The sequence below is a fragment of the Phyllobates terribilis genome, unplaced genomic scaffold (assembly GCF_046119375.1).
Source record: "Phyllobates terribilis strain yellow unplaced genomic scaffold, ASM4611937v1 Scaffold_2__4_contigs__length_985480577, whole genome shotgun sequence".
Classification (NCBI taxonomy): domain Eukaryota; kingdom Metazoa; phylum Chordata; class Amphibia; order Anura; family Dendrobatidae; genus Phyllobates; species Phyllobates terribilis.
This window is the reverse complement of record NW_027362762.1, coordinates 452,657,369-452,779,264: the sequence shown is the minus strand read 5'-3', so window position 1 is coordinate 452,779,264 and position 121,896 is coordinate 452,657,369. Positions and strand designations below refer to the sequence as shown.

At 45.3% G+C, this 121,896-nt stretch overlaps 1 protein-coding gene across 1 annotated transcript; it reads left to right on the top strand.

Annotated features, from left to right (window-relative positions):
• The first annotated feature begins 23,990 nt into the window (after nucleotides 1-23,990).
• HPCAL4 (hippocalcin like 4) lies at nucleotides 23,991-111,425 on the top strand. The gene is made up of 4 exons (XM_073665610.1): nucleotides 23,991-24,305; nucleotides 106,957-107,134; nucleotides 107,296-107,511; nucleotides 109,682-111,425. Exons 2-4 carry the CDS (start codon nucleotides 106,973-106,975, stop codon nucleotides 109,877-109,879), a joined length of 576 nt encoding a protein of 191 aa, XP_073521711.1. The 5' UTR covers nucleotides 23,991-24,305; nucleotides 106,957-106,972; the 3' UTR covers nucleotides 109,880-111,425.
• Nucleotides 111,426-121,896: the final 10,471 nt, after the last annotated feature.

The window sequence follows — 121,896 nt, the reverse complement described above, 5'->3', positions numbered from 1 at the left end:
CACTTGTCATTGAACACTCTCAACTAGCACCATCAGCTAGCAAGTCCGCGTCCTTGTCCCAGCGCAGCATTCAGTTGTCCCTACCCCAGTCCTTGGAACGCAAGCACAAATACTTAGCCAACGCCCCACAGGCCACACTACTAAATTCACACATTTCGCAAATGCTTGCTCTCGAAATGTTGTCTTTTAGGCTCATGAAGCCGTCCCCGCATTACACGAGCACGTGTCCCACAACATTAGACATGCCCTCAACAACGCAGTTACTGGGAAAGTCCACTTAACCTCTGACACGTGGACAAGTGCTTGTGGGCAGGGACGGTGCATCTCGCTGACGGCACACTGGGTTAATATAGTAGAAGCCGGGACCTAGTCGGACCTTGGGACCGAACACGTCCTCCCGATGCCGAGGATTGCGGGCCCTGGGTCAATCAGGGTCGCCCCCACATTCTACAGCTCCTTCACCTCCTCCTCCTCCTCTTCAGCCTTCATCTCCAAAATGACCACATCAGTCGCAAGCTGGAAGCACTGCAGCACTGCCTTGGCCAAGCGGCAACAGGCTGTGCTGAAGCTAATATTCTTAGGTGACAAACTGCACAATGCTGAAGAGTTGTGGACAGCTCTGAAAGTGCAGGCAGATCTGTGGCTGACATCACTGACCCTATAGCCAAGCATGGTCGTGTGTGACAATGGCCGGGAACTGGTGGCGGCTCTGAGGCGAGGCAAACTCCCACACATACCATGCCTGGCCATGTGCTTAACCTCGTGGTTCAGCAGTTTATCAAAACCTACCCGGATGTGCTGGATCTGCTTGACAAAGTACACCACCTGCCTGCCCATTTTAGAAAGTCAGCTACAGCTTCCGCCACCCTTGCCGTGCTTCAGCAGCGTTTGCAGCTTCCAGCTCACTGACTGATCTGCAATGTCTCCATGCGTTGAAACTCTACATTGCAGATGTTGGGAAGGGTTTGTGAGCAGAAGAGGGCAGTTGTTGACTACCAGCATCAACAAGGCCGTCAGTATTCAGTTCAGACTCCACACATAAGACCTCAGGAGTGGACATGGATGTCAGACATATGTACCAATCTCCAAAACTTTGAGGACTCCACCAAGATGGTGAGCGGCGATGACGCCATAATTAGCGTCACCATCCCGCTTCTCTGTCTTCTGAAACGCTGTCTGCCTACAATTAAGAGGATGCATTGCAGGCGGGACACGATGAGATGGAGCAAGGAACCATACAGGGTGATTCCAGACAGCCCAGCCTCATCTTATTCCAACGTGGATTGGGTGACAATGAAGAAGAGGAGGAGGAGGAAGAACAGGAGCTAGTTTCGTGTGCTATAGACGGTACTACTTGCACAACTGTCATACCGTCTGTTCAGCGTGGATGGCCTGAGGATAGGGAGGAGGAGGAATAGGAGGAGGATGAAGAGGAGGGCATTGTCAGTTGTCCTCTTGGTGAGGACACGGAAGTCTTGCCTCTTTGCAGTCTGGCACACGTGGCTGGATTTATGTTACGCTGCCTTTCCCGTGACCCTCGCGTTGTCCAAATTTAGGGTGACAGTCATTACTGGTTGGTGACACTTCTAGACCCATGCTACAAGTAGAACTTTCTGTCTCTTATTCCCATGCAGGACAGGCCTAATAAAATGGGGCAGTACGAGAAGGCCTTTGTTGCGGAATTGTTGAAAAGATTCCCATCTGAAAACGCTGGCGGCAGAGGTCACAGTTCGTTGGACAACCAAGGAGTACAGGTGAGAGAGATACATATGCAATCCAGCAGAGGCAGGGGAACACTCACAAAGTTCTGGGATAGTTTTCTCAGACTTTCCCATCGCACAGGCCCTGAGGCGTGGGTACTCTCCCAAGGAGGGAAAAGTTTTGGAAGATGGTGAGGGAGTACCTTGCAGATCGTACCAACGTCTTCCGAGATTCCTCTGTGCCTTATGATTATTGGGTATACAAGCTGGACACGTGGCATGAGCTGGCTCTCTACGCCTTGGAGGTCCTGGCCTGCCATGCCGCTAGTTTTTTGTCAAAGCGGGTTTTTAGTGTCGCTGGTGGAATTATATCCGATAGGCGCATCCACCTGTCAACTGAAAATGCTGACAGGCTGACTTTTATAAAAATGAACAAGGGCTGGATTGGGCCAGACTTCTCAACACCACTGAATGATGGCGGCGTAAAATAAACTCAAATACAGTGTCTTTTTTTTGGGAGGTCTAACTCTATTCCCATGCACATCTGTCTTCACACCCAGGCATGGGTATACGCTTCCTGATTTTGTCTACTTGCTCTTGTCCTCCTCCTTCTCCGCATCCTCAACCTCCACCATCATATCACAACCATATGTACCATATAAACATATCTACGTCTCTTGCTAGGGACATTGGAGTTCCTCCAAATTTTTGGCAGCCGTTGCTTCACTGCATAGGCAAACAGTATGGGAGATTCACTTCCTAATAATGGGAACACTGTTTTCAGGAGGCCCTCTGACCTCTACGTCTATTGAAAGGGGCATTGAAGTGCCTCCAAATTTTTGACAGCCATTGCAGTCACTGCATAGGCAAACAGTATGGGAGACCCTCTCCTTTCTAATGGGAATATGTCGTTACTGTGGCCCAGCTCTATCTGTGTTTAAACTGTTAGTGGGGTTTTTCCTAAATTTTGGCAGCCGTTGGACTCACTGCATACCCTATAACTGAATAGCAGACCCTCTCCTTTCTAATGGGAACATGCCGTTACTGTGGCCCAGCTCTGTGTCTTTAAATTGTTAGTAGGGTTTTTCCAAAATTTTGGCAGCCATTGCACTCACTGCATACCGTATAACTGAATAGCAGACCCTCTCCTTTCTAATGGTAACATGTAGTTACTGTGGCCCAGCTCTATGTGTCTTTAAACTGTTAGTAGGATTTTTCCTAAATTTTGGCAGCCGTTGGACTCACTGCATACCTTATAGCAGGATAGCAGACCCTCTCCTTTCTAATGGGAACATGTTGTGCTCATTACTGTGGCCCAGCTTTATGTGTCTTTAAATTGTTAGTGGGGTTCTTCCTAAATTTTGGCAGCCGTTGGACTCACTGCATACCTTATAACTGGATAGCAGACCCTCTCCTTTCTAATGGGAACATGTCGTTACTGTGGCCCAGCTCTATGTGTCTTTAAATTGTTAGTAGGGTTTTTCCAAAATTTTGGCAGCCGTTGCACTCACTGCATACCTTATAACTGGATAGCAGACCCTCTCCTTTCTAATGGGAACATGTCGTACTCGTTACTGTGGCCCTGCCCAGCTCTATGTGTCTTTAAATTGTTAGTGGGGTTTTTCCTAAATTTTGGCAGCCGTTGGACTCACTGCATACCTTATAACTGGATAGCAGTCCCTCTCCTATCTAATGGGAACAGGTCGTTACTGTGGCCCAGCTCTATGTGTGTTTAAATTGTTAGTGGGGTTTTTCCTAAATTTTGGCAGCCGTTTTACTCAATGCATACCCTATAACTGAATAGCAGACCCTCTCCTTTCTAATGGGAACATTTTGGCAGCCCTTGCAGTCACAGCATGGGAATTACCACTATAAGAGACCAGCTCCTTTATAATGGGAATGTGGCGCCCCTGCGGGTTCAGTTGCCACAGAGGTACTGCATATCACCCAGAGGTGTGGTATCCCACTCTCAGGTAAGGAAGGAGTACTGTCCGGCACCCACCCACCTGCATCCAACACTACACCATTCCAGACCAGCAGGCGGGGAAAGATGCACTGGCTTATGCTGAGCCCTGTCCCTGGTTGGAAGCGGGGGGGGGACCGAGAGAGGGGGAACCATGTAGTGGGTGTGGGTGGAGGAAGCAGGACAGGGGAGCACTTTGAGTAGGAGTACAAAAAGGGAACCATCTTGGAAGAGTGAGTCCAGTCTGAGAGGAGAAAGAGTGGGAGCAGGAGCTCTGTAGGAGCTCTGCTCAGAAAGAGAGGAGAGAGGAGCGGGCCTAGACTGAGAGGCCCAGGAGGACAGGCTGGGAGAGGACGGGAGCAGAGGGAAGGCTCCAGGAGCAGAGGGGATCCCAGGGGCATGGTGAGTGCGGAAGCCACCCTTGCGCCTGAATCTACAAGGATGTGGAGGGATCAGGTCGCAGAGGGGACCGGCCCCTAACTAGTGGAGAACAACCAGGCTCAGCTAGGAACCGGAGGCTACTGTACTTTCAGGGTGCAGCTGCTCACTACCGCAACTATATCGCCAAAAAGGTGTCCGCATATGATTCAGGGGACTGCACGTTGCCCGCCAAAATTCGAGACTACCGGCTTGGGACACTGGTTGCGAGGCGCAGGGCAGGAGGGTGAGAGCCAACGCAGGAAGACGACCGAGGAAGGCACACAGAATGGGGTCCCGTTAAGTATTCCTGAGATACCTGGGAGATTGCTGAACCCCTCCCTTGGTGAATACAGGACGGCGTGGGAGGTTACCCTGGCGCTGGTAACCTGGAGTCTGACAACTGTGAGTTAATCTGAAGAGGGCACCCCCACTGTGTCCTAGAATTATTATCTGCGCCATCACCTGCATTACCCTGCACCAACAACATCTACCCTATAGAATCACTACATCCTGCCCTGGAGCTAAGCTCTACCTTTGGAGAGCTGAACCAACTCTGCTGCGTCACCATCAGCTCCAGAGGATCTGCACCGCAGCGGCGGCCCATATTGCCGCATACCACAGATGGCGTCACGAACGTTATATATAAAAACTTTATTCCTTTTATTTTATTCCCCTTTTATTGACTGCCCTGGGTCATGGACCAGGTCACTGCCACCGTGATATCCCCCAGCACCGACTGCCCTGGCTACTGAGTACCCCACGGCCCAGGGGGCGCGTCATACTTGGCGTCACGAACAGGATATGAACCAACCCGTTATAGCTGGGTACTGTGCGCCTAAAGACTGTGTTGTATACTGAATGTGGCGCCTGCCCCAGAAGAATGGGCACCATTATGTGCATGATAAAAGATAAGGAACCTCCCATCGTGGGCCGGGTCCCAGAATTGCGCCAAAAGGGCAGCCCGCCCGATGCTCCTGTGGCCATATACCTAGACTTGTCCATCAGTCTGGGGAAGCCGCACCCAGGTGTGGCTGACAGCGGACAGCCATGGAACCGCCCCAGAAAGGGGAGAAGAGAAGAGAAACCTTGGAGACAGGCGGGGTCTCCAGCAGTGCAGACAGACCGCACCCGGCAAGCACGATGGAGGGAGACTAACCTGTGACTCCGGCTCGTGGCCTGTAGCCTGAGGCAGCATCCTTCAACCTGGAGGGGGTTTTGGCAAAATTATCCCTGGAAGATACTGGCTTCCTCCGTGATGAAGTACAGGAGCTGGGTCGGCGAATGGAGGAGGCACAGCAGACTGCCGTCACTGTCTGGAAAGATGAGCTGCTGAGGAAGCTGATGACCTGGCAGCAGTCCGTGCTGCATCCCACCAGCAGCGTCCCAGCCCCAGCGGAGCCTTCCCTGGACCAGGAGGTAACAAGCAGTGCTGGAGCGGCCGCAGGAGCAGGTAATGACGACGCCCCTGCCCCGGGCGCTGAGAGCGCTGACCAGCACCTGGGCCCTTTGCCGGAACCTCCTTCCCTGGGTGCCTGCCACGCCAATCTGCTCCTGGGCCCTACACAGAAACCCTCTGCCCCGGGCGCCTGCAGCGACAACCTGCTCCTGGGCCCCCTGCAGGAACCTCCTTTCCCCGCACCCGCATGGGTGTACAGGCGCCCTGCGTGGGACTGGTCAGCAAAGTTTGAGGACCAGCAGAGAGCCCCTCTTCTAAGCACGCCCGCGCCCCTGGTTGCCTGCCAGGGAGGAGAAGCGTACCGGTGGGACAACCCAGAGGGTAACCTCATGGGGTTCCCGAGGGAGACGGAGACCGAGGCCCTCAGGAGGGAGGAACAGTGTGAACGGGAGCTCCGGAAGCTGACCGCAGAGCGCCGGGAGTGGCAAGAAAGGTGGGAAAGGATGGAGGCCCACAACATGGAAGCCAAAACCCGGGCCCGCAAGCTAAAAACGGCCACACCCAGTCCCTGTGCAGAAGGGACTGTCATGAAGTTCGACCTGGAAGCCAGGTGGGGATTCATCAGAGAACCACAATTGGCAAAGGATCTCTTTGTTAACAGGAGGGACGTGGAGTCCCACCTCCAACAGGGACATGCTGGCCGAGACCTGTACCCTGGTGACCGTGTCACCTATACCCGGCATAACGGAGAGCGCGGGTGGTATGCCCTCCATGTGCACAGGATAGTGGAGGAGGAAGAGGACATGTCCCTGCAGTCCGAGGCTGACAACCCGGCTGGGCCAGCCTATGCCGGACAGGTGTCTCCCAGGAGGGAGCACCACTATTGAACTCCCGACTTACAAGCTGAACGATACATAGTTACCCGGAAGGGTACAGTAAAAATACCAAGTTAAAAGTGTGTGTTTAAAAAGTTTTATAGGGTACCCGGTAGTGTTGAGCATTCCGATACTGAAATATCGGGTATCGGCCGATATTCGCGGTATCGGAATTCCGATACTTAATTCCGATACTTTTACAATATCGAATACCGGAATCGGAAGTTCCCATAATGCCTGCGCTCTGCCGTTTCTCTGAAGGATGACAATCTGGATGGCAGCGCTCAGCTGCGATCCAGCCTGTCATCAGAATGCCATCCCAGCGTGGGAGAATTCTCCTGATTGTTTAAAAGCCGGCGCGCGGTAAAAAGCCGCCGGCTTTTAAGCAATCACACAGCCCCATACTGCTTCCCCGCAGCCTCCCACCCCGATCCTCCGCTCCCCTCGCCACCTCCCATCCCGATCGTAAGTTAGGACCGGGCGGGGAGCGCAGCACCAAGGAGCGGGGAGCGAAGGACAGGGGCGGGGAAGCCGGCAGTGAAAAGACTTCACCGCCGGCTTTCCCGTTCTGTGCTGCACTTTCCCGCCGGTTGTTTCAAATGAACAGCTGCGGTATCAGGTGATGCCGATCAGCTGTTCATTTGAAGTCGCCGCGGTGCCCTCAGAGGGTTCATGTGAGTTCATGCTTGACTGCATTGCATGAACTCACATGAACTTTCCCACGGTCGCACAGGTCAGCCTCACCTCCCAGACCCGTCATGATTGGTGTGTGTGGGTGTCTGTGCGATGTGTACGGGTGTGCACGATGTCTGTGCGATGTCTGCGGGTGTGTGCGGTGTCTGTGTGATGTGTGCGGGTGTGTGCGTGCAGGCAGACATAGGCCGATGTGACACTACTACTCCCATCGGCCTATGTCTGTCCCCCGTCCACTCGTGCCAGCAGGATCAGCTTGATGGGAGCAGTAGTTCCCATCAGCCTGATCCTGCTATATAAATTGCCCTACTGTGTCCCCAATAAATGTTAAATACATGTCATTGGTGGCCAGTGGTTGCCTACAATAAATTAGTTCATACATTACCTGTCCCCGCCGATCGCCACCTAAAATAAAGTAAAAAATAAAAAACTACACCTATACTCACCTAGACACCTAATTCCCCGAAGCCATCGATCTCCTGTAATAAAATATAAAATAATAAACCACAACCTTATCCTTACCCCTCCGTAGTAGTCCACGAGTGTCCCACGATGATCTCCAGTTCAGAGCAGCCACATAGAATGTGACCGCTCTGAACCGCTGCCGCCGCTAGAATGCTGGGGCCGTAAAGCAACCCCGTCATTGCATAAGCGGGTTCACCGGAGTTCAGGCAGCGCTGCTCCGGTCAACTCCTTTACGGCCCTGCTGTATCGTGAGAAATTCCCACGGTACAGCAGTGCCGTAAAGGAGGTCTCCGGAGCTGCGCTGCCTGAATGCACTCCGGTGACCTCAGTCAGTGGCTCCCGCTGCCGGGAGCGGACGTGTTCCCGGCAGTGTGAGCTTACAGCAGCCATGCACAGCTGTCACCATCTCCAGATGTGACAGCTGTGCATGGGAGATCAGCGCAGGAACGTGGACAGGTAACTATTTTTTTTTTAGTAAACTAAGAATTTAATAAAATTGTGTGTTTTATTTCAAATAAATTATTTTTTTCTGGGTGTAGTGTGTTTTTTCTTTTTAACACTTTGTAGGTTAGTAATGGGGGTGTCTTATAGACGCCCATCATTACTAACCTGGGCTTCATGGCAGCTGGTGCTGACATGAACCCCAGCCCTATTACCCCCTGCCACCGCACCAGGGCAGCGTGTAAGAGCGAGGCTAACTGCCAGAATTGGCGCATCCTATGGATGCGCCATTTCTGGGGCGGCTGATGGCTGGTGTTTCTAGCCTGGGAGGGGGCCAATATTCATGGCACCCTTCCTGGGCTATTAATATCAGCCCCCAGCTGTCTGCCTAGCCTTTGCTAGCTATTAAAATAGGGGGGACCCCACGTAATTTTTTTGGGGGGGTTCCCCATTTTAATAGCTAGTAAAGGCTAGGTATTCAGCTGGGGGCTGATATTAGTAGTCTGGGAAGCTCCGTGGGTATTACCCCCTTCCCAGGCTTCAAACATCTTCCCCAGCCGTCTGCTTAACCTCCGCTAGAGACTAAAATTATGGGGGATCCCACGCCAATTTTTTTTTTAAATAAATCCTTTATTTTAACACTAAATGACATTTGAGGAGTTAATAAAGATGCAGTCCCTAAATTATTATTTATTTTTTAATTAATTTTTCCCAAAAATTTTGACGTGGGCTTTGCTATATTTTTGTATGCCAGCCAGGTACAGCATCCAGCTTCTATGAACGCGCCATTTTCCGGGGTGGCTGCGGACTGCAATTTGCAGCGGGGGGGGGGGGCCCAGAAAGCTTGGGTCTCCCTGCGCTGCAGATTCCAGCCCCCAGCTGCCTAGTTGTACCTGGCTGGACACAAAAATAGGGCGAAGCCCCACGTATTTTTTTTTTTAATTATTTCATGAAATTCATGAAATAATAAAGAAAAAAAGGGCTTCCCTATATTGTTGTGTCCGGCCAGGTACAAATAGGCAGCTGGTGGTTGGGGGCAGCCCGTTCCTGCCTGCTGTACCTGGCTGGACACAAATATAGTGCAAAGCCCCACGTCAATTTTTTTTTAATTATTTCAGGAAATTCATGAAGCTAGTAAAGGCTAGGTATTCAGCTGGGGGCTGATATTAGTAGCCTGGGAAGCTCCGTGGGTATTACCCCCTTCCCAGGCTTCAAACATCTGCCCCAGCTGTCTGCTTAACCTCCGCTAGAGACTAAAATTAAGGGGAACCCCACGCCAATTTTTTTATAATAAATCCTTTATTTTAACACTAAATGACAAGTACAGTAATCAACACTATCACTGTACTTCATATATATGTGACTGACATGTTTCTATCTATCTAATCTATGTATGATTCTCTATTCCTTCTATTCTAAATTGTCGGGTACAGATGCTGAATTGCCGGCCGGCTTTCTTAAAGAGACGGTGCATGAAAACACTATTATTTTTTTATATAAATCCTTTACACTAAATGACAAGTACAGTAACCAACACTGTCACTGTACTTCATATATATGTGACTGACATGTTTCTATCTATCTAATCTATGTGTGAAGCTCTATTCTGTCTGTTATAAATTGTCGGGTACCGCTGCTGAATTGCCGGCCGGCTTTTTTAAAGAGACGGTGCATGAAAACACTATTATTTTTTTAAATAAATCCTTTACACTAAATGACAAGTACAGTAAGCAACACTGTCACTGTACTTCATATATATGTGACTGACATGTTTCTATCTATCTAATCTATGTGTGAAGCTCTATTCTTTCTGTTGTAAATTGTCGGGTACCGGTGTATGCGCTGATGAATTGCCGGCTTTTCGCATACATTCTACATTATTCTTAGTTGTTTTACTTCATGTAGAATTAACCTACAAGGAAAGAAAGGGTTTATTTTCATTCCGATATTAGTGTCCCATTGACTTGCATTGGTTTCCGGTATCGGAATCGGCGATATCCGATACTTTTTGAGTATCGGTCCGATCCAATCCGATACGATATTTCCTGATATCGGAAGGTATCGCTCAACACTAGTACCCGGTAAAGGTACAAAGAAATTTAGCCTGTGGACGGTGAGCAGCTAAAAACTTTCCCTTGTAAATGGTTTGCACTTCTTAAGGTGCTTCTTATTGGTTTTTTATGAAAAGACCATTGAACAAAAACCCATGACTTGGTCCAACAGCTTAATCACCTATGCCCTGCAGCCACGCCCAGGGCCTACGTTGAGGGTTTTCAGACGGGTCCCTCATGTTGCTCATGTTGCACCTTCATCAGTGAGATGGACACCCGGTTATGGATCTCACTATAGCCTTAAGAAAAATGTTTTATATATGTGAAGACAAAGTTATTAAAAGTGCTTTTATAATATTTTGATAGAGAAATCTGTAATGTTTAAGAAAATGTGCCTCCCATAAAGGGAAGAAAAGTTATGATTGTTCTTCTATGTGAATGCATTCTAAAAAATTTTGTATGTCTAATATTTAGATTTGAGAGTCCTCAGTGGTTGATACCTTTTAATGGCTAACTGAAAAGATGGTCACAAATTGCAAGCTTTCGAGACTACATTGGTCTCTTCGTCAGGCTAGTATACCACAAAATCTGAAGAGTGACATATTTATACACAATAAGACACAAAAATAATGCAATAGATAAGACAGGTGATGAAAAGCAGAGTTATTATGGAAGAGATAAGCAGTTCTGGCTATAAATATTTTAGCAGTTAATAGATAAGGAGTGTGAAGGTTTTATTGTCCTGTGACTAGGTCCAGTGTTGTGATGGCCTCACAAGTCTGAGGGGCACATTCCTTAGTTGATGTTGAATGACATAAATCCATGCGACACATTCATTCCTGCTCTGAAAGTGTTTAAAGGTCATCATCAGTTTATATTCTGAGATTCTTCTTTCTCTTTGAGATTTGAAGTTACCTTTTAATACCAGTAATTTCATGTCTTTTATGCTGTGATCAGGGGAACAAAAATGCTTGGCTACAGGTAGATCTATTCTTTTTTCTTTAATTGTGTGGCGATGATGATTCATCCTTGTCCTAAGTTTTTGCCCTGTCTCCCCTACATAAAGACCCCCAGCTGGACATTTGGTACATATAATTAGGTACACTACATTAGATGTGATACAGCTGAAAGTACCTGGGATCTTATAGTCCTGATGTGAATTGGGGATCTTTATCTTGTCTGTTATTCACATCAGGACTATACGATCCCAGGTACTTTCAGCTGTATCACATCTAATGTAGTGTACTTAATTATATGTACGAAATTATATGTACGAATATGTCTCTTCGAAGGGGTATTGGGTTGCATCCAAATGGCAGCCCTTGCAGTCACTGCATATGCAATAACAGTATTGGAGACCCACTCCAATGGGTACAACAAAGCATAGCCGGCTGATGGCTCTCTAACAATAGCAAGGACCGACTGCTGGCCCTTTAAGAATAGTAAGGGCCGCCTGATGGCCCTATAAAAATAGGCTTTTTGACTTTCAGAGTCCCTCCATCATAAATAAAAAAGGATGTGTCTGATGATGTGTCACACACCACATGGCCAGATAAGGTTGTAAAATGTTAAAATGACATTTCCTGGTGAATGCATTTGTCATAGTTGAAAGCAATGCAAAAGAGCAAAAACACATCAAAAACGCTACTTGTGAACATAGCCCATGGTGTGGAGGAGCATTTTTGTTTTTGGTTATTTATTTTGCCTTATATACAAGTCATTACCCTGGAAAGGATGTTCCTTAACATATTTCCCAGGAAAATCCACTTTGGAATAATTTTTGTATGTTTTATTGTGAGTCTGTAAAAATGGCGTAATACCTCTGACAACATTGTTAACAGCATTGAACTGGGAGTTAGAATTGCTTCCAGGGGTCTTCCCCATGGTATTCCCATGTCATTTGAGCACTGATCCCATCGATTTGGGCAATTTTTAGGCCCTCTGCAGACCGCCGAGGGGAGCCACCAGAAAAATGCTCGAGTTTCCCATAGATTTACATTGGGCTGGTTACTCGGACCGAGCACCCGAGTATTCCAATTTGCTTGACTCGAACAACGAGTACCCGAGCATTTTAGTGCTCGCTCATCACTAATCTCAAGCACCAATTATCTTGTTCCCCAGTAGTCAGTAATATGTTCTGCATTACTGGCACTATATGGTTACCATATGGAAGTAATATTGGGCTCTGAATAGTGATTTTTTTTCGAGTAACAGCATTGTTATTTATTGAGGTTCCCCTTCAGTGCGCCACCGTTGTCATCATGGTTACCTAGGTTAAAGGCCCACTCATATGTGTTTATCCCCTGTATGATGAACTTTAAGCTACACCAAAAGAATGGCCCAGTGTGTGGAGGGTTAATATCCAAAATTATTTCAAATTTTGCCAAAAGGCAAATGAAAACCCTAATCCCCATACCACTAATTTATCTTATATTATCCTATATTAAAACTCATCTTTTATCAATTTATTATTGTCTCTAAAATCTGTATGTATATCAAATAACAATAACTACCAAAGTGATATATATATATATTGTAGGGTTCGGTACTCACTTAACCGCGTTAGAGGTAGGCGCAGGACACTGTCTATTTAAAATGTCCAAGGCTGGTTTATTATGCTGCACAAACCCCACTTTCAGAAGTAAACAAAAGAAAGCCTTGTCCGGCACAGTGTAACAAAACAGAAAATAAACAGTCCAATACAATATGGTGGGTTCACCCGCTCACAGTCACGATCAGTGGCTTTTTGGCACAAACACTCTGGAGGTCTCCACACCTCCAGCCACAGATACCGAATGAGACACTTGGTCTCCATTTTATACACATGCCCTGTGGGTGGGGATATGTGAGCAGCCAATCCCCCCCCCATCTCGTATGACTGCTCGAAAAAACCTGCCCTGATACACCTAATTAACCCTCTCAGCACTACTTGTGCTGGAGCATGTTTTTCTGGTTTTACATCACTGAAGTTGCCAACCTCAGTGATACATATTTCCCCTCAATGACATGTCTGGTGGCCATTTTACAATATAAAGATAAAGATTACAAGTAAAGATAAAGAGACTCATATCTGTAGGGAAGTCTTCTGCTCTGATTGCATTTAATTGATAAAGGTCCTAAAGAATATAATAAATGAACCTCTAGCTACTCCTCCGGCGCAGAGAGATATATTTTGTAGGAAAGCCCTGCAAACTAAATATATTAAGTGGGGAAATGGTAACGGTTAATGGTTAATGCTCTAGAAACATTACTCACAGAGCTGTAATTGTCATATATTTTTTATTCCATGTGCAGCATAAATTCAAATATCTAGGTATAGATTGTCCACTTTCAGGTTAAATAGAGAATAGATTTTACAGAAGTCATTGTATTTTAGCAACGTAAGAAGTAGCTATACATGCTGTATTTACATACTGCTCTACATATTTACAGGTGTTGTAAAATTCATTACTGGTGGCCTGATTCACTGTATGATAAATTATTCCTGAACAGTACTCAGTAATGAAAAAAACATTGTTGTTCGCCATCTGCTGGTAAATTATATTACTACATATACATAGCACTACAAACTGCTACGTACAGTATCTGAAGCCATCACAAATTAATTACCTGTTTAGATTTAAGAGAAAATCTATTACCCATTCTTTAAAACTGATACCCAATCTATCAAAACTGTTCCATATCTTTGTGAATCTGTAAAGTGACTGCAAGCGTTAGCCATGACCGAGCTGTTGCTTCACATTGCCCCTGCACTTTACAGGAAAATCGTGTCCCAGTCCCAATGTGCTGACCAGTATGAGGTGCATCACACTGACGTGTAGGCTACAGGCCTCCGCTGTTTTCAGGCTTCCATCTTCCGGAGTCCCAGAGCTCCCAACCGTCCCGGTTTCCGTGGGACTGTCCCTCTTTGAGGGCTCAGTCCCGCATCCCGTCATGGCTCAGCTGTTCTCGCGGATGTGGAGGGTGGTGAGGGGGTTGCAGCGGTGGTGCAATGGGCACAGGTAGTAGCTGGCAGCTGCAGCTACCACGTATGCCCGCTGCATATGGGAGTGGAGAGGAGTGAATATTCATTCTCCATAATAGCGCACACTGTGAATCGCAGCCGCCGGCTTCCTGCTGCGGCTTCGCTATCCTGTGTACCCGCTATTAAAGAGGATGAATATTCACTCTTCTACCACTCCCACGGGTGTGGAGAAGAGTGAATATTCATTCTCTTTAGTAGCGGCACAGAGGATAGCGGAGCAGCAGCAGGAGCCGCGGCCGTGCTGACAGTGCGCGCTGCTAAGGAGAATGGCTATTCACTCCTCTCCACGCCCATAGTCCCTGGCGTGGAGAGTAGTGAATATCCCCACAGCTCACCTTGGCATCTGAGGGCGAATGGCAGTGATGTCATGCGCAGACCCAGGATTGGGTCTGAGGGGGCCATGCATACCAGGATTGGGTCTTAGGGGGCCATGCATACCAGAATTGGGTCTTAGGGGGCCATGCATACCAGGATTGGGTCTGAGGGGGCCATGCATACCAGGATTGGGTCTGAGGGGGCCATGCATACCAGGATTGGGTCTGAGGGGGCCATGCATACCAGGATTGGGTCTGAGGGGGCCATGCATACCAGGATTGGGGATGAAGGGGCCATGTATACCAGGATTGGGGATGAGGGCACCTTGCATACCAGGGATTGGGGATGAGGGGGCCATGCATACCAGAATTGTGTCTGAAGGTGCCATGCATACCAGGACTGGGTCTGAGGGGGCCATGCATACCAGGATTGGGTCTGAGGAGGCCATGCATACCAGGAATGGGTCTGAGGGGGCCATGCATACCAGAATTGGGTCTGAGGGGGCCATGCATACCAGGATTGGGGATGAAGGGGCCATGTATACCAGGATTGGGGATGAGGGGGCCATACATACTAGGATTGGGGATGAGGGGGCCATGCATACCAGGAATGGGCATGAGGGCCATCTGCTGAATGCTCCTCATTATCAGCGCCCCTCTGACAACTCCTCCAGCCAGGGGAGAAAGAAATGGTAAATGGGCGTGGATTTAGGTGTGGCGAAGGGCGTGGCCAAAATTTGCTGCGGCACGCATAGCGCTCCACATGATCTCTTTCTCTTCTTCAAAGGTTAGGAGGTATGCTATCCATTCCTCCTGGACTATCCCTGCGTTGGCTGTTCCTGTCTGCCACTGGGATTTCCTGTCCAGTCCCGCAGTGCACCCGGGATCAGTTACCTTCCCTTCTTGCGGTTCCGTGTCCATAGTCCTCTGTACGTCAGAGGATAAGACACTCCTCCTAGTATCTATACTGAGCCCTGAGCTTTAAACATTGCAGGAATGTCTGCAAGGGATTCTAGTAAGGCCTCCCACTGCCATGAATGATAGTTCCTTGCTGCTGCCAGCAGCTCACTGCACTTGAACTTGACCCTTGGTCCATGCACTTCCCTATCTGACTCCTATCAGATAGTATTCTGCTTTATACTAGCACTATTCCCATCCCATTGTGGGTTAGTCCCAAACATTAACTGTACCTTATCCTACGTCCCCAGCTTACTACAGTTACTATCCTATACTAGTATGTACTAAACCTATTGTCCTAAATTCTAATCTATATCTCTACCCTATGCTGTACACTACCATATCACAGTTTGTTAACAGTATACATGCTACACTTATGTATTACCTCTACATTACTCATGCAATATGCATTATCAAGATATTAAAAAGACGCATAACACTATACACATGACACAATTGGTGACTTCAAGGATAAGAACGCGTTAGGACAGTCCAACACTCTTACAAATGCTTCTTTTAATATTTAGAAATTAGAACTGCAACAGGAAAAGTATTGCTTTCATATGCAAATGATGTCAGTCCTCAAATGAAATAGATGATAGAAAATCAAAACTTTATTTTAGCATTTATTTTCTCAACCCAACATTATTTTTATATATTTTTTAATAATTACTATTTATGAATTCATTTTCTCACCTAAGCACAATGATGGTAAATTTGACACTTGTACCATTTGTAATCCTTGATGGGGAGAACTTGGGTTTTTACAAGGGCTGATACAAAGCGTCCACAGTATAGATTCAGAGGGGAAAAAAATCTGTTCTGGTCAAGTGATCCATTATGGTATGGATATCAGAATTATGTTTTGTAAAGTATCAATTAAGTAAAGTATCAATACAGATTTTTATCTACTGGAAAATAAACATTGAAGATTCCTATTGAATGACTGCAGGCAGAGATCTAGAGAACCATGAAAAATTGAAAAACAAAGTGTATTGGAGATTGATATAACTTTTCTTTGCAAAATGATTAAACTTTATTTGCTGAAACTGTAATAAACTGTGCCAAACATAAGTTTAGCAGTGCAATTCTCCAGTGTCACATCCAATGCATTTAGATAACAGTGCATTTGTTTTCTTAAAGGGAACCTGTCAGCAGGTTTTATTACCACAAACCAAACACACCTGTTTTAGGTCGCTGTAATTCAGAATTAATCCATATCTTAGTTTTTGTAATCCGTCTTTCCAAAGTAATCCTTTATTTATTTTTTACGTAATGACTCGCAAGTGTAGAGGGCTTGGCCATGCACCTACAGCTCTTCTCTTTCCAATTTCCCCCACCTTCTGCCACTGTACTTTGCTCCCTGATTGACAGGTCACTCATATGTGAGTGACCAGCATCCCCAGTGTATATCTTCCCACATCAGTCGTCTTCTCATAGGGGTCTGCGCATCTACTGGTAGTGACATCAAGTGCGTAAGATTTCCAGCGGGGTGGGCAAGTCACTTAGACAAAAGTGACCTGTCAATCAGGGAGCAAAGAACGGCAGCAGGCGGGGAAATATGGAAAGAGGATGGAGCCTCTTGCACTTTCAACTTGTTATCATAAAAACTGAATAGAGGATTACTTTGAAATACAAAAAAGGATTTAAAAAACAAACGTATGGATCTATTCTGTATTAAAGCAACCTAACTTAGATGTGTTGGTTTGTGGTAGTAAAACCTGCTGTCAGGTTCCCTTTAAGGGTACGCACACATCTGCGTATAAAAAGTAACCGAGATTCTGAGCCAGAAAAATTGTGGAGTGTCATGCGAGTGTCGTGAGTTTTTTTTCGTTAACCTAGCATCCGTATGACATGAGTATGCAATCCATATGCAATGCTTTTTTAACATCATCTTTTACATACAGTAATTCTCTGTCATTTCAAGCTAGTTTTCAAACTAATAAAACAATCTTATATACAGATATAGATAGATGATAGTAAGAAATATGTCAGTGGGATATATAATTAGTGCAGTGCATGTGTAGTTTACTGTACATGTATTTAGCTGATAAAGAATTAAAAGAAAAAAATAGTGTGGGGTCCCCTATATTATTTTTAACCAGCTGAGCGAAAGTCGACAGATGGGGGCTAATGTTAGGGGGTAATAAACATGGAGATTCCCAGGCTATTAATATCAGCTCACAGTGGTCTACTTAGCCTTTCCTGTTTATTAAGAAGGGTTAATCCCAAAATTCTCACACAGCGAGTGGTGACGTCAGTGAGGTGACCAAAGTTCATCGGCTATGAACTCCAGTCCCCTTTCTGACATCAGTGCTCGGTACTGAAGCTGCGTTCTTCACGCGCAGCTCAGTGTCTCTGCTAGATACTGGGCTGAACAGTTGCATCATGCCACCGTTGACCAAGGCATCCCGATGTAGCTGAGTTGGGCTCGTCACAGGACAAATGGACTATTGGTTGACAGGTGAGGAATACTGTGGTTTATTATTTTTATTTTCACAATAATAAATAGGTAAAAGAGGGTGGGGAGTGTTTATTTCAAATAAAGGAGTCTGTGTGTTTATTTCAATTAAAGGACTTTACTTTGTGTCTTTATTACATTTGACCATGGGGTTAGTAATGAAGGTGTCTTATAGATGCCTCTCCATTACTAACCCCTGGGCTTGATGTCTTCTTACATTACAAGGCTGACATCAACCCCAATACTATTACCCCACTTGCCATCACACCAGGGCAAAAGGGAAGAGCAGTGGCTAAGCGCCAGAATTGACGCATCTAATGGATGCGCCATTTCTGAGGCAGCTGAGAGCTGATGTTCTTAGTCTGGGAGGGGGCCAATATCCATGGCCTGTTCCATGGCTATTAATATCAGCCTGCAGCTGTCTGCTAGCATTTGTTGGTTATTAAAAATAGGGGAACCCAAGTCATTTTTTGGGGTGACCTTCTTAATAACCGGGAAAGGCTAAGTAGACAGCTGTGAGCTGATATTAATAGCCTGGGAAGCTCCATGTTTACTACCCCTTTCACAGACTATAAACATCAGCCCCCAGCTGTTGACTTTCCTTCAGCTGGTTAATAATAATATGGGGGACCCCACGCCATTTTTTTCTTTCATTTATTTATTAGCTAAATACATGTACAGTAGGCTACATATGCACTGCACTAATTATATATCTCACTGACATCTTTTTATCTATATATCTATTCTATCTATTCTATTTTGACGGTTCACACTGTGATTTTACTGTACTAGGCTGATGAAATGTTGGGTTTCCTATGAGATGGGTGCGTAATCGCATGGTCCGTGTGCCATGCGATTTTTTTTTCTCACACCTATTGACTTTCATTGGTGAGTCTCGGCCGTTTTATGGGGCCATACGCAGCATACTCCAAATTTTTCCTCACCCCAGTTCCAGGTGAGGAAAAACTCGCAGATAAGCATGCCTAATTGACTAACATTGTAGCGAGTGCAAAGCGAGGTTTTCTCACATTGCACTCGCCGAGTTTAAACGCTGATGTGAGCAAACCCTAAAAAAGCAGCTCTAAGAAATGTTCCTAAAATAACTTTGATGGAAAAATGCATTATGATACCATGATCACAGTTTTTACATGGGTTATTCATGTGATGTTTTTCCTCAACGAAAACAATGGGAATTAATCTCTAAAAAGTCATGAATAGGGTGTGTAATAGTGATAGGCATGTTGTGGTCTTAAAAGCAACCAACATATCTCAGAAACCAAATCCTGTGAGTGATTAGGACTTTTATCACTTCCATACAAACTGTGAACAAAAAACTTGCAGAGTAAAATAGCTTAAGTTCAAGAATACTTTAGTTTGTTTGTATTTTTCTTTTGTGTTTTACACAGCAGTAAAATGAAAGACTTGTAAAAATCCTATTTTGTGTGCATAGAACTTGCCCAGACTGTGACATAAAATGTATATATACTGTAATATACAGTAGTATATACATGTATTCCTACTCAAAAACAGTATACATTTTGCTTAAAAAAATTGTGCATGCATCTCTCAGATGTCATATCCCAACAAGATAAATCATTAATTCAGTGCACAGATATTGTATACTCTTAAAATACATACTGCACGCATTGGTCTTTTCCCATAGACTATGAAGGGAGACACATATTTTGAATAGCCCCTCAATGATATTGGAGAATTATACCAAAGTGTAAAATCACTAACTGCAGTATTTTCTTTAAGACCTCATTCAGACTTCTATTTTTCATGTGCTTGATCTATCCGTGACTTTCATGGAAGTAAAATGTATCCACTCTATGGGGCTATTCACAAGTCCGTGTTTTTTTGCTGGACAAAATAAAGGAGATATTTCCAATTTTGATACTACTCAGGGTAAGTTCACACTAGTGAAGGGGGAACCATGGCCGGTTTCAACATACTGCGTTTGCTGTGACCATGAGTTTTCTTTGCCCTGAAACCCCTCTTCTGAAAAGAAATGAGCGCGGAGTGTACTGTGTGGTGGGGTTTTTTCTTTACTCACTGTTACTTCGGGTGTCCTCATTACCTCCCCGTCCTTTGGATCGGATCTGGCTGCAAACAAGACAGGAGACCTGGGCTCCGGGTTAACAGGTTCATCTTTACTGTGCAATTCATTTACACACGGCTGAAGCATACAGATTACGACAGAGTCTTTTTGTGGTGATGGTGTTCCTTTGTGTCTTAACAGTCTTTGTCCCCATCCTGTCCTGAGATCCACTATCCTTCTCTCCCCCTGCTTTTCAGGCCCACTTCCAGGCTTTAAGCCCAAGACTGTGCCGGAGTCTAGTTGAAGAGTTAGACATGCCCCCATTCCTTTCAGTAAAAGTGCACAGACAGAACACTTTCTTTTCCTGCTGTTTCTGCTTCTAAGAACCTGCTTTCCTGCTTGTTCAGCCTTCCTTTTCCCACTCCACTCTCTTTTACAGGACTTGCACCTACCCTGTGCTGTGTGACTCATGGACTCAGAACTGTGGTGTGTGTGTCATGAACTCCACACCCTGACTCACTGCTACCCGGAAAATTGTTTTCTATAAACTCCTCTAACCCCTCCCAAAACTGTGGGCTAATCCCAGTGTTAACTGTCTAGTGTCCTATGCAGTGTAATGTTAACTATGTCCCTATCTGCTGTATGGTTCCCCTAGTGGACAGACCTCCTGCATTCCCAGGGACGGCCTTAGGCAAAGCCTGTAGGAGAACCAGCATACAACAACGGCCATAGTGATTAAAACATAACATACTTTATCACACGAATCCTAAAATATAACATAGCACATAACTTGCAACACATTTATCCCCTATGTTGCCACGGTGTCTTCTTCAGCCCACCACCCTCCTTCACCAGCGTTTGAAAAATTGTCTATTTTTCATGAAGAAAAAAACATACAATCTTTCATGCACATCGTCACCCGTGTGTCACATCTATGTCCATTTTTAACATCCGAGTTGCATTTGCCTTTACACATCAATAATTGAAAAAATTATTAAAAAGGCCAAATCCAATGTTAATACTTACAATGGATCTATTAAAAATGTGTTGGAGAGTCGCATACGAAAAATGGATGGGACTAGTGCATGCTGAGCGTTCGTTCCCGAAGACCGTTAGTTGATGTGGAAAAGTGTTCATGTGAACTAACACATTGATTAACATTGGACCATGTGCTGTCTATGTATGGTCTTTTTCCACATGGAAACTCTGATTAAAAATACGTTCGTGTGGTGAAACCCTCAAGGATCAAACTTGCCTATTTAAATCAATGGCTTTGTGAAAAACAGAAAGCACATTGATGGCACCCAAGTTGCATCCTAGTACTGTCTGTTTTTCACTCGTAGTAAAAGCTTGAGAATCTCCATCAGTTGTTTTCTTTTCTGCGGACACTTGGTCCACAAAAAAAAATCAGAGACAACTGAATAGCCTTATGAAGTATAACTTGTTAACAGGGAAGCACGGTGGCTCAGTGGCTAGCACTGCAGCCTTGGAGCACTGGGGTCCTGGGTTCAAATCCCATCAAGGACAAGATCTGCAAGGAGTTTGTATGTTCTCCCCATGTTTGCGTGGGTTTCCTTCATGTTCTCCAGTTTCCTCCCACACTCCAAAGACATACTGATAGGGAATTTAGATTGTGAGCCCCAATGAGGACAATGACAATGATGATTATGTCTGTATATATAAGTGAGTAAAATAAATACACTGTAATAAGTATATATCATATCTGTGAAAAACACAGATAGAACATGTATGTGAATTATGGAATCTCAAATGAGGCCTCAGATATCAATAGAAGGTCAAATCTGGTAATACAGTACAGACGAAAAGTTTGGACACACCTCATTTAAAGATTTTTCTGTATTTTCATTACTATGAAAATTGTACATTCACACTGAAGGCATCAAAACTATGAATTAACACATGTGGAATTATATACTTAACAAAAAAGTGTGAAACAACTGAAGATATGTCTTATATTCTAGGTTCTTCAAAGTAGCCACCTTTTGCTTTGATGACTGCTTTGCACACTCTTGGCATTCTCTTGATGAGCTTCAAGAGGTAGTCACCGGAAATGGTTTTCACTTCACAGGTGTGCCCTGTCAGGTTTCATAAGTGGGATTTCTTGCCTTATAAATGGGGTTGGGACCATCAGTTGTGTTGTGCAGAAGTCTGGTGGATACACAGCTGATAGTCCTACTGAATAGACTATTAGAATTTGTATTATGGCAAGAAAAAAAGCTGCTAAGTAAAGAAAAACGAGTGGCCATCATTACTTTAAGAAATGAAGGTCAGTCAGTCCAAAAAATTGGGAAAACTTTGAAAGTGTACCCAAGTGCAGTTGCAAAAACCATCAAGCGCTACAGAGAAACTGGCTCACATGAGGACCGCCCCAGGAAAGGAAGACCAAGAGTCACCTCTGCTTCTGAGGATAAGTTTATCCGAGTCACCAGCCGCAGAAATCGCAGGTTAACAGCAGCTCAGATTAGAGACCAGGTCAATGCCACACAGAGTTCTAGCAGCAGACACATATCTTCAACAACTGTTAAGAGGAGACTTTGTGCAGCAGGCCTTCATGGTAAAATAGCTGCTAGGAAAGCACTGTTAAGCACAGGCAACAAGCAGAAGAGACTTGTTTGGGCTAAAGAACACAAGGAATGGATATTAGACCAGTGGAAATCTGTGCTTTGGTCTGATGAGTCCAAATTTGAGATCTTTGGTTCCAACCACCGTGTCTTTGTGCGACGCAGAAAAGGTGAACGGATGGACTCTACATGCCTGGTTCCCACCGTGAAGCATGGAGGAGGAGGTGTGATGGTGTGGGGGTGCTTTGCTGGTGACACTGTTGGGAATTTATTCAAAATTGGAGGCATACTGAACCAGCATGGCTACCACAGCATCTTGTAGCGGCATGCTATTCCATCCGGTTTGCGTTTAGTTGGACCATCATTTATTTTTCAACAGGACAATGACCCCAAACACACCTCCAGGCTGTGTAAGGGCTATTTGACCAAGAAGGAGAGTGATCTGGTGCTACGCCAGATGACCTGGCCTCCACAGTCACCAGACCTGAACCCAATCGAGATGGTTTGGGGTGACCTGGACTACAGAGTGAAGGCAAAAGGGCCAACAAGTGCTAAGCATCTCTGGGAACTCCTTCAAGATTGTTGGAAGACCATTTCCGGTGAAGCTCATCAAGAGAATGCCAAGAGTGTGCAAAGCAGTCATCAAAGCAAAAGGTGGCTACTTTGAAGAACCTAGAATATAAGACATATTTTCAGTTGTTTCACACTTTTTTGTTAAGTATATAATTCCACATGTGTTAATTCATAGTTTTGATGCCTTCAGTGTGAATGTACAAGTTCTTAGGTGAAAAGTGACTAGGCTCAACCAACAATCCAGGTAATGATTTGGAAATTGGGAGCTCTAAGAGAAAGCAAATTCTCAATGGCAGCATCTTATTCGTCAGTGTAAAAACCAGCCGACTGTATCCTAGAAGTTGGAAGCCCTACGTGATGGACAGGTAAGTTTTTTCTCCAAAAATTGATTTTTAAATGCAGAGCCAGTTAATGAAATGGAAAATGACCTACGCAGGGGCAATACGTACAAAGAGTACATTAAGGCTATGCGCACATTTCCATTCTTATCCTTCAGATTTCCATTGTTCTTTGACTGCTCTAATAGTGGATTTATGCTGTGCTATTCTATCCAGCTGACAGTAAAGAATATCCGACAGGCTCATTATAAGCTATTGGGGTTCATGTTGTTCTGCTTAGGATCTGTCATGGTTCTTATAAAAACGGAAGCCGTGATCCTAGTATAACCAGAGCCTTACACGCAAGAAGTATTTTGTGATCCATATATTTGCATTCTCATACACAGCAGTGCTCCATCTTTATGACTTACGTCATAACATCATATGGAAGCTAAGCTTATTCCCCGCAGAGGTCTGTTCCATAAAAAAAGAGAAATGCTTCTATTACTGCATATAGTGTACATTAGTTCTCTCCGCTAGATACACGGAGTTTACACTGGGGTGTGCTGTGCTGCTATATCTGGGTGTATGTGTAAATGCATGTATCTCCGTACGTGCACCCATGTGAATATCAATTGCATCATTCCATTGGAGCGCTGCACATTTTTCTTACAGATTCTGTTTCCATGGAAACAAGTCAATGTGTGCAGCCTCCTAATACCCTTACTGAACTAAACAGTCATTTGCAAGCCCCTAAGCTACCAATAGCCAAACCTGCCCCTGCAAGTGTAATACTGAGCCACAAAGCCATCACACCTGAATGATTGATAGACCCACCAATGACAGAAGCTAATCTGTGCAAGAGGTGGGACTATGCAAATGAGTGACTGGGAAACATCGTGATCCAGGTTCTGTTTTGTTGCCCCCCAAAAGCAGCTCATCGTGACCATTAGAGAGATCTCAGACACAAGAACCGACAGCGAGATCAGGAGTGTGGGAGAAATTCAAGACAGAAGGCTAGCGATTTGTAAGGTGAGTCCATTTTTATTGAATGCTTTGCATGTGAGTGTTGTGTAAAAGAGGGTGTGCACTGTGCCATATGGCTGCTACCTGGATGCTCCGTACAAGTCATCCTGCACTAGAACTCTCAGCAATGGCTTTCTATCCACCAGCCATCATCCATCACAATGCAGATTATTTTATATATCCGGCGTATGATGGGTTAACGCTTCCTTTGCAATAGACAGATCATCTCAATAATTCTAGGATTCTAGGGGAATGAGAATTTCCAGAATCAGAAAACGTAATTGTTTCTTTTTTTCGACATCAAACAATGGAGCACACGTATGCAACAGGTGTGAAAAATACCAATAGGCTAATTTCAGCACAATACTGCGCATATTGATCGGAATGATTACGAAGATACATTTGTCTCCATCTTAGAAACAAATAGTGCTATTGCCATAGGCAGATTATTTCTTTGCTCCATATACATAAACAAACCTAAGACTAGATCCTCCCATGATATAACCGTGTGGGATTTCAGTGAGAATTTCACAAGGGGGGTGGGGGTGACAATGCTTTGTGGGGAAAGTGAGGCATATAAACACCCTCAGAATGCACTCTGGGAGCTCTGTGTGTACCAGGCAGTAGTTACCATGGAAACCACCTCAGCACCAGCTCACACTTACACAGGACAGAAGATGGGAGTAATGGAGACTAAGGCGAAGAGGGACATTTCTAATAAGACGAATTGGACCATAAGAAGCTGGTTTATTTGAGCAGTGGCAATCACGCAATGGGAGCATTTATCCAACATATGGATGCTCAGAATACAGGGGTTATAACGGCACTATCCAGAAACATCCTAAACATTTTCCATATAGAGGCTGTCTCACTTCTACACGAATGTCAGGGATGGCTGTCGAATAATAAAATCAGCCATACTCACCTGCTCTCGCTGATGCAACGCAGGCTGTGACAAGGAGCAATGACATTCTGTTCTTTGGTCACATGACTGTTGAGGTCTGTGATTGGATGTAGTGGCTGGATATGGCACTAATGACGTGGCATTCAACGAATTAGAGTCCTCAGATGTCCAGTGACCGAAGATCAGGATGTCATAGCCTCCTGTCCCATTGTAAACCCCCGATAGATCTTCAGAGGTTAGAGCAAGTGAGTATGCTTGAGTTTATTATTTTTCACCCATCCCCACCACCTGTAAATTTTGTGTGCGAGCAAGATAACCCTTTTAATAGAGTTGCCAATTCCTACGTGAATAAAGCATAGTACTTGTATAATGGAAAGTCATGCAACATCACAGTATGTTCAGCCTCATTTATCAAAACTTTGTTGCCCGTAGCCTCTAATCAGAGCTCAGCATTCATCTTTACACAGCAGTTTAAGAACTTAAACCTGAACCATGATTGGTTGCTTTGGGCAATTAGTTATTAGACAGCTTTAAAAAATAATCTTTTCAAGAATGCTATAAGAACGTTAAACTGAGTAGAAAAGAGAAAAAAGATTTGCATGACCCTGGTCCAACATCCACGTTGGTTCTCTGCGAACTTCCTACTCCAGCACTGGAATGATGGCATCTGGTGTTTTGAAGGCCCATATGACATCATGATGTCACATATCTTCTGGTCGCATGAGACCTAGTGACTAGGCCTCAAACAACTTCATGACGTCACAGGGGCCTTGTAAATGCCAGAAGCATACTGTATATAGTTGTAAATTGCGTATTCTAACAGTGAATACCCTCTTAAGCAAATACATGGAGCTATATAAGTAAGGCTCTGTTCAGACCCAAGTTTTGAGTTACATGACTCCTTCAAAAAAAAATTATTAGGGGAATGGATCCATTTTGACAACAGTTCCAAACTGAAGCAGAAGAGTCAATTGACTATAATGGGGTCTGTTTGGATTCTATTTTGTGCCCATTTTTTTGACCAGAACAAACAGTCCTACATGTTGCGCGTTATGGTCTGTTAAAAAAACAGTGGCAAAACTAACTGGTTATAGTTATATTGGTTATAGTCAATGGTTCCTTTCTACTTCCGTTTGTGTAAATTTCCCTAATGAGTTCTGCTTCCTCCATTTTCCTAATGAGTTTCTGGTCCAGCACTTCCATTTTTCACATAGTTGCGCTCCTGTGAAGGTGCAAAACAACAGAATTAAACCCATCAGTGGGCGCATAGCCATATACGTCAATAATAACTTACTTTCTGCCTGTTGCTGTCACTGGTAAGGTTTATTACGTCCAGATTTAAACCACTATTATTGAATTCAATAGGAGCAATATAAAATTACGAAGTGAGCTCCCCCTAACGTTTACTGTCCACATTTTTAATAAAATGCTAACAATGAAGTAAATAAATAATACTCCCATTATGACTCTGCCTGGTCCCTACCTGTCTCTATTTCCTGCTGCAGTATTGATGGACCACCACAGGGACATATAACCGCTTCAGACAATCATTAGCTGTAGCAGTTTACCACAGCAGCCAGTATAGACAAGAAGTAGGCACTGGTAGGGGAGTTGGGCAATATTAGGATGGGAGAGGTGCAGGATCAATAAAGTAAGTATTGATGTGGGTTTTCCATTTTTTGAAGCAGAAACATTTTTTTCCTAGAACCCTGCCTGATATCGAGTAGACATCTACATAGGGCATCCCTATGATATATTTTTCAAACAAGGCAAATGGTTTTGTAAACTGCCTGCTAAGTCACCCGGTCAGTGCACAGGTATGCACATAGACATTTGAGTTCAGAAATATTTGGACAATGACAGAATTTTCCTAATGTAGCATTTGTACACCAATACAATGGATTTGAAACAAAGCTATCAATATATTGCATCAAATAATTAGGAATTACAATAATGTGTTTCATAGTGTTTCCATTCTCGCAGGTAGTCTAACGACCAGCGGGTCAGGGACCTGTCGACGCCTGCAGAAATATCAACTGGATATGCATCCTCGGACGCACATCCAGTTGAAGTGTATTGCGGCACCACAAAGTCCCATCAGGTCCGTGCACCACAATACACGTTGCCGGCCAATCAGAGACTAGCAGCTGACAATGGCATTCACGTGACAGGGTGCATCGCAGGGACGTCACGCGCTCCTATCGCACACCGAAATCAGCTGCTGGCTTCACAAGAGGTTGCGCGCGGACACCAGCAGCATTCTTATCAATTTATATACATTGTTATTATACAGTAGGCATGTTGAATTGGCAACTATATCTTTTGCTTAATGTGATGTATTTATATTGTCAATATGTCTCTCCACAGTTTTTTGTAGTTTCTTATCCTTTTTTCTTTGTCCTCTTTCCTTCCTCTCCTTATTTTCATGACAACCCATGATTTCAAAGCCTAACAATATTTTAAATTTATTCTGTGAGTAATTTCTCTCTGAAGAAAATCTACACACTTGTTTCTTATATACTCACCGTGGGAGCAGTGTGCGCATGCCCCTTTTCTCCTCCTCCATGGGCGCGCCACTTCCCGGCGTCTCCATGTTGGTCCCGGCAGGTGCGGGCGTCCTTAGGACTCCCGTTCTGCTGTGATTGGCTTGACGGCCGGGGGTGGGCGTGTCGCGGGTGCGGTGATCGGCGCACTCGCCGGGCGGCTGCTCCTATTGGCGAGCTGGTGACCATGTGGTATGGTCACATGGCATTAAGGTCCTGTAGGTAACTCTTCCCCTCACTTCCCCTTGAGAAAGCGTGCGGGCGGCACGCGAAACGTGCGTAGGGGGCGCAACACTTCCAGCCTTTTGCATTCCGGGCTGGGCCAGACTTCCCCTGACTAATGGGTAAGGTCATTTACTTATGAGCATTTCAGCAGTATTTAGGGTGCAATTTCTATAACTAGATAAAAGATAAATTACTAATATCCATTATATAAATTTCTACTTGTGTTATATCGCTCCCTATCTCAGACTCGCTGATCATTTGATGACCACATTTTTGGTCATTTAGGCCTGTACCCGGAACGTCTATTGTATTACTATTCTGTCCATCATGTTTTCTTCTATGTGGTTTTTAAATAAAATTTTTCAATAAAAGCTTATATATTTTTTTAAAAAGCTACTCCTTTGTTTCTCCTGTTTGATATACAAATTTCTGTTGGAGTACATAGCTATATACTATATGCACTAATGATCTATAAGGATCCTATTCAGATTAATTAATCATGCCCATGGGATTTTTTCTAATTATATTGTGGTTTTGTAAACTGCCTGCTAAGTCACCCGGTCAGTGCACAGGTATGCACATAGACATTTGAGTTCAGAAATATTTGGACAATGACAGAATTTTCCTAATGTAGCATTTGTACACCAATACAATGGATTTGAAACAAAGCTATCAATATGTTGCATCAAATAATTAGGAATTACAATAATGTGTTTCATAGTGTCTCCATTCTCGCAGGTAGTGTAACGACCAGCGGGTCAGGGGCCTGTCGACGCCAGCAGAAACTTCAACTGGATATGCATCCTCGGACACACATCCAGTTGAAGTGTATTGCTGCACAAAGTCCCATCGGGTCTATGCACCACTATACACGTTGCCGGCCAATCAGAGACCAGCAGCTGACAATGGCATTCACGTGACGGGGCACATGGCAGGGACGTCACGCCCTCCAATCGCACACCGAAATCAGCTGCCGGCTTCACAAGAGGTCGTGCGCGCTGTGGGAGCCGTGGAAAGATGAGTATTTTTTTTTAAATCAGTGGCCATACTACTATGTATGACTATGGGGGAGCATTATACTTTGTGGATGACTATGGAGTGGATCATACTTTATGGATGACCATGGGGATGCATTATATTTTATGGATGACTATGGGGGTGCATTATAATTTATGGATGACTGTTGGGTGTATTATACTTTATGGATGACTTTAGGGTGCATTATACTTTATGGATGACTTTGGGGTGCATTAAACTTTTTGGATGACTATGGGGTGCATTATACTTTATGGATGACTTTGGGGTGCATTGTACTTTATGGATGACTGGGTGTGCATTATACTTTATAGATGGCTATGGGGTGCTGTGAAGATATTCAAGGTAATCCCCTGTCAATCACTGTGTACTACGTGATGGTGATTACAGAGGTCTCCATACACAGTGTTATCCCACTCTTTTGAATACACTGCAGCTGCAAAGGAGGGGGCTGAGAAGCGAGGAGTGAGGTCGCCCACAGCAGCTGCCAGCTACACAGGATGTCCCATCCCCTACGTCATGAGGCAGGCTCTTTGTGTAAGGTACTATATTTCAATACTGAGCTGTGGAAGAACTATATGTCCCAGCTCTTCACAAAATGGATTTTGTAGTTCAGGGGAAGATAGCGAATGCCAGACTGCATCCCAGCCCAATCTAGCATGTAAGGACGAGGAGATACCCGCCCCAGCCATTTGGAAACTCCTAGGACCAGTGTGTTTGGTCTCCACGCGTAGCAGGGGTCCAGCTGGATCCGATGACTCCAGAACCGGCTCCCTAGGAGCATTCAATAAGGAATTGTAGCCCATTTTGGTTTTGGGAGATTGTAGCAAGCTTAGAGCAGGGGGTGGAGAGTTAGGTCCAGCCCTGGGAGTAACCCAGAGAGTTTAAAAACTACTGCAGGTCTCCTCCCACCTGTCTTTTCCTGAGGGAGCTCGTGCCATCAAGACGTGTGGGAGAAGTCCACCAACCTAGTGAGGGCCCACAACCTCCCCCATGTGGCCGCCCATCCCCGAGCCAGGCTTTCCATCTAAACTGGTAACTGACTTTAAGATCTGGTTATACTTGTTGTACCATGCTTTTGTATTTGTAACTCTGACCACTGTATATGTAACCCTTATGTATATAGTAGATTGTTTAGTGAGCCCTTATGGCGATTAAATATATAATTTAATCTTGGGCTGTTCTTTTATCTCGACTTTTTATCTCTATCCAGGCCAACAAGGCTCTGGTTCACTGGAGTAGTGAAAGAGCCTCTCAGCCCAGTGTGGGGCCATGTCAGTGTCTGATTGGACCACCTTTTCTCACTCCCCGATGCCTTTCTGTACCCGTGTGGACAGGAGGTGACTGTGTAGAACTGTACCAATCTGACCTTACGCGTCCTTAAGGGGGGTGCGGAACGTCACGTTGGTGCGAAGGGTAGATCCGTATCACGTGCTCCGTCTGGCATAGTGTGACGACAGGAGGGTGGCGGGGTGTGGATCCACCGCAAGAAGCGGCAAAAGCGGTATTCTGCGGGGTCCCCCTGGTGCCGTTTCTTCACAGGTGCATTATATTTTATGGCTGGCTATGGGGTGCATTATACTTTATGGATGACTGTGGGGTGTATTATACTTTATGGATGACTATGGGGGTGGATTATACTTTATGGATGGCTATGGGGTGCATTATATATGTGGATCGTCCAAAAAAAAATGCCTGGCGACATTTCACACTTGGTTGAAGTTTGCATCAGCCAGAGAACAGGCTCACATGACGTCAGGCACAAGTGCATTGACTTCTCTAGTATTCCTTGCAGCTGTCATAAGACATGGTCTAGCGCAGTCAATTAGGGGGGGGAACTATCACAGGCACTATAAAAGATTAGGGCTGGGAAAACAGGGGCCATTTTAGAGTTTTACAGCCTAATGATAGGAGGTCAAGGCACACAGCTCATCATTATTGATAGGGATAGAAAGTCCTAAATCAGAGTTTCGTATACTACTGCAGCTCTGAAGAGCATAGAAAATGAGAGTAGCCTCAGTCTGTGAATCAGAATATACAGATTCAAGTGATAGCGAGGTGCCGTACTTGCAGTCAGTATGAATGTGAATTGATTTATCCTTGATATACTACAATACAACACTTTGATAACACCTTCATTTTTTCATTCTTGACATACTACAGTTTAAATTCCCTTAGTCCTAATTTTCCTACTGAAGAAAAATATTGAAACCAAGACTTGTGTGTCTGAGAAACCATAAGCAATAAGCCACAGGCCATAAGCGATATCTGTTTTTGCATTTCTTTTGCATTATTTTGTAAAGGTATTTTTTTTAAGACAAAAGAAAAAATCTTACCATTCCAGGAATTTAAATGCAACTGTCTGTCTCACAAAGTGTATGTGTTTTAAGAAATGTTTAATTTTTTGTACACTTATTGTAATACTCCAATATTACACCCACACATGCCACATGCATACACTGGCCTTTTACAGGTGCTGTATTTTGGGATGTGTACCTGCCTAGCTTTTTGTTAAAAGCCTGGAGGATGTTTTTTTTTCTTTTTTTTTAATTTTTAAAAATAAAGAGGATCTAAGAGGGAACGTTTCTCCTTGTGGAGAGTGCCAAGCTGGCGTAAGGAGACTGTGCAATGCCCCTCTCAGAAATTAAATATGCAAACATCCTTTTTAGAGAGGAAGAGAACTAGAACTCTAGTGCCACCTATTCATGGCAGTAATCCTAAAAGTCAATATTTACCCTTTAACAAGTGTGCCACATGACTTAGGATAAAAAGCCAAACCAGACAACCCACCACAATAAAAAACAAACAAAAAACAGGCAATCCACTTGCAGACATGTGTTTCGGGGAGTTTTCCCCTTATTAGACCCCCTGTCAGAGGCCTCTCACTTAGCCAAATCAGACCTCTTCCTTTGCAATGATGAGGGGTAAACAGCCTGAAACACAAGTCTGCAAATGTTTTCAAGACAGCATTCTTCATTTTCTGTGACCCTCATTTTTGGTATACTCCCTGTATTCATTAAGGAAACAAATATCAGGATTGGGCCCCTGCAGAATAGGGGGCAAAGTTTGTTATAAATAAAATTATTGGGCTTCAATGACTCACAATTTTCTTTCGGTCTTAGCTTCTTCCTCATTTTGGTGAAATAAATTTTTCTTAAGGGGCACCAACTGCTATGAATTGCCCACCAGGGCCCTGCACAGGATTGTGCCCCTGCGTATGGCAGGGCACAATGGGAACAATTGGTATAATTTAGTAAACAAAAATTCTTGGTATTCTGTTGCAATGCAATTTCCTTGAACAAATGGTTGCCTGTCTACAAAGGGTACTACCCACACTAGCTTCATCCTGTCTGTTCAGCGTGGATGGTCTGAAGGGGAGAAAGAGGAGATAGAGAGTCGTTCTCCTGGTGGGCACTGGGAAGAATTGTCTGTTGGGAGTCTGGCACGCATGACTGATTTTATGTCCTGCTGCCTTTCCCGTGACCATCGCGTTAGCCAAAATGTGTATAACAATGATTACTGGTTGTTCACCCTTCTTGACCCATGCTACAACAACTTCTTCCTTCGGCAAAGAGGGCTAGTAAAATGGTGCAATACCAGAAGGCCCTAGTCGAACAGTTAGTACAAAATTCCCATCTGAAAATGCTGGCGGCAGAGGTCATAGATCCTTGGGCAACCAAGGAGAAGCGACGAGAGGGACATACATCAGGTCCAACAGAGGCAGGGGAACACTATCAAAGGTCTGGGACAGTTTCATTTGAACCTCCTACCGCCTAGGCCCTGATGCGCGGGGTAGTCTGATAAGGAAGGAAATGTTTTTGAAGATGGTGAAGGAGTACCAGCATCCTCCTTGTTTCCTCTGTGCCGTACAACTATCGGGTATCCAAGCTGGACATGTGGCATGAACTGTCCCTCTACGCCTTGGAGGTACTGGCCTGCCCTACCACTAGCGTTTGTCAGAGTGGGTTTTTAGTGCCGCCGAGGGCATAATAACTGATAGGCGCACCCACCTGTCAACTGAAAATGCTGACAGGCTGACTTTTAACAAAATAAACAAGGCCTGGATTGGCCCAGACTTCTCATCCCCACCGGATGACAGCAGCCAACTGGATGACATAAAGCCTATTCAAATGTAGGGTCATCAGGCGGCCCTCACTCGAAATATTTAGAGGGTCATCAGGCGGTGCTTAATCAAAATCTTTATAGGGTCATCAGGCGGCCCTCACTCGAAATCTTTATAGGGTCATCAGGTATCCCTCACTCAAAATTTTTAGAGAGTCATAATGTGATCCTCGCTCTTAATGTTTCCAGGTTGTGTATGATGCCCTCCTTAATTATATTTATAGGATGTGTATGAGGCCTTCCTTTACAATTCTCTTACATATATATGTATACCCCTAAGGGGTAAATGTTTTTCAGCCCTTGCACTTAATGCATAGACTTTACCAGTCTAGGAGTCCCACTCCTTAAAAATAGGAAAAAATGTTTTCGGAGGCCCTCTTCTACGTGTCTTCCAGGGTGTATTTCAGTCCCTCCTTCTAATTTTTGGCAGCCCTTGCACTTAGTGAATAGGTTTTACTAGTCTAGAACTCCCACTACCTAACAATTTTAACAGAATATGTATGAGGCCCTCCTTTATGTTTAAATCAGGGTGTATCGGAGTCCCTCTTCCGTCTCATTTTTGGCAGTTCCTACATTGTCTGCATAGGCTTTGTGAGTCTCAGAGTCCCTCCTTTATAAAATAAATAGGATGTGTCTGACCATGTCACACACACCACATGCCCAGATAAGGTAGTAAAATATTAAAATTACATTTACCCTTGACTACCGGTGGGTGTAGTTTTATTTCCTCCTCTACAATGGTATCTACTGTAGTCAAAGCCGACGGGGAAATACAGTGAGAGATGGCCCGGCTATTAAGGGGCAGAGGAGGTGTTTTTTTTTCTTTCTCTTTTTAATTTTGTCTTATATACAAGTCATTATACAGATTTTTTTTGCCCCCACCTGCTCGAGTTTCCCATTGACTTCCATTATACTCACTACTCAAGTTGAGCCCTTCCGAGCGTCCGAACTGCTTGATTTGAGTACCGAGCACTCGAGCATTTTAGTGCTCGATCAGCACTAGTTATCTTAAGAATGCATCACTTCTTCATCGATTTAGAGGCCCCCATTCACATTAGATTAATAGCAACCAATCCCACAGATATCGACGGGTTAGGTTGACACTCTAATGTGTGTAGGGGTATCGGCCAACTGATGGTTGGGGGAGATGTTGATCACACATGTCTGATTTCGGACTGCTGATCGCATTGTTCTCATGCAGATAAGCCGCTGGCAGACATGTCAGTTGGCGGCTTTCACATAGAGAACACACGAGTGCTTGGCTGAACGAGGTCTCCTCTGTATGGAAGAGTGGGCTGAGATGTTGATAGCTGAATAATCAGCTGACGCATCATTCGGCCGACATCCATCTAATGTGTATGGCAAGCTTTAGGCTTAACAGAATTTAATTTACGTTAGTAATGGCTCATTCTTTTGGTGATGCAGTATCTATTGCCGGTTCTACAGCTACAACATCACAATACTCCAATACAGATTCTTCATTCAGCCTGGTAAATTGTTGCCACTAAGTAACACGGATGGAGAGGTGATCTCTCGAGGAATAGAACCTTGATTCTCTGTTTCCTGTGGTCTGGACAATGTTACCCATGGAAAGAACCATGCAAAGTTGATAGGACATAAAGACTGGATGGCTGTTATTAATTATAGGATCCTGATTGCATTGTTTATAAAATACATGGTTAATTAGGTTTTTTGTAGACCACAGGCATTGGCAGGTGAAATGTAAGTTGAACTCTGTGCAAGATATTTAAGTTGTTCTGCAGCAGATGAAACAGTTTAATCAAAACTGCAGCAAGCAGCTCAGTAAGTGATACATTGATTGAATCAGGGTCTATGCCCTACATCATGCTGCTGCTATCAGATGGGGTAACAAAAACCTGGAGACAGATTCCCTGTAAAAAGGTCATAAAGGATATAAAGAATAAAGGGTTTCTTGATTCCAAGTGTTAAATATGCATTTGGTAGCTGTTCATGGGAACTCTCAATATGTTGTCCAAAAAATACAAGTGAAAAAGGCATTATTAGTTGACAAAAAAAAACACTTCATAGAATCATAGAATGGTAGAGTTGGAAGGGACCTCCTGGGTCATCTGGTCCAACCCCCTGCTCAAAGCAGGATTCACTAGATCATCTCAGACAGATGTCTGTCCAGCCTCTGTTTGAAGACGTCCATTGAAGGGGAACTCACCACCTCTCGTGGCAGCCTGTTCCACTCATTAATCACCCTAACTGTCAAAAAGTTTTTTCTAATATCTAATCTGTGTCTCCTCCCATTTAGTTTCATCCCATTGCTTCTAGTCTTTCCTTGTGCAAATGAGAATAAAGATGATCCTTCTACAATGTGACAGCCCTTGACATATTTGTAGACAGCTATTAAGTCTCCTCTCAGTCTTCTTTTTTGCAAGCTAAACATTCCCAAATCCTGCAACCGTTCCTCATAGGACATGGTTTGCAGACCAGTCACCATTCTGGTCGCTCTTCTCTGAACTTGCTCCAGTTTGTCTATGTCTTTTTTAAAATGTGGTGCCCAAAACTGTACACAGTATTCCAGATGAGGTCTGACCAAAGAGGAGTAAAGACCGATAATGACTTCACGTGATCTAGACTGTATGCTTCTGTTAATACATCCCAGAATTGTATTTGCCTTTTTTGCTGCTGCATCACACTGTTGACTCATGTTCAGTCTATGATCTATTAGTATACCTAAGTCTTTTTCACATGTACTGTTGCTTAGCTCTATTCCTCCCATTCTGTATATGCTTTTTTCATTTTTATTGCCCAGATGTAGTACTTTGCATTTTTCCCTGTTAAAAACCATTCTGTTGGTTGCTGCCCACTGCTCCAGTTTATTTAGGTCTTTTTGAATCCTCTCTCTCTCTTCTCTAGTATTAGCTATCCCTCCTAGCTTTGTGTCATCAGCAAATTTAATCAGTTTACCCTCAATTCCTTCATCTAAATCATTGATAAAGATGTTGAACAATACAGGTCCCAGGACGGAGCCCTGTGGTACCCCACTTGAGACATTCATCCAGCTGGATGTGAAGCCATTTACAACCACCCTTTGAGTCCGATCACTAAGCCAGTTATGAATCCACCTAACAGTTGCCTGGTCCATTGCATACTTGGTCATTTTTTCAATAAGGATGATGTGAGATACTTTGTCAAATGCTTTGCTGAAGTCAAGATATACTATATCTACAGCATTTCCCTGATCCACCCAGTCAGTGATTCTGTCATAGAAGGAAATTAAGTTAGTCTGACATGACTTGTTAGTTACAAACCCATGCTGACTCTGGTTAATCACTTCATTCTTATCCATGTACTTACATACATGTTGTTTAATAATTTGTTCAAAGATCTTTCCTGGTATAGAAGTCAGACTCACCGGCCTATAGTTCCCTTATAGAGAAACTTATCAGAGAAACAGCAGAAACTAAGTCTATATTCACACTGGTTTTTGAGGAGTTTTTTTGGGGGTAACGTGCTCTAAAATCTTCCTCAAAAACTGCTTAATAAATGCTGAGAAAACTATCCCTATTAATATCTATGAAAATCCACTTTGCTGTTTAAATGAGGACCTTTTGGATTTTTTAACCGGTTTTAAACAAAGCCTAAAAAAAGTGCATGCCACTTCTTTGTAGTAGATTTGGATGGAATCTACTCCAAACTAGGCACTGTTAAATCAAAAGGCTGCGAAAAAATATTCAGGAAAAAACATTTCAGCAAACAAAAAACTTCTCCAAAAAACTCCCCCAAAAAAGAGTTTCCTGATTTGATTTCGGCTTCAAAAACATAATGTTTTTCAATGCCTCAGAATACTCCTTTGGCCTGAGTGGCCAACAATTTTGGCACATTCTTATGAAGAAGTAATGCACTGACGAGATCAGCATCAGTACTGGGCACAATAGACAACTAAGTTAGGGCTACACGGCAACATGTGTGAGGCGCCTTTCAGACGTCAGTGTTTTGAGTACGTGTGGTGACTCTTTCCACACGTACTAGAGACACTGACACACGTAGACCCATTCAAATGAATGGGTCTGTGCATATGTCAGTGTGTTTTCATGGACTGTGTGTGTGGCGCCCCTGAGGGTTCAGTCGCCACAGGGGTACTGCACCTCAGATAGAGGTGTGGTATCTCCTCTTCCAGGTAAGGATGGAGCATTTCTCTGGACCCTACTTTACCACTCAACACTACACCACTCCTGTCCTGTAGGGGGCCTAAATGCACCAGGGTGCTGCCCCGGTCCGGGATAGAGGAGATGGGGGGAACCAAAGATAGGGGGAACCATGTAGTGGGTGAGGGTGGAGGACACACTTTTAGGAAACACTTATTGATTCATATTTAACCTACGGCCATCTTAAGTTCAAAGTCCTTTGATTGTGGTCTTCGGTTAGGGTCCAGCAAGAGTCTGTAGCTGGCTGAAGATTCACGGTCCTCGTTCTCAGGCCTCGAGACGAGGAGCAGGTCAGAGTTAACCAGTGTCTCTGCCCGGTCAGGGTCCCATTCTAAGAAGGCCTTGGAGGGGAGCAGAGGAGATAGGCTCCACAGACAAAAGGATCCCAGGGGGATACGGACGGAGCGGAGTCGCCACCTGTATTCTTCACTCTGGCCTAGCCAGAGGGATTCCTACTGCAAGAGGGGTGACCGGCCCCCGATATCTGACTGTGTACTTCACGTCACTGTTGGAAAAGCCCGGAGGCTTAGTGGATCCCAGGGGGGGACACAAGCAGGAAGAGAAGGAGAAGGAGAGGAACACACCAACGGGGTCTTGACAGGTGCTCCTGATCTACCTGGGAAGTGCTGAACCCCCTTCCTGGTGGCCGCAGCGCTCCACGAGAAGCAGAGAGAAGCTTTGTAGCTGCTACTTCACCAAAGTGAGTAAAGCTTGGATGACTTCACTTATTGCCTCCGTTTGTTCATTCCTGCGCGGCACTGCACCCACCACTACTCTCGAGATCTAACACTGCCCTGAGGCCCGCTCCGCCTGTGGGGAGCCGTTCCATCTTAGCTGCCCATAACACCAGCCTCAGTGGACTGTTGCAGCGCTGGTGGCCTTCACCAGAAACCACAGGTGGCGTAGTCGAGCAAACCACTCATCCTAAAAGGAGCCCATTATTTTCATGTGACAGCCCTGGGCACGGAAAGGGTCACGGCCATGACGACATCCCACACCGCCACCCTACATTGGCCCGGCTCCGGGTACTCCACCGCTCAGGGAGGGCGCGTCACCAACTTGGCGTAGTCGGCAAGTTTGGCTGCCCGCAGCAACGGAAGAAGTTAATCCCCATTGCCAACGGGTACTGTGCACCTTTTTCACAAAAGACTGTCGTTACACACTCAATGTGGCGCCCGCCCAAGAAGAACGGACGCCATTATGTGCAAAAACAACAGCAACCAAAGACCTCCCATCGTGGGCCTGGCTCCCTAATGGTGCCAAAAGTGCCGACTGCCCCCTCCAGTAGAGACTGTCCGCATAGTAGTGTCCGTCAAGACGGATGGGACGTCCCAAGGAGTGCCCGTCAGCCAGCCGCCCTGGAGCCGCCCCGAAAAGAGGAGGAGAGAGAGACCGCACCCAGCAGCAAAGATGGAAGCAGCAAAGGAGATGTCCTCCGTCGCTGGCCCACCTGCTGCTACCTCCCTCACTATGGAGGGAATCCACTTGACCGCAGAGGAGGCCGAGTTCCTCCGTGGTGAAATGCAGGAATTGACCTGGAGGGTCAAAGAGGCCCAGCGACTGGCCGCCGCAGAGTGGAGAGAAGAGGTGTTGCGGAGGATCAGGGCCCGCCGCCAGAGCTCGTCGTGCTTGACCAGAGAGGCTCCAGCCCAAGCGGAGGAAGCCCAGGAGGCCCCGTGCAGCCCAAGTGCAGGTAAGACTGAAACCCTTATCCCGGGCGCGGGACGCACCGAAGCCCTCCTAAATATCCTGCCGGCACCCCTATCCCCGGGCGCCATCGTATGGGAGCAGCTCTTGGCTCTGGAGGCCGAGGCCCAAGCCACCGCCACACCCGGAGGCCTGCTATGCCTCCCGACCCCCGATCCGGAAACGCCTGCACTAACCTGGGTGACCACCTGCCCCGACCCGGACTGGTCCACACCGGTAGAGTACCCGCAGCAGCCCCCGCTATTGCCGCTCCCCGCACCTCCGGTCACCTGCCCGGCGGCAGAAGAGTATGCCTGGGACAACCAGGTGGGCGACCTGATGGGCTTTCCCCAGGAGACCCGGTCCGAAGCGCAGAGGCGGGAGGAGTTCTGTAGAAAGGAGCTCCTCCAGCTCGAAAAGGAGCGGCGAGGGAGGAGGATCTGCTGCGAGCGCCTGGAGGTGAGCACCAAGGCTGCCAAGTCACAGGCCCGCCAGGCCACCCGTCCAAGCCCCCGGGAAGAAGGCCTTATTGTGCGCTTCCACCAGGAGGCAGGATGGGGCTTCATTCGGAGCCCACAGTTCAGCCGGGACGTCTTTGTCAACCGGCGAGACGTCGAGCCACGGCAGGAGCAGGGTCACCCAAGCCGGAACCTCTACCTGGGTGATTTGGTATCCTACATCCGCCACCACGGGGAGCGTGGGTGGTATGCCCTGGATGTCCACAGGGTATTCAGGGAGGATGCCCCCACTCACCTACCTACAGAGGACCGGTCAGGCTCAGTCGGCAAGAATGAGCCTTTTCCCCGGTGGGGATACCACTTGTAAGCAGCCCCGGAGGATGCACCTCCTTGTTGTTTAAACTTTTGTTTTCAAGTGGTTTTTGCATAAAACCAATAGGGAGCACCTAAATAGGTGCAAACTATTTACAGAGTTAGTCTGTCTACTGCTTAGCGTCCGCAGGGACAAATGTCTATCTCAACTCAATCCGGGTGCAAAAGAAAAACATGAAAACAAAAGTTTAAACAACAAGGAGTTGCATCCTCTGGGGCTGCTTACAAGTGGTATCCCCACCGGGGAAAAGGCTCATTCTTGCCGACCGAGCCTGACCGGTCCTCTGTAGGTAGGTGAGTGGGGGCATCCTCCCTGAATACCCAGTGGACATCCAGGGCATACCACCCACGCTCCCCGTGGTGGCGGGTGTAGGATACCAAATCACCCAGGTAGAGGTTTCAGCTTGGGTGACCCTGCTCCAGCCGTGACTCGACGTCTCGCCGGTTGACAAAGACGTCCCGGCTGAACTGCGGGCTCCGAATGAAGCCCCATCCTGCCTCCTGGTGGAAGCGCACAATAAGGCCTTCTTCCCGGGGGCTTGGACTGGTGGCCTCCACCTGGCGGGCCTGTGACTTGGCAGCCTTGGTGCGCTCCTCCAGGCGCTTGCAGCGGATCCTCCTCCCTCGCCGCTCCTTGTCGAGCTGGAGGAGCTCCTTTCTACAGAACTCCTCCCGCCTTTGCGCTTCGGACCGGGTCTCCTGGGGGAAGCCCTTCAGGTCGCCCCCCTGGTTGTCCCAGGCATACTCTTCTGCCACCAGGCAGGTGACTGGAGGTGTGGGGAGCGGCAATAGCGTGGGCTGCTGCGGGCCCTCTACTGGTGCGGACCAGTCCAGGTTGGGGCAGGTGGACACCCAGGTTAGTGCAGGCGTTTCCGAATCGGGGTCGGGAGGCATAGGAGGCCTCCGGGTGAGGCGGTGGCTTGGGCCTCGGCCTCCGGAGCCAAGAGCTGCCCCCATACGATGGCGCCCGGGGATAGGGGTGCCGGCAGGATATTTAGGAGGGCTTCGGTGCGTCCCGCGTCCGGGATAAGGGTTTCAGTCTTAGCCGCACTTGGGCTGCACGGGGTCTCCTGGGCTTCCTCCGCTTGGTCTGGAGCCTCTCTGGTCAGGCACGACGAGCTCTGCTGGCGGGCCCTGATCCTGAGCAACACCTCTTCTCTCCACTCTGCGGCGGCCAGTGGCTGGGCCTCTTCGACCCTCCGGGTCAATTCCTGCGTTTCACCACGGAGGAACTCGGCCTCCTCCGCGGTCAAGTGGATTCCCTCCATAGTGAGGGAGGTAGCAGCAAGTGGGCCAGCGACGGAGGACATCTCCTTTGCTGCTTCCATCTTTGCTGCTGGGTGCGGTCTCTCTCTCCTCCTCTTTTCGGGGCGGCTCCAGGCTGACGGGCACTCCTTGGGACGTCCCATCCGTCTTGACGGACACTACTATGCGGACAGTCTCTACTGGAGGGGGCGGTTGGCACTTTTGGCGCCATTGGGGAGCCAGGCCCACGATGGGAGGTCTTTGGCTGCTGTTGTTTTTGCACATAATGGCGTCCGTTCTTCTTGGGCGGGCGCCACATTGAGTGTGTAACGACAGTCTTTTGTGAAAAAGGCGCACAGTACCCGTCGACAATGGGGATTAACTTCTTCCGTTGCTGTGGGCACGCAATCCTGCTGACTACGCCAAGTTGGTGACGCGCCCTCCCTGAGCGGTGGGGTACCCGGAGCCGGGCCAATGTAGGGTGGTGGTGTGGGATGTCATCGTGGCCGTGACCCGTTCCGTGACCAGGGCTGTCACATGAAAATAATGGGCTCCTTTTAGGATGAGTGGTTTGCTCGACTACGCCACCTGTGGTTTCTGGTGAAGGCCACCAGCGCTGCAACAGTCCACTGAGGCTGGTGTTATGGGCAGCTAAGATGGAACGGCTCCCCACAGGCAGAGCGGGCCGCAGGGCAGTGTGAGAAGGGATGGTGGGTGCAGTGCCGCGCAGGAAATAACAGGCTGAGGCGGTGTGTGAAGTCATCCGGGTCTTTACTCACTTTAGATGAACTTTCAGCCGCAAAGCTTCTCTCTGCCACACACGGCGCACTGCGGCCACCGGGAAGGGGGTCCAGCACTTCCCAGATAGATCAGGAGCACCTGTCGAGACCCCTCTGGTGTGTGTGTTCCTCTCCTTGGAAAGTTCTCCCACTAAGTCTTCTCCTGACTGTGTGTGGTTCGAACATGGTGTAAGGCCGGGTCCCACTGGATAAACGCAGTGTGAGAGATACAGGTGGCGACTCCGCTCCGTCAGTATCCCCCTGGGATCCACTAAGCCTCCGGGCTTTTCTGACTGAGACGTGAAGTAACAAAGTCAGATATCGGGGGCCGGTAACCCCTCTTGCAGCAGGAATCCCTCTGACTAGGCCAGAATAAAGAATACAGGTGGCGACTCCGCTCCGTCCTTATCCCCCTGGGATCCTTTTGCCTGTGGAGCCTATCTCCTCTGCTCCCCTCCAAGGCCTTCTTAGGTCAGGACCTTGACCGAGTAGAGACAGTGGTTAACTCTGACCCGCTCCTCAAGGCCAGAGTACGAGGACTGCGAACCTTCCGCCAGCTACAGCCTCTTGCTGGACCCTGACAGAAGACCCTCAATCAAAGACCTTGAACTTAAGATGGCCGTAGGTTAAATATGAATCAATAAGTGTTTCCTAAAAGTGTCCTCCACCCTCACCCATTACATGGTTCCTCCTATCGTTTCCTAAAAGTGTGTCCTCCACCCTCACCAACTACATGGTTCCCCCTATCTTTGGTTCCCCCCATCTCCTCTATCCCGGGCCGTGGCAGCACCCTGGTGCATTTAGGCCCCCTACAGGACAGGAGTGGTGTAGTGTTGAGTGGTAAAGTAGCGTCCCAAGAAATGCTCCATCCTTACCTGGAAGAGGAGATACCACACCTCTATCTGAGGTGCAGTACCCCTGTGGCGACTGAACCCTCAGGGGCGCCACATGTGTCCATGGGACATCCGTGTTTCATCAGTGTGACACGTACCGTCTCCTGGGAATCAGCGGTACAGTTAGCGCTGTTCCCAATCGCTGGGTGCTGAACGCTGCCCTCATCATTGTCCCCTGCTTGCGCTGCAATCAGCGCTAGCAAGGGACAATGATGAGAGTAATCGGGGAAAATGACGCGCTGCAATGAGCGGTGTCCTGTCACTCACTGAGCTCCTCGGCATGAGCAGTTAGATAGATTACAGCGGGGGACATCTTCGGACAGGTGAGTATAAGGATTTTTTTTATTTTATTCTTATTTTTATATCAGGACACAGCGGGAGCAGAATACTACTCTCATCATTGTCCCTTGCTAGTTCTGATCACAGTGCAAGCAGGGGACAATGATGACTAAAGTGTTCAGCACCTGGCACTTGGGAACAGTGATAACTGTACCGCTGATACCCAAGTGATGGTACGTGTGATACTGATGCGGCACATGGGCAACACATGGTTGCCACACATATCACACACACGGACACGGATATCTCCGGTACTCATTTTTCCAGTACCGGAAATATCCGGACGTGTGAAAGAGGCCTAACACACACTGAGATCTAAGTGACATTGCATCAAATGTTTTTTTATAGTATCATATTGTGACTTACTGAGACTGAAACACAAAGCCACAAATCACTTGCCATAAACTATTAAGCAGATCGCATTGGACTTTTATGCAGCCTACCTGCAATTTAGCAATTGTTTTACAGAAAAATCATAGCACTTAAACGGTTGCACAACAGCAAGTCACAGACCAGTTGAAGAAATATTTTTGGTTGTGAGACCTATGTGTATCCCTACCCTTAAAGGGAATCTGTCAGCAAGTTTTTGCTATGTAAACTTAGAGCAGCATCATGTAGGGGCAGAGAACCTGAATACAGCCATGTGTCACTTACTAGGCTGTGTTTTGCTGTTTCAATAAAATCACTGCAGGAGATTATCACTAGCTCAGAACTAGGGGATAAAAGTGCCTCCCGGTCCAAACACATCTCCAACACTGATTAGCTGCTTTCTGTCAATGTACAATGTACACAGAAAGCTGCCAATCAGTGGTGTGGGCGTATTATACACAGCCCAGCATTTCGAGATCTGCTAGCTCTGCAGCAGAGAAAAGGGTGATTGTGTCTGCTAGACCCAGTAACCTAAGTGATACATCACTAGCATCAGGGTCTCTCTCCTAAATCATACTGCTGTCTGATTACATAGCAAAAACCTGCTGACATATTTCTTTTAATTTGGATGATAACAGAAATCTTCTCTTGGTAAAAAAAAACTTCTTCATAATATTTAGGAAGTATGTAAAAGTCTACAATCAAGAGACACTTTCATGAATGTAAATTATTATTATTATTATTATTATTTATTATTATAGCGCCATTTATTCCATGGTGCTTTACATGTGAAAAGGGGTATTCATAGCAAAAACAAGTACAATAATCTTGAACACAATGTGACAGCGACTGGTACAGGAGGAGCGAGGACCCTGCCCGCGAGGGCTCACAATCTATTAGGGATGGGTGAGGATAAATCAAGGTAATTTATCTCAAAATGCAAACCACTAATAATATTCAAGAAGAAGAAAGCCAAATTAATCTTTGCTAGAAAAAATATAAAAGAGCAGCACAGTCCTGGAACAATATTCTATGGACAGATGATTCCAAGCTTAATTTGTACCAGATTGCTAAGAAGAGAACACAATGAAAAAGGAAAGGAAAGCCTCGTGATATGAAGCTTACCACATCATGGAGGCTGTATTGTGGCATGGGCATGTATGACTGCCAATGGAACTGGGTCACTTCTGTTCACTGACTTTTGCCTGGGAATAATTGTAGCAAAATGAATTGTAAAGTGTATAGGGCTATACTTTTTTTCAGATTTAGTCAAATATTGCAAAACGAATAGGACAATGCTTCACAGTGAGACAATGGCCAAAACATACCACAAAAGCAACCCAATATCAAAAAAAGGCCTATCAGCTCTCCTCATGAAGATGATTTCTTACAACTCTGCATTGTGCTACCCCTAGACACTTCAGAATGTCAGCATTGACTGGGCAGTATCAGACTGTGCAGAATTACGCCTCTGACCAGTAACAGCTTCATGGGAAATACAATCACTTCAGAAAACAAACTTCAGGAGAGCTGACATCTTCTTAACCTCTTCAGGATGAAGACATTTTTCATCTAGATTTCTCTTCCCTGCCTTACAAGAATTATAGCTTTTTTCTTTGAATGACATTTTTTTTTTAAAGTGGGACACGCTGCAGATTCCCAATTGACCGCTCTTCTAGGACCCACTATGGGCTGCTCGTCCTGCCTACACCTTTCCCCACATTTAACATGTGCACACGAGCCCTGCTGTGCTGGGGAGTCTGATTGCTGTCTAGTAGGACATATGATGGGGTGGAGCTGGTTCTGCTTCCATTTCCAAGTTTTGTGTATCACTGTGTAAGGCCTCTGCCGTCATTATTGCAGTCAGAGCCTGTCTGTGTTTATTATAGCTGGACAGACTCTACAGTCAATGGAGGCCCAGAGTTTAATGTGGTTTGTGCTTGTGCGATATGTGCGCTGTGGGATCTGTGTCATGTGCGCCGGTGTGTGTCCGGAGGTCAGAGCTTCAATTGTACTCTCGTCTGAAGGACCCTGGGAGCCGGCGCACTGCACGTTCTGTGAGCCGGCTGGTAGTTTGACAGTCGGCTCAGAGACCTGCTGAGGAGACACTTTGGACCGCCATATTAGGCAGCCCAACTGCGCCCCCGCTGGCTGCGCCCAGGGGCACATGCTCCACCTGCCCCCCCAGATACGCCTCTGGCTTGTGCAACATGTCTTTGTGAGACGTGTGCCTTGTGCTTGCTCAACGTGTGCCCTGTGCCACTAAACTATTCTTGCACAGGGGTCATTTGATCTTGTCCGCCCCTGATCAGTCGCTCTGTATACAATGTGCATATTCACAATCCATAAGGTTAAAGGCTTGAAGTAAATTTCTGCAGCCACTCTCTCTCTCTGCAAATTGGCAAATCTTCACTGCATGCACACTGTCAGTTTTTTTCTCAATAACCAGAGCGAGTGTGCGGTCAAATGACCAAGATCTGCTTATTTGCGATCATGTGCTGACTAGATCTTCATCCAGTTATCTCAATAGAACACTTAAGACAGAATTTTGAGAGAAGTGGATAAAAATCTAGTCAGCACGTGACCGCCCACTTGACCTGGTAATTGAAGGGATTCCTGACAGTGAGCGTAATGCTCATGGTCAGGGGTGGATTAAGAGTAGCCAGGGCCCCGGGCAGTTTAAAAGGCGTGGGCCCCCCAGGTACTCAATGGATCACGTGACATGTCACATGATCCATTTTTGATAAATCATGTGATAGTTTATTTGAGTAACGGGTGCTCTGGTGCAGATCTGTTGAGAAAAAGACAGAGACAGCGGCGCACATAACCCACCTCGCAAATTTTTCCCTTATGTACAGAACTATATATAACATAGCACTATATAAAATAGAGCAGGGGTGGGTGATTAATTTTCCCAAGGGGCCACATGAGAGACCGTGACTGTTGTGGAGGCCAAACAAATAGGTTCAAATTAATTCTGCTCAATATTAATATTAGCATATTAATTGTATTTTTTTTTTATATTAATTGCATGACTTAATATTGAGCACAATTAAGTATGCTGACGTCCCTCTATATACAGTATGATGCCACACGTAGCTCCTTAGATACAGTATGAGGCCGCACGCAGTTCCCTAAATACAGTATGAGGCCGCACGTAGCTACTTATATACAGTATGAGGCCGCACATAGCTCCCTAGATACAGTATGAGGCTGCACGTAGCTCCCTATATACAGTATGATGCCGCACGTAGCTCCCTATATACAGTATGATGCCGCACATATCTCCCTAGATACAGTATGAGGCCGCACACAGTTCCCTGTATACAGTATGAGGCCGCATGTAGCTCCCCATATACAGTATGAGGTCGCACGCATCTCCCTATATACAGTATGAGGCCGCACGCAGCTCCCTATATACAGTATGAGGTGCACGTAGCTCCCTATATACAGTATGATGCCGTACGTAGCTCCCTAGATACAGTATGAGGCCACACACAGTTCCCTATATACAGTATGAGGCCGCACGTAGCTCCCCGTTTCTAATGTGAGGCTGCACACAGCTCCCTATATACAGTATGAGGCCGCTCGCAGCTCCCTATATACAGTATGATGCCGCACGCAGCTCCCCATTTCTAATGTGAGGCTGCACGTAGCTCCCTATATACAGTATGAGGTCGCACGCAGCTCCCTATATACAATATGATGCCGCCCGCAGCTCCCTATATACAGTATGAGGCCGCACGCAGCTCCCTATATACAGCATGAGGCCGCACATAGCTCCCTATATACAGTATGATGCCGCACGTAGCTCCCTAGATACAGTATGAGGCCACACACAGTTCCCTATATACAGTATAAGGCCGCATGTAGCTCCCCATTTCTAATGTGAGGCTGCACACAGCTCCCTATATACAGTATGAGGCCGCACGTATGAGGCCGCACGTAGCTCCCTAGATACAGTATGAGGCCACACACAGCTCCCTATATATAGTATGAGGCCGCACGTAGCTCCCCATTTCTAATGTGAGGCTGCACACAGCTCCCTATATACAGTATGAGGCCGCTCGCAGCTCCCTATATACAGTATGAGGCCTCTCGCAGCTCCCTAGATATGGTACACACATGCAATCACACACACACACGGTCATGCACATGCAGTCATGTATACACATGCAGACTTGCACCCATACGGGTCGCAGATAAGTGCACACACACACACATATACAGGCATAAACACATTTTAAGAGCACAGGAGACTTGAACCCTGGCCCAGCCTGCCCCTGCCTACCGGAATACATTTACAGATATATACATACAAATACATTGTTCCTGCTTTTACATCTCTTGATTGGGGCATCCAGACACATAGCACTCACCTGCTGGGCGGCTTGCCTCTGGTCCGGTCTGGCCCACACTCCTGGTTGGGATCCTGTTCAAGTCTCCTGCACTCCATGACATGGAGGCTGACAGACGCGACCGCGCACAGCATGGTGCATCACACGGCTGCTGTACCATGATGCAACCGGCCGGGCACAGCAGCTCGAAAAGAAGTACAGTGCCGGCCGGCTGCTGCTAAGACAGCAGGAGACCAGCGCAGCCGTCCTCTGATCGGCCCAGTTAAGTGCAGCTGTGCGGTACTCACAGGAGATCTGGGGCTCAGGTCAAGAAGGCCCCGGATTTTTGACTAGAAGGACACCACTTGCACCACCGATGGCGGCGGACAAAAGATTATAGTGAGGGCAATCTGGGCATGGGCCTCTCCCCCCGGAGCATGGGGCCCTGGGCGGTAGCCCAGATTGCCCTCATTATAATCCGCCTATGCTCACGGTCGAGATCCACCAATCTGTTGTCATATAGAGTGGCTGCAGAAATGTACCTCAATCCTTGAGTGTAAAAGTGTTGTATTTAAATGGTAGGATAAATGTAAAATGCTGTTTATTGTGGTGACTCATAGTAAAATGCTGCATATAAATTCCATTGCAGGGTTCATACTACAATGATGCACATAATATTGGGTTGGGGCTACATGACCAAAGATAACATTGTGCTGCTGGTGGAGCGCTCTGTAGTGTTAGTGAATGTAGTTGCACAAACACGACACAAGTGGAAAAAAAATCATTTGGATTCCTAATAATCTGCGCTATCGCATTCACTTACATTATAGTGTAAATGAAGCAGTACAACGCGATATGTGAACGTGCATTAAGGCCAAAGTGCTGTACATCAGTGCAGACCCAGCTGCCAGTCGGTGCCGGGGCATGGTTACACTATGTACTGAGTAGTGACTGAAACTATACTAACCGCGCTCCTATAACTGAAAGCCGGAGGCTACGGGGGGGGGGACGGGTGAAGGCAAAGATCATTCTGGCATCCAGGCTTACAGTGTGGCCGCCGCAAAGCTTTAGAATGCTATGAACCTGCAGATTGACCCCGTATCTGCAGGCTAATAGCGTTTGTTGACATGACAGGTTTCCTTTAAATGGATTTTCCAAATTTAAATGCTTTTTAGCGCATAGGCAAAATTATCAAACACAGTTTTACAGTATTCATCTACCTCCACTCCAGTGTCGGCTCTCCGAAGCTACCTTAGTTTTTTGTTGATAGGCTGCAGTGGTGTCGTGACGTCATCAGTCTCTGTCAACATGACCCATACACATTATACTAAAGTCAGCCAAACGCGACAGATGAAGTTTGGTGGAGAGAATGATCAGGCCTGTTGGATTTCCAAACGCTGAAGATTTTTTCATCTCCAGGAGATAAGCCGCTGTCAGAGGAGTCTACAGGAGAACAGTGGAGAAGTGAGAAGTCTGGCAGCGGCTCATTCATGAAAACCCAGAAGCGTTTGACTGGGACGAGTGTTCCTGTGTAAGGTAGAGATGTCAGAGATAGCTGTTGGTCAAACGATCTTGTATGGGGGCCTTGCTTGTTCTTGAATGCTAATCGTAGTGATTAGCAGCAGCAGTCACATCCACTGCAGTCATGATGTCTCTACTGCAACCTGTCTACAAAGATATGAGCAGCAATGGAGAGGCGGCACTGGACCTGGGGAGGGTCAGTGTTGTTTTTTTTGTACATTTTCTATACTTGTAAGCCTAGGAACAAATAAAAATTAATCCTGGACAACCTGTTTAATATAGTGATGTGGAGCATTACAAAATAAATCAAAATTTGCTGATCCTTGCATTACATATACTGAATAGTATAGTATGTGAGCTAGTGGGGTTTCTGTGCTAGGGCTGCTTTTTTGTCCTAGCCTGGTGCTTGGTGATGCAAAATGTATATAGTTTTATATAATAATAAATACATACTATAATGGCTTTAATGCTTTTAAAAACAATTTTACATTTCCATTTTTTCTTCCTCTTTTTTGAAAAGCCATAACTTTTTTATTTTTTTCATCATCATAGCCATATGAAGGTATGGTTTTTTTGCGGGATCAGTTATGGTTTTGACACTTTTCATTTTACTGTACAATATGCTGGAGAGATGCAATCAAATAGTGAAAAAAGCATTATTCTGACATTAGTTTTTGGGGCTTTAAGAATGATTTGGCAAAATTATTTCCTGGGTAAATATTATTACAGTGATACTAAATATGAATCTTTTTCTAGATATTTAAAGGGAACCTGACAGCTTACACACGCTGCTTGATCCACGGGCAGCATGTATCAGACACTGGCTGTATGATTTCAGCCACTTATTTTTAACTCTGAAACACTGCAGCGTTTCAGAGATAAACACAGTTTAATAGCCACGGGGCACCAAGGCACACGAGAGACTAGTTGAATAGGTGCTTCTCTCTGTCTCTTGCCCTAGAGCACACATGTCCAACTTTGGCCCGCAGGGGGAGTATATTTGGCCCACAACATCACTACAATGTGCCCTTTGTGCCAAGCAGTGCAGATGTTCAGAGCGCTCGCTGCTGAAACCTGGAGCAGAGGAGGATCGGCGAGACGTGAGTATTTTTTATACTAAATGGAGAACTACGTGGGGCCAATATACTGTATGGAAGGCAATGCAGGGCCCATTATACTGTATGGAGGACTATATGGGGCCGTAATTCTGTATGGAGGACTATGTGGGGCCCATTATACTGTATGGAGGACTATGTGGGACCCGTAATTCTGTATGGAGGACTATGTGGGGCCATTATACTGTATGGAGGACTATGTGGGGCCAATATACTGTATGAAAGGCAATGCAGGGCCCATTATACTGTATGGAGGACTATATGGGGCCATAATTCTGTATGGAGGACTATGTGGGGCCCATTATACTGTATGGAGGACTATGTGGGACCCGTAATTCTGTATGGAGGACTATGTGGGGCCATTATTCTGTATGGAGGACTATGTGGGGCCCATTATTTTGTATGGAGGACTGTGGAGGCCCATTATTCTGTATGGAGGACTATGGGATCCCATTATTCTGAATGTAGGACTATGTGGGGCCCATTATTCTGTATGGAGGACTATGTGGAGCCATTATTCTGTATAGAAGACCATGCAAGGTCCATTATATATTCTGGAGGACTATGTAGGACCATTATACTGTATGGAAGGCAATGCAGGGCCCATAATACTATATGGAAGACTATGTGGGCCCATTATACTGTATGGAGGACTATGTGTAACTATTATATTGTATGGAAGGCAATGCAGGCCCAATTAAACTGTATTGAGGTCTATGTGGGGCCCTTTATTCTGTATGGAGGTCTATGTGGGGCCATTATTCTGTATGGAAGGCAATGTAGGGCCCATTATACTATATGGAGCACTATGTGGGCCCATTATACTGTATGGGGGACTATATGGGGCTATTATACTGTATGGAGGACTATGTGGGACCATTATACTGTATAGAGGACTATGTGGGGCCCATTATACTGTATGGGGGACTATGTGGCGCTATTATACTGTATGGAGGACTATGTGGAGCCGAACTCTGCAGAAATTTGTATCCACTCTGTTCTGCAGAGATTTTCTTCCTCAGCCTATCACTTGCTAGCAGGTGATATTACAGGCAACTCCACCCTCCATTCCTCGCCCAAACGTTGATTCCTTAGCTGCTAATACTGTACTGTATGAAGAACTATGTGGGGAAATTATACTGTATGGATGATTATGTGGGGCCCATTATTCTGTGTGGAGGACTATGTGGGGCTATTATACTGTATGAAGAACTATGTGGGGCCCATTATTCTGTATGGAGGACTGTGTGGGGCCATTATACTGTATGGAGGACTATGTGGGGCCCATTATACTGTATGGAGGACTATGTGGGGCCCATTATACTGTATGGAGGGCTGTGTAGGGCCCGTTATACTGTATGGAGGACTATGTGGAGATCACAGTTGGGAAATCATACTGTGATGGGGTCACCAGACTTTGAGGGGAGAGAGGATTGATGAGGGTACAGAAGGGTCATCATACCGTTCGTGCGGAGGGTACTGTGGAGGAATTTACTGTGGCGGTATCTTACTATTTTTGGCGGGCACTTTGTTGGCATAATACCTTATTATCTGTATTATTCAAGGTTTTTTTCCTTTGTTATTACATATTTTGCCATATTGGGCCATACGCTTTTACTGCTCTTATATAACATATTATATTACTCCAGTATGCCCCATTTGTGATTACGGTATGTGTTTATTTTATTTTAAGACTTTGTCCAAGTTTTTAATTTTAGCCCTCTGTGTATTTGAGTTTGACATCCCTGCTCTAGAGTGACAGATTTATCCCGGCGATCATGTATAGGGATAGACAGTCTGTTTTGCACCAATGTAAAAATACATGGATGTGTTGTAAATGCTGCTGTCACGCTGGTGGATCATGGATGCACTGCGGCACGGGCCGTGCTTACCCTGGAGATGCGTGGCTAAGCGGCTACCTAGTTTTCACTAGAGCCCCTAGAGTTAGGTTTGAGCTGCAGGTAGTCGCTAGGCACCACTGCAGAGCAGTCACCGGTACTGCGGTAGCTGACCCCAAGGGTCAGACTTGGACTCGGAATCACTGGCAGGGCCGGACACTGGTGCTGTTTAGGCAATGCATATTCTGGAACACTAGACAGGACTAGACAGGATGGACACTGGTGCTGGTACAGATAATGCAGATACTGGAACACTAACTAGTCAGGACGGACACTGGTGCTGGTTCAGAAAATGCGGATACTGGAACACTAAACAGGACGGACACTGGTGCTGGTTCAGGCATGACAGGTTCAGGACTCAGGTTCAGGCAGGATGGACAAGGAACAGGTTCAGGTTCAGACAGGACGGAATTAGGCACAGGTTCAGGTTTTAAGTAACTGGATGGGAGTGGGAACAGGGACCTGACAACGGACTTAGCAGCATCGAGATTAACTAAATACTGATGTTTCTCAGGCACCTCCATACATGTGAGGTTGCCTTAAATACCTGATGTCTCCCAGTGATAGGCCAGGGGACATTTCCGGAGTGTGCGTGCTGCCCCTTTAGGAAGCAGGGAGTGCGCGTGCCAGTGCGCGCAGGCCTTTGGAGCAGGAAGCCGTGGCATGGACCGGAACAGAACACCTATGGCAGTGAGTATGTCGGCGTCACTGCCGGGAGGAGGGAGTGGGATCATGCAGGGACACCGCTGTTACAGGAGAATTAAAGGGGTTTTCAGAAAACTTCTGTCACCCGGCTACAGTTTGTTATAAGTAAAAATAAAATTTGCTTACTCACCCTCCCCAGGTCCAGAACTGAGTCTTCACCACTGAAGGTTAGCTTAAACCTCTTTAAGCTGAAAGTCTACACTTCAATCACATATTGATGGCTTTGTTTCAAATATATTTTCAAATGATGAAAATTCTGTTGCTTTCCAAATACACCTGGACCCATCTGTAAATGTTAGGATTCATTTCTGTATTTGTTTTTCACGTATGTGATCTACCCATGTTTTTCACAGACAGAAGATGTACCGATTCTAAAGAAAAAGGAGACGTTCATTTTTTATCCAAATCACGGATCAAACTTGCTGATTAAAATCAATGGGTCACTGAAAAATATTAAAACTTGGATAACATATGTGCTTCATCAGAGTTCTATCTGTTTTTTTACTGTTTTATGTGTAGGAGAAACTTGAACTTTTTTTTTTGTCTACAGTAAAAATCTTTTTTACACTGATAGGATGCAGTACCCTGATAAAAACAGTTTGTCACCACTGCCTGTTGTGCTGCTAATCCCCCATTTATGTACTGTAGACTGCAAAGTAAAATTCTTAAAATCAGCCATCTATAACCTCACATAGGTACAAGATTGTGATTTTCTGATAGTAGTAAAATGTGACAATCACCTATGAAAAAACAAACTGAAAATTACGAATATCCCCAAAGCGATTCCCTTTAGGTTAGATGCCCTGATGTAAAGAGGTACAGTGCATCTACGGGACAAATCCTAATCTCAGGGCATTATGCAGCTTTAATTGTACACAAATGTTGTACAGAAATCTAAAAGTAAGGCAAAGCAGCAAGCATCAGCACAAGAACTGCAGTAAACTGAAAGGCATAGAGAATTTATTTTTAGAATGTATTTTACCAAGCACTCCTTTGGAAAATATTTCTACCAACTGTTTTAAATATATTAAAGCAGATTTTGTTCTAGATGCAGCTGTTTCAGCTTCAGTTTATTGCAGGGAAATAGCTCAATTAAAATACAGAGCAAACCCGTGTACCTCTGAATCTTTCCAATGAAATGTATTTTTTTGCAAAATCTTATCTTAGATATTTTTTACAACTTATTATTATTTATTATTATAGCGCCATTTATTCCATGGCTCTTTACATGTGAAAAAGGGGTATAATACAAGAACAATTACAATAATCTTGAACACAATGTGACAGCGACTGGTACAGGAGGAGCGAGGACCCTGCCTGTGAGGGCTTACAGTCTACAAGGGATGGGTGAGGATACAGTAGGTGAGGGTAGAGCTGGTCGTGCAGCGGTATGGTGGAGCGGTGGTTACTGCAGGTTGTAGGCTTGTCGGAAGAGGTGGGTCTTCAGGTTCCTTTTGAAGATTTCCACGGTAGGCGAGAGTCTGATATGTTGGGGTAGAGAGTTCCAGAGTAGGGGGGAAGCACGGGAGAAATCTTGTATGCGATTGTGGGAGGAGGAGATAAGAGGGGAGTAGAGAAGGAGATCTTGTGGGGATCGGAGGTTACGTGCGGGTATGTAACGGGAGACTAGGTTAGAGATATATGGAGGAGACAGGTTGTGAATGGCTTTGTATGTCATGGTTAGGGTTTTGAACTGGAGTCTCTGAGCAATGGGGAGCCAGTGAAGAGATTGACATAGAGGAGAGGCCGGGGAATAGCGGGGGGACAGGTTGATTAGTCGAGCAGCAAAGTTTAGGATAGATTGGAGGGGTGCGAGAGTGTTAGAGGGGAGGCCACAGAGTAGGAGGTTGCAGTAGTCAAGGCGGGAGATGATGAGGGCGTGCACTAGTGTTTTTGCAGATTCATGGTTGAGGAATGTGCGGATCCGGGAGATATTTTTGAGTTGAAGTCGGCAGGAAGTGGAAAGAGCTTGGATATGTGGTTTGAAGGAGAGTTCAGAGTCCAGGGTTACCCCAAGGCAGCGAGCTTGAGGGACTGGGGAGAGTAGGCAGCCATTGACGTTGATAGATAGGTCAGTTGGGGGGGTTGAATGAGATGGCGGAAAGATGATGAATTCTGTTTTGTCCATGTTAAGTTTTAGAAATCTGGCAGAGAAGGATGAAATAGCAGACGGACATTGTGGGATTTTGGTTAGTAAGGAGGTGATATCGGGTCCAGAGAGGTAGATCTGTGTGTCATCAGCATAGAGGTGATAATGAAAGCCGTGAGACTCTATGAGCTGTCCCAGGCCTAAGGTGTAGATGGAGAAGAGCAGGGGTCCTAGAACTGAACCTTGGGGGACACCGACAGATAGGGGGCGAGATGAGGAGGTGGTGTGTGAGTGGGAGACACTGAATGTCCGGTCTGTTAGGTATGAGGAGATCCAGGATAGGGCCAAGTCTGTGATGCCGATAGATGAGAGAGTCTGTAGTAAGAGGGAATGGTCCACTGTGTCAAAGGCAGATGACAGGTCTAGGAGGAGGAGGACAGAGTAGTGTCGCTTAGATTTGGCGGTTAGTAGGTCGTTGGTGACTTTAGTCAGTGCAGTTTCAGTAGAATGGTGCGGTCGGAAACCAGATTGTAGGCGGTCAAAGAGGGAGCAGGAGGAGAGGTGGAAGGACAGTTCAGAATGGACATGTTGTTCCAGTAGTTTTGAGGCATAGGGGAGAAGTGATGTGGGGCGATAGCTAGACACAGATGATGGGTCAAGGGAGGGCTTTTTGAGGATGGGTGTGATTGAGGCATGTTTGAAGCATGAGGGGAAGACACCAGTTGTTAGTGACAGGTTGAAGAGGTGGGCTAGGGCTGGGATGAAGATAGTGGTAAGGTTTGGGATGAGGTGGGAGGGGATTGGGTCAAGTTTACAGGTGGTGAGGTGTGATTTGGAGAGTAAGGAGGAAAGTTGATCTTCAGAAATGGTGGAGAAGGTGGTTTTGGAGGTATGGGGAGGGGCTGTGGGGGCTTTATGCAAAAGCTTTGTCTGATGGTGTCAATCTTCTGCTTGAAGAATGAGGCAAAGTCTTCGGCTGAAATAAGAGGAGAGGGAGGAGGCACTGGGGGACGGAGGAGAGAATTGAAGGTGTTGAATAGTTGTTTGGGGTTGTGAGACAGGGAGGATATGAGAGATGCAAAGTATGTTTGTTTTGCTGCAGTGAGTGTGGACTTGAAGGTAGTGTGGGACTGTTTGAATGCGATGAAGTGCTCATTGGAGTGGGACCTTTTCCATCTACGCTCAGCAACCCTGGAGGCCCGTCGCAGTTCTTTAGTTAGGCTGGTGTGCCAGGGTTGTGTGTTGATTGTACGAACCTTGGTATGTGTGAGGGGGGCGACCGAATCAAGAGCTGCAGCGGTTGTGGCGTTGTATAAAGTGGCAGCAACATCTGCATCATGTAAGGAACTAATGTCTGTAAGAGGGAGGAGGGATTCAGAGAGTGTAGGTCAAGGTGTTTGAGATTTCTGCGAGGGTATGCAAGTTTGTGGAGTGGGGATTGTTGCCCTGGAGAGGAGAGAGAAGAGAATGTGAGTAAGTTGTGGTCAGAAAGAGGGAGAGGTGAGTTAGAGAAGTTAGATAGGGAACAGAGGCGGGTGAAAATGAGGTGCAGTGTGTGGCCGTCTTTGTGGGTGGGTGTGGAAGACCACTGAGAAAGACCGATGGAGGAAGTGAGGGATAGAAGCAGCTGAGAGGGAAGTGTCAATGGGGATGTTAAAGTCGCCCATGAGGATAGTGGGGATGTCAACGGAGAGGAAATGAAGTAGCCAAGTGGTGAAGTGGTCAAAGAAAGTGGTGGTTGATCCTGGGGGGCGGTAGATGACAGCCAGTTGGAGGTTGGATGGGGAGTAGATGCGCACGCAGTGCACTTCAAAAGAGGGGAGAGTAATTGAGGGCGGCAGTGGGATATGGGTGAAGTAGCAGTTTTCTGAGAGGAGGAAACCTATTACTCCACCGTGCTTGACGGTGGGGCGGGGGGTATGGGAGAGGTGGAATCCGCCATACGAAAGTGCAGCAAGAGAGGCTATGTTGGAGGGGGTGAGCCAGGTTTCAGTGATGCCGAGGAAGGAAAGCTTGTTAGTGATGAAGAGATCGTGAATGTAGGAAAGTTTGTTGCAGACGGAGGGAGCGTTCCTTAGAGCTCCTATTAGTGGGACTGGGGAAGCGGGGGCTGGGCAGATGGGTATAAGGTTAGAAGGGTTACGAGAGTTTGGGATAGCTCGTGGGTAGGAGGTGGAAGTGAGTGTAGGGATGTGATGAGGAGAACCGGGATGTGGAGAGATGTCGCCGGCAGTAAGGAGGAGCAGGGAAAACGTTAGTAGGTGGGAACAGGAGAGGGCATGAGGTGGCTGTCTGTGTTTGGAGGCAAAGGATTGTATGTTGAGAAATAGCTCTGAGGAGGAGGTGAAATGGGTGGGGAGAATGGAGGGAGAGATGAAGAGTTCATTACTAGGTGTAGGGATTAGGGGTGGTTGTAAGAAGTGAAGGATTAAGGGGGTGAGAGTGAAATCAAACACAAACATTGCTTACTGTGACAAAGTATCCAGTTACCTTCAGTTCCCTTCAGGTTCAATTCAGGATTAATTCAAATTTCAGACACTTCAGCTAATGGACACTTAAAGTGATGGACACAGACTAAAGTCTTAATTTCCATATTGTGTTTCTCTAAAATTAATCCAGAGCTACTTTTTTTTTTCAAGATTTGAGCCAAAATAATTTTATTCAATATCTACTTTCTGCAACTGTATAACGTTAAAATACACTGAGGTGCTGTACAGAGATTGTCATCACACATCAGTGCCTGCCTGCAACTGAACTCACAACCCAGTTCCCCCATATCACCCACACATACATTCAATGGGCCAGTTTCTTAGAAAGCCAATTGCAATATGGGTCATCTTTAGGAATGGTCATCAACATCATATCAGTGGGGGTCCGGCACATGGCACTCCCCATCGATCAGCTATTTTCGACTCGGGTAATGGCAGGATGTAAACATTGAAAGGAGGGGATCTGCACAGCCCTGTTCAATGTGCAGCGGCTGCTGCTGAGTGCTGGGGATCAGTTCCTACTCGCTTCCACAAATACAAGTATAACATCTATATTGTAAACAATAGGTAAAAAGTAGCATAGCCAAAGCATGAAATTTTGGATGCTTCTTCTCTCTTTGCCTTTTTAGAGTTTATGCACATATGCATTTGATGTAAATTTTCCGCTGCATTTCCACATCAAAATCTGCTCATGCTATATGCAGATTTTGTTGTGGATTTTGAAGAGTGAAGACTGCAATGAATTCCGCACAAAGCGTTGACATGCTGCTGATTTTAATATCCACACAGCAGGCCAGTTTATGTGCGGAAAAATTCTGCAACGAGTTGAGGAGATAAGATCTTATTTACTTAACTTGCTCTGTATTACGCTGACGATTTTCAGTATTCAAATTCACACCAAATACTCACGGTGTACATTTAGCTTTAGCATCTATAAGGAGACTATGCTGACTTACTATAATATTTCTGCCAAAAGCTCCACCTAGTGGCTACAGACTTCCACTCTACCTATTCTATAATGTCTGCAAATTTTACATATTGGCACAGAATTATGTGGCATAATAGACAAACTGCAGTTTTAAAGGCATAAAGCACAAATTGTGCTGGTCATACAGTGCTATGTTGTAACATCAAAGGTGATAGTTGGAGAACCATCAAAATCAATATTACATAATATATCCCCTTTAAAAAACATCAAGTTTATTAGATATACATAAAAAATCTAAACCCCAACATAAATAGACAAAACACATAAAAAGATACTAGCCCTAGATAGATGTAGTTCTATCTAAAATAGAGCAATTATGGGCACTAACAATTCCCTAGGTTGATCCCTAAGACTGATACTAACTAGACACATAGGTTTATTTATTTATTTTACTAATTTTTATAGTGTCAATAATTCCACAGCGCTTTACAGACATTATCATCATTGCTGTCCCCATTGGAGCTCACAATCTATATTCCCTATCAGTATGTCTTTGGAGTGCGGGAGGAAACCGTAGAACCCGGAGGAAACCCATGCAAACACGGGGAGAACATACAAATTCCTTGCAGATGTTGTCCTTAGTGGGATTTGAACCCATGATCCCAATGCTGCAAGGCTGGAGTGCCAACCACTGAGCCACCGTGCACCATAGAATTCACAGATATGGCGCCCCCTCTAGGGATGAGCGGATTTGTGGAAGTTGGGGTTCATCGTATTCAACTGAACTTTAGTCCAAAGTTCAGTCTGAGTACCAGAACGGTATCCAAACTTTGGATTTCTCCTTCGCAAACCTCACTCAATGTTGACCATCCCTTAATAGCCCTGACCATCCCTGGTCAAGTCTTTCTAAGACAGAGAAGGTATATGTGCAAAGATGGATTCAATATTCAAAAAAGTGCCTATATGGGGTGTAAAGAAGATATCCAACCTAGCCAGACATGTGTGCACTGATCCAATGATCAATAAGTGCCTATATAGAGTATACAATACTAGAAGTATGTACAACCTAAATAAAGGAAATTATACTTAAAGTAAAGATAGAGTTCCTCATGAATAATGAGTGCATAAGTTTTACTTATCAATTAGCACACTGCGCCTCAGTTCGTATCCCCTCTAGATTATGGTTCATCAGGAGGCCAGCAGGAAGGAGGAATAAAATATGTCCATCATAAGCCAATCAGATAATGTGCCCAACATGTGTCCCAACCGGGTTTAAATGGCCCTGACTGATGACCTCTCTTACCCACAGTGCTGACGGAAAACATAATAGGCATGTATACAACGTCCCCACTTTGAGGACCACGCATGTGCTAAGTACGATGTTACTGCAGGGCGCCTGCACCGCCAAGATTAGACGCTAGCGGTCTGGAAAAGGTGTTTGTAACCCACGCATGCGCACTGATGGTTCTATTACAGTAAATGTCCGTGCATGCGTACTCCTTATCTCCAACTCTCATGGATGGATTTGATGATGTAATGTGCGCCTGAGTCATGCGAAGACCGACACAGCACACGCGTATGTACGACCCTCAGCCTTGTGATGACATTATTGACACAGTGCACAGGTTTACAGCCCACACTTATGTGCATCTGCATCCTACCATGGTTAATACATGGTTAATGTAGCGCATGCGCAACCTTGATGCTCAGCCCATAGATATCATAGACATATTCATTGCGGCTGCTCCAAACCCCGCATAATAATATTTTAGTCTTTATTGTCAGTTTGCAAAAATTGTTTTTTAACTATATATTTTTTTTTCAATTCTCTGCTGGAATGAGATTCAGCTGCAGCTGATAAAAGTAGGTATATATTGTTAGTAGCGTCAGTGCACAAAGTATATAGGTTTAGATTCCATTATTTATTCATGGATGTGTTCTTAGGCAACCACACACATGAATGGTCTCCGGATGCTTTACTGTTGGCATGACACAGGACTCATGGTAGAGCTCACCAGTAGTGTTGAGCATTCCGATACTGTAATATCGGGTATCGGCCGATATTCGCGGTATCGGAATTCCGATACTTAATTCCGATACTTTTACAATATCGGATACCGGAATCGGAAGTTCCCATAATGCCTGCGCTCTGCAGTGTCTGTGAAGGATGACAAGTTGGATGGCAGCGCGATCCAGCCTGTCATCAGAATGCCATCCCAGCGGGGGAGAATTCTCCTGATTGTTTAAAAGCCGGCGCGCGGTAAAAAGCCGCCGGCTTTTAAACAATCACACAGCCCCATACTGCTTCCCCGCAGCCTCCCACCCCGATCCTCCGCTCCCCTCGCCACCTCCCATCCCGATCGTAAATTAGGACCGGGCGGGGAGCGCAGCACCAAGGAGCGAAGGACCCGGGCGGGGAAGCCGGCAGTGAAAAGACTTCACCGCCGGCTTTCCCGTTCTGTGCTGCGCTTTCCCGCCGGTTATTTCAAATGAACAGCTGAGGTATCAGGTGATGCCGATCAGCTGTTCATTTGAAGTCGCCGCGGTGCCCTCAGAGGGTTCATGTGAGTTCATGCTTGACTGCATGAACTCACATGAACTTTCCCACGGCCGCACAGGTCAGCCTCACCTCCCAGACCCGTCATGATTGGTGTGTGTGCGGGGTGTGTGTGCAGGGTGTGTGTGCGGGGTGTGTGTGCGGGGTGTGTGTGCGATGTTTGTGCGGGTGTGTGCAGTGTCTGTGCGATGTGTGCGGGGTGTGTGTGTGCGGGGTGTGTGTGCGGGGTGTGTCTGCGGGTGTGTGCGATGTTTGTGCGGGTGTGCGCGGTGTCTGTGCGTGCAGGCAGACATAGGCCGATGTGACACTACTACTCCCATCGGCCTATGTCTGTCCCCCGTCCACTCCTGCCAGCAGGATCAGCTCGATGGGAGCAGTAGTTCCCATCAGCCTGATCCTGCTATTTAAATTGCCCTACTGTGTCCCCAATAAATGTTAGATACATGTCATTGGTGGCCAGTGGTTACCTAAAAGAAATTAGTTTATACATTACCTGTCCCCGCTGATCGCCACCTAAAATAAAGTAAAAAATAAAAAACTACACCTATACTCACCTAGACACCTAATTCCCCGAAGCCATCGATCTCCTGTAATAAAATGTAAAATAATAAACCACAACCTTATCCTTACCCCTCCGGAGTAGTCCACGAGTGTCCCACGAAGATCTCCAGTTCAGAGCAGCCACATAGAATGTGACCGCTCTGAACCGCTGCCGCCGCTAGAATGACGGGGCCATAAGGGTTCACCGGAGTTCAGGCAGCGCTGCTCCGGTTAGCTCCTTTACGGCCCTGCTGTATCGTGAGAAATTCCCACGGTACAGCAGTGCCGTAAAGGAGGTCTCCGGAGCTGCGCTGCCTGAATGCACTCCGGTGACCTCAGTCAGTGGCTCCCGCTGCCGGGAGCGGACGTGTTCCCGGCAGCGTGAGCTTACAGCAGCCATGACAGCTGTCACCATCTCCAGATGTGACAGCTGTGCATGGGAGATCAGCGCAGGAACGTGGACAGGTAACTATTATTTTTAGTAAACTAAGAATTAAATAAAATTGTGTGTTTTATTTCAAATAAATTATTTTTTTCTGGGTGTAGTGTGTGTTTTTTCTTTTTAACACTTTGTAGGTTAGTAATGGGGGTGTCTTATAGACGCCCATCATTACTAACCTGGGCTTCATGGCAGCTGGCGCTGACATGAACCCCACCACTATTACCCCCTGCCACCGCACCAGGGCAGCGTGGAAGAGCGAGGCTAAGTGCCAGAATTGGCGCATCCTATGGATGCGCCATTTCTGGGGCGGCTGACGGCTGGTGTTTCTAGCCTGGGAGGGGGCCATTATTCATGGCACCCTTCCTGGGCTATTAATATCAGCCCCCAGCTGTCTGCCTAGCCTTTGCTAGCTATTAAAATAGGGGGGACCCCACGTCATTTTTTTGGGGGGGGGTCCCTCATTTTAATAGCTAGTAAAGGCTAGGTATTCAGCTGGGGGCTGATATTAGTAGCCTGGGAAGCTCCGTGGGTTTTACCCCCTTCCCAGGCTTCAAACATCTGCCCCAGCCGTCTGCTTAACCTCCGCTAGAGACTAAAATTATGGGGGATCCCACGCCATTTTTTTTTTAAATAAATCCTTTATTTTAACACTAAATGACATTTGAGGAGTTAATAAAGATGCAGTCCCTAAATTATTATTTATTTTTTAATTAATTTTTCCCAAAACTTTTGACGTGGGCTTCGCCATATTTTTGTATGCCAGCCAGGTACAGCATCCAGCTTCTATGAACGCGCCATTTTCCGGGGCGGCTGCAGACTGCAATTTTCAGCGGGGGGGCAGAAAGCTTGGGCCTCCCTGCGCTGCAGATTCCATCCCCCAGCTGTCTAGTTGTACCTGGCTGGACACAAAAATAGGGAGAAGCTCCACGTTTTTTTTTTTTTAATTATTTCATGAAATTCATGGAATAATTAAGAAAAAAAAGGGCTTCCCTATATTGTTGTGTCCAACCAGGTACAAATAGGCAGCTGGTGGTTGGGGGCAGCCCGTTCCTGCCTGCTGTACCTGGCTGGACACAAATATAGTGCAAAGCCCCACGTCAATTTTTTTTAAATTATTTCAGGAAATTCATGAAATAATTAAAAAAAAATTATGTGGGGCTTCGCCCTATATTTGTGTCCAGTCAGGTACAGCAGGCAGGAACGGGCTGCCCCCAACCACCAGCTGCCTATTTGTACCTAGCCGGACACAACAATATAGGGAAGCCCTTTTTTTCTTAATTATTCCATGAATTTCATGAAATAATTAAAAAAAAAAATGCGTGGGGCTTCGCCCTATTTTTGTGCCCAGCCAGATACAACTAGGCAGCTGGGGGCTGGAATCCGCAGCGCAGGGAGACCCAAGCTTTCTGGGCCACCCCCGCTGCAAATTGCAGTCCGCAGCCGCCCCAGAAAATGGCGCGTTCATAGAAGCGCCATCTTCTGGCGCTGTACCCAACTCATCCAGGGCCCTGGTGCGGTGGCTCACTGGGTAATAAAGGGGTTAAGGCCAGCTTGGCATTATCAGCTGGCCCTAAGCCCGAAATTCATGGGGTCACGCCAATATTAGACATGACCACCATGAATTTCTAGTAAAGTATTTAAAAAAACACAACACCCAGAATAAAGTCCTTTAATTGAAATAAACACACAATTCTTTATTGTTCTAAATTAAACCATACTTACCATCACGCCCATTCCAGCTGAAGCCAACGATCTCCTGCAATAAAAGTAAAATAATAAAGCAACCTCATCCTTACCTTTCCATGGCTCCCACGACAGCTTCAGCTCTGCTACATCGAGATGACAGGCTGGACCGCAGCAGAACGCTGCCATCCATCCTGTCATCCCGCAGACACTGAGAAGCGCAGGCATACTTCCACTCCTCATTGTCTGGCTGTGACGGCATCCAGATGAGCCGAGGTCATGTCCAATGAACTCAGCTCACCTCATGTACGTCACTGACAGCGTGGGAAAATTCTCCTGCACTCAGCACTTCAGCGTGAGAATTTTCCCACGCTGTCAGTGACGTGCATGAGGTGAGCTGAGTTCATTGGACATGACCTCACCTCATGTATGTCACTGACAGCGTGGGAGAATTCTCACGCTGAAGCGCTGAGTGCAGGAGAATTTTCCCACGCTGTCAGTGACGTACATGAGGTGAGCTGAGTTCATTGGACATGACCTCGGCTCATCTGGATGACGTCACAGAGAGACACTGAGGAGCGCAAGCAAGCCTGCTCTTCTCAGTGTCTTCGGGATGACAGGCTGGATGGCAGCGTTCTGCTGCGGTCCAGCCTGTCATCTCGATGTAGCAGAGCTGGAGCTGTCGTGGGAACCATTGAAAGGTAAGGATGATGTTGCTTTATTATTTTTCTTTTATTTCAGGAGATCGTTGGCTTCAGCTGGAATGGGCGTGACGGTAAGTATGGTTTAATTTAGAACAATAAAGAATTGTGTGTTTATTTCAATTAAAGGACTTTATTCTGGGTGTTTGTGTTTTTCTTTAACTTTGACTATGGGGTTAGTAATGCTGGTGTCTTATAGACGCCTCTCCATTACTAACCTGGGCTTGATGTCATCTGGCATTATAAGCTGACATCAACCCCAGCCCTATTACCCCACTGCCACCGCTACAGGGCAGTGGGAAGAGCGAGGCTAAGTGCCAGAATTGGCGCATCCTATGGATGTGCCATTTCTGGGGCGGCTGACGGCTGGTGTTTCTAGCCTGGGAGGGGGCCAATATTCATGGCACCCTTCCTGGGCTATTAATATCAGCCCCCAGCTGTCTGCCTAGCCTGTGCTAGCTATTAAATTAGGGGGGACCCCACGTTATTTTTTTGGGGGGTTCCCCCATTTTAATAGCTAGTAAAGGCTAGATATTCAGCTGGGGGCTGATATTAGTAGCCTGGGAAGCTCCGTGGGTATTACCCCCTTCCCAGGCTTCAAACATTTGCCCCAGCTGTCTGCTTAACCTCCGCTAGAGCCTAAAATTAAGGGGAACCCCACGCCATTTTTTTTTTAAATAAATCCTTTATTTTAACACTAAATGACAAGTACAGTAATCAACACTATTACTGTACTTCATATATATGTGACTGACATGTTTCTATCTATCTAATCTATGTGTGAAGCTCTATTCTGTCTGTTATAAATTGTCGGGTACAGATGCTGAATTGCCGGCCGGCTTTTTTAAAGAGACGGTGCATGAAAACACTAATATTTTTTTAAATAAATCCTTTACACTAAATGACAAGTACAGTAAGCAACACTGTCACAGTACTTCATATATATGTGACTGACATGTTTCTATCTATCTAATCTATGTGTGAAGCTCTATTCTGTCTGTTATAAATTGTCGGGTACCGCTGCTGAATTGCCGGCCGGCTTTCTTAAAGAGACGGTGCATGAAAACACTAATATTTTTTTAAATAAATCCTTTACACTAAATGACAAGTACAGTAAGCAACACTGTCACAGTACTTCATATATATGTGACTGACATGTTTCTATCTATCTAATCTATGTGTGATGCTCTATTCTGTCTGTTATAAATTGTCGGGTACAGATGCTGAATTGCCGGCCGGCTTTCTTAAAGAGACGGTGCACGAAAACACTAATATTTTTTAAAATAAATCCTTTACACTAAATGACAAGTACAGTAAGCAACACTATCACTGTACTTCATATATATGTGACTGACATGTTTCTATCTATCTAATCTATGTGTGAAGCTCTATTCTTTCTGTTGTAAATTGTCGGGTACCGGTGAATGCCGCTGATGAATTGCCGGCTTTTCATGTCATTCTACATTATTCTTAGTTGTTTTACTTCATGTAGAATTAACCTACAAGGAAAGAAAGGGTTTATTTTCATTCCGATATTTGTGTCCCATTGACTTGCATTGGTTTCCGGTATCGGAATCGGCGATATCCGATACTTTTTGGGTATCGGCCCGATCCAATCCGATACGATATTTCCTGATATCGGAAGGTATCGCTCAACACTACTCACCAGTTATTCTCTAGCCAATCATTCTTCCAGATGTCCCAAACAGTTTGAAGAAGGTTTCATCAAAGAAAAAGACGTTGCTGGAAGTACAAGGATTAGACTGCGGGGGACTATGGAAATGTTATTTTCTCTGATGAAGCCCCCTTCAGACTGTTTGGCACATCTGGAAAAATGATCGTCTGGAGAAGTAAAGGTGAGCTCTAGTATGAGTCCACTGCCATGCCAAGAGAAAAGCATCCTGAGACCATTCATATGTGGGGTTGTTTTTCATCCAAAAGAGTGGACTCACACACAATTTTGGCTAAAAACACTGCCATGCATAAAGATTGATATCAAAACATCCTCCAAGAGCAACTTCTCCTAACGATCAGGGGCGGACACAGACTGTAGTGGGCCCCTGTGCAAGAAATTTTTGGGCCCCCCCCCCCTGCCCTTCATAGGGCAACAAAGTTATGTAAACATAACCCCCCCATGTGTATCTCTCACCCCCCATGTGCAGCTCTCATCCCCCCCAGGTGCAGCTTTCATCCCCCCCGTGCATCTCTCATCCCCCCCATGTGCATCTCATCCCCCCGTGCATCTCTCATCCCCCCCATGTGCAGCTCTCATCCCCCCAATGTGCAGCTCTCATCCCCCCCATGTGCAGCTCTCATCCCCTGCGTGCATCTCATTTCCCCCGTGCATCTCTGATTCCCCCCACTCCTAGTTAATTAATTGTATTTAAAAAAAATAAAACTTGTTATACTTACCCCCATGCTATCCCTGCAGAATCCTGGCGCTCGTCCACGTCGCTGCCACCAGGTTCTCCTGACTTCCGGCCATGTGACGGCGCCGTCACATGACCGGAAGTCAGGGGATTCATGAAGGCGCTGCCGCAGCAGTGCTGCACTGCTACACAGAGGAAAGCAGCGCTGAGATGTCCCGGCGCTTAGCGCTCAGCATGGGGCCGGGGGCCCAGGGCCGGCTCCAGGTTTTTGTGGGCCCCAGGCGAAAGAGTCTCAGTGGGCCTCTTTAACACATACCACGATTCATGATGCACAGATACCGAAGAGAATTATATATATAGTACAATGCAAAGATTTCACTTCTTACATTACATGAGTGATATCTATTATAAATTCCACAATAGCTCAGAAACCATTGAATTGCTCCACACAGTATACTGGCCCCCATAAAATGCTCCATACAGGAGACTGGCTCCCATAAAATGCTCCATACAGAATACTGGCCCCCATAAAATGCTCCATACAGGATACTGGTCCCCATATAATGCTCCATACAGGATACTGGCCCCCATATAACGCTCCATACAGAATACTGGCTCCCATATAACACTCCATACAGAATACTGGCTCCCATATAACGCTCCATACAGGATACTGGCCCCCATATAACGCTCCATACAGAATACTGGCCCCCATATAACGCTCCATACAGGATACTGGCCCCCATATAATGCTCCATACAGAATACTGGCCCCCATAAAATGCTCCATACAGAATACTCGCCCCCATATAACGCTCCATACGGAATACTGGCCCCCATATAACACTCCATACAGGATACTGGCCCCCATATAACGCTCCATACGGAATACTGGCCCCCAAATAACGCTCCATACAGAATACTGGCCCCCATATAACGCTCCTTACAGGATACTGGCCCCCATATAACGCTCCATGCAGGCTGTTCCCCACACAAAATGCCCCACGCAGGCTGTTCCCTCCACATAATGCCCCACGCAGGCTGTTCCCCCCCATATAGGATGTCCCCTCCCCTTATAATGCCCCATGCAGGATGACACACACCCCTCCTTCCTTATAATGCCCTTGCAGGATGTCACACACACCCCCTCCCTTATAATGCCCCATGCAGGATGTCACACCCCCCCTCCCTTATAATGCCCTATGCAAGATGTCACACACACCCCCACCTTATAATGCCCCATGCAGGATGTCACACACATCCCCTCTCTTATAATGCTACATGCAGGATGTCACACACACCCCCTCCCTTATAATGCCCCATGCAGGATGTCACACACACCCCCTCCCTTATAATGCCCCATGCAGGATGTCACACACCCCCTCCCTTATAATGCCCCATGCAGGATGTCTCCCCCCCCCTATAATGCCCCATGCAGGATGTGACACCCCAACACCCCAACATATAATGCCCCATGCAGGATGTCACACACCCCCATAATGCCCCATGCCTCCATACAATAAAAAAAACAATCAAATACTCACCTCACGTCTTACCTGCTGCCGCTGCTCTGGACTCCAGCGTCGCTGGCCTCATCCCGCTCTGCGCTGTGACTGCTCAGGAGAGAGCGCGGTGTAAAGACGTCACCGCGCCCTCTGACCTGAGACGTTACAGTGCAGAAGCCGTGGAAGAGACCGGAGCTGCTGCGGAGGCACGGGGAGAGGTAAGTATTGTGCCGGGTGCCGGGGCCCTGAGCAGGCGGGGGGGAGCGGGCGCTGACACTGCTCTCCTCCGCTCAGGGGTCCCATAGCGCGCGGGGTGCCCGACGGTGAGGGCCCACCCGCCTGTTCAGGGCCCTGGCATTTGCCCGGGTGCTGACGCCGGCCCTGCGGGGGCCCTATGAGGAGACGAACAAGAGGGGGGCCCCAACAGGGCTCCGAGGGGGCCCCGACCGGCCGGGCCCCATACTGGAGTCAGGACAGTCATGCCCTGATGGCGACCCTCCTGGAAGCTGGAGGGGCCCCCTCTTCCTCGGGGCCCCCGTTCAATGAACGGGCTGCACGGGCGGTAGGTCCGCCCCTGGATCCAAGAGCAAGTTGCTGATAAACAATCTTTTTTATAGCATGTTGGAGCACCATGTCACAAGGCATGAATCCCAGGGTTGGACTGGGGTGTCTGGGGCCCACATGGGGAATTGACCCTAGGGGCCCACCTTACAGCTATATGCAAATACCTGTTAGCCGTTATCCCTGTTATAGTGGAGCATCGACTGTAAAACACAGTTGGCTCCTGCACATCTACTGTGCACCACTATAACTGAGATGTACAATTCTGGTAATTTGCATTAAAGGGTTCTTTTGTTAAAACACGTTATCACCGATCCATGGGCTCCACAGGATCAGTGATAACTTATTGACTGTTTGGGTCCGGCCACTGTAAAATGCACTGATCGGAAGAATGTGGAAGTTTTATCCCTGACAGGAGACTTTTATCCCCATTTTAAAATGGAGCTGCAGGTGGGACATCTGACCGCAGCCTCATTCATTCTCTTGGTGGGCTTCCAAAAAAAAGAGCAGTGCTCATAGCCACTGAGGGAATGAATGGATCGGTGGTCGTGTTACGACAAATGGCGACAAAAGCTCCACATTCTGCCGATTGGCTCCCAGCAGTCAGACCCCCACCAATCAATAACTTATCACTGATCCTGTGGAGAGGTGATTACTTGTTTTTACTGGAGAATCCCTGTAAGTGCATCTCTGCCGCTGTGTTCTCTAAGGTCACAGCCCGACTACCAGTATTTGGTCAGTATTTTTTCCAGGAGTGGGAGGCAAAATCAGGTGAGGAACAAATCAGAGAAAAGGTATAATAGAAACAAGTGCACCAATTCTGCATTTATCACCCACTCCTGGTTTTGGCTCCCACTCCTGAGAAAAAATACTGACCAAATACTGACCGAATACTGATAGTGGGGCTGTGGCCTAATGGAAAAAATCTTCTCCTAGTTAATATTAGCGAGAACAAATGACCGCCATACACAACACAATCCACTATGCCAACACCAATAATACCACATACAAGGAACAAATACTGCCACACCATGACCGGACTACATATTACCACCACATAGTGACTGAATAATACCACATACAAGGAACAAATACCGCCACACCATGACCAGACTGCATATTACCACCACATAGTGACCGAATAATACCAAATACAAGGAACAAATACCGCCACACCATGACTAGACCACATATTACCACCACATAGTGACCGAATAATACCACATACAAGAAACAAATACCACCACATCATGACCAGACTACATATTACCACCTCATAGTGACCAAATACTACAATACTGATCATGAATACAAACCACAATACTAACAACACAGTTATTACCACCAGTGATGTTATACACTGGAGCCCTGTATATAGTGTCAGAGTACAGGTAATACGGTGATCACCAATGGCATTATACACAGAAGCTCTTTATATAGTGTCAGTGTACAGGTAATACAGGGATCACCAATGACATCATACACAGGAGCTCTGTATATAGTGTCAGTGTACAGGTAATACAGGGATCACCAGTGATATTATACAGGGGTTTTGTATATACTATATAAGTATATAATGTAAGTGTACATGTAATACACTGACTCACCAGTGACGTCTCTAGTTGAAGTCCTTCATCTTCGCTTTTCTTCTTCATCTGGCACAGACCACCATCACTTCTTCCAGCCAGGACTCATCTCTGCAGAAAATAACACACAGTTATCAATTCTAGAGCACATCTCTTCAAGAGCACATTCCATACTTTTTCCCCAACTTCTACACTGCGCCAGATGAAGAAAAAAAGTGGCATAATGCCGCCCTGCACAGTAACAGGACCCCCCTTTTGTCCCCCTCCCCCATGGAAAACCGTTTAGTAAAAAGTAAATTATAAAAGTAAGTTACAAAAGTAATAATGTCTATAATTGGACCCTAAAGTAATAATGTTCCCCACTTGCCACCATGAATTAATAATGCATGTTCCTCAATATGGACCCCAAACAGTAATTAAGTTCCTTATCCAGCCTGGCCCCTCCATGGTGTCCTGCCTGGCTCCCCATGTGTCCAGCCTGCTCCCCCCATATATCAATGCAGGCCCCCATGTGTCCAGCCTTCTCCCCCCATATCTCAATGCAGGCCTCCATGTGTCCAGCCTGCTCCCCCATATATTATTCCAAGCCCCCATGTGTCCAGCCTGCCCCCATATATCAATCCAAGCCCCCACGTGTCCAGCCTCCCCCCATTTATCAATCCAGGCCCCCATGAGTCCAGCCTGCTCCCCCATATAATAATCAAGGCCCCCATGTGTTCAGCCTGCTCCCCCTCATATATCAATCCAGACCCCCATGTGTCCAACCTGCTCCCCCCTTCATGTGTCCAGCCTGCTCCCCCTTCATGTGTCCAGCCTGCCCCCCCTTCATGTGTCCAGCCTGCCCCCCTTCATGTGTCCAGCCTGCCTCCCTTCATGTGTTCAGCCTGCTCCCCCCATATATCAAACCAGGCCCCATGTGTCCAGCCTGCTCCCCCTTCATGTGTCCAGCCTGCCCCCCTTCATGTGACCAGCCTGCCCCCCTTCATGTGTCCAGCCTGCCTCCCTTCATGTGTTCAGCCTGCTCCCCCCATATATCAAACCAGGCCCCCATGTGTCCAGCCTGCTCCCCCTTCATGTGTCCAGCCTGCCCCCCTTCATGTGACCAGCCTGCCCCCCTTCATGTGTCCAGCCTGCCTCCCTTCATGTGTTCAGCCTGCTCCCCCCCATATATCAAACCAGGCCCCCATGTGTCCAGCCTGCTCCCCTTATATATCAATCCAGGCCCCCATGTGTCCATCCTGCTCCCCCTTCATGTGTCCAGCCTGCTTCCCCTTCATGAGTCCAGCCTGCTCCCCCTATATATCAATCCAGGCCCCCATGTGTCCAGCCTGCCCCCCCCTTCATGTTTCCAGCCTGCCCCCCGTCATGTATCCAGCCTGCTCCTCCCCATATATTAATCCAGGCCCCCTGTGTCCAGCCTGCTCTCCCCCCATATATCAATCCAGGCCCCCTTGTGTCCAGCCTGCTCCCCCCCATATATCAATTCAGGCTCCCTTGTGTCCAGCCTGCTCCCCCCCATATATCAATCCAGGCCTTCATGTGTCCGGCCTGCTCCCCCTTCATGTGTCCAGCCTGCTCCCCCTTCACGTGTCCAGCCTGCCCCCCCTTCATGTGCTCAGCATCGCCCCCCATATACCACACAGGCCCCCATACAGGCCCCCATACGTCCGTCATCCAGGCCCCCCCATGTGTCCCCATGTGTCCAGCCTGCTCCCCCCAAATATCCATCCAGGTCCCCATGTGTCCAGCCTGCTCCCCTCAAATATCCATCCAGGCCCCCATCGCATTCTGCATCAACACACAGAAGAGAAATAAAAAGATTCCTCTTACCTTCCCCCGATCCCGGCATTGTGCGGTGTCCTCTGCTTGGATCCAGCGCGCTCATAGCAGAGGTCAACGGCTGACTCCCGTACTTCCGTCGCAGCAGGCGCATGACAATGACGTCATATGCCAGCCGGCGAAGTGAGTCACACAGCTTCTGCTGCTTCACCAGGACGTGCGCTGTGGCAGTTCAGATAATGAACGCCGTGTGCGCGCGTCCCTGCACATTCTCTGCCTGCGCTTTTAAAGGGCCCGGGCCCCTAAAAACCACAGGCTTTTTTTTTCTCTTTTTCTCCCCTCTCTCCTCTACTGCAAGGGGCCGGACCCACTGGGGATTTCCCCGATACCCCACCAGGCCAGTCCAACCCTGATGAACCCTGTATGTTCCCTCCTTATTTGCATGGGTTTTGCATATCCTTCCAAAAACATACTGATGTTAATTTGCCCCAGTATATGACCTAAATAAATAAAACTTTGTTCCCTAATGACTAGTAGAAATTTTGACAATCTGTTCAGCAGCGCAAAATACATAGGCATAGAGGGAAAATCAATATTAAAACAAACATTTCTTATATATTGTAGGTCTAATGCTAGCCACCACAATGCCCCACCAAAGTACTTCTAGTAGCTCATACACAACAGCATATCTGTACACACATCAGCGTCAGCAGTTACAATGGAAACATAAAAGCATAGAATTCATTGTTTGGATTTTTTTAAGTCGCTTTTCTTTTGTGCTTTTTTTGGGCCAAATTCTTCAAAATAACGCACATGGTTCATGAATTTTGCGCACATTAAAAAATGGTCTTTATCTTTTGTCTTCTACCTTTCTTTGTAGTTGCATGTTCCAATAAACTGTTACAAAATGATTTGGAAAAAAAGCCCACAACCATATAGACATACAAAACGTAACATAAAACGTAAAAAACAAACAAACACATAAAATAGACTTAAAAAATAATCAAATTAAAAAGAATTTCATACAAATCACAAACAGGCTAAAACCAGCAAAATCTAGACAAAAAATTTGCACATGCAATAATAAATCAAGCCCATTGTATTTAAAATGTCGCAAACTTTCCTGCAAGCTAATCTACACCGGAAGTGCTGCCGCCATTACATAAAAAAAATGGTATTGTTCCATATAAGACACTACTATGCTCTACTGAGGAATTCCATGTTCTGAAGTCCCTAATAGACACCATTGGGAACATAGGCCCTGACTCATCAAAGTGTTTTCACCAGAAATTTGGCGTAAAACACTTTGATAAATCACACAATTTTTGTGCAACTTGAGATTGCGCAAACATTTTGTGACTTTGGTGTTTTCATGCCAGTTTCCCCAGCTCTGCCAAAAGGGGCATTACTGGGGTGGGACGGGGCAGAATGAGGGCACGACGCCACAGCTCGTCAAATTCATGATAAGGTGTGGTGTGTCTTACTCCAGAAATCTTATTACAGTCTGACTGGAGGAAGACCTGTGGCAAGGACTTTACGATGCGCCTGATTCATTAAAGAGGTTGTTCCACCTAAAAATATATTTTAATCAATAGATCTTGGAATAATAAGTTTTAGAATTGCATGTTAAATAAAAATGTTCCTGTGCTGAGATAATCTTATAAATTTGCCCCTGCTATGTACAGCATAATGGCTGTGTTTATAATGTCTGACAATGCAGTGTTGTGGAGATTTTTATAGTTCCTAGAGTTATTGATTAAAATGTATGCTTCTTAATGATTTAGGAGTGTCTGACCTCAACATCAAGATTGGCGTCAATCATGCTGGTCTTGATGAATCTGGGCCAAATAATAAAAAAGTTATAGGTCTCAGAATAAAGTGAAACAACCCCATTTTTTCACAAAATTCAGATTCATTTTTCACCACTAACATAAAAAATAAGCTAATTAAGCATAGTATCACCATAATCGGATTTCCCTGAAGAATCATATTTGCAGGTCATTTTTACCACACAATGGATGCTGTAAAAAAGCCCCAAAAAAATAAAGAAATTGCATTTTTTTTCTGCGATTTGGATATTTTTTCCTGTTTTCCAGTACATTGTATAGTAAAATACAGTAATATAGTAAAATTTGGCTTTTACTCTGAAGTATAGTGTCGAATCTGTCCTGTAAGGCCTCTTTCACATGTCCGTGTTTGCAGTACGTGTGGCATCTGTTTTTTTTTACGGATACCACACGTATTCATTATAATCTATGGTACTATGCACATATCCGTGTTTTTAACAAAACCAGGAGTGGGTGATAAATACAGAATTGGTGACTTGTTTCTATTATACTTTTCCTCTGATTGTTCCTCACCTGGTTTTGGCTTACAAATACTAAATGCAAAATACTGACCAAATACTGATAGTGTGACCGTAGCCTAAACCACATAGAGACATGTCCGTTTTTTACCGGCAGCACAGATGTCAAGCATCAATACAAGTTTATGGGTCCGTGTAAAACACCTGTGTGCCATCCGTGTGCTTTACAGCTGACACACTTTGTTATCTGTTACCTCAGGTCACCAATCTTCAGGGGAGCTGTTCCGAAGGAGCGATGCAGCTCTTTACTTTTGGACACAGTCCTAACAACCAATCTTGCAATAGTCCAGTGTTTATCTTTTTCTCAGAGAGCATCAGGTTATTATCTCTCCTTATAAGGACACAGGCAAATGTCTTGTCTGTTACCTCAGACACACACGAGGTCTCTCACTTCCTGGTTCTTCTCCCTTCAATAACACACACCAAAACAACAGGGGGGAAGGCAACTAGCCCAACAGCAATAATCAGAGGGGAGCTTGGTCTCTTAAAGCCACAGTGTCATTCAATGTCCAGTAAGGGCTGACCCCCTACACTTTACTTCAGATCATCTGTCTATTTCAGATCAAGGGCAGGTCCAAGCTACTCTGCCCAGGGCAAATTACTGAGGATTAGGTCTTGTAACCTGGGACAGTATGCTAATGGTGAGCGAAACTGTCACCCACTTGCTATGTCGCAATAAAAGTACCTCAGACCCGCTCACTTGTCATCTGCTCTGCTCGGAAAACAAGGACCTTCAATAACCTATGTTCACTCTGTGCCGCAAATTCACCACACATCCTCCATGCTCCAGGGCCTGCTCGTGACCTGAGGCCCCATCCTAGAGTGAACAATGGGCCAACGATGAGGCCTGAGCAGTGGACAGAAAGCAGCAAGGATGGCTAGATAGGCAAGCGGTGAGGTGAGTGTGTTTTTTTTTTTAAAACCTTTTGCCAGGCATCTACTGCTCAGTAAGATGGCAGCTGCAGCTGGACACCATTTTGCTGAATTTTAGCAGAGCAAATTACAAAAAATCTGTAATCTCCAAATTTGTAAAATTTGAGTAGAATTAAATTCCTCTGTAATAAATTTGCCATCTCTACTTTAGACTAAATATGTTTATTGACTGTGGAAGTGTTTTCTAATCTTCCTCTGTGACTTGTATGTAGCAGCCATTATGCAGGAATGGGGAGGAAAAGTTGTGATCATCACCTATTCTGGATAGTGTATCCTGCATATCTACTGTATTTAGGTATTTAAAAGTTTTATCTGTCATTGTTGTCCTACATTTGAGAATAATGAAATGGCTACTGAAAACTGAGAACAGGACTGTATATTATGAGGCTCATTTGTCAGAGTAAAAACTGCACGATTTTTATGTGTTCATATTTTATTTTTTTGCTAAATAGATAATAATATGGAAAATAAAAAGAAAATTTAAACAGTAGTTAATTTTGTCATAGCACATTCCCTATAAATATTGTTTTAAAACATTATTTAAATCAATGCTATAAATAAGGTTTGTTTCAAAATTAACCCGTGTAGTGTATTATCTACTGAGTGAAGAAGTAGTTAGTAAAGGATTAGGATTTCCTAGGGATCAAAAAGGATCAAGATATCTAACAATATAATACAAGTGCAAAGCTCTTTCCCATGAGAGATTAGCAACCGAGGATGTAAAATTATTAGAAATCAACTTTAATGCATTCACGTCTTCACTGTTCTTTCGTAATAATGTTATTAGGCACAATGCAACATATGTCCACAATGTCACATGTGCAACACAATTCGGGAGTACATTGGCCATGTGTCATTAAGACATAGCAATAGTATTACAAATAGGTATTCAACACCTGTAAAAATGTTAACAACAATAGACATAAGGACACAAAAAAGGGCAGGGAAAGCCAAATAAAGGAGAAAATAAGCATCACCAAATTTGTAATTGTATTTGTCTAAAGGATCAAACAGCAGAAGTGGGGTAAGGTGTGACAGAGCCATGGATGCCAAATGATGTGAGTCTTGTCATCCTGCCTAGTATCCACAGCAAACAATTTTTATACATATTGATTGTCAGAGGACACTGACAGCCATTCTGTATGGATATTTGCAGTTGTATGTAGATATACATGGGCTGCCTGTGGGAAAAAAATAAAAGGCCATACTTCTGTTTAACTATAGAGACAGATAATTGAAAGAAAAGTGCAATAGCTGGGAATTATATAAATCCACTCTTTACCTAATTTTACTTTGCAACCTCAAAATATATTTCAGTGGGTATCTCGATTCATGACCACATTATTATTATTATTTATTATTATAGAGCCATTTATTCCATGGCGCTTTACATGTGAAAGGGGTATACAATAATTTTGAACAATATAAGTCAGCGACTGATACAGGAGGAGAACGGAACTTGCCCGCGAGGGCTCACAATCTACGAGGTATGGGCGAGGATACAGTAGGTGAGGGTACAGCTGGTCATGCAGTGGTATGGTGGAACGAGGGTTGCTGCAGGTTGTAGGCTTGTCGGAAGAGGTGGGTCTTTAGGTTCCTTTTGAAGGTTTCCACGGTAGGCGAGAGTCTGATGTTTTGGGGTAGAGAGTTCCAGAGTAGGGGGTATGCACGGAATTCTGCACATCTACAGAAATCAGTCAAGCCCTGAGGGTAAAGCTAAGTGTTCTTTAGTTTAGACTCCAGTCACATCATGCATTCATAAAGATCAGAAATTACAGGAGAATTAAACTTTATGGCAACTTATTGGATTTGGATTTTTGTGGCATTTTTTCCCAAATGGCTATAATAGAGAATCCTGAAGAAGCTATTATAACAGCAAACAGACATCAAAGGTTTTCTGGGATTCTAAGTGCGGTTAAGCAAGTCTTATTATGACATGAAGATCTAATCTGTGCCTATATTGGCAATTTTCACTTACTGATATTCAACTTGTGTCATTACCTGTATCCTGCTCTCTATTATATATATATTTGTATATTGCTTATTATTTGAGTCTTTATGTATCATTTAAGCTTTGACTGTCTGTTGGACCACTTATTATTAATTGTTTATTATCTTCACCAGAGGCTAGGAATAAGATATGTGGGCAGTCTGTTTTGTGTACTGCCAGAGTGTTTTGCTATTGTACACAGCATTGCTTGAAATTAATTATAAAAGGGAACCGGTCACCAGGTTTTTCCCATATAAAGTAGGGTCAGCACTTGTTAACCCTTTAGCCGAGCATGCTCGGCCGAGCACTGAGTATTTATAGCATGCTCGGGCTTTAAGTTTTCGTTGCTCCGTGAACACGATTTGCGACTGTTTGACAGATTTAATACATGTGAGGAATGCCTGTTTTTCCAGCATTCCTCACATGTATTAAATCTGTCAAACAGTTGCAAATCATGTTCACAGAGCGAGGAAAACTTAAAGCCCGAGCACGCTATAAATACTCAGTGCTCGGCCTGGCATACTCGGCGAAAGGGTTAACAAAACATACTCGCTCATCACTAGCCAGCACCTTTACACCCTGTAGGCGGCTGACAGGGAAGATGCAGGACGGAGTGTATATCTCTCCCAGAAAGTTAAGCTGGGCGAGAGATTAAAAACTGGGTAGTACTGGTTGGTGCAGCAGCTTAGGTGCTGATGCTGAGCTGTTTTACTCATGGTAGTTCCGGGCCAGTTTTTATTGGAGTGATGAGTTGGATTTGGCAGTGTGACTCATCACTCCCACTCCCGCTGCAGTACCGGTAATACTGGAGGCTTAGGCAGCTCAGCTGAGAGAGGTCACCTCATTACATACACAGAAAAGGCTGAAGGAAAAGCTTCAGAGGGAGACACAGCCCAAGGACTGAGATGGTGTATTTCTGAGAAGGATATGCACAGCGTTTAAATGTGCTAAACGCTGAGTTGCTGGAGAGCCAAGCCCCGCACACATCCCTAGTAGCATGAGTCAGAGGTATGATGTATTAGTGAGCGTGTTGGAATATGTTTAGTGCAACAACTCCATTCCTGTGTATGTAAATGTTCTATTGCTAGGTTTGTGTATTGTCTATAAAGTTAAAAAACAAAAAAACTCCCAGAGACTCACACACAGAAAAGACCATATGACTGTGTTCAGTTTCCTGTGTCTGTGCATGAGACGAGAAGCAGCCTGCTGATGCTGCAGAGACACTTAAGATATGTATATTCCTAATTCCACAAAGCCTATCATATCTGTACCTGTTTATAGCTAATTAAAGCTTTGTTCTGTTGTCAACACGCTTTGAGAGTATCCTGAATGATCTGCTGCCAACAGGTTATGGGCCCAGCGTGACACAGAACTCCAGCATGACACAGAACCCCAGGAGTGACACAGAAGAGTAATACAGCAACAGAAGTCCAAAGCAAAAGCCGCACAGAGCAACAGAGAAGATGTCCACAAGCAGGGATCGCTGCAAGTTCTCAGTGCAAAGTCTCACCAATCAGAATTATCAATCTTGGAATTTTAAGGTGAAAATGCTGCTCATAAGAGAAGGTACGTGGAAATATACACAGGAACAAGTGCCTCATCCATTACCAGATGATTGGCTAGAGAAGGATCAGAAAGCACAAAGCACTATCTCCCTCAGTGTAGATGATGATCAGATTGTGCATATATGCAAAAGTGCAACTGCAAAAGAGATGTGGGATGAATTACAGAACGTGCATGAAAGATCAAATCTCAGCAATAAGCTTTATCTCATGAGAAAACTGTATCAGTCTAAGCTAAGTGATGGGCAGAATATGCAGGACTATATAAGAAACACCCTAGAGATTGTGGAGCGTCTCAGGGGCATTGGAAAAGAAATTAAAGACTTTCATGTTGCTGCACTACTATTAAGTGGTATTCCGGAAAGTTATGACACACTTGCCACTGCACTAGATGCATGGCCAGATGATGAGCTCACACTTGAATATGTCAAAGGCAAGCTTGTAGATGAATTCAAGTGAAAGACACACAATGTAAGCAGCAGTAATGAATCTAGAGCAGAAACAGCATTAAAGACACAGGACTTTCCTAAAAATAAGAGCAATCTAAGGGAAATTCGTGAATGTTTTGTCTGTAGAAAGCCCGGCCACCTTAAAGCAGACTGCAGAATTTGGAAAGCAAGAATGAGTCAGCTTAAAAAAAAGAACAGTGATCAAAAGGTGAAAACAGCTGTAGAGGAACTGCATTTAATACCAGTACAGGCTCATCTGCAAAGCATATGTGGCGTAGAGACTCTGGTGCTAGCAGCCATATGACGACTAACAAGGATTTCTTCACTGACCTTGATGAAAGCAAGTCAGAAAAGGTCATCTTAGCTAATAGTAAATATATGACTTCAGAAGGAGTAGGAGACGGTTACTTCCACTGTCCAGTTTCCTCAGCACAAAGCAGAGAGATCCCAGTAAAGGATGTTCTCTATGTTCCCAGTCTTGAAAGCAATCTTCTGTCAGTAAAGAAGCTTATGCAAAAAGGGAATGTAGTTACTTTTAAAGACAACAGCTGCATTATATTAAAAAATGGTCACACTCTTGCAGAAGGAAAAATCCAAAATGAACTTTTTCAGCTAAAATGCAAAGAAAGAGTGTACAGTGCTAGACAAGACCTTCATAAGAACTGTATCCATACATGGCACAGATGTCTTGGGCACAGAGACCCAGAAGCAATAAGGAAGCTAGGTCAACTTGCAAATGGTGTGGAAATCAAGCAATGTAGTCAAATGGTGAAGTGCACTAGCTGTCTTAAAGGGAAAATGTCCCAAAAATCCTTTCCTAAAGTAAGCACCACTAGATTTGCACAGCCACTGGATTTGATACACACAGATGTTTGCTGTCCAATGAGTGTTCAAACTTCAAGCAAGAAGAGATATTTTCTCACATTTATTGATGACTGCTCCAGATATACAGTTGCCTACCTGCTTCACAGTAAGGATGAAGTTCCACAGAAACTTGAAGAATATCTTGCTGTAGTATTTAAAATATTTGGAAGAATGCCAAATGCCCTGCGTGCAGATAATGGGATTGAATATACAAGTTGTAAGGTGCAAACCATTTTGAAAAAGAATGGAATTGTGTTCCAGACTACCATCCCATACAACCCAGAACAGAATGGCATTGCAGAGAGAAAGAACCGCACTCTCTGTGAAAGTGGAAGAAGTATGTTGTTTGATGCGAATCTACCTACAACGTACTGGGGAGAAGCCATCACGACAGCTTGCTATCTTCAAAACATACTGCCACGTAAAGCCACAAATAAAACTCCATATGAGCTATGGAACTGTGAGAAGCCTAACCTGAAGCACCTAAGGATATTTGTAAGCAAAACGTTTGTGTATGTTCCCAAACACAAACGTTCCAAGTGGGAATCACATGCAAAGCAAGGAGTCCTCGTGGGCTATAGTGAAACTCAAAAGGGATACAGAATCTTGCACTCAGAGACCAACACAGTAACAATCAGCAGAGACGTAGTGATTGATGAGAACTCAGTTTCGCTCAAATTACATGAAGTTACACCAGTCATTCAAGCCAAGAAACAAGAACAAGAATCTCAATCACCAAACCCATACACTGAAAAAGAAAACACTGAAATCTGGATAAGCTCTGAAGCCAGCAAGAAAGAAACAGAAGAAGCAAGTCAACCTCCAGTTAGGAGATCAGAAAGACCAAACAAAGGTATCCCAGCTAGACGCCTTTCTTATATGGTCAGAACACTTCCTGAGCCAGAGCCACAGTCATGGCAAGAGATGCAAAAACTGCCTGTCTACGAGAAGCAGAAGTAGATAAATGCCGCTAATGAAGAGATGGAGTCCCTTCACCAACTCCAGACATGGGAGCTTACCGAGCTACCACAAGGAAAAAGACCTATCGGATGTAAGTGGGTCTTCAAAAACAAATATGATTCAGAAGGTAAAGTTCACCGGTTTAAGGCAAGATTGGTCGCAAAAGGGTACCCGCAAAAATATGGTGAAGATTATGATGCTACATTTTCTCCAGTTGCGAAGCAAACAACATTCAGAACTTTAATGTCGGTAGCTGCAGTTCAACAGATGACAGTGAGACATTTTGACATCAAAACAGGCTTCCTACATGGTGATATTGAAGAAAAGTTGTACATGAGCCAACCTGAGGGATATATTAAAAAGGGTGAAGAGCACCTTGTTTGTAGAATGCAAAAATCTCTCTGTGGACTTAACCCTAGAACACATACCTAGGGCCTCGCAGGCCAGCCCTGTTAATTGTTTTACATTTTCTGCAAGATTACTTTAGTTAGAATTTTGAAACTCTAGGTATTCTTCATGTATATACAGTACAGACCAAAAGTTTGGACACACCTTCTCATTTAAAGATTTTTCTGTATTTTCATGACTATGAAAATTGTACAGTCACACTGAAGGCATCAAAACTATGAATTAACACACGTGGAATTATATACTTAACAAAAAAGTGTGAAACAACTGAAATTATGTCTTATATTCTAGGTTCTTCAAAGTAACCACCTTTTGCTTTGATGACTGCTTTGCACACTCTTGGCATTCTCTTGATGAGCTTCAAGAGGTAGTCACCGGAAATGGTCTTCCAACAATCTTGAAGGAGTTCCCAGAGATGCTTAGCACTTGTTGGCCCTTTTGCCTTCACTCTGCGGTCCAGCTCACCCCAAACCATCTCGATTGGGTTCAGGTCTGGTGACTGTGGAGGCCAGGTCATCTGGCGTAGCACCCCATCACTCTCCTTCTTGGTCAAATAGCCCTTACACAGCCTGGAGGTGTGTTTGGGGTCATTGTCCTGTTGAAAAATAAATGATGGTCCAACTAAACGCAAACTGGATGGAATAGCATGCCGCTGCAAGATGCTGTGGTAGCCATGCTGGTTAAGTATGTCTTCAATTTTGAATAAATCCCCAACAGTGTCACCAGCAAAGCACCCCCACACCATCACACCTCCTCCTCCATGCTTCACGGTGGGAACCAGGTATGTAGAGTCCATCCGTTCACCTTTTCTGCGTCTCACAAAGACACGGTGGTTGGAACCAAAGATCTCAAATTTGGACTCATCAGACCAAAGCACAGATTTCCACTGGTCTAATGTCCATTCCTTGTGTTCTTTAGCCCAAACAAGTCTCTTCTGCTTGTTGCCTGTCCTTAGCAGTGGTTTCCTAGCAGCTATTTTACCATGAAGGCCTGCTGCACAAAGTCTCCTCTTAACAGTTGTTGTAGAGATGTGTCTGCTGCTAGAACTCTGTGTGGCATTGACCTGGTCTCTAGCTGAGCTGCTGTTAACCTGCGATTATCCTCAGAAGCAGAGGTGACTCTTGGTCTTCCTTTCCTAGGGCGGTCCTCATGTGAGACAGTTTCTTTGTAGCGCTTGATGGTTTTGGCAACTGCACTTGGGGACACTTTCAAAGTTTTCCCAATTTTTCAGACTGACTGACCTTCATCTCTTAAAGTAATGATGGCCACTCGTTTTTCTTTACTTAGCTGCTTTTTTCTTGCCATAATACAAATTCTAACAGTCTATTCAGTAGGACTATCAGCTGTGTATCCACCAGACTTCTGCACAACACAACTGATGGTCCCAGCCCCTTTTATAAGGCAAGAAATCCCACTTATTAAACCTGACAGGGCACACCTGTGAAGTGAAAACCATTTCCGGTGACTACCACTTGAAGCTGATCAAGAGAATGCCAAGAGTGTGCAAAGCAGTCATCAAAGCAAAAGGTGGCTACTTTGAAGAACCTAGAAAATAAGACATATTTTCAGTTTCACACTTTTTTGTTAAGTATATAATTCCACATGTGTTAATTCATAGTTTTGATGCCTTCAGTGTGAATGTACAATTTTCATAGTCATGAAAATACAGAAAAATCTTTAAAATGAGAAGGTGTGTCCAAACTTTTGGTCTGTACTGTAGTTGTTTGTCATTTGAGTTTGAGTTATTCCATGTTATTTGCACATGGGCGTAAAAGGCCCCAGGTATGTGAAAGTGTAGATTTTTATGGTCATGCGTTCTAGGGTTAAGCGGCAAGAGCATGGAACTCAAAAATTAACAAAGTTTTGATGGATGAAGGATTTAAAGGGACTTAAGCTGATCCATGTTTGTATACGAAAATTGTAGCAAAGGAGTGGATGTATGTTCTCCTATATGTAGACGATGTAATCATGTCTCATCGAGATGAAAAGGAAATTACAAAGCTAGGAGAAATTCTCAACGAGCACTTTGAGACTAAGGACCTTGGAAATGTGACGTATTATTTGGGAATCCAAATCCAGAGAGAGGAAGATGGGAGTTTTCTTCTCAATCAAAGTTCTAAAATTTCTGCAATCCTGAACCAACTTGGACTGTCAGAAGCCAAAGGTGCATCAACACCAATGGATCCATCCTACTTAAAGTTGGAAGGAGAAGAAGATCTGCTACCCACCAATGAGAGTAACAGACAAGCAATGGGGGCGCTTCTGTATATAGCAGCCACAACTCATCCAGATATTACAGCCGCAGTTGCAATTCTCTGCCGACGTGTAAGCAAGCCACGCCAAAGAGACTAAAATGCAACTAAGAGAATTCTACAATATCTTAAGGAAATTCAAAGGCTAAATCTTAAGATATCTGCATCAGGAGATCTCACTCTCAGAGGTTATGTGGATGCAGATTGGGCTGGAGATACAAGTGATCGGAAATCAACAAGTGGTTATGACGCGCCCCCTGGGCCATATTCTTTAGTGGGAATATCCGGAGCCGGATCAGATGGGGGTTGTAGTCTTCCGAGTGGCTGTGACCCGGTCCGTGCCCAGGGTGTCAAACTCAGTGTGTGTGGCAGTCCTACAGATGTTATAAGTTCTTTATTTGTCGACTACGCCACCCGTTGTGTTGCGGTCACTGTGGCCGCCGCTGCAGCAGGGTCCGCTGAGGCTGATGGTGCAGGTGCAGCTTTGGTGATATAACCCCCAACGGGTGGGGTATAGCCTCAGGGGGATCAGGTGCAGAGGATGGGAGTTGTGGTGATGCAGTGTAGACGGCAATCAGAGACAGAGTCGGGTTATGCAGTTTAGGTTGTTTTACTCACTGCTGATGTTCTGGTCACTCCAGCTTCGAGTGACCTCCCGAGCCGTGCTGCGTCCACCAGGTTCTGGATCCAGCCAACTCCCAAATAAGTCCGGAGCGTGACCCTGAGCTCTCCTTCAGTCCTTTCTCTGGCCGTCCCCACTATTGATCCACCCAGGTCCAGCTCCCTCGGGCCTTCTGTTGGGAGACCCTTGGCCTTGGGTTCCCTGACCCTCCTCGTGGTATGCCTTCGTGGTGGATGTGGTGGGTGACCGTGGCAAACGCTGCCCACGGTCTCCGGTCTCTGGCTGGGGAGTGTTTTTACCCCCACCAGCTTGGGTTCCGGTACCCTGATGCCGACTCTTCACCCGGGGATTTAAGTTGGGTTCTTGGAGTCCTTTTCTTCTGGTTCCCCCTCTGGGTCTCTCTCTCTCCTCTCTCACTCTGGGTCTCTCTTCTCCTCTGCTCCTGACTTTCTCTCTGCAACTGACCCTGTTCTTAGTTGGTGCCCACCTTATATACACCCTCTATGTGTGAGCTCAGGTGACCAGCACCCAATGAGCTCCTATCTTTACCCAGGCTGCTCCCCCTATCTGCCCCTACACTACTTGGGATGTACCACCCCCCTCCCACTCCAGCCAGGAACAGACTCGGTCGTACCTGCACATTTCTAAGTGGGAGTACCGTCGGTCTGCTCCTCGGAAATGGGATGTGTGTAGTGCATGCAGCCTACCGAGCTCAGTTCCACACTCCATCCTTACCCGGGAGTGGAATATCACACCTCTGGGTTGAGGTGCAATACCCCTGTAGCAGCCGAATCCTCAGGGTGCTACATTCCCCCCTGGTAAATCACAGCACGTCCTCGGGCTGTAAGACAAAAACATCACAAAAACATACAAAATTTTTCATATAAACATATAAAACATATAAAACAATATATATTAGCATATAAAACATTCTCGTCGCCTCTGGCTCCTCCTCCGGTCACTGTGCAACGTGTGACCGGGTAAAGTGCGACAGTCTCTCTGGAAAACTGGTTTTCCTATAAAACCGGTAGGGGGCGCTTTAGGATGCGCAACTATATACAGGGGATATGGCCGCTCTCAGTCCTCGGCCAGTTAAGGAGGGAAAGGGAATGGCTGCTCACAGTCCTCAGCCTGTGGGATTAAGGGTAAACGGGTAAACAGTTCACTCAGCTGGTCCCAACGGGGACTATATTTGCAGTAACAGTTTCTTTATACCCCGATCGGGTAACTATTTACAGCACCTACTCCGCTGTACTCAACAACGTCTTCCTCCTGCTCCTTCTTTGGGGATCTCAGCTTCAGACCCGTCCGGATCCTCTTGCTCTTCCTCCTCACATCGCAGCTCGTCCTCTGTCAGGCGATGCACATGGAGGGCGTAAGGTCCTTTGGCACACTTGTGCCGGGTGAAGGTGACCTCGTCCCCGATGTAAAGGTCACGACCTCTGTGCCCCTCCGGCAGATGGGACTCCACATCTCTGCGCGTGACAAAGACGTCGCCGGGGGTGTTGTGGTCTCTGATGAAGCCCCACCCATGCTGCATGTTGAACTTAATTACAGTCCCGGTGGTGCGGGGACTGTGCGCTGCACGGGGGTCCCTCCTGGTTCGGCTCTTCTGCTCGGCGCTCCTTATTTGGGCCTGTTGTTCCCGGACCCGCCTCTCTCTCCGCTCCCTCGCAAACTCCTCGAGCTGCTGTCGGCAGCACTCAGCACGCTCCGCTGCAGCTGCCCTGGTCTCTTGAGTGAACCCCATTAGGTCTTCTCCGGTGGGGTCCCACTCAAATTGGGTCTCTTCAAGCGGGGGCGAGATCCTTATCACGGGCTTCGGAGCCGGAATCAGGGGTGCACACATGGCCCCAACTCTCCTCTGGTGCTCCAGTTCATAATATTTCTGGGGCCAGATGAAAGGCTGCCCGTCCGGCCACGTGTGCTGGGCAAACAAGTCCTCTCCCAGACGCGGCACCCTTGGTTTTACGGGTGCGGGCGCGGTGGTGGTGGCGCCCGGGTTGCCCAGGCCTTGCGGCCAGGCCTGGGGCACCTGGAAGGTGAAGGGCACCGTCAGGACGGCGGCGCCCTGGGCTACCTGGCCTTGCGGCCAGGCCGGAGGCTCCGCGGAGGTAGGGGGCGCTGTTGGTGATGCGACGCCCGGGGGTACTAGGCCTTGCGACCAGGCTGGTGGTACTTCCTGCTTGGTCACGCTCGGGGTCGAGGCGTGTGACGTCACAGGGGTCGCGGCGGCGGCTTCCGGTTGGGGCCTAGTCTGTGTCGGTGACATGGCGTTTTCGGGCACAGCAGGGGGACTTTCGGGCTCTGCGACGGGGAGCTGGGGCAGGTAAGCGGTGTGCTGGTTTGGGGTATAGACGTCCCCTTTACCTGCCTCCATGCGTTCGGCTCCCTTCTCGGCGCCGTCTCCGGCCTTGGGTCCTCCCGCGCCATCCTCAGAGGCGGTCTGTCTCCTCATCTTGGCTGGCGTGCTCCGGGTCTTGGTTTGCTGGGCCATCTCTCGGCTCCACTCCGCCAATGTCTCTCGCTGTACCCGGGCCATCCTCCGTGCGAGGCCCTCCAGGGCAGTCTGTGCACACTCCCGGTCTCGGGGGAGCTGTGCGAGGACCTCCACTAGGCCTAGTAGGGTCGTGGTTTCCAGCAGGCTCCTGACCAACGGGTCGGTGCTGCTCTGCTCTTCTTCCAGCAGGCTCCTGGCCAGCGGGCCGGTGCTGCTCTGCTCTCTGGCCATCTCCGGGTGAGCTCCTCTGCTACTCTTCTCCCGGCTTCTTGCCTCCGGGTGCGCTCGCTCCAGACTGCTCCAGGCGGCACCCATCTTCGTTCTTTTCTTTCGTCTCCTCCCACTTCGAGGGCGGTCCCGGGGCCACTGGGTGACTGTCAGCTCCAGGGGCGGTTCTTTCACGCTGACAGACACCTCTAGCATCACAGTCTCTGTTGGTGGGGGCGGTTTCCACTTTTGGCGCCATTTTCGGTCCTGGCCCACGATGGGAGGTGGCCTCTCGCCACCCTCTGGCACGCCCATAATGGCGTCCGCTCTTCCAAGGCGGGAAACCTTTGGAAATGGCGGGAACCGCTTCCCAGTGGCGGGAAACTCTGCAGATGGCGGGAAAAAGCTGTTAATGGCGGACAACCGGCTGGAATTGACTAGTGATGGGGTCCGATGGCGGGGACCCTCCGGAACCGGCAGGAGACTTCTTTTTGAGGTAAACTTGCACTTTTCTTCAGGCACGCAGTACCCGGGTGTTGCGGGCACGTAATCCTGCCGACTACGCCAAAGTTGACGCGCCCCCTGGGCCATATTCTTTAGTGGGAATATCCGGAGCCGGATCAGATGGGGGTTGTAGTCTTCCGAGTGGCTGTGACCCGGTCCGTGCCCAGGGTGTCAAACTCAGTGTGTGTGGCAGTCCTACAGATGTTATAAGTTCTTTATTTGTCGACTACGCCACCCGTTGTGTTGCGGTCACTGTGGCCGCCGCTGCAGCAGGGTCCGCTGAGGCTGATGGTGCAGGTGCAGCTTTGGTGATATAACCCCCAACGGGTGGGGTATAGCCTCAGGGGGATCAGGTGCAGAGGATGGGAGTTGTGGTGATGCAGTGTAGACGGCAATCAGAGACAGAGTCGGGTTATGCAGTTTAGGTTGTTTTACTCACTGCTGATGTTCTGGTCACTCCAGCTTCGAGTGACCTCCCGAGCCGTGCTGCGTCCACCAGGTTCTGGATCCAGCCAACTCCCAAATAAGTCCGGAGCGTGACCCTGAGCTCTCCTTCAGTCCTTTCTCTGGCCGTCCCCACTATTGATCCACCCAGGTCCAGCTCCCTCGGGCCTTCTGTTGGGAGACCCTTGGCCTTGGGTTCCCTGACCCTCCTCGTGGTATGCCTTCGTGGTGGATGTGGTGGGTGACCGTGGCAAACGCTGCCCACGGTCTCCGGTCTCTGACTGGGGAGTGTTTTTACCCCCACCAGCTTGGGTTCCGGTACCCTGATGCCGACTCTTCACCCGGGGATTTAAGTTGGGTTCTTGGAGTCCTTTTCTTCTGGTTCCCCCTCTGGGTCTCTCTCTCTCCTCTCTCACTCTGGGTCTCTCTTCTCCTCTGCTCCTGACTTTCTCTCTGCAACTGACCCTGTTCTTAGTTGGTGCCCACCTTATATACACCCTCTATGTGTGAGCTCAGGTGACCAGCACCCAATGAGCTCCTATCTTTACCCAGGCTGCTCCCCCTATCTGCCCCTACACTACTTGGGATGTACCACCCCCCTCCCACTCCAGCCAGGAACAGACTCGGTCGTACCTGCACATTTCTAAGTGGGAGTACCGTCGGTCTGCTCCTCGGAAATGGGATGTGTGTAGTGCATGCAGCCTACCGAGCTCAGTTCCACACTCCATCCTTACCCGGGAGTGGAATATCACACCTCTGGGTTGAGGTGCAATACCCCTGTAGCAGCCGAATCCTCAGGGTGCTACAGTTACTTGTTCAAGTTAGGAGGAAATTCAATTTCTTGGTCCAGCAGAAAACAAGTGTCAGTCGCATTGTCTTCTACAGATGCAGAATATGTGTCAGCTGCTTATGCAAGTCAAGAAGTTATTTGGTTGAAACAACTTTTGGAAGATTTCGACAAGCCACTAGCTCAGCCAACAGTTGTCTATGAGGAAAACCAAAGATGTATTAAACTTGCCAGCAGTGAGAAGATTAGTGCAAGGACTAAACACATCGACGTTAAACATCACCATTTACGTGACTTAGTAGAACGTGGTGTACTAGAGTTTGTTTATTGCGAGTCTGACAAGATGTTAGCTGATGGTATGACAAAACCATTGCCAAGAGCCAAGTTTGAGGACTTCAGAACCGCAATGGGACTAACAGGATAAGTAGTTGTTGAGTGGGGGTGTTGGAATATGTTTAGTGCAACAACTCCATTCCTGTGTATGTAAATGTTCTATTGCTAGGTTTGTGTATTGTCTATAAAGTTAAAAAAAAAAACTCCCAGAGGTTCACACACAGAAAAGACCATGTGACCGTGTTTAGTTTCCTGTTCTGTGCATGAGAGGAGAAGCAGCCTGCTGATGCTGCACAGAGACACTTAAGATATGTACACTGCTCAAAAAAATAAAGGGAACACTTAAACAACAGAATATAACTCCAAGTGAATCAAACTTCTGTGAAATCAAACTGTCCACTTAGGAAGCAACACTGATTGACAATCAATTTCACATGCTGTTGTGCAAATGGAATAGACAATAGATGGAAATTATTGGCAATTATCAAGACACCCTCAATAAAGGAGTGGTTCTGCAGGTGGGGACCACAGACCACATCTCAGTACCAATGCTTTCTGGCTGATGTTTTGGTCACTTTTGAATGTTGGTTGTGCTTTCACACTCGTGGTAGCATGAGACGGACTCCACAACCCACAGTTGCTCAGGTAGTGCCGCTCATCCAGAATGGCACATCAATGCGAGCTGTGGCTAGAAGGTTTGTTTTGTCTGTCAGCGTAGTGTCCAGAGGCTGGAGGCGCTACCAGGAGACAGGCCAGTACACCAGGAGACATGGAGAGGGCCGTAGGAGGGCAACAACCCAGCAGCAGGACCGCAACCTCCGCCTTTGTGCAAGGAGGAACAGGAGGAGCACTGCCAGAGCCCTGCAAAATGACCTCCAGCAGGCCACAAATGTGCATGTGTCTGCACAAACAGTTAGAAACCGACTCCATGAGGGTGGTATGAGGGCCCAACGTCCACAGATGGGGGTTGTGCTCACAGCCAGCACTGTGCAGGACGCTTGGCATTTGCCACAGAACACCACTGGCGCCCTATGCTCTTCACAGATGAAAGCAGGTTCACACTGAGCACATGTGACAGACGTGGCAGAGTCTGGAGACGCCATGGAGATCGATCTGCTGCCTGCAACATCCTTCAGCATGACCGTTTGGCAGTGGGTCAGTAATGGTGAGGGGTGGCATTTCTTTGGAGGGCCGCACAGCCCTCCATGTGCTCGCCAAAGGTAGCCTGACTGCCATTAGGTACCGAGATGAGATCCTCAGACCCCTTGTGAGACCATATGCTGGTGCGGTTGGCCCTGGGTTCCTCCTAATGCAGGACAATGCCAGACCTCATGTGGTTGGAGTGTGTCAGCAGTTCCTGCAAGATGAAGGCATTGAAGCTATGGACTAGCCCGCCCGTTCCCCAGACCTGAATCGGATTGAGCACATTTGGGACATCATGTCTCGCTCCATCCACCAACGTCACGTTGCACCACAGACTGTCCAGGAGTTGGCTAATGCTTTAGTCCAGGTCTGGGAGGAGATCCCATAGGAGACCATCTGCAACCTCATCAGGAGCATGCCCAGGCGTTGTAGGGAGGTCATACAGGCACGTGGAGGCCACGCACAATACTTAGCCTCATTTTGACTTGTTTTAAGGACATTACATCAAAGTTGGATCAGCCTGTAGTGTGTTTTTCCACTTTAATTTTGGCGCTCACTCCAAATCCAGGCCTCCATTGGTTAATAAATTTGATTTCCATTGATGATTTTTGTGTGATTTTGTTGTCAGCACATTCAACTTTGTGCAGAACACAGAATTCAATGAGAATATTTCATTCATTCAGATCTAGGATGTGTTATTTGAGTGTTCCCTTTACTTTTTTGAGCAGTGTATATTCCTGATTCCACAAAGCCTATCATATCTGTACCTGTTTATAGCTAATTAAAGCTTTGTTCTGTTGTCAACACACTTTGAGAGTATCCTGAATGATCCTGCCAACAGAGTGCCTAGCCAAGCAAGTCTTTGTTGTTTTTGGTTGATTTGTTTGCTGCATTTTGTCTGGAAATAAGAGCCCCATGTTCCTTTATATGGACTGTGTTCGTCTATGTTACGGCCCTATAACACCCCTAGGTATCCTGGTAGATATATATATATATATTCAGTACAGACCAAAAGTTTGTACACACCTTCTCATTTAAAGATTTTTCTGTCTTTTCATGACTTTGAAAATTGTACATTCACACTGAAGGCATCAAAACTATGAATTAACACATGTGGAATTATATACTTAACAAAAAAGTGTGAAACAACTGAAAATATGTCTTATATTCTAGGTTCTTAAAAGTAGCCACCTTTTGCTTTGATGACTGCTTTGCACACTCTTCGCATTCTCTTGAGCTTCAAGAGGTAGTCACCGGAAATGGTTTTCACTTCACAGGTGTGCTCTGTCAGGTTCAATAAGTGGGATTTCTTGCCTTATAAATGGGGTTGGGACCATCAGTTGTGTTGTGCAGAAGTCAGGTGAATACACAGCTGATAGTCCTACTGAATAGACTGTTAGAATTTGTATTATATCAAGAAAAAAGCAGCTAAGTAAAGAAAAACAAGTGGCCATCATTACTTTAAGAAATGAAGGTCAGTCAGTCCGAAAAATTGGGCAAACTTTGAATGTGTCCCCAAGTGCAGTTGCAAAAACCATCAAGCGCTACAAAGAAACTGGATCACATGAGGACCGCCCCAGGAAAGGAAGACCAAGAGTCACCTCTGCTTCTGAGGATAAGTTTATCTGAGTCACCAACCTCAGAAATCGCAGGTTAACAGCAGCTCAGATTAGAGACCAGGTCAATGCCACACAGAGTTCTAGCAGCAGACACATGTCTACAACAACTGTTAAGAGGAGACTTTGTGCAGCAGGCCTTCATGGTAAAATAGTTGCTAGGAAACCACTGCTAAGGACAGGCAACAAGCAGAAGAGACTTGTATGGGCTAAAGAACACAAGGAATGGACATTAGACCAGTGGAAATCTGTGCTTTGGTCTGATGAGTCCAAATTTGAGATCTTTGGTTCCAACCACCGTGTCTTTGTGCGACGCAGAAAAGGTAAACGGATGGACTCTACATGCCTGGTTCCCACCGTGAAGCAGGGAGGATGAGGTGTGATGGTGTGGGGGTGCTTTGCTCGTGACACTGTTGGGGATTTATTCAAAATTGAAGGCATACTGAACCAGCATGGCTACCACAGCATCTTGCAGTGGCATGCTATTCCATCCGGTTTGCGTTTAGTTGGACCATCATTTATTTTTCAACAGGACAATGACCCCAAACACACCTCCAGGCTGTGTAAGGGCTATCTGACCAAGAAGGAGAGTGATGGGGTGCTATGCCTGATGACCTGGCCTCCACAGTCACCAGACCTGAACCCAATCGAGATGGTTTGGGGTGAACTGGACCGCAGAGTGAAGGCAAAAGGGCCAACAAGTGCTAAGCATCTCTGGGAACTCCTTCAAGATTGTTGGAAGACCATTTCCGGTGACTACCTCTTGAAGTTCATCAAGAGAATGCCAAGAGAGGGCAAAGCAGTCATCAAAGCAAAAGGTGGCTACTTTGAAGAACCTAGAATATAAGACATATTTTCAGTTCTTTCACACTTTTTTGTTAAGTATATAATTCCACATGTGTTAATTCATAGTTTTGATGCCTTCAGTGTGAATGTACAATTTGCATAGTCATGAAAATACAGAAAAATCTTTAAATGAGAAGGTGTGTCCAAACTTTTGGTCTGTACTGTATATATATGTATGTATTTATATATGTATATATATATATATGCCCTCTGTCCGGGAATATATGTCCTTCATCCTGGTATATATTTCTGCTGAGGTGTTATGGAAGCCCAGGTTCCTTTGATAGCAGCCTTCAGATTGTCTGCATTGTTGGGTTTGGTGTCTCTCATCTTCCTCTTGACAATACCCCATAGATTCTCTATGGGGTTAAGGTCAGGCGAGTTTGCTGGCCAATCAAGCTCAGTGATACTGTTGTTTTTAAACCAGGTATTGGTACTTTTGGTTGTGTGGCCAAGTCCTGCTGGAGAATGAAATTTCCATCTCCAAAAAGCTTGTCGGCAGAGGGAAGCATGAAGTGCTCTAAAATTTCCTGGTAGAAGGCTGCGCTGACTTTGGTCTTGATAAAATACAGTGGATCTACACCAGCAGATGACATGGCTCCCCAAACCATCACTGATTGTGGAAACTTCACACTAGACCTCAAGCAGCTTGGATTGTGTCCTCCAGACTCTGGGACCTTGATTTCCAAATGAAAATTGGAACTCTGGGACCTTATGGAGTATGTCAATGACTGCCTTCTGGACATCTGTCAAGTCGGCAGTCTTCCCCATGATTGTGGAGCCTACTGAAACAGACTAAGGGACCTTTTTAAATGCTTAGGAAGCCTTTGCAGGTGTTTTTTGTTAATTATTTTAATTTACTGAGATAATGACTAGTGATGAGCGAACATGCTCGCTACTGCTCGGTGCTCGCCCGAGCATCTCACTGCTCAAGATGCTCAGCGATCGCCGAGTATTTCCGGGGTTGCTCGGCGGGAGCTTGGGTTCCCTTCCTGCATGTTTGGCGCTCTTTAGAGCGCCAATCATCATGCAGGGATTTCCTGCCACACACTGTAATTCCGCAGCCGTGTTGGTTGTGGCATTACAGTGATTGGCTGGCCGCACAGCGCCATCATGTCTATATCAGACCTGGCACCGCCGTGCTCGTGACAGTCTACTCCGCAATCAGGCAGTGTAGGGAGAGGTGCTGCTGAGCTAGGGAGAGATTTGGTTGTTTATTGGTTAGTGTAGGTATTCTACAAGATTCTCTACATATCAATCTCAACTAACAGTCCTTCTGAAGACTAATTCAGCTGCAGAGATATCAGTGCTACGCAGGCAGGCAGGGTATATAGCAGACTGCAGTGCACATAGCAAGAGGCCCCATTTCAGTTCTGTCTGCTGGTGCTTTTACAGATACAGTTATATGAAAAAGTTTGGGCACCCCTATTAATCTTAAGCTTAATGTTTTATAAAAATTGGTGTTTTTGCAACAGCTATTTCAGTTTGATATATGTAATAACTGTTGGACACAGTAATGTTTCTGCCTTGAAATGAGGTTTATTGTACTAACAGAAAATGTGCAATCTGCATTCAAACAAAATTTGACAGGTGCATAAGTATGGGCACCTCACCAGAAAAGTGACATTAATATTTAGTAGATCCTCCTTTTGCAAAAATAACAGCCTCTAGTCGCTTCCTGTAGCTTTTAATGAGTTCCTGGATCCTGGATGAAGGTATTTTTGACCATTCCTCTTTACAAAACAATTCCAGTTCAGTTAAGTTTGATGGTCGCCGAGCATGGACAGCCCTCTTCAAATGAACCCACAGATGTTCAATGATATTCAGGTCTGGGGACTGGGATGGCCGTTCCAGAACATTGTAATTGTTCCTCTGCATGAATGCCTGAGTAGATTTGGAGCAGTGGTTTGGATCATTGTCTTGCTGAAAGATCCATCCCCTGCGTAACTTCAACTTTATCACTGATTCTTGAAGATTATTGTCAAGAATCTGCTGATACTGAGTGGAATCCATGCGTCCCTCAACTTTAACAAGATTCCCGGTGCCGGCATTGGCGCATTGGCCACACAGCCGCAAAGCATGATGGAACCTCCACCAAATTTTACTGTGGGTAGCAAGTGTTTTTCTTGGAATGCTGTGTTTTTTTGCCGCCGTGCATAACGCCTTTTTGTATGACCAAACAACTCAATCTTGGTTTCATCAGTCCACAGGACCTTCTTCCAAAAAGAAATTGGCTTCTCCAAATGTGCTTTTGCATACCTCAGCTGACTCTGTTTGTGGCGTGCTTGCAGAAACGGCTTCTTTCGCATCACTCTCCCATACAGCTTCTCCATGTGCAAAGTGCATTGTATAGTTGACCGATGCACAGTGACAACATCTGCAGCAAGTTGATGCTGCAGCTCTCTGGAGGTGGTCTGAGGATTGTCCTTGACTGATCTCACCATTCTTCTTCTCTGCCTTTCTGATTTTTTTTCTTGGCCTGCCACTTCTGGCCTTAACAAGAACTGTCCCTGTGTTCTTCCATTTCCTTACTATGTTCCTTACAGTGGAAACTGACAGGTTAAATCTCTGAGACAGCTTTTTGTATCCTTCCCCTGAACAACTATGTTGAATAATCTTTGTTTTCAGATCATTTGACAGTTGTTTTGAGGAGCCCATGATGCCACTCTTCAGAGGAGATTCAAACAGGAGAGCAACTTGCAAGTGGCCACTTTAAGTAGCTTTTCTCACGATTGCATACACCTGGCTATGAAGTTCAAAGCTCAATGAGGTTACAAAACCAAAAAAAGTGCTTTAGTAAGTCAGTAAAAAGTAGGTAGGAGTATTTAAAACAAGAAAATGATAAGGGTGCCCATACTTATGCACCTGTCAAATTTAGTTTGAATGCAGATTGCACATTTTCTGTTAGTACAATAAACCTCATTTCAAGGCAGAAACATTACTGTGTCCAACAGTTATTACATATATCAAACTGAAATAGCTGTTGCAAAAACACCAATTTTTATAAAACATTAAGCTTAAGATTAATAGGGCTGCCCAAACTTTTTCATATAACTGTATTTGTATAAGTAGCCCCAGGCATCAGGGCCCAGGAATCTTTTTTTATCTTAATCCTGATTATTTGCTTAAAAAGCAATCCAGAGAACACCGTTTTTCTGCGCCATTTGCTTGTTGGCATTGCAGAATACAGCCAGGTCCTTCCCATATTACAGCGCTGAAAATCCAGCTATTTAAAACTGTGGTTTGTCCGTCACACAGATCACATATAATTGCTCTGAAAATTCTGCCATTTCTGGCCTCCATTAAAATTTTGTTGCAGTGTGTCAGCGAACTTATTGACACGAGGTTGGCACTGTTAAAAATAGTTACCTACAGGCCAGCTATTTAAAACTGTGGTTTGTCCGTCACACGTATCACACAGTGCTGGCCAAAAGTATTGGCACCCCTGCAATTCTGTCAGATAATACTCAGTTTCTTCCTGAAAATGATTGCAATCACAAATTCTTTGGTATTATTCTCTTCATTTAATTTGTCTTCAATGAAAAAAAACACAAAAGAGAATGAAGCTAAAATCAAATCAATGCTGAAGAGTTGTGGACAGGTCTGAAAGAGCAGGCAGATCTGTGGCTGACACCGCTGAACCTACAGCCAGGCATGTTCATGTGTGACAATGGCCAGAACCTGGTGGCGGCTCTGAGGCGATCTCACACATGTACCATGCCTGGCCCATGTGCTTAACCTCGTGGTTCAGTGGTTTCTCAAAACATACCCGGAGCTGCCGAATCTGCTTGTCAAAGTACGCCGCCTGTGTGCCCATTTTAGAAAGTCAGTTACAGCTTCCGCCGCCCTTGACGTGCTTCAGCTTTTTTAGCTTCCGGCTCACCGACTGGTGTGTGATGTCCCCACACGTTGGAACTCTACACTGCAGATGTTGGGAAGGATTTGTGAGCAGAAAAGGGTAGTTGTTGACTACCAGCATCAGCAAGGCCATTGGTATTCAGTTCAGACTCCACACATAAGACCTCAGGAGAGGACATGGATGTCAGACATCTGTATCATCCTCCAAAACTTTGAGGACTCCACCAAGATGGTGAGCGGCGATGATGCCATAATTAGCGTCACCATCCCACTTCTCTGTCTTCTGAAACGCTCTCTGCTCACAATCAAAGAGGATGGATTGCAGGCAGAGCAAGATGGAGCAAGGAACCATACAAGGTGATTACACACAGCCCAGCCTCATCTCATCCCAATGTGGATTGGGTGACAATGAGGAAGAGGAGGAGGAAGAACAGGAGCTAGTTTCATGCGCTATAGACGGTACTACCTGCACAACTGTCATACCGTCTGTTCACCATGCATGGCCTGAGGACAGGGAGGAGGAGAGCATGGTTAGTTGTCCTCTTGGTGAGGACACGGAAGTCTTGCCTGTTCGCAGTCTGGCACGCATGGCTGAGTTTATGTTATGCTGCCTTTCCCATGACCCTCGCATTCTCAAAATTTTGGGTGACAGTCATTACTGGTTGGTGACACTTCTAGACCCACACTACAAGGAGAACTTTATATTTCTTATTCCTGAGGCGAACAGGTCTACAAAAATGGGGGAGTACCAGAAGGCCCTTGTTGCGGAACTATTAAAAAAAATCCCATCTGAAAACGTTGGCGGCAGAGGTCATAGTTCGTTGGACAACCAAGGAGTACAGGCGAGAGAGACACAACTCCAATCCAGCAGAGGCAGGGGAACACTGTCAAAGTTCTGGGAGAGTTTTCTCAGCCCCTCCCATCGCACAGGACCTGAGGTGCAGGATACTCTCACAAGGAGTGCAAAGTTTGGGAAGATGCTGAGGGAGTACCTTGCCGACCGTACCAACGTCCTCCGTGATTCCTCTGTGCCTTATAATTAATGGGTATCCAAGCTGGACACGTGGAATGAACTGGCTCTCTATGCCTTGTAGGTCCTGGTCTGCCCTGCCGCTAGTGTTTTATCAGAGCAGGTTTTTAGTGCCACTGGTGGAATTATAACTGATATGCGCATCCGCCTGTCAACTGAAAATTTTGACAGGCTGACTCTTATAAAAATGAACAAGGGCTGGATTGGGCCAGACTTCTCAACACCACCGAATGATAGCAGCGTAACATAAACTCAAATCCAGTGTCTTTTTTTGGAAGGTGTATTCCCATGCACCTTTTCACACCCACACATGGGTATACGCTTCCTGATTTTAGCTATTTGCTCTTGTCCTCATCCTTCTCCTCATTCTCCACCACCATATCACCAGGGTGACCGTGGTCCGTGATGCAACACCCACATAATTTTTTTAAAGGGTGTTTATGATGCCCGTAAAACAAATTTTTTATACAGTATGTTCATGTATACCCCCCAGGGGTAAATGTTTGTCAGTCCATACACTTGGAGGCCCTCCTCCACCTCTTTTCCAAGGTGCATTGGAGTGCCTCCCAATTTTTAGCAACCCTTGCATTCACTGCATAGACCAACACTAAGGGAGAACCACTTCCTAATAATGGGAACATTTTTTCATGAGGCCCTCTACGTCTCTTCCAAGAGTCATTGGAGTGCCTCCCAATTATTTTTTCAGCCCTTGCATTCACTGCATAGGCCAACACTATGGGAGACCCACTTCCTAATAATGGGAACATTTTTTCATGAAGCCCTCTACGTCTCTTCAAAGGGGCATTGGAGTGCCTCCAAATTTTTGCAACCCTTGCATTCACTGCATAGGCAAACACAATGGGAGACCCACTTCCTAATTATGGGAACATTGTTTTCAGGAGGCCCTCTGACCTCCACGTCTCTTCCAAGGAGCATTGGAGTGCCTCCAAATTTTTGGCAACCCTTGCATTCACTGCATAGACCAACACTATGGAAGACCCAATTCCTAATAATGGGAACATTTTTTCATGAAGCCCTCTACGTCTCTTCCAAGGGGCATTGGAGTGCCTCCAAATTTTTGGCAACCCTTGCATTCACTGCATAGGCAAACACAATGGGAGACCCACTTCCTAATTATGGGAACATTGTTTTCAGGAGGCCCTCTGACCTCCACGTCTCTTCCAAGGAGCATTGGAGTGCCTCCAAATTTTTGGCAACCCTTGCATTCACTGCATAGACCAACACTATGGAAGACCCAATTCCTAATAATGAGAACATTTTTTCATGAGGCCCTTTATGTTTCTTCCAAGGGACATTGGAGTGCCTCACAATTTTTGGCAGCCCTTGCATTCACTGCATAGGCCAACATTATGGGCGACCCACTTCCTAATAATGGTAACATTGTTTTCAGGAGGCCCTCTGACCTCCAAGTGTCTTCCAAGGGGCATTGGAGTGCCTCCAAAATTTTGGCAACCCTAGCATTCACTGCATAGGCAAACACAATGGGAGACCCACTTCCTAATAATGGGAACATTGTTTTCAGGAGGACCTCTGACCTCCACGTCTCTTCCAAGGGGCATTGGAGTGCCTCCAAATTTTTGGCAACCCTTGCATTCACTGCATAGGCAAACAGTATGGGAGACCCACTTCCTAATAATGGGAACATTGTTTTCAGGAGGCCCTCCTCTAAGTCTTTTCAAAGGGGTATTGGGTTGCATCCAAATTTTCAAAGCTGTATTGGGGTGCGTCCAAATTTTGGGCAGACCTGCCACTCACTGCATACGCAATAACAGTATAGGAGACCCACTCTTTAGTAATGGGAACAACAAAGCATAGCCGGCTGATGGCTCTCTAAGAATAGTGAGGGTCGACTGCTGGCCCTTTAAGAATAGTAAAGGCCGCCTGATGGCCCTATAACTTTGTGACTTTCAGAGTCCCTCCTTCATAAATGAAACAGGATGTGTCTGATGATGTGTCACACACCACATGGCCAGATAAGGTTGTAAAATGTTAAAATGACATTTCCCGGTGAATGCATTTGTCACGGTTGAAAGCAATACAAAAGTGCAAAAATGCATTAAAACCGTTACCTGTGAACATAGCCCAAGGTGTGGAGGAGTATTTGTCATTTGAGCACTGTTCCCATCGATTTGGGCAATTTTTAGGCCCTCTGCAGACCGCTGGGGGGAGCCGCCTGAAAAATGCTCGAGTTTCCCATAGACTTACATTGGGTTCGTTGCTCGGGTCGAGCATTGAGCACCCGAGCATTTTAGTGCTCGCCCATCACTAATAATGACTTTTGTGTTTTCATTGGCTGTAAGCCATAATCATCAACATTAACAAATAAACACTTGAAATAGATCACTCTGTTTGTAATGAAGTTATACAATATGTGAGTTTCACTTTTTATATTGAAGAACTGAAATAAATTAACTTTTTGATGATATTCTAATTTAGTGAGATGCACCTGTATATGACCCACCGTGGTATATGTCCATTATCCTGTGCACCATCCAGATATATATATATCCCCCTTCCTGGTAAATGTCCCTTATCCTGTGCCCCATGCTGGTATATATAACCCCCATCCTTGTATATGTCCCTGTTCTGCCGCTGTTCTTTAATATATAGAAAAAAATAAACCATTTTACTCAACTTCCCCCCGATCTCCCGTCACGTGTCGTCGTCTTCTGCACCCGACAGCTGACGTCATCATGCAAGCAATGGGAGCGCATGACGTCACTGCTATGCGCCCCCAGTCACGTGCATGCCTAGGTCAGCTGCTGGCCATTGATTGGCCGGCAGCGTGCATTGCTATGCACGGACCTGACAGGTCTCTGCGCCGCAATACACTTCAGCTAGCTAAATGTGTGGTCCCCTCACCTGCCTCACTTGGAAAGTGCTTGTGACAACTAGGTCACACTATATAAATCCATGCAAACAGCATGGATTTATATAGTGTGACCCGAGAGAGTGGTAAAAATAAAAAAATAAATATATACTTACCCTCCGATGGCCCCCGGTGTCCCGCTCACTCCGTTCTCCCTTGCCGGCAACAGTGAATTGAAAGACCTGCCGACATCAACGTCGCGTGACCCGTCACATGACTCTGACGTCAGCACAGGTCCTTCAATTCACTGCAAAGTGCCAGGAAGCAAGTAGGAGCGCAGCGCGGGCCGCCAGAAGGTAAGTATACATTTATTTTTTATTTTATTCTTTTTTTTACAGATTTTTTAATGGTACCTGGGTGTGGATGAGACTCTCCTTTCCTCTACACCCGGGTACCATCCGCACATTAGAACGCTTGGATTACGCATCTACATATACAGAGATGCGTAATCCATGCGGTCTAATGCAAGTCAATGGCGGCGAAGACGCAGCGCTTCCGCAAAATAATTGATAGTGCTGCGTTTTTTTCCGCAATGATAATCCGCGGATTGTCATTGGGGAACATTGCTGCCCTTCTACCATGCGTTTTTAATGCGTTTCCGCAGCTGCAAAAACGCTGCGGAAACACATTAAAAACGCATCGTGGACACACAGCCTAACAAACTCTGTTCTTGAGCTATTCACACTGCAAACGCTGCTGCAAATCTTGGACTGATTATATATATTTAGTTTGTTTATGTCTACATTCCTGGCTTTGTATCTTTTGTAGTTTACTGCTGCGCACGTCTGCCTGTTATCTTGGTGTTATCTGTTCTAAATGCAATCCAAGTCTGTTGACTGTGTAATCAATTTTTGTCCAACCTGACATGCAGTTTAGAGAATCTACCTCAACAGGTGAGCCCATAACATTTGGTTTGTACCATCTTGCTTGTATGGTTTCTGTTGAAGGCAGATTAATCTCTGTACTGTCCAGCTGTTCTACAGTGAATATATATTTATTCAGGGACAAAGATAACACAGCTTACAACTCATATTTCATATAGCTTAGGATCGTAGCATCTTGTCTGTCAGCTCATAAAGTGAAAGTAAAATTGTGCTTCAGCTACACACAGTGAGCAGGAACTTCCTGGTTCCTTTTTTTAACAGTGCTTTCCTGGCAATATAACACTATTGCTGAAGACAGAAACTCATGCACTATTAAACAGTAGCAAATAGTACTTGTTACAATGCAAACAATAATAAGCATTATTCCAACAACTACGTATCCTGTTAGTTACATAGTAATTCTGAATTCTTCAAATTTGGCTCTTGGAAGTGACTATGTCATAACTTCAGCTATCATCTGGTCAGTGTCGCAATAAACAAACTCAACTATGCTACGTTCTAACAAATCACGCAGGTGATGTTTAATGTCAATGTGTTTGGTTTTCACATTGATCTTCTCACTGCATGCTAGTTTAATGCATCCTTGGTTGTCTTTATAAATCACAATTGGTTGAGTTGATGGCTTACCAAGATTTCCTAACAATTGGTTTAACCAAATGGCCTCTTGACTTGCGTGGGCTGCAGACATACAGTACAGACCAAAAGTTTGGACACACCTTCTCATTTAAAGATTTTTCTGTATTTTCATGACTTTGAAAATTGTACATTCACACTGAAGGCATCAAAACTATGAACTAACACATGTGGAATTATATACTTAACAAAAAAGTGTGAAACAACTGAAAATATGTCTTATATTCTAGGTTCCTCAAAGTAGCCACCTTTAGCTTTGATGACTGCTTTGCACACTCTTGGCATTCTCTTGATGAGCTTCAAGAGGTAGTCACTGGAAATGGTTTTCACTTCACAGGTGTGCCCTGTCAGGTTTAATAAGTGGGATTTCTTGCCTTATAAATGGGGTTGGGACCATCAGTTGTGTTGTGCAGAAGTCAGGTGGATACACAGCTGATAGTCCTACTGAATAGACTGTTAGAATTTGTATTGTGGCAAGAAAAAAGCAGCTAAGTAAAGAATAACGAGTGGCCATCATTACTTTAAGAAATGAAGGTCAGTCAGTCCGAAAAATTTGGCAAACTTTGAAAGTGTCCCCAAGTGCAGTTGCAAAAACCATCAAGCGCTACAAAGAAACTGGCTCACATAAGGATTGCCCCAGGAAAGGAAGACCAAGAGTCACCTCTGCTTCTGAGGATAAGTTCATCCGAGTCACCAGCCTCAGAAATCGCAGGTTAACAGCAGCTCAGATTAGAGACCAGGTCAATGCCACACAGAGTTCTAGCAGCAGACACATCTCTTCAACAACTGTTAAGAGGAGACTTTGTGCAGCAGGTCTTCATGGTAAAATAGCTGCTAGGAAACCACTGCTAAGGACAGGCAACAAGCAGAAAAGACTTGTTTGGGCTAAAGAACACAAGGAATGGACATTAGACCAGTGGAAATCTGTGCTTTGGTCTGATGAGTCCAAATTTGAGATCTTTGGTTCCAACCACCGTGTCTTTGTGCGACGCAGAAAAGGTGAACGGATGGACTCTACATGCCTGGTTCCCACCGTGAAGCATGGAGGAGGAGGTGTGATGGTGTGGGGGTGCTTTGCTGGTGACACTGTTGGGGATTTATTCAAAATTGAAGGCATACTGAACCAGCATGGCTACCACAGCATCTTGCAGCGGCATGCTATTCCATCCGGTTTGCGTTTAGTTGGACCATCATTTATTTTTCAACAGGACAATGACCCCAAACACACCTCCAGGCTGTGTAAGGGCTATTTGACCAAGGAGGAGAGTGATGGGGTGCTACGCCAGATGACCTGGCCTCCACAGTCACCAGACCTGAACACAATCGAGATGGTTTGGGGTGAGCTGGACCACAGAGTGAAGGCAAAAGGGCCAACAAGTGCTAAGCATCTCTGGGAACTCCTTCAAGATTGTTGGAAGACCATTTCCAGTGACTACCTCTTGAAGCTCATCAAGAGAATGTCAAGAGTGTGCAAAGCAGTCATCAAAGCAAAAGGTGGCTACTTTGAAGAACCTAGAATATAAGACATATTTTCAGTTGTTTCACACTTTTTTGTTAAGTATATAATTCCACATGTGTTAATTCATAGTTTTGATGCCTTCAGTGTGAATGTACAATTTTCAAAGTCATGAAAATACAGAAAAATCTTTAAATGAGAAGGTGTGTCCAAACTTTTGGTCTGTACTGTATACTCTGCTTCTGTAGATGACAATGCTACAGACAGCTGTATTCTGCTAGACCAAGAAATTGAATTTTCTCCAAGCTTGAACAAATAGCCGCATTTTGATTTATGATCACTTAAAGCGCACATGTCAGCAGGATTGTGCTGAGTAAACCACATACACATGTCACGTGGGTGACATTAAACTGATTAATATGATACCTTGGTTGATGAAGTCCGTCCTGTGGTTGTTGTGTAATTTTGACTTTCAGTTTGGAGATAATGATATGCTCGTGCTTTGGGGCGGCCTGTGGGGTGGGCTCTATCTGGTGCTCTGCTTACATATTCATCCGTATGCTCTTATGACAGCTCACAGTGCCTTTACTGACCTGCCTCCTATCTTGGGTGGGCATAGAGAAAACCCAAGAGCAGGTCCTTCAGAGGTTCTACTGGCCTGGATGTCCCTGAGAGATTGTTAACTATTGCCGGTCCTGTCCTACCGGTCAGCTAACTGACTGCCAAGCTAGTGCCATTACCCATTATAGAGGTTCCATTTGACCGCATTGCTCTGGATCTTATTGGACCCCTAGTTAAGTCTGCCAGAGGTCACCAATATATCCTGGTGGTCATGGACTATGCAACACTGTACCTAGAGGTGGTACCACTGAGAAACTCCTTTGCCCAAAGTATAGCCCAAGAGCTAGTCCATATTTTTTCCCAGACGGGCCTGCCAAAGGAGATCCTGACTGACCAAGGAACTCCTTTTTATGTAAGGTGAGGAGGGAGTTGTGTAAGGCCCTCCAGATTACGCAACTCAGGACATCAGGGTGTACTATCCACAGATGGACGGCCTGGTGGAGAGGTTCAACAAAACCTTGAAGCTAATGCTCAAGAAGATCGTGGAGAAGGATGGCCGAGACTGTGATTGCCTACTCCCGTACTTACTTGAGGGCTAAGGTCGAGGATGTCACAGAGGCAGAGACACGGTCACCAGCCCAGAAACAACAGTGCCGAGAACTGCTTCAGCAGAACCGATACCTGTTTCCAGAGTTGCCAGGATATACGCAGGTAATCAAGCATGAAATCCTGATGGAACCGCATGTGCAGGTAAACCTAAAACCATATCAAATTCCCAAAGCCCGCCGCAAGATGATTTTGAAGGGGGTGAGGAGAGTTAGCCTGGGCATTATTGAGGAGTCAAAGAGCGGCTGGTCCAGCCCCATTGTCCTTGTGCCGACGTCTGATGGAGAATGGTGCTTTTGTAATGATTATAGGAAGCTCAATGAGGTGTCCAAGTCCGATGCATATCCGATGACTTGGGTCGATGTACTCATTGAGAGGCTAGGGTCAGCCAGATAAATCACCACCCTTGACCTAACGAAAGAGTACTGGTAAATTCTCCCCACACAAGAAGGACGCTGCAGCTTACCTGGATGTCATCTGCAAAAGTTTCAAGCAGTTCTGGATGTGCTGAGGAAGAAGTGCGCCATGGAGAAGAAGGAAGCCAAATACTTAGGCTATATCATCGGGAGGGGCAAAATAAAGCCACAAGTGAACAAAGTAGATGTAATCCAAAATTGGCTGCAACTGATCACAAAGAAACAGGTTAGGGCGTTTCAGGGAATTGTGGGATACTATCTCTGGTTTATCCTGAATTCCGCCATGATAGCTGTTCCCCTGACCGACCTTCTTGAGGGCACACAGTCATCGATGACCAAATGGTCTTCCGAAGTGGAAATGGCGTTTCAAGAGTTGAAACTTGCCCTGTGTAAACAGCCGGTCTTGGTCGCACCTGACTTCAATAAGGCATGTGTGGTCCAGACAGACGCCTCAGAAGTCAGTTTGGGAGCTGTGTTGTCCCAGGAAATAGATGGTGAGGAACATCCAATCCTATACCTAAGTAGGAAACTTTCCTCTTGTGAAAAGAATCATGCTATGCTATGACTATCAAATGGGCAATTGACACTCTGATGTACAACCTGCTATGCAGAAAGTTCAGGCAAGTGTCAGATCATGCCCCACTGAGATGGATGAGAGAAAGGAAGGGGAAGAATGCCAGAGTTACTAGGTGGCTTCTAGCACTCCAGGATTTCAGCTTCCATGTGGAGCATAGGCCCGGGAAACTACACGATAACGCAGATGCTCTGTCTAGACTTCCCTGTTTAGTGACTAAAGGTGCCAAAACCCCCGGCTTTGGGTAGAGAGGGTGGGGAATATATGAGAAGGTCACTGGTAAAATAATAGAGAGGATATGTGTCACTCAGGATGTTAGCCTCAGTGATATGAACCTAGAAAAATGCCCCAGCATACTAAGTGCTGAGAGGGGTTAATCGGCCATATTAAGGAATGTTTTTTTGTGATCAGCTGAAGAGTGGGTGGGAGTCTGTTCACCATATCTCCACCCCAGGGTGTGATTCAGAAGGTAAATGTGGAGCCTTTGGATTCATTCAGTGTTCGGTGTGTCTGGAGATGAGAGCTCCGTAGCTGTGCTAGTGTTAAAGAGAACTGAACCTTGTTTTTGTTCTCCTAAGGAGGCGGAGCCCTGTAGCCACACAGACTGTACTGTATGCTATTTTGTTTTTCCTGTTATGCCAGAAGGGCCATGTTTGTTTACCTAATTTTGGACTGGTTTATGCAGTACGGTTTTACTAAACCAGTTGAGCACTTAAATGGAAAGTATTCCCGTGACTACCTCTGTAAGCAGCTGAATGAGTCAATCTATCACATTTGATATCAATATAGTATTACTGAGGTGTTTGACTCTACAGTTCTAAAACATATACTGGAAACTGCTATGTGATTTGCCATTAAACAGCTCTAGCCACACTCCCTAGAATGTGTTTTAAAGTTGGCACTCCTGATAATTGTGGTAACATTTGTTATTCTATTTGTTATAAAAGAACAAATAACAAACAATAAAAATAGAAAAAAGTTGTTTCAACAATCTCATTATTTTGTTTTTAAGCCTTTATAGTGCCAAAATGGGAAAACCAAACAGCAAGCTGGCTCCAGAGATGCTACAAGATTTAGTGCAAAGCACAGAATTCTCAGAGCAAGAATTAAAGCATTGGTATAAAGGATTTCTGAAGGATTGTCCATCCGGCATCCTTAACCTGCAAGAATTCCAGCAGCTCTATATTAAGGTATTTATTACCTGCTACTCATATGATAGCATATTATATCCATAACTATAGATTTGTCTGCAACACAAAATTCTATATGAAAACTGGTAAATGAAATCAAATTAAATATATACTAGTATACAGTATATTCTTTACCAAGTATCTGCTTATTGTATTTACAGTTTTTCCCATATGGTGATGCTTCCAAATTTGCTCAACATGCCTTTCGTACTTTTGACAAGAATGGAGATGGCACTATTGATTTCCGGGAATTCATCTGCGCCTTAAGTGTCACATCACGTGGAAGTTTTGAACAGAAGTTAAACTGGGCATTTGAAATGTATGATTTAGATGGAGATGGGAAAATTACAAGACTGGAAATGCTTGAGATTATTGAGGTATGGAACATTAAAGGCTGGATTGTATTGCATAACAATACGGGAAGAGAAAAGTAAACGTATGAACAGATATTAAATACGTTTTTCAACTTATCTACAGCAAATCTAAGAAAAACATGTCATTATGAAATCATAGGGATTTTAATAGCAAATGACACCATATATTGTTGAGCTAGAAATAAAATGAGACTCTCTAGTGTCAAGACCGATAATGATAAATATCTACGAGTATACTGCATAACTGAAAATTGTGCAGGTTAAATGTTTGTTTAGTTACAGCAATAATCAAAATATTTTATGCAGACGAATTTTGGGCCTAAATTGAAAATCTCTAAATGGGACTTTAAATGCCTTAAGTGTCTTCTATAGAACTGATGCTTTTGTATATGGCAGAAAAACCTTTATGGAACCTTTAAAGCAAAGGGATGTACTGTAGATGTGATTGCAATCTCTGTAGTGCATATAGCTGTGCAAATGATTTTCTGATTCACAATTACAGTCTAGATAATAGTCATGTAGCTGAGAAATTTTGGGGTGGTTACTGCCACTATGTGATCTCCTGCCCAATCTCCGGCTATCAATGTGTCCAAGGCAAAAGCAGAATTCATCGCTGAACAGGATAGACCTTCATTCCAGCTTATATTGCTCAATTTGGAGACAACATGGGCAACGCTATTAAAGGAAAGTCACACTGATCCTTCTTTCAGGATTATGGTGTAGGGTGGCTTAATGTACACTAGCCATACCCCTATAATCTTCATTCCAGGTACACTTACAGCTTTGCATTATATTGATTTGGTTGTGGAACCAGTGGTACAGCCATTTCACCTAGGTGTCCTAGTTTTTTCAACACTACAACATCAGGCCGCACATTGCTCGTGCTACTGTGAGCAGGCTGCGTGGGCTAAACGTGCTACCATGGCCCACAGCGTCTCCATATTTGTCTCTCATCAAGCATCTCTGGACGTCAATGGCTGGCAATTGTAACTGGATCTTCAAGCTGAACATTCCTCAGACATTCATTAATAACCTCATTGATTACAGGCCAAGACGTGTAAGTGCGTGTATTTCTGCGGGTGACGCTCATAATCAATATTGAATGAATTTAGATATTTAAAAATTTTTTTTTTTAAATTTTTCATCATTTGCATATCTTTAACACATATATCAATCCCTTGATTTTTATAATTTCACGACTTTTCCTTCTTGGTGTTGCAATTTCCATGTTGAGGAGTAGTGGAGTGTATAAAATGTTTAACTGCAGTAATCTGAGACAAAGAAAACCAATGGCTGTGGAATGCTACTTGAAGTTTAATATACAGTTTAGACAATTGCAGCTTCTGTATGGAACATATCTGATGACTAAACATCATCCATTGCTGTGCCCAGTTTAGAAGCCTTGCTTTGCCTACCACTTTATTGATTTTGTCCACAATTAGATGTATACCCAATACAGGAATATTATGATTGGATGGGAATAATTTTATAGGAAACATTTCCTATCAGACCTGGTTGTTCAGCCTCTGTTCACATCTGCGTTCAGCATGTGTTATGTGTAAATTCAACCTCACATAGTTTTGGTCCCATTTTCATTCTGCACCTGTTTTAAGAGTAGAATCTGACACCACGACTTCTGTAAAACAATAGCTAAGAGAAGCAGAATAGATCTTCTATTATGGGCAATCCTGATGGGGGCATTTTGTTCTTGCTATAAATAGTTGCATTGTTACAGAATTAATATTAAAGAGGTTGTCCCATAAGAAACATTTATCACTATTCCACAGGACAGTTCATAAATGTATGATTGCTGGGGTTCTTACCACCAGAAATCACATCAATTACAAGAAGGAGGGTTCCAAAGTATCCCTGGGGGAATGAAGAAGTATTGTGCAGGCATGACCTTCACTCTATTCACTACCATGAGCACTATTACTCCCCAATAAAGTGAATGGAGCAGTGATTACGAAGGTGCACTGCCTCTCTATTCACAAGGGGGGGTCTTAGTTGTTTGACCTCCAGTGAACAAACATTTCTCATCTCTTCAGTAGATAGGTGGTACGTTTTTTATAGGGCAACTCCTTTTAAATATATGCACATTTTATTGAAAGTTCATCCAATAAATTAAAGGCTATTAATTGTTATGTTTTCTCTCTCCCCGTTTAACCCTTAGGCCATTTACAAAATGGTCGGCACTGTAATTATGATGCGCATGAATCAGGATGGCCTAACTCCACAACAGAGAGTTGACAAAATCTTCACAAAGATGGACAAGGACAGAGATGATCAAATCACCCTGGAAGAGTTTAAAGAGGCAGCAAAGAGTGACCCCTCCATAGTGCTTCTTTTGCAATGTGACATGCAAAAATAGCCTCTTCTCCACTTTCACGGCTCTGTTGAGCACCCTGCATGCACCTCACTACCTTTCCCATCCCACATCCTCCTGGGACTTTCTTCCTATTCAGTAACAGTCCTGATCTCATGAAAGAGGGAGGTGGTGAATCGACTTCTCAACAAATGATGATATGAGACTGACAATGCCGACCAGTAACACACACGCACAGGAAGATACACACATCGGTACACAATTTCATTGTGTACAGGGTTTCAATTCTCTCATAACCTTTTATGGCTTAAAGTTGAGATATTATTAGCGTAATACTACACATAAATCCACCTGTCTCTGTCAATGCGTAAGGTAACAAGAAAAGTCTCGTTCTTCACAGTAAAAATGTTTCTATTTACTGTTTGATTGGTCATGGATGAATTCATGAAATTTGTTTGGCGCTTGATATATAAGCAGTGTACATTATATATTTTGTCAGTTGCTTGAAGCTAAGCACTGGGAAAGGAGAAGTTATTTTGCTATCAAAAGTTGTAATGCTTTCCATCGGCCAGCCTACAGCCTATCATGTGATTTCATGATAACTCATGCTCATTGTGCATTTAAAGACCCAGCTTTACTGTTTCTTTCGTGTGGTTTTTTCCACATACACCTATGGGGAGCCTAAAAACACACGTAAAATCACAATTGCGTTTTTAAGTGCATAATCATAGTGTTTATGCCTTAAAAACACATAAAAAATATTTTGACAAATCCACACCTAAAATGCATACATAAAAAAACGGAGAACACTTCTAAAACAAACAATACAATAAACAGAGCAGACGGCATACATTTGTGAAAAAAAATGCAGCATTTCCGCTACATGGAAACATGGCCTTAGACATGGATGGGAACATAGGAGGTAAAAACCACAAAGTTTACAAATATGTCCTGTGAACTGAATGTTATTTATGTCATATAAATTACAATACATTGGCTATGGATGCATGGCATGCGCTGTTATTTTGCTTACATATGAATACTTTGCATGTTACATAAGTAGAAAACTAACATGCTATTTCTTATCATTATTTTTTTATGTGTAAAGTGCTTAGTTAGAGTGTCTGAGTGTTGTTAAATGTGAATTTGTGGCAGATACTACATAGGTGATTGATGAAACTGTTCTTTTTTCATAGAGATCTCAAGCCACCAAGTGCATGGCAGATACATATTTGGAGCATTATTACCGCATTGCTAGGTGATTTGAGAGACAGGCTCAGAAATTTGTTTGTAACAAGACTGCTATTGCAACAATAATTAATGAACATGAATTCCCTTATGTGCCAAATAAAAGGATAAGCAAACAAAATTCAGCCCTAATTGTGTTGCTATGGTTAACATGGTGCAATTATGCAGAAAAATTGTATGTCAGCACTTTTGGGCCTGTCGGTCCTTTAACTGTCCCCATGACTGTCCCAGCAGAAGATTCCTAAACCCTTGCTTGCTCTGTGTGTGAGTGTATAGTCTGAACAGTACAAGTTGACTTGGTATATTTTTCTATTTGAAAATAAAATATATTAAAATGATGAAAGCATTATTTTTCATTTTGACTAAAACCCATAAGAGATTGAAAGTAATGCAAACAGTGCCACACTTGGGGTCAGAAGAGATACACCTAGGTATACGTAGGAAGTGTAAAACTGGGGAACAGCCAAACTCTGCTACAAAGGTGAAGTTGTGAAAGACAGTTTCAGGTGACAAGTCCTACACCATGACAAGACTGATCTCAGCAACAATACTCCTGGTAGTTATATTGCATCAGCAAGTTCTCTCCCAGGCAAAGATTTCAAACCAGACTGGGGTTTCAAGATGTGTTGTTCAAGCTCATTTGAACAAGAACCAAGAAATGGTAAACATTAAGAACTGTTCATGCAGTGGTTTGTCAGGGAAACTTAGTGTAACAGATGAAAGACACATCTTGCTTAGTTCCCTTAAAAATTGGAAGATTTCCAACAACGCCAACAGCTAAGAACTGGCAGCAACCATTGGAGCAAGCTATATCTATCTACTGTTTGGAGACATCTGGCCAGAAGTTGTCCTCACCTTCTACATGGAAACAAGGCGAAGTGACTCAACTATACACAATAACTTAGGAACTGGAACGCAGAAGACTGTATACTATACAATATGTATATAGAACTGTATACTATACACTGAGCATACAGTAACATAGTAACATAGTTTTTAAGGTTGAAGGAAGACTAAGTCCATCTAGTTCAACCCATAGCCTAACAAGTTGATCCAGAGGAAGGCAAAAAAAAACCATGTGGCAAACACTAAGCTCCACATTGGGAAAAAAAAATCCTTCCTGACTCCATACGACAATCAGACTAGTTCCCTGGATCAACGCCCTATCAAGGAATCTAGTATATATAACCTGTAATGTTATACTTTTCAAGAAAGGCATCCATGCCCTTCTTAAATTTTAGTAGTGAATCACTCATTACAACATCATGCGGCAGAGAGTTCCATAGTCTCACTGCTCTTACAGTAAAGAATCCGCGTCTGTGATTATGATTAAACTTTCTTTCCTCCAGATGTAGAAGATGCCCCCTGGTCCCCGTCTCAGGCCTCAGAGTAAAAAGATCAGTAGAAAGGTCTTTGTACTGTCCCCTCATATACTTGTACATAGTAATAAGATCACCCCTAAGCTATCGTTTTTCCAAAGTAAATAACCCCAAGTGTAATAACCTGTCTTGGTATTGCAGACCCCCCCAGTCCTCTAATAACCTTGGTCGCTCTTCTCTGCACCCGCTCTAGTTCACCTATGTCTTTCTTATACACCGGAGACCAGAACTGTACACAGTATTCTAAGTGTGGTCGCACTAGTGACTTGTATAGAGGTAAAATGATGTTCTTCTCATGAGCATCTATGCCTCTTTTAATGCATCCCATTATTTTATTTGCCTTTGCAGCAGCTGCCTGACACTGGCCATCAAACGTAAGCTTGTCGTCCACCAATACACCCAGGTCTTTTTCAGTGACAGTTTTGCACAGTGTTTTACAATTAACCCCTTAAGCCCCGCGGGTGGTTTGCACGTTAATGACCGGGCCAATTTTTACAATTCTGACCACTGTCACTTTATGAGGTAATTACTCTGGAACGCTTCAACGGATCCCCCTGATTCTGAGATTGTTTTTTCGTGACATATTGTACTTCATGATTGTGGAAAAATTTCTTCGATATCACTTGCGTTTATTTGTGAAAAAAAACGGAAATTTGGCAAAAATTTTGAAAATTTTGCAATTTTCAAAATTTGAATTTTTAAGCCCTGAAATCAGAGCGATATGTCACACAAAAGAGTTAATAAATAACATTTCCCACATGTCTACTTTACATCAGCACAATTTTGGAACCAAAATTTTTTTTTGTTAGGGAGCTATAAGGGTTAAAAGTTGACCAGCGATTTCTCATTTTTCCAACAAAATTTATAAAACCATTTTTTTAGGGACCACATCACATTTGAAGTCACTTGGAGAGGTCTTTATGACAGAAAATACACAAAAGTGACACCATTCTAAAAACTGCACCCCTCAAGGTGCTCAAAACCACATTCAAGAACTTTATTAACCCTTCAGGTGCTTCACAGGAATTTTTTGAATGTGGAAGAAAAAAATGAACATTTAACTTTTTTCACAAAAATGTTACTTTAGACCCAATTTTTTTTATTTTCACTGGGGTAACAAGAAAAAATGGACCCCAAAATTTGTTGTGCAATTTCCCCTGGGCACGCAGATACCCAATATTTGGGGAAGAAACACTGTTTGGGCGCACGGCAGGGCTCGGAAGGGAAGGAGCGCCATTTGACTTTTTGATTGTAAAATTTGCTTGAATAATTAGCGGACGCCATGTTGTGTTTGGAGAGCCCCTGTGTACCCAAACTTTGGAGCTCCCCCACAAGTGACCCCATTTTGGAAACTAGACCCCCCAAGGCACCTTTATAGATGCATAGTGAGCACTTGGAACCCCCAGGTGCTTCACAAATTGATTCGTAAAAATGAAAAAGTGAAAAAAAAAACACTTTTTCATTTTTACGAATCAATTTGTGAAGCACCTAGGGGTTCCAAGTGCTCACTATGCATCTAGATAGGTGCCTTGGGGGGTCTAGTTTCCAAAATGGGGTCACTTGTGGGGGAGCTCCAATGTTTGGGCACACAGGGACTCTCTAAATACAACATGGTATCCGCTAACAAATTGAATGGAAAATCGGCTCAAATTGTTAGCGGACACCACATTGCGTTTGGAGAGCCCCTCTGTGCCCAAACTTTGGAACTCCCCCACAAGTGACCCCATTCTGGAAACTAGACCCCCCAAGGCACCTTTCTAGATGCATAGCGAGCACTTGGAACCCCCAGGTGCTTCACAAATTGATTCGTAAAAATGAAAAAGTGAAAAAAAAAACACTTTTTCATTTTTACGAATCAATTTGTGAAGCACCTAGGGTTCCAAGTGCTCACTATGCATCTAGATAGGTGCCTTGGGGGGTCTAGTTTCCAAAATGGGGTCACTTGTGGGGGAGCTCCAATGTTTGGGCACACAGGGACTCTCCAAATGCAACATGATATCCGCTAACAATTTGAGCCGACAATTTGTTAGCGGATATCATGTTGCATTTAGAGAGTCCCTGTGTGCCCAAACATTGGAGCTCCCCCACAAGTGACCCCATTTTGGAAACTAGACCCCCCAAGGCACCTATCTAGATTCATAGTGAGCACTTGGAACCCCAGGTGCTTCACAAATTGATTCATAAAAATGAAAAAGTGTTTTTTTTTTCACTTTTTCATTTTTACGAATCAATTTGTGAAGCACCTGGGGGTTCCAAGTGCTCACTATGAACCTAGATAGGTGCCTTGGGGGGTCTAGTTTCCAAAATGGGGTCACTTGTGGGGGAGCTCCAATGTTTGGGCACACAGGGACTCTCTAAATACAACATGGTATCCACTAACAAATTGAATGGAAAATCGGCTCAAATTGTTAGCGGACACCACATTGCGTTTGGAGAGCCCCTCTGTGCCCAAACTTTGGAACTCCCCCACAAGTGACCCCATTTTGGAAACTAGACCCCCCAAGGCACCTTTCTAGATGCATAGTGAGCACTTGGAACCCCCAGGTGCTTCACAAATTGATTCGTAAAAATGAAAAAGTGAAAAAAAAACACTTTTTCATTTTTACGAATCAATTTGTGAAGCACCTGGGGTTCCAAGTGCTCACTATGCATCTAGATAGGTGCCTTGGGGGGTCTAGTTTCCAAAATGGGGTCACTTGTGGGGGAGCTCCAATGTTTGGGCACACAGGGACTCTCCAAATGCAACATGATATCCGCTAACAATTTGAGCCGACAATTTGTTAGCGGATATCATGTTGCATTTGGAGAGTCCCTGTGTGCCCAAACATTGGAGCTCCCCCACAAGTGACCCCATTTTGGAAACTAGACCCCCCCAAGGCACCTATCTAGATTCATAGTGAGCACTTGGAACCCCAGGTGCTTCACAAATTGATTCAGAAAAATGAAAAAGTGTTTTTTTTTTCACTTTTTCATTATTACGAATCAATTTGTGAAGCACCTGGGGGTTCCAAGTGCTCACTATGCATCTAGAAAGGTGCCTTGGGGGGTCTAGTTTCCAAAATGGGGTCACTTGTGGGGGAGCTCCAAAGTTTGGGCACAGAGGGGCTCTCCAAACGCAATGTGGTGTCCGCTAACAATTTGAGCCGATTTTCCATTCAATTTGTTAGCGGATACCATGTTGCATTTAGAGAGTCCCTGTGTGCCCAAACATTGGAGCCCCCCCAGAAGTGACCCCATTTTGGAAACTAGACCCCCCAAGGCACCTATCTAGATTCATAGTGAGCACTTGGAACCCCAGGTGCTTCACAAATTGATTCATAAAAATGAAAAAGTGTTTTTTTTTTTCACTTTTTCATTTTTACGAATCAATTTGTGAAGCACCTGGGGGTTCCAAGTGCTCACTATGCATCTAGATAGGTGCCTTGGGGGGTCTAGTTTCCAAAATGGGGTCACTTGTGGAGGAGCTCCAATGTTTGGGCACACAGGGGCTCTCCAAACGCAACATGGCGTCCGCTAACAATTTGAGCCGATTTTCCATTCAATTTGTTAGCGGACACCATGTCGCGTTTGGAGAGCCCATGATGTGCCTAAACAGTGGAGCTCCCCCACAAGTGTCCCCATTTTGGAAACTATACCCCTCAAGGATTTTATTAAGGTGTATAGTGAACATTTTTAACCCAGAGGTACGGCACAGAATTTGTTTACATTAGGTCATCATATTGAATAAGTTGTCATTATTCTTGAGCGCAAGTGCTCGCTACTTGAGTTTGCATCGGGTACTCCGGTATGCACCATGTACAGCGTGTGCTCGAGTGACATGCTCGAGTCCCTGCTCCGCATGTTTCACGGTTATTAGACACCCAAAAAAAAACATGCGGGGATCGCTCGTGCATGGCAGGCAATCCCCGTAAAGTTTTTTGGCCGCAAAGCATATGGGGCAGAGACTCGAGCATGTCACTCAAATACCCACGATACTCAATGCATACCAGAGCACCCGATGCAAACTCAAGTAGTGAGCACTTGCTCTCAACACTAGTCGCCATATCGTCATCTTTTTTTCTTACTTTTGAAAAAAATCCCAACCCCAGCCCTAACCCTAGCACAACCCTAGCCCTAGCACAACCCTAGCCCCAGCACAACCCTAGCCCCAGCACAACCCTAGCCCCAGCACAACCCTAGCCCCAGCACAACCCTAGCTCCAAACCCAGCCCTAACCCTAGCCCAATCCTAACCCAAGAGTTTATTTTTGACGCCGCTCCTTGTGCGGTATAAGTGATTAGACGACTTTATTCTTCGGGTCGGTGTGATTACAGCAATGCCAGAATCATATGGGGTTTTTATGACTGACAGCTGTCACACACTAAAAGACGCATTTTTTGTAAAATCTAGTTTTTGCATCGCCATATTTTGAGAGCTATAATTTTTCCAGATTTTGGCAGACAGTCATGTGACGGCTCGTTTTTTGCGGGATGACTTGACGTTGTTATTGGTGCCATTTTCAGGCACGTGACATTTTTTGATTGCTTTCTATTCCGATTTTTGGGAGGCAGAATAAACAAAAACCAACAATTCAGGAATTGTTTTTTTTTTTTTTTTTTTATTCTGTTCCGCGTGTGGTAAAATTGATGAGGCAGCTTTATTCTTTGGGTCAGTACGTTTACAGCGGTACCACATTTGTATCATTTTTCTATGTTTTGGCGCTTATACACAATAAAAGCTATTTTATAGAAAAAAATATTTTTTAGTATCGCTTTATTCTGAGAGCTATAACTTTTTTATTTTTCGGCTGATGGAGCTGTATGGCGGCTTGTTTTTTGCGGGATGAGATGACGTTTTCAGCGGTATCATTTTTATTTATATGCGTCTTTTTGATCGCGTGTTATTCCACTTTTTGTTTGGCGGTATGGTGATAAAGCATTGTTTTTTGCTTCTTTTTTTTTTTTTTTTTTACCGTGTTCACTGAAGGGGTTAACTAGTGGGACAGTTTTATAGGTCAGGTTGTTCCGGACGCGGCGATACCAAATATGTGTACTTTTATTGTTTTTTTTTTATTTTTTTTATAATAATATTTATTGATGGGTACATTATATTTTTATTTTTGGTGTATTATTTTTTTTATTTTTTTATAATATTTTTGCACATTTTTTTTTTTTTCCACTTTCACACAGTTTATACACTTTATTACTTTGTCCCACTCTGGGACTTTCACTTTTTTTTTTCTGATCGCCTGCATGGCACAGGAATGGAGCACCATCCCTATGCCATGAAGGCTGTCAGAAGTGCACAGTGTGAAGATTGCTTGGAGATGCACTGCGCATGTCCAAGCAATCTTCCTGCTCTCTGGTGACCGGGAAGCCTTTGCAGGCTGCGCTGGAAGCCGGAAGAGGAGGTGAGTATCGCCGATCACCTCCCCTTGCCCCCGCAATGCCGCGATCGACTTCGATCGCAGCATCGCGGGGGTTAATGTGCTGGGAGCGGTGCAGGACCGCTCCCTGCACATAGTACCGGGTGTCAGCTGTGACAATCAGCTGACACCCGGCGGCGATCGCGCCCGCACAGCCTGTGTGCGCGCGCGATCGCGATGACGTACTAATACGGGTCTGGCTCTTAAGTCCCAGGGCACAGACGCGTATTAGTACGTCAGATGTTATTAAGGGGTTAAGCATATAATTATACATTTTATTTCCTCTACCCAAGTGCCATTACCTTACATTTATCCCCATTAAAGCTCATTTGCCATTTATTAGCCCAAGCTTCTAGTTTACATAGATCCTCCTGTAATATAAAATTGTCCTCCTCTGTATTGATTACCCTGCAGAGTTTAGTGTCATCTGCAGATATTGAAATACTACTCTGTATGCCCCCTACAAGGTCATTAATAAATATGTTAAAAAGAAGCAGGCCCAATACTGACCCCTGTGGTACCCCACTGTTAACTGAGACCCAGTCTGAGAGTGTTCCATTAATAACCACCCTTTGTTTCCTATCACTGAGCCAGTTCTTAACCCACATACATATATTTTCCCCTATCCCCATTGTTCTCATTTTATGTATCAACCTTTTGTGTGGAACCATATCAAAAGCTTTTGAAAAGTCCATATACACAACATCCACTGCATTTCCTTGGTCCAGTCCGGAACTTGCCTCCTCATAAAAGCTGATCAGATTAGTTTGACATGAATGATCCCTCGTAAACCCATGTTGATATTGGGTCATGAGGTTATTCTTCTTCAGATACTCTAGTATAGCATCTCTTAGGAAACCCTCCAGGATTTTACCCACAGTAGAGGTTAAGCTTACTGGCCTATAATTTCCAAGTACGTTTTTTGTCCCCTTTTTAAATATTGGCACCACATTTGCTATACGCCAGTCCTGTGGTACAGACCCTGTTATTATGGAATTTTTAAAGATTAAAAATAATGGTCTATCTATGACATTATTTAATTCCTGCATTACTCGCGGGTGTATCCCATCCGGGCCCGGGGATTTGTCAACTTTAGTGATTTTTAGACGCTGCCGTACTTCCTGCTGGGTTAAGCAGGTGACATTTAATGGAGAATTTTTGTCATCACTAATCATGTTTTCTGTCATGCGGTTTTCTTGTGTAAATACTGTTGAAAAAAAATCATTTAGCATATTGGCTTTTTCCTCATCCTCATCCACCATTTCACCCAGACTATTTTTAAGGGGGCCAACACTATCATTTTTTAGTTTTTTACTATTTACAGTAGCATGTAAAAGTTTGGGCACCCCTGGTCAAAATTCCTGTTATTGTGAGCAGTTAAGCAAGTTGAAAATGAAATGATCTCTAAAAGGCCTAAAGTTAAAGATAACACATTCCATTTGTACACTGTGTTCCAAATTATTATGCAAATAATATTTTCTCAGATTTTCCCAAATTACCTATATGAATTGCAGTCATTGTAATTTTCCAGTCAAATAACTATTAGAGTACAATTGAAAGGTTTTTGTACAAACTGCCTATGATAACAGTATATTTTTAAAAAAAATAAAAAACTCAAACTGCACTCAAAATGCATGTTCCAAATTATTATGCACAGCAGAGTTTTCAACCTTTTCATTTTAATAAAGAACAAAAAATGGTCATTTTTGAAATTATAAGCATTAGCAGGTTATTACAAACTGAAATCAAACAGTTTTCAACTCAAAACTTTATTCTAGGTGATGTTACATTTGCACATAGGACCCCTTGTTCGAAAGGAGCTTCTGAACTCTCTCGTCCATTGAATTTGTCAAGTTTTAGATGGTTTCTGCTTTAATTGTTTTGCATGAGGACAGAATACCCTCCCGGAGCTGTTGCTTAGATGTGAACTGCCTCCCGCCATCATAGACACTCCTTTTGATGATGCTCCAGAGGTTCTCAATGGGGTTGAGGTCAGGGGAGCATGGGTGCCACACCATAAGTTTGTCCCCTTTTATGCCCATAGCAGCCAGAGATGCAGATGTGTTATGTGCAGCATGATACGGTGCATTACGGTGATACGGTGCATTACGGTGATACGGTGTATGTCCCATTACATCTGGCACAGAAGTAACACAGCATTTCAGAAAAGGAACATCATACCAACAGTAAAATATGGTGGTTTTAGTATGATGGTCTGGGGCTGTTTTGCTGCTTCAGGACCTAGAAGACTTGCTGTGGTAAATGGAACCATGAATTCTTCTGTCTAGTGAAAAATCCTGAAGGAGGATGTCCGGCCATCTGTTCGTGACCTCAAGCTGAAGCGCACTTGGGTTATGCAGCAGGATAATGATAAAAAACAGACCAGCAAGGCCACCTCTGAATGGCTTAAGAAATTCAAAATTAAGACTTTGGAGTGGCCTAGTCAAAGTGTTAACCTTAATCCGATTGAGATGCTGTGGTGTGACCTTAAAATGGCGGTTCATGCTCGAAAACCCTCCAATGTGGCTGAATTACAACAATTCCTCCAGAGCGTTGTAAAAGACTCATTGCCAGTTATCGCAAATGCTTCATTGCAGTTGTTGCTGCTAAGGATGGCCCAACCAGTTATTAGATTTAGGGGCCAATCACTTTTTCACACAAAGCCCTGTAGGTTTGGATCTTTTTCCCTTAACAATAAAGACCTTCATTTAAAAACTGCATTTTGTATTTATTTGTGTTATCTTTGTCTAACATTTAAATTTGTTTTGTGATCTGAAACATTTAATTGTGACAAACACCCAAAAGAATAAAAAATCAGAAAGGGAGAAAAACTTTTTCACACCACTGTAAGTGACCGTGACTGTTGTGGAGGGCCGAACCAATAGGCTGAAATTAATTATGCTCAATATTAATATTAACATATTAATTACAATTCTAATTATTATTTTATATTTATATTATCACTTAATATTGAGCACAATTAAGTATGCTGACTTCCCCCTATATACAGTATGAGCCCCCAGACATCCTCCTATATACAGCATGAGCCCCAACAATCAGTATGAGCCCCCACACAGCCTTCCTATATTCAGCTTGAGCCCACACGGAGCCTCGCTATATATACAGCATGAGCCCCCACACAACTTCCTATATTATTATTATCATTATTTATTTATATAGCACCATTGATTCCATGGTGCTGTAAATGAGAAGGGGTTACATACAAAATACAGATATCACTTACAGTAAACAAACTAACAATGATAGACTGGTACAGAGGGAAGAGGACCCTGCCCTTGCAGGCTTACATTCTACAGGATGGTGGGGAAGGAGACAGTAGGTGGGGGGTTGCAGCAGCTCCGATGTTAATGAGGCGCAGGTCCGGTGTTGGTAAGGCAGCAGCTCCAGTGGTGTTGAGGTGTTGAGGAGGCAGCGGGGTCATGGCAGGCTGTACGCTTTCTTGAAGAGATGGGCTTTCATGTTCTGTCTGAAGGATCTGAATGTGGTGGATAGTCGCACGTGTTGGGGCACAGAATTCCAGAGCATGGGGAATATTCGTGAGGAGGCGATTAGGTGAGGAACGAATAAGTGTAGAGGAGAGAAGGAGGTCTTGGGAGGATCGGAAATGATGTGAAGGAAAATATCGGGAGATTAGTTCAGAGATATACAGAGGAGACAGTGTTAGTAGTTTGAATTGGATACACTGGAGAAATGGGAGCCAGTGAAGAGATTTGCAGAGAGGAGAAGTGGAGGAGTAATGAGGAGAGAGATTAATTAGTCGGGCAGCAAGGCTAAGAACGGACTGGAGAGGTGGGAGATTGTTAGCAGGTAGGCCACAAAGGAGGATGTTGCAGTAGTCCAGGTGGGAGATGATGAGGGCTTGCACAAGCATTTTAGTAGATTGAGGGTTGAAGAAAGTACAGATTCCAAAATATTTTTGAGCTGGAGGCGACAGGAGGTGGAAAAGCTTGAATGTGTGGTTTGAAGAACAGGGCAGAGTCAAGGGTTACTCCGAGGCAGCGAATGTCTGG

Excerpts from the sequence above, each read along its gene's own strand:
- HPCAL4 (XM_073665610.1), top strand. The coding sequence starts at position 106,973 with ATGGGAAAACCAAACAGCAAGCTGGCTCCAGAGATGCTACAAGATTTA. Across the intron at positions 107,135-107,295 it reads TCCAGCAGCTCTATATTAAG|TTTTTCCCATATGGTGATGC; the intron begins GTATTTATTACC and ends TTGTATTTACAG. Across the intron at positions 107,512-109,681 it reads AAATGCTTGAGATTATTGAG|GCCATTTACAAAATGGTCGG; the intron begins GTATGGAACATT and ends TTTAACCCTTAG.